Source organism: Desmodus rotundus, chromosome 3, assembly GCF_022682495.2.
Source record: "Desmodus rotundus isolate HL8 chromosome 3, HLdesRot8A.1, whole genome shotgun sequence".
Classification (NCBI taxonomy): Eukaryota; Metazoa; Chordata; class Mammalia; order Chiroptera; family Phyllostomidae; genus Desmodus; species Desmodus rotundus.
Window position 1 is genome coordinate 155531192 of NC_071389.1, and position 138786 is coordinate 155669977.

General features: G+C 50.7%; 5 protein-coding genes across 15 annotated transcripts in view; 4 read left to right on the forward strand and 1 right to left on the reverse strand.

Annotated features, from left to right (window-relative positions):
• The first annotated feature begins 271 nt into the window (after nt 1-271).
• On the forward strand, nt 272-34828 carry HDAC7 (histone deacetylase 7). 7 transcript variants are annotated; one of them, XM_053921570.2, is made up of 26 exons: nt 272-475; nt 16033-16083; nt 18279-18466; nt 18605-18695; nt 18996-19107; nt 19712-19827; nt 19968-20093; nt 20435-20526; nt 20717-20827; nt 20968-21148; nt 21318-21514; nt 21712-21918; nt 23053-23272; nt 24778-24911; nt 25075-25195; nt 25455-25504; nt 26768-26875; nt 27874-27929; nt 28066-28153; nt 29270-29389; nt 29629-29726; nt 31115-31233; nt 31861-31994; nt 32303-32387; nt 33374-33509; nt 33661-34828. In XM_053921570.2, the coding sequence occupies exons 1-26, from the start codon at nt 457-459 to the stop codon at nt 33704-33706; spliced, it is 3006 nt and encodes a 1001-aa protein (XP_053777545.1). In that variant the 5' UTR covers nt 272-456; the 3' UTR covers nt 33707-34828. The 7 variants fall into 7 exon arrangements, with proteins under 7 accessions (XP_053777545.1, XP_045040069.1, XP_024431261.1 ...); XM_045184134.3 differs by having other exon boundaries at nt 274-475; nt 20714-20827; XM_024575493.4 differs by having other exon boundaries at nt 285-475; nt 20714-20827; nt 21745-21918.
• Nucleotides 34829-35980: 1152 nt separating this feature from the next.
• On the reverse strand, nt 35981-43321 carry SLC48A1 (solute carrier family 48 member 1). The gene is made up of 3 exons (XM_024575497.4): nt 43043-43321; nt 37550-37717; nt 35981-36990 (listed from the first exon to the last, which is right to left on the reverse strand). Exons 1-3 carry the CDS (start codon nt 43176-43178, stop codon nt 36854-36856), a joined length of 441 nt encoding a protein of 146 aa, XP_024431265.1. The 5' UTR covers nt 43179-43321; the 3' UTR covers nt 35981-36853.
• Nucleotides 43322-49235: 5914 nt separating this feature from the next.
• RAPGEF3 (Rap guanine nucleotide exchange factor 3) lies at nt 49236-80102 on the forward strand. Of its 4 annotated transcripts, none has more exons than XM_053921572.1 (29): nt 49242-49260; nt 56371-56466; nt 56926-57138; nt 63404-63457; nt 63547-63653; nt 63857-63978; nt 64119-64287; nt 64942-65026; nt 65352-65412; nt 65523-65599; nt 65797-65943; nt 66453-66565; nt 66820-66908; nt 67220-67298; nt 67503-67653; nt 67737-67819; nt 68661-68700; nt 71696-71777; nt 72062-72208; nt 74110-74207; nt 74696-74821; nt 74909-75090; nt 75374-75464; nt 75611-75661; nt 76523-76610; nt 76990-77054; nt 77509-77563; nt 77658-77729; nt 78538-80102. In XM_053921572.1, exons 2-29 carry the CDS (start codon nt 56461-56463, stop codon nt 78654-78656), a joined length of 2772 nt encoding a protein of 923 aa, XP_053777547.1. In that variant the 5' UTR covers nt 49242-49260; nt 56371-56460; the 3' UTR covers nt 78657-80102. The 4 variants fall into 4 exon arrangements, with proteins under 4 accessions (XP_045040045.2, XP_053777547.1, XP_045040043.2 ...); XM_045184108.3 differs by lacking the exon at nt 49242-49260 and adding an exon at nt 55964-56042; XM_045184110.3 differs by lacking the exon at nt 56371-56466 and having other exon boundaries at nt 49236-49260.
• An 8731-nt stretch (nt 80103-88833) lies between these two features.
• ENDOU (endonuclease, poly(U) specific) lies at nt 88834-104888 on the forward strand. Its single transcript, XM_045184216.2, has 9 exons — nt 88834-88973; nt 95776-95847; nt 96343-96477; nt 96988-97159; nt 97483-97682; nt 100711-100824; nt 101401-101507; nt 102249-102391; nt 103326-104888. The coding sequence occupies exons 1-9, from the start codon at nt 88919-88921 to the stop codon at nt 103444-103446; spliced, it is 1119 nt and encodes a 372-aa protein (XP_045040151.1). The 5' UTR covers nt 88834-88918; the 3' UTR covers nt 103447-104888.
• Nucleotides 104889-107765: 2877 nt separating this feature from the next.
• The window catches only part of RPAP3 (RNA polymerase II associated protein 3), a 31641-nt gene continuing 620 nt past the window's right edge, over nt 107766-138786 (forward strand). Inside the window, exons 1-16 of one of the 2 annotated variants that reach the window (XM_024575745.3) lie at nt 107766-107858; nt 110983-111141; nt 112240-112380; nt 116887-117009; nt 117832-117959; nt 120834-120955; nt 121635-121705; nt 122959-123084; nt 124042-124169; nt 127285-127406; nt 128942-129012; nt 129134-129235; nt 132368-132606; nt 133812-133998; nt 135834-135931; nt 136400-136500. In XM_024575745.3, coding sequence (XP_024431513.2) covers nt 110989-111141; nt 112240-112380; nt 116887-117009; nt 117832-117959; nt 120834-120955; nt 121635-121705; nt 122959-123084; nt 124042-124169; nt 127285-127406; nt 128942-129012; nt 129134-129235; nt 132368-132606; nt 133812-133998; nt 135834-135931; nt 136400-136500 — 1912 coding nt within the window. In that variant the 5' untranslated portion in view covers nt 107766-107858; nt 110983-110988. Of the gene's footprint in view, nt 107859-110957; nt 111142-112239; nt 112381-116886; nt 117010-117831; nt 117960-120833; nt 120956-121634; nt 121706-122958; nt 123085-124041; nt 124170-127284; nt 127407-128941; nt 129013-129133; nt 129236-132367; nt 132607-133811; nt 133999-135833; nt 135932-136399; nt 136501-138786 lie in introns of both variants that reach the window. The other variant, XM_045184313.3, reaches the window with a different exon arrangement.

Sequence of the window (138786 nt, forward strand, 5' to 3'; positions counted from 1 at the left end):
GTGTATGCATGGCAGCAGGCGCTCAGGTAGCGGGGTTTCCGGGAATTGTGCGCGGGTTGGTACGCTGCGGCTCCGGCTGTGCGGCACGCAGCGCGGCGACCCCGAGCGGATCGGGGCGAGTCCCGCGTTCCGGGTCCGGCGCTGCCTCCCGGCCTCGGTGCGTCCGCCACCGTGCGGTGCAGCGTCTGCCGGGGTGGTGTGTCCCAGGGCCGCCAGCGCCGGCCCCCTCCCTCCCCTCCCCCTTGGCCCGCTCTCAGCCTCAGATAAAGCATTTCCTTCCATTGTCATCCTACCCGGCCGGCCGGGCTGCCAGGGCCCTCCCCCTCCCGGCCCCCTCCCTTCCTCTCTCCGTCTCACAGTCGCTCTGCAGCCTCCGGCGACTGGGGGGATGTGAGGCCGGCGCCCCAGCCCCCCGTCCCGCCATGAGCCCCCCGCTCTGAGGGCCCCGGCCCCTGGATGCACAGTCCCGGCGCTGGTGAGTACCGGGCTGCTGGCCCCCGCTTCGCCCGCCCCGCCCTGCGCGGTGCCCCAGCACCAACCGCCCGGGCTCGGGCTCCCGTTTGGGCTCCGGCTTGGGCTTCAGTTGCCCCGCGGCCCAGTTCAGCGTGCGCCCCCCTGACCGCGCCCGCCCCACCCGGCACCGCGGGACTCTGGCAGGCTCCTGGCCGGGGCTTGTTCCGGGGCCGGAGGGCTCGGGCCTCCCGCTGGGCGCCCACATCCGCCCGCCCTGGGGCAGCGACAGGCCCGAGGGAGGGAGTTGGAGGCCCCGGGCCGCCCGATGCTCAAGCCGGGGGTCTCATCACCCCCATTCCTGGGGAGGACAGACCAGGGGACCGGGGAGGGAAGAAGGGCCGCCGCGGCCCCAGGAGGGGGCGGTGCTCCGGAGCGGAAGGTTTGGAAGCGCAAGGGCAAAGGGCAAGACCCACTGAGTTGGGGCTGGGTTCGTGGCAATGGACCTCAGCACCCCCATCTCGTGGATCCCCGCAGGGTCTTGTACCGACCCCTTGGCTGGGGAAAGGTGATCCCCTGGATGGAGGGTCCTGAACTGGGAGGTTTGCCTGAGCACCGCCTCCCACCTTTGCTCACCCTTTAGGGTAAAGAGACACCTGTGCCCAAGTGAGTTGTAGAGGGACCGGCAGAGATGGGGACCGCAGGCTCTGTCCTGAGTGGTGGCGGACAGGATGTGCGAACCTCCACCCAACCCCAAGCCTGGGGTCAGATGGTGCTGGGGAGCAGTAGAGCAGGCTGCAAATCTGGCAGCTGGGCTGGGCTCTGACAGGCAGAGTTTCTAGACCTGTGTGGGCTGGGAGAGAGCCCTCTGGGGCCTGCAGGCCATCCAGATCCTGCCACCCCCATTTCCTTCCCTCTGGCTGCCCATTCGGATCTGACCTCGCCAGCCGCTGCTGCTCCTCCCACCAAGTCCAGGCCATCCCCCTGTCCCTCCCGCAGTCCTGCATATCCAGAGGCCTCCCCCTGCATCTGGACACTGGCTGTCTTGCTGCTGCCCATCCCTCTCCACACACCAATTCAACATCTGCTTGAGGCCCAGCTTGGCCTGCCAATTTCGAGGGTGAGAATGGGACATTGGATCTTAGTGGCCCTGAGGACGTGACATCTGGACTGTCCAGCCTGTGGCTGGGATTTGCACCTGGACCCAGGGGTCTTCCTCCAGATCCCCGCTCAGGCTGAGAGAAGGAAGACTGTGACTCAGTTTCCTACCCACTACTGGGGCACCTTGGCAGCCCATTTCTCCCCAACAGGACCCTGTCTGTGAAGTGGCTTCAACTGCCGCATACACTTTTCACCTCACGCCAACCTGCTTAGACTTCCCAGGCTCCTTTCGCAGCCTTCTGCAAGCCGTCTCATAGCTCCTCATTGCTTAGCATCTCCTCCTTCTCTGCTCTCTGTTCTTTCTGCCCACCTCAATTAATAAGTAATTTTCCTCTTTTCCGCAGTCACTTCTGAGGGAAACTAAGGCCCAAAGCAGGCCCGCTCTGTTGTGCGCAGTGAACTGAGACTGGAACCAGGTCCTGGGCCTGCTGGGACTCCTCCCCTGCCTTTAGTCCCCCTGATGTCCCTGGCTCCCAGCAGCGCCAAGCTCAGAGCTGCCTCTGTCATTACATCTGGAATGGCCCGGGGAAGTGTTCTTCTGAGGCCTCTGTGTTTCTTAGCGTGAGCCCGTGAATGGGTGTCTCTCTGGCCACCAGGTCTTAAGCTGGGGTCCTGAGGCTGGGAAGTTGCATTCAGGTCTTGCACGGACCCTCCCAAGCACCTAAACTGGTCAGTCTGCTTCAACACTGAAGTTCAGTTTCCCCATCAAATAAAATGGGGAGAGCATTTCAGGTGCACTTCCCAGAGCACAGAGGGGGAGAGGCTGACTATAAAGAGAGGGATCGCTGTCCAGTATGGGGACTGTTATGCACCTCCCCACTTCCTTCAGGGTGATCGGCCCCAGCTTCCATCCTTGGTGGCTTCTGGGAGTGAGAGTTGGAACTTCCCTCCATCCCCTCCTTAATCCTGATAATGGGATTGAGAAACGCCTGTGCGCCTGTGCGAGGGGGGTGGGAGCCTTCTCTTGGCTGTAGGTAGGCATGCTTGCCCAAGGACCTGGAAGGCAGAAGCCTGTGTAACCCCTCCCTCCTCTTTGTTTTCTTCTGGCCTTTCATTACTAGCTGGTAATTTAAATGCTGGCTGGGACCTGAGGGAAGATGAGCTAATAATGCAAGGCCCAGGCTCACACAGTAGGGAATGGCAGGCCCCGTGGAACTGGAACCAGACCTGACTGCCGGTGCCCATTCTCCTGGCTCTCTCCTCCCCTGGCCTGGCTCAGGTCCTGCCCACTCCTGCCCCTCACAGCTTGGCCCTGGCCTGTCCACAGCCAGACTAAGATACTGGGGCCTAAAGGGGGCCTAGGAGCTGGGGTGGGGGGGCATCTGTCCTCCCTGTGGCTGCAGGACTCTGTGTGTGTGTGTGTGTGTGTGTGTGTGTGTGTGTGTGTGTGTTGGATTTGTTCACTGGATGGGGCACTTCCTCTGGGGCAGGAAGCTTTGATTTCCTGTGGTGGGGGCCTTGGTAGGATTAGGAGTGGGGGGCTCACCTCTGGGCCACCCCCGAGGATGTTGTTTGGAACCACAGAGGGGCAGACTTGCTGCATAAGGCTGCATCCCCCACCCCAGGGGAGGCAGGACAGAGCATCAGAGAGGAGGCCCGAGCGGAGGGAGGCTAGAAAAGGAGGCTGTGAGGCCACTGGGATGAGGGGGGTGGTGGGCAACACAGCAGGAAGCCTGGTCACCAGGTGACCCTGCCGGGTATTGTGTTTCCCTGTGATATTTCCCCCTGTTTCTGTGGTAACCTTCCCTGGGGGACCCAGGCCTTTGGGCTGCAGGAAGGTGCCTCCAGACAGCCCTTTCCTTAGAGGCCTGAGTATTAGGAGGAGTCCCTATGTTTGGCCTCCTCCCTAACCCTTTTGGTTGCTGGGACCAGGGCCTGGGAATCTAGGCCAGTGGGCAGAGCAAGCACTGAGGGGTGGTTGGGTGGAGGCCCTTTGGCATCTCCTTGGGGTGGGGCGAAGGGGAAGAAAGGGGCTGCTGGACCTTGGGGAGGGCTTTGTGCCTCCTGTCATCCCCTCTCTCTACTGCCCTCCTTCAGCAGCGTCCCCTACAGAGTGGCGGTGGACAGCACGCTGCCTGGGGCAAGGGGTAGGGGTGGAGGTGGCAGAGGTGGGAGGGATGTTTTCATCAGCAGAGCACAGCTCCTTTGGTCCTGGACGGGTTCCCAGAGGCAAAATAAATTCCGGATAGTGTCTGTGCAGTGTGGGTCAGCATGTGATGGGTGTGTGTGCACACTGGGTGTGCGGGGCCCAGGCTGTGTTTGTAGATGTGGTTCTGTGGCAGTTTGTGATCCACGGGGTGGCTTTGTGCCGGGTCTTTTGGAAGTATGTACACGTGTAGTACAGATGTGTGTGATCCGCACCATGTATACCACTGCAGGCCATGTCCCTGTGTGGGGTGTAGGCTCATGTTCCAGGGGGATGTGTACCTGTGCAGACCTGGCTGTTTAATAGAAGTCCAGGTGTGGGCTGGACAGCACCATCTCATTCGTGGTCCTCAGATGTCAGTTTCCGGACCATTTGTTTTGGAGTCACCCGCGAGTGTGTTAAATAAAAATAAAGTTCTTTGGGCCCCATGCAGACAGATGCGGAATCTGCAGGGGCAGAGCCTGGGAGTGGATCTTAACGTGTGCTTTAGGCAGTTCTGGTGCAAAGCCGTGTTTGAGGACCTGGGAACCATCGATCCGGGCCAATCTCTTCATTTTTTTTTTTCTTTTGAAGAAACTGAGGCTTTTAGAAGGTACCCTATTTTGCCGTGTATAATGCACTCCCGTGTATAATGCACACCTACATTTTTGGCCCAAACTTCCAGGAAAAAAATCTTTAGTCCTAATTTTTACTTCAATTAATTCAATTTTTTACTTATGTATAAAACCGATTGTTGTATTCCAGGATATTATTATGCAGGCAGATATTGTTATTTCTTTCTAGGGTTACACTTTTAATGCATAAGCATAAATAAAAAATTTGAAACATTTACACAGATACAGAATCAGTACTACCCATGTATAATGCGCATCCTTATTTTTCCTCAAAAATGTGGGCAAAAGTGCGCGTTATACACGACAGAAAATGGTATGTGGGTTGTCTGAGGACACAGGGCTCTTGAGAGGGAGACAAAAGTCAAGCCTTTGATTTGAAGACTGGTCCAGGGTTTAGCCATACATCACCCTCTGCGTGTGCAGGTATGCACGCATCCACGCTGGGCATGGTGCAGGGGACCAGGTGAGGCTGCTGCCCACACTCACTGGGCCTTGACTTCTCCCTTGGGATCCCAGACTTCCTGACCTTGCTCTTCCTGTTATAGTCTGCTTCCTCCTCCCTAGGGAAATCCTGGAACTGTTGAGCGCCAACGCTAAAGGTTATGTTGGCAACAAGGAGGCCCCATGTACTGAGCCAGTCATTCAGCTGTTCATCCATTCACTGGGCGCTAACTGAACCTTGCCGGGTGCCAGGCACTGGGCACAGGTAGGCAGTGAAGATATAAGCAGAACATCTGACCTCGGGGAACTTCCACTCTAGTGGAGGAGACAGACAGTAACAAGTAAGCAAGTAAAGAAATGAGTACATATACCTAGCTACACACTGTAATAAACCTTAAGAAGGAAATGAACTGGGTGCAGCAATAGAGAATTACAATGTGAGACTTCCTTAGAAAGGGTGGCCGGGGAGGCCTGCCTGAGAAGGTGACACCGACGCCCTCTCTCACCTCCCCAGACCACAAGTGAGCCCTCAGAGCGTTCAGAGTGGGCTTGGGACCTGCCTGGGTCCAGGTAAGGGACATGCATTGTCAGCCTCTTACTTGGCATGCGATACAGCAGGGTCTCCACGCCTCAAGCAGCCCCCAGAGGTTGGCCTAGGGCACAGGTGGCAAACACAAGGTCCGAGGGCTGTATCCCGCCCTCCACCTTCTTTTATCCGGCCTGGCACCTTGTTTCTACCCTGGTGGCAGCACCGAGCTCCTTGCTCCTAGTTAAGAGGTAGTTACATTTATACAGTCCTAAAATTGCATTTGGCCCTTTGAAGACAACCAGGAGGCTGATGTGGCCCCCGGTGAAAATGAGTTTGACACCCCTGGCCTAGGGGAAGAAGAAGAGGGAGGGCTGGGACAGGGCTGACATCCAGGCCACTCGCTTGGTGGCTTGGGGGACCAGCCTTTCCTTCATGGTGCCGAGTCCAGGGCCCTGTGGACACCTTGGATGTTGGAAGGTGGCAGCCTCTCTGCAGGAGCTCTCGAGTGCCACCCCATTCCTGTCCCTCCTGCCCCACCTTCCTCCCACCTCATTCCCTTCCTCCCCATCTCCCCACCTGGGAACTCCTGTGCCAAGTCCCTCCCCTCTGGGTCTAGCCTGGCTGCCTTTGTGGCCACTGGAATTTATTTACCTGGCTCAAGAATCACTGAAGAGAGAGGGAGGGGGTCAAGGCTGAGAGAGGACCTAGGTCCTGGAAGAGAGGACGGAACCCTAAGGAGGGTTGGGGCAGGGCCAAGGCTGACCAAACAAATCAGGGCAGGAGAAAAGGTGCAGAGGAATCTTCCCCCCAAACTGACTGAGACATCAGCTAGAAGGCAGTGCTCCCCTCTGGTCTCCCTGCTGTCCTCCCCTTTCCCCCCTCAGGAAGTTAACTTTCTCATCAGCAAGCAGCCTGCAGACCCTCTCACCTCCAACCTCTTCTGGCAGCACCCAGCAGCTGCTGGCTGCAGGAAGGTGCAGCCTTTTCCTTAGGGAGCTGAGTATTAGAGGAGCCCTCATGTAAGAGAAGAGGCCCCATCAGGCCCCGCCTCTGCTGGCATTCCACCTGGGCCTCCTTTAGGCTGCTGGTGCACAACCTCCTGGACTGAGTGGCTGGCTCAACCCTAGTCCCTCCACAAACCCCACAGCAGGGTGGGGAGGGGACTTCTCCTAACGAGGAGGGCCCTGGACTAAACTCACCCTCCCCGCCCTGTTTCCAGGCCACTTCCTTTTTTTCCTCCTGTTGCCTGCAGGGATTGGAACCCTGGTGGTTAGAGACCTTGGGCCTTCAGGGCGAGCCTGTGCCCTGGAGAGAATGAGGGGTGTCCTATTCCCTTTCAGGGCCCTGGCCCTACAGTCACCCCCAGTCCTGGAAGTTCCATTCCTCCCTCCCCCCAGCACCCAGGATGGCTAGGAGAAGTGGGGCAGGCTGGGAGCCACAGGGTCGGAAAGAGCCCGGGGTGGGGGAATTCGGGACTAGGCTGAAACCAGCTTGTTTTGCTTGCCCCACAAACCTGCACGGGCATCCGCTGCGCCCTCTGGGGCGTTCAGGTTGTGGAACTGCTCTCAGAATGACAGGCTGGTGGCACCCAGTTGGGGCAGGGGTGGGGGTGGGGTGAAGGCGGGGAGCCCCAGGCAAGGGGGAGCTGGAGGGTTAAAAATAGCAGCAGCCGGGTTTCAGTTAGCAAATGTGGAGGCGGGGAGTTGGAGGCGGGGCGGGTGGCAGGCAGTGTTTGCCCACAGCGCAGGGCTGTGTTTCCCCTGGGTCCCAGGAGTGAGTCACGGTGGAGCCTCGGAGGAGGTGCTGGCACCTCAACTCTGGCTCGAGGGGCGCGGCACAGGCTTCGGCTCTGGGGTCAGGAGGATGTGCTTCTTCCTTCCATGCCTTCAGGGCTATCTTGAGAAGGAGCCCAGGAGAATGTCAGATACAGGGGAAGAGAAGTGCCTTTCTGAGGCCAAAGACCTGGGTTTGAATCCCAGCCCAAAGGCTGCGGGAACTGGTGCGAGATTGCCAAGAGCTCCAAGTCTTGGTTTCCTAGTCTTTCAAGTGGAGATTCTCTCACGTGCATGTGTAAGCACTTGGTGGATTCTGAAGCACCCGACAGATGTTAATTAGATGTTAATTAGCAGACCTGCTGCGCCCATTGCAAAGCTGGGCGGGAGGGCCTTCCTGTGAGGACGCAGAGGGAGGCACGGCTGAGCTTTGCAGGGCCGTCTTCTGCGGAGGGGCTCTCTGTGCCTCGGTTTTCTTCACCTGCAATGGGAAAATAATAATAATAGTTTCAGCCTCATGGAGTTGTTATGAAGATTAAAGTAAGCAACCTTAGTACCGTGCCTGGTATGAAGTCAGTGTACACAGAATATTCGTCATCATTATTAATGTTATTTTTCATATTTTTGAAGGTCAGGGATAGGGAATGCTGAAGGCATGAAGAACAGAAACTGGGCCCAGCCCCAGTTCACAGAAAAAACCAGGCCAAATTCACTGTTCCAGATTCCTCCACCCATGAGGGCCTGGAGCAGCAGGCGTCTGGAGCCAGAAGTCAGAGGGTGGACGCCTTCTCTCTTTCGCTTTACTGCTCCCAGTGAGGCTGGGCTCCGGGGGACCTGAGGGTCTCATGTCCAGCTGACACTAGGGAAGGACTGGGATGGGACGCCCCCTATGGCCCCGATGTGGAGTACCTTGCCAGCATCTGCTGGGGTGACATTTATGTGAGCCCCTCCCTGGCAGCTTGGAAGAGGAACATGAGGCAGAGGGATGGGAAGGTCAGTGATGTCAGCAGTGAGTATTCCCAGCACAGTGGCCCTGGAAGAGGCAGAAGGCATTTCTCTCAGGAAATGATCATTATTCAGCCTGCAGGCATCCACGAAGTCCTGACTTCGTGCCCAGCCCTGTGCTAAGTCCTCTGCGTGATTCAGGAGGGGCCGAGGATGCTGGGTCGCGTAGATCACACAGGACCTCAAAAGATACGTGGTCCAAGAGTTCAGTGTGTAGAGTTGATGAAGGCCCCCGTGGTCTAGGTCCCGGGGAAGCAGAGGTCGCATCTTGACCCTGCAACCCATTGGCTGCACCACTTTATATTTGTGTGTGTGTGCGCATATATGTATATATTCTGTTATTATTATTATAGAGGCAGACAAGCAAAAATCAAAAACTAAGAAACGCCACAGCCCCACCATCAGAGAGCACTGCCGTTGTGTCGGTGCGGACCTTCCCATCGCATGACGTGCCCGTATTCACTGCCCCTTTCACCAGAAGGAGAGGACACCGTGCAAACTGTTCCCTGAGTCAGTGCTCTCCGCCTTCCACTAAGGTGCATTTTCATTTCACCATTTCACCGAATTCCCCGTTGGCCAGAAATTGTCCTTCACAACTGGTTTGTCCAAATAGGTTCCCAGGACCAGGCCTCTGGCTATTGCGTTCCCTGAAGGCTCTGTGAGTGCCCCACTGGGCGTGTGATCCGGGAAAACCCGGCTCACTAGTCAAGGGCAGCCCTGGCCGCAGAAGGGAATCGTATCATCTGCAGAATCTGCCCTACAGACCTCGGCCATCTTCTAAAATAACAGGCAAAATGAGGGGGACACCAAGGCCTACGTTGGACGGCCATCTCGGGTGTATTTACTGTCATTGATATTGATGCGGCTTCCCTGTTAGTGCCAGAATTCATCCATAGCTCGTTGCTATTCACAGACTCATACCCATGACACTTCCAGGCCATGGAGCAAGCCAGGATCCCCGCAGTGGCCTCTGCCTTCCCCTTACCTAGGGGCAAGGGTGCCAATGGCCCTTTGACTGTGTTCTTAGTCCCCAGGAGCCTGCCGTGAAGCTGGGGGGTTCCTTCGGCACTGCTGGGTGCGCCATCCCTTCCACCTGCCCACAGGTGTGATGTGTGTGTGTGTCCTGAGAAAGAGAGAGGGGAGGGAGGGAGCAGGAGAGCGTGTCTTCCCGAGAGAATTTGCTCACTCTGATGGGGTACTTGCTGTGGTTACGCAACCTGCATTTATACAGGCCTGACGGTTTCCAGAGAGCCTGTGATCCTCCCCTTCAGCCCTGGGGGGTTCGCCGGGTCGGTTATGCCCTGCTGGAGGCGGTGCACAGGAAACAATAAAATGGTAACGTGTACATTAAAAAGCAGGGAAAATATAAGATGAAAACAGAAGTGAAGGTGGGGCTGCGGAGTGTCTCCTGGAGACAAGAAAACATGTGAGGGACAGGGGCAGAGATTATTCTCTCTGCTTTTATTTTTTGTTGTTGTGGATGCTGTCTGGATGGAGGACCAGCACCTGTGGGAACATGCCAGTCCTGGGAGTCAGCCCCAGGCCCTCAGATGCTGGCCCAGCTGGGCCCTGTGGCTCTCCACAGAGGTGGGTGGAGCCAGTCGTGGGACCAGTGTAGTGATTATGAGCTTAGGTCCTGGGATCCCAGAAGCCCCGCTTGCCATCTGTGTGACCTCGGCACTTTTCTTAACCTCTCTGAGGCTCGGTTTCCTCCTTTGGAAAAGGAGGATGATAACAGCATCTACCTTACCAGGGTTGTTGGGAGGACCAGAGAAGGTCGTCTGAGAGAGAGGCCTCGCACAGTAACCAGAGCACAGTGCACATTCCCCGCAACATTGTCGATCATTACTAATGTTAATTTGTAATTATACTATGATCATTATTAATACTAATAGTAAAATGGCTGAAACTTTCCCCTGGCAGCCTCCGGAGTGGCCAAGTGGCCTCATGGGCGGCACAGGTGAGAGGAGCTGAGGAAGGCCCCTCTGCCGGCTCCTCTGCGGGGGCGGGGGGTGGAGGTGGACAGGGAGGCAGGGTCTGGCCAAGGAGGGCCCAGAGGCTGAGGGAACAACAAGGAGGGCAAGTGAATGAATACGAGACTTCTAAGGGGAGGAGAGGCTCTGAGAGGCAGCCCAGGGCGGTGAGCGTGCTTCCTGTTGGGGCAAGTGCTGGCCCTTGAGAAAGACTGTCTGGGCCTGGCTACTAAGAGGGAGCAGCTGGTTTAAGTAGGGCACCAGGGGGTGGGGGAGGGAGAGAGACAAAGGCAGAAGCTGATAGAACCTCAGCTCTTCTCCCCGTATTACAGATGGGGCCCCCATCTAGACCCTTCAGGATGTTTTGTTTAAGATAGGAAAGATGGTGGTTAGACATCCTAGTGAACCTCCTATCAGGGATTGAAGCTTCTGGTCCAGGGAGTGAGAGTAAGTGGGAATGCTTCTGGGACCTGAGGAACCCTGGGGCAGTCTGGACCAGGGGGCTGGGAGTACGGGAACCCGCCTGCTCAGGAATTCCCAAAGTGGCAGGCAGGCCCCCCTGCTGTAAGGAGAAGGCTGAGGGTGACAGGAAGTGGGTGCTGGCCCCTTGAGCTCTGCTCTGCTCTCCCCTCACACCTTCATAAAGAGCAGGCAGGGGAGGGCTGAGTGGCAGGCCTGAGAGGTCCCCGGAGGCTGGCAGGGCATGAAGAAAACTCCGTTTTTCTTTGCCAGAGGACAGTGAGGCTCTCCAGAGAGCGCTAGTCCCAAGAACTGACAGCTGCCCACAGTCAGAGTGGCCCAGCTCTCGTTGCCTTAGGGTCCAGGGGTCTCCATCCATGAGGAGTGGCAGGGATCCGAATAGAGGACTTGGGGCAGGGGCAAGGAGCCAGGGAGGATGCTTTTCCCACCCCCAGAGAGCTCAAGCTGCCGCTGCCATGGTTACGTCTGCTTCCTGTTTGATTCATCTCAAACACCAGAAAGGGGGGGTGAGGCTCCCAGCTTGGCCACCACTGCGTGGGGCTGTTTACAACAGCCGCATGTGGGATTCCCAGAAAGAGACTCCAAACCGGACATCCTGCGGCTGCAAAATACCCAGGTGTCAAGAGCTAAAAATAGCTGCCACCCGGCCCCAGCTCAGGGGAAAGGGGCCTGCTTGCTGCGAAGCCAAAGGCCAGAGGGCCAGCTTTGTGGAGGGCCAGCTTTGCACCTCTCACATCCAGCCTCCTGCTGGCGCACAGCTGCTGAGCCTGCTGAGCTTCTGTCCCCATGGGCAGCTGGCCCCTCTGCCTGCACTGTGGACCTTACTTTGGGGTGCTAATGAGAGAGCCTCAGAGGGACTCGGGATCTTCTAGAGAAGGGATATGGCAGAGCACCTGAGAGCAGGGAAAATGAAACTGATGCTCCTCCAAGACCCCCCAACTGTTGCCAGCCCCATCCTCCCCTGTGAAGTCTGAAATTGTGACATGGAATCTGGGAAGCCAGCAGTTACTTGCTATCCAGAGAGGCGATTCTTCAGGATTGTCTTCACGAGGCCCCAAAGATGAAATAGGCAGCTTCGACCCTCTGACCTACGGCAGGGGCGGGGTTTACTGCTGGTACTGGTCTCTGTGGGGCTGTGTGATTTTTCCATCTTCCCCTGTGCCCAGCTAGGGCCTGCCTTTGCTCTCTCCGTGATGGCCCCTGGAGTGAAAATGCCGGGGAGGAGCAGTGGAGTATTATCGGTTGAGAACATGGATTCTGGAGCTTAATTGCCTGGCTCAAGTCCCAGCTGAGCCTCTTCCAGGTTACGTGACTTCAGACAAGTTATTTATTTAATACTGCTGGGCCTCAGTTGACTGATCTCTTTAATGGGCATAAAAACAGTAACCACTTCACTGGTTTGTCATGAGGGTTAGGTGAATTAGCTCATGTAAAGCACTTAGAACAACTTCCCGCACGTAGTCTAGTATGAGTTTATACAAGTTCAGGTGGAAGAAAGGGATGAGACTAGTGGGAGAGGCGGGGGATAAGAGATGGGGCTGGGGGCTGCACCTGGGAGAAAATGGATTATGGTAGAGGAGGGAGGATGAAATGCTTATGCCGGAATGGAGGCTGCGGACAAGTTCAAGGGCAAGCAGTATGAATCACTACCATTAAGGCAGCACCTACCACATGCTAGGTGCTTCACGCATAGCATTGCTAATCTCAGATGACTGCTTCCAAGCAGATTTTCTCATCCTTTTATGGCTTGGGCAGCTGAAGCTGAGCCAGGTTACATGGTGTCCCTGGCTCTCCCTGCTGGTCACTGAGCGAGTCAGAGTTTGAACCCAGGGTCATCTGACCTGGAAGCCAATGTCCTCTATCCTCTGGACTCTCACTTCCATCTCTTTGTGTGAGGAGTTTCGAGGCAGCTTGCAGACCCCTGGGTTCTGAATAAATCTGAGCAATAAGCAGCTTAGTGCCAAGAAAATGAGTAAGAGAATTTCTGGAAGGGGGATACAAGAAACTGTTAAAAAAAGGGTTGATTCTAGGAAAGTTCAAGGGAGTTGGATGAGTAAGAAACTTTGTTTCATATGTCTTGAGGCTCCTTGAATTTTTTTTAGTATCTGCAAGTAGCAAACTTTTTCATTAAAAAAAATTGTGAGTTTTATTTTAAACTCCTTGAAAGTGAGAACCAGGTTTCATTCCTATTTCCATCTCTTCAACTCCCGGATGAGTGACCTCACCTGCTTGGCTGTACCACTGTCCTGCCAGGGGACTGTGACCTAGCCCCTTTCCCTCTCTCCTCCCTCCTGTGGGAAGCAAGAGTGTCGGCCTGAACAATCTGAAAGCCCCGTCAGGTCCTAAAGGTCTCAGGTTCTGAGACCCGACTGCCTTCAAGAAGAGCTTCTCTGTGCTCAGCCCTGTCTTTGTGCCACAGAGGCCTGGCAACCATGATGTCCTTTCTTGTGTTTGTTTATTTCTGGATCTTCCTGAAGCCATCTCACCCCCAGCTTTCCTCTTCTCTGCCAGCCCAACACGGAGTCAATCTTTGTGCCGCCTGTGTCAGGGGACAGAACCAGAGCTGCAACGTGGGGTGTGAAGGGGGTCAGCCCTGAACCGGCGCTTGGCCTCCTGCTGCTGCCTGTTTTCCTCTGGCTGCTGGGCCTGGGTCTTCCTGCTGCTCCTTTGAGCTGGTTGGGAGACCAGGCAAGTGGAGCAGCTGCAAAATGGCTTTGGAAGTGTTGGGAGGGGGCTTTTGGGTGGCAAAGCCCTCCCTGACAAAGGGCCTGCCACACCTGGGAGAGCAGGTGGTCAGGCAGGGCTCAGGTTTCTGCTGGGCATGTAAGGCCCAAGGTAACAAGGTAGGAGGGGAGACCAGCTCGTGCAGGTGCCCAGGGGACAGAAGAGTGGCCTTTGTGTCTGCTCTGGAGGTTGCGGAGGGCTGGGGTGCACCCTCGAAGCAGGATTTCTGGGGCTGTCTGGTTCTGGATGAGAGCAGGTATTCTGGTTTGGAGAGCTGCCGTGGTCAGCCCAATCCCTCAGTGCCAAGTACACTGCCTCTTCAGCCTGACTGCAGTTGCTTCTCAAGATGGTAGAAGTGGGGGGTTGCCAGGATTCCAAAAAGAAGGGGTCTCTACTCTGGCCAGGGGATGTGTGGAGAAGGGTCCATTCACTCCTGATCATATTTCAGTATGACCCCAAATTAGTGGTAACAGTGCTCTGAGAGGGGCCAAGGAGAAGAGGGGTCCCAACCTTATCCCCAAACCTGGGATGCAGGGTGTTCACTCTCTGGTTTCAGTTCAGCCGCTGACTGGGCATCTTTTGATATCTTTCTTCCCTCTGGGACACAGGAGGGCTGTGCCCCAGGTCTTGTCTCTGTTGCTCGGGGCTCTTCTGAACTCAAAGGTTGTCAGCACGGACCCAGGGAGTCAGGGGAGAAGCAGAACTTCTTCCAGGAATTGCTTTTGGACACAGCCCCTGTTGGCAGTACGTCCGTGGGTGCACACGCATGAGTGGGCTCTTGGGCATGCCCGCAACTTTTCTGAACAGAATTGAGACCACTGATCAGCATCACAAAACATCCCTTTGGGGCTGGGTAGCAAACACCATGGAGTTCAGGGCCATTAGTTTTTTCCCTGTGCAGAGAGTGCATGGTGTACAGAATTTGTGGTTACCGGGGGAGTGATGTGCAGAGAACCTGGCTCTGTTCCCAAGCACGAATGCTGCTGACCAGCCCTCAGGCAGGGACGGAGGGAGGTAGGAGAGAATTCCCTGCAGGCAGGGACCCTAGGACTGACATGGCCTCTGAGAGTGCATGCTGGAGCCTGGTTCAGAAACCTCTCTTGGGGGACCAGGTCCTGCAGAAGAAAGATGAGGTCCTAAGGGATAGGAGGACCTGAGATGGAGGTTACCATGTCATGGGGTGGAGAGGCTGCCTCTGACACCAGTATTCCTTGAGGCTCAGAGACCCTGAGAAATATTCCTGCCCTGTCCTAGGCAGGGGGCCAAGAGAGAGTCATTATGTTCAATTCACCAGTTTCTGACAGAGCCTGCTGTGTGCCCAGCAAGGTGTTGCGTGCAGATGGGCATGGCCTACAAATGACACCCCAGAGATCATAATTAATGGAGCGTCCACGTGGTAGACACAGAATGGGTGCTCTGGCCAGCTGAGAGAGGTCAGAGTGAGCTTCATGAGGACATGGCCTTGGACTGGACTTCAAAAGATGGGCCGAATTTGAATAGGTGGAGTGGCATTTCCCCACCAAACATTGTCATTCAAAGCGTGGAGCCCTGGCATCTCTAGGCAGATAGTGGGAGTCCCTCTGTGCCTAGAGTTGCCCCTTCCCCCAGCAGCGCCTGCCTGCAAGGAGTTCTCCTTTCCAGCTCTGGAAGAGGAACTGGGGCTGCCCCTTAGAAACAGACTCAAAAGCACAGCCCTCACCCATTGTCTTCCAGAAAATACTCCTTCTGCCTGAAGAGGGCTTCCATGTGTTCACCTAGTGCCGCCTCCAGGTGGCGTTCCAATCTCCTGGCCCCCTGTCTCCTTGGCTCTGAGCTGGGACAGCAGGCAGTAGAGTGTCCCTCTTGGATAGATGGCCTCAGGACTCATCTGTGTCTCCCCGACCCTGGCCAGTCTCATTACTCCTCAGGGCCTCTCTGCTGTTGACAAGCTCTGGCCCTACCATAGGGGTTCACGGTTTCTGAATGGGAGGGGGGACTGGGCTGGGCTTAGGAACCTGGGACAGGTGGCCGTTTCCACAAGGAAACACTTCTGGTTTTGGGTTATTTGTGAAAAAGGCTGAGCAGTTCTCTTCTCTGGGGGAGCAGACTGCAGGACACAGGATGGAGAAGTAGGAGAAAAGGGGTACCTACTGTGAGGTCCTCGAACTATGTATTTATTCCACCACTTCACACCTCCCACCACATCTGACTTGAACCCTGGGCCATGACCTGGCCTCTCTCCCACTGTGGAGCCTCTGTGGGCTCAGCTCCTCTTCTCCAAGCCTGCTTCTCCCTCTCCCTCCTGGAGTCTTTGCCTCTGCCTCCACAGGTCTCACCAGCCATGCTGTCTTACCTCCCAGCCTTCTTCTTTCCCTTTGGGATGTGGGAGTCTGGGCCCAGGGAAGATTGTATCTGAGCACACTGGGAGGACTGAGGGCATTGTCGGGTGAACTGGGGCCTCCTTGGGTTCCCACTGTGGCCTGAGCTCCTTCATGTACGGTGAGCTATCCAAGTTGCTTAATAGATCAGATGAGGAAGAGGGAGTTGAAGATTGCTCTTATCCAGCATGGGACCTGGAGGGAAGGAATGGGGTAGAGTTTTCTCTTTTTGGTTAGCTGCTGGCGCAGGTGCCAGGGTTTGGAGGGTTCTAGCTGGATGGGGGCCTCCTGCTATGGCAGGGTGTCTGCCTGACTTGGCCCTCACTCCTCCCCCTTTGCCTCCCTGCAGCCCCTTCACTCCACCTCTCTTCTCTCTACAGATGGGACCCAGGTGACCCCGGGTGCCCACTGCCCCAGTCCCCCTGGCACAGGTAAGCATCAGTCCTGAGGGAGACTGTGGTGGGAAGTGGAAGATGAGGGTAGAAAGGACAACAGAAGCGCGAGGAGCTGAGCGGTGGTTGGGCAGGAGAGCTGGCTGGTCAGCCAGAGAGGAAGGATGTTGGCGTTCTGGGGGAGAGGGTGAAGTTGGTTTCATGGGGAAGGGGTGAGGAGTGGAGGGAGCTAAGGAGGCAACTCTGGATCCAGGCTGGCCCCAGTGCTAGGAAGCATGACAGGAAGAGGACAGGCAGGATGCTCTTGTCCTTGCTGGAGGCAGTGAAACAGGAAGGCAAGTAGGAAGCTAATGTTTATACCCAGGCCCCGGCCTCATATCAGGCTCGTGTTCTTGACTGTTGACTCCTTGTCCTCATGCCAGCTCTGCAAGGTGGCCACGGCAGCCCTTGTAGGATGGGAGGGTACCTTGTGCTACTCCCAGCCCAGGAGGGGGTGGCCCCTCTTCCCAGGTCTGTCACCTTCCTTACCTCCTGGTCTGGTTAGGACAGGCCTGTGGCCTGGGGCTGGGGCTGGGGTTGGATGCAGGCTGCCTCCCCCTTAACTTTAGCCGGTATCCACGGCGGGGCTGCTGGGTACAGTTACACATGGCAAGGAGAAGTGAAGGCCAGATATCCTCTTTGCTTCCATCCTGGCTGCCCAAAAGCTTGCAGGCAGGCAGGGGAGATAGGACACAGAAATAAAAAGAAAAATAATAGTAGACTGCAATATGTGACCAGTGCCAAATGAGGGGACAGCCGATTCATGTGTTCATCCATCCATCAGAACACATTAAATTCACCACCTATTGTGAGTCTTCACGGATGTGAAATTTTCTAAAAATTAAATACAGAAACTAGGAAAAGAAAAAAGAAACATTAATAAGCCCCATCTCTGTGCTAGGGCACCTCCCTGGGCATTTGGGGGAGATAGAGAGATGTATCATTGATTCGGCTGGTATCTGTTGGGTGCCTGCTATGTGCTAGGTGCTGTTCTAGGTGCTGGATAGGGCACAATAAACAAAAGCAAGTCCCTGCCCTTGGAACTTAACTCAGGTGTGATCTCTGCCCACGCCGTGCGCATGGGGCACAGAACTGTCAGCGTGATCGAAATCCACGGGGCGCTGGGCTGGGTCCGGGGAAGTGCAAAGATTAGCTGGACTTGGAAGAAAGGGAAGGACCTGGAAAAGTAGAATTGAGCCCTGGCCAGTGTGGCTCAGTTGGTTGGAGTGTCCAATCAACAAACCAAAGGGCTGCCCTTATGGGGATTGCTCAGCATTGGATGAGCTGATGGAGGCCTCTCAGGAAAGGTTCCAGTGCTTGTGCGCTCCTTCTGAGGGCACCTGCTCCCATGCCCGCCTGCCTCCCCTTCTCGGGAAGTATCTCCGGCTGCTCAGCCCAGCCTGGCCCAGCTGGCTGTGCTGGTGGAGAACCTGGTCCGGCAGCTAGTTATAAATAGCCCCTGCACCCACAGCCTTGGCAGGGTGCTCCTGGCGTGGGTGCAGAGGACACTCGAGAAGAGGCAGCTGAGCCGTGTCCTCACCACGGCAGGCCCAGAGCTGGCGTGAGGGCAACCAGGAGCAGGCTCCATGGGCACATGGGCTGTGCAGGCCAGGGGTGTCGGCCAGGGCTTGGCTGTAGGTTCGAGGCACTGCTTCCTGATCCTATGGCCTGGAACAGGGTAGGGAGGGTGGTGACTGAGACAGCCTGTGAGGCCCTTTGGGGTTGGAGGCGGAGTAAAGGGAACCGTGTACTGGGCTGACCTCTTTGAGCACAGCTCATGGGGGGCAGCTGGGCCAAATCCTCCTTCCAGAGGGGCAGAAAGGAAGGAGAGGGCAGGGCTCAGAATGTACCACCAAAGGGCTCTTAGCCCATCTCTAAATCCCCACAGCCCCAGCCTTCTGCCTGGAGAGGCAGCATATTTAGTGGCGAAGCAGTGTGTTCAGAGTTAGAAGGCTCAATCCAGTACCCGTGAGAGACTAACCTTGTGGAGTTTAGATCGCCTCCTTTCTCATGGGTGAAGTGGAATTGAAAATAAGTACCTTATAGGACTGTGGTGAGGATGAAGTGAGGAAAAGGACCCTAGAGCCTGTTTTGTCATTTTGAGTCAAGTGAGCCTGAAGGAGGCCAATGAGGTTGTAACCGTGCACCTGCAGACACGCTTTCCAGCTGACTCTGTTCCCTGTGTGTGTCCCCAGGCTGCCCCAGGCCCCGTGCAGACTCGCCAGGCTCTCAACCCCAGCCCATGGACCTGCGGGTGGGCCAGCGGCCCCCGGTGGAGCCCCCACCGGAGCCCGCACTGCTGGCCCTGCAGCACCCCCAGCACCTGCACCACCACCTCTTCCTGGCAGGCCTGCAGCAGCAGCGCTCGGTGGAGTCCATGAGGGTAAAGATAGAGCTCTCTGCACGTGAGACAGCCTTGAGCTCAGCCCCCAGACCTCCTCCCTCCCTTTAGCCTCCCCCCAAATCCTTGTCTCAGTCCTCAACTCCTTGCCCCTTCCTGGGCGGCCGGCCCTGCCCACAGCTCTCAATGGACACACCGATGCCTGAGTTGTCAGTGGGGCAACAGGAGCAAGAGCTGCGGCAGCTTCTCAACAAGGACAAGAGCAAGCGAAGTAAGTATGGAGGCCGCTCTGGCCCAGTGTCTGCGGCTCAGCCACCTGGGCATGTGCAGACTGGGGTGGGAGTGACACCAGCTTGGGTCTCCCTCTGCTTGACGGGCTCTGCCTGTGAATGCAGGTGGGGATGGAAATAGTGTGGGGGAGTCTGAGGTGGGGCCTGGGACTTGGCTCTTGCCTGAGGAATCCCTGGGACATCATGTACTAGGGGTATGGACAAGGCCACGGGCAGAGAATGTACAGGGAGGCCACCTGTCCACCCACCCAAAACCCAGTCATGGCTTTCTGCCCCTGCAGGTGCTGTGGCCAGCAGCGTAGTGAAGCAGAAGCTGGCGGAGGTGATTCTGAAGAAACAGCAGGCAGCCTTGGAGAGAACAGTCCATCCCAGTAGCCCCAGCATTCCGTACAGGTAACTCCCTCTCCCACCTGCTCTCTCATGTCCCTGCCATGCCTCGTCCTTCCTATATGTCCTCCTGTGAGCACTCATGTACCCTCCTGTTCCTCCCAGCTGCCTATCACCTCATCTGTACGCCTCACCTCCCTTAGTGATACCTGCCCCAGTCCCCTCTCCCAGCTGACACCTGCCCTCTTCTCTCCTTTCATGATCTCACCCCATCCCCCACCTGCAACCCTTCCTCCTTGTGCACCGCCCCCCAACACTGGCTTTCTTCTTCCACATGAGTCCCTTCTCTTTTTGTGTCCCTGCTAAGCACAAAAAGATCCTGGTTCCTAGAGTAGGTTCCTCCCACCAGAGACAGTCCCCAATGTGTCTGGGACCCTGGCTTCTCTGTCTAGGCCAGAGGTCTGCATGTGGGCTGCTGGTAGGATGGGTGGCCTGATGCTGCCACCCGGACATGGCCCCTGTTCCTGCCAGCCCCACACTGCCCACCCTGCGGGCTGCCACCTCCCCTGGTGGGTGGCCATGCTTAGGAAGGGGCCCCTGAGGAATGAGGTGGCTGCCAGGCCTCTGAGCATCCCGCCCCTCTGAAGCAGCCTTGGCACTCACCCCACAGAACTCTCGAGCCCTTGGAGACAGAAGGAGCTGCCCGCTCCATGCTCGGCAGCTTTCTGCCTCCTGTTCCCAGCCTGCCCAGTGACCCCCCGGAACACTTCCCCCTGCGTAAGACAGGTGAGTGTCACAGGCAGGCGGGGGACCCTCCTAGGGAGTTAAGGGGGTGGGCCTTGAACATGGGATGCCTGGGAGGGAGGGCTAACTGGCAGAAGTGGGGAGGGTGGGTGTGGGACCGAGTAACGCTGGTGCACCCACAGTCTCTGAGCCCAACCTGAAGCTGCGCTACAAGCCCAAGAAGTCCCTGGAGCGGAGGAAGAATCCACTGCTCAGAAAGGAGAGTGCCCCACCCAGCCTCCGGCGGCGTCCTGCAGAGGCCCTCGGAGGTGAGGACCAGCAGAGTGGGTGGGGGAGACTGATCTTGTCCTTTTGGGTCAGGTTCTACCAAGATGGGTCCCTTCCTCAGGGTTACCATGGGTGGTTGTACAGGGTATGTCCTACACGCTTGCCAGGGAGTGAGTTGGGGCTGAAAGGCAGCCCCTGCTCTGTTGGTGAAACTGACTTCTTCTGCCCAGAAAGGGCGCTTTAAAAAAGAGTGTCCAAAGGCTAGTGGTGGCCTGCCTTCCCCCTGCCCTGCTGGGAGGAAAGCAGGGAGCAGAGGCCGCCCTCCTGGCCACCGGCTTCTGCCTGGCCTCTGACTGAGCCTCCCTCTCTCCCCAACCCTCAGACTCTTCCCCTAGTAGTAGCAGCACACCTGCGTCAGGGTGCAGCTCTCCCAACGACAGCGAGCATGGGCCCAACCCCATCCTGGGCTCCGAGGTAAGGCCTTGCGGGCTGGACTCTCCAGAGGCAGTTCTGAGGCTCAGCCTTCCTCTCAGCAAATGGCCCTGACCAGGCTGGGGCTGCTGGGTCTGGGCAGCCCCACCCGAGCCTCCTGGGTGTTCTGGGGAAGGCGTACCCTGGGGTGAAGGTCTGGGACCAGTGACCCCTGCCCTGCCCCCCATAGCAGGCGCTCTTGGGCCAGCGGCTGCGGCGGCAGGAGACCTCTCTGGCCCCTTTCGCCTTGCCGACAGTGTCCTTGCTGCCCACAATCACACTGGGGCTGCCCGCCCCTGCCAGGGTGAGTGGCTGAGGTGCCCTCGCCCATGCCAAGCTCCCCAGTTTCCCCCACTCCCTTCTCCTGCTGCCTCACTCCATCGCCTTCACTGTTCCCTCTACTGGAACCTGCTCCCCTGTGATCCCTCTCCCCCTCTCCCCCAGGTTGATGGTGACCGCAGGACCCATCCAACTCTGGGCCCTCGGGGGCCAGTCCTAGGGAGCCCCCATGCTCCCCTCTTCCTGCCCCATGGCTTGGAGCCCGAGGCTGGGGGTGCCCTGCCCTCTCGCCTGCAGCCCATTCTCCTCCTGGATCCCTCAGTCTCTCACACCCCCCTGCTGACTGGTGAGTCCCACTGCTTCTCCGGAGGAGGGGCTAGATCCCTGTCCCCTCTGCTGTGTCCCCATCTCTGTGAGTCTCCCTGCTGAATCCCTGCCCCCCACCCATGCCCTTGCTTCTCTCCATTCTTCCCTATGCTTCCCTTCTTATGCCCCTCCCACCACGCTCTTTCCAGTGCCTGGGCTTGGGCCCCTGCCCTTCCACTTTGCCCAGTCCTTACTGACCACCGAGCGGCTCTCCGGGTCAGGCCTCCATCGGCCGCTGAGCCGGACCCGCTCAGAGCCTTTGCCCCCAAGTGCCGCTGCTCCCCCACCACTGGGCCCCCTGCAGCCCCGCCTGGAGCGGCTCAAACCTCACGTACAGCTGATCAAGGTGAGGGGAACTGGGCAGGGGAGGTGGTGAGGGGTTGCTTAACTGGGCCCGTAGGGGCTGAAAGAAGAAGGGAGGCTTGGAAGGGCAGGGGCCTGGCGGGCCGGTGTGAGGATGTGGTTCCTGGGGCCAAGAGCTGCACGGCCACCAGAGTCCCAGCCCCTAGCCCACCACGTCCCATCCTGCATCCCACACTCCAGCGTGGCCTCTCAGAGGACGTCTTCCATCCTCAGAGGCCAGCCAAGCCGAGTGAGAAGCCCCGACTGAGGCAGATACCCTCGGCTGAGGACCTGGAGACGGATGGTGGGGTAGCAGGGCCGCTGGGCGATGACAGCCTGGAACACCGGGAGGCGGGCCGTGGGCAGCATGAAGCCAGAGGCCCTGTTGCTCTCCAGCAGCACCAGCAGGTACAGCGGGGCCTGTGTGTGCCCTCGGAAGGTGTAGTCAGGGGGTGCTGGGCCTGGCATGGGTGGAAGGGAGGGAGATAGGGTACTAGTGCAGGGACCAGCTCTGAGACCGTGGGTGTCCTGCCACAGCCACACTGAGGTGCAGAAACACACACACACACACATGCGTGCATACGGGCACAGATGTGCGCAGGCACACTCAGGGTGAAGCTGTGTCCCTTGTCCAGCCGTGGGGCTAGCCTTTCATGGGCCATACACACTTCTACCCTAGGACTTCACCAGTTGTACTATTTCTGGGAAGGTGGCTAGTGCAGGAAGTGGGGCAGAGCAGGCTCAAGCACTTCACCCAGAGCGCTCACACCCTGTGAGCCAAGCCCGGGTGAGTTGGCTAGGGCTGCTGTGACCAGCACAGCACACTGGGCGGCTTGCACAACGGAAAGTCACTGCCTCGGCTCCGGAGAACGAAAGTCCGAACTCGAGGTGTTGACTGGGTTGGTTCACTCTGACAGCTGTGAGGGAAGGCGATGCTCCAGGCCTTTCTCCTCAGCTTGGGGACAGCTGCCTTCTCCAGGTGCCATCACACGGTCTTCCTTCTGTCCATGCCTGTGTCCAAATTCCTCCCCTGTATGAGGACAAGAGTCATGTTAGCTTAAGGCTCCCTCTAATGATCTCATGTTGACTTGATCACCTCTGCACAGACCCTGTCCCCGATTCAAGTCGCATTCCGAGTACTGGGGATTAGGGTTTCCTTCACAAATACGAAGTGGGCCCGTAAGATGCGGTGACAGGCCCCAGATGTGCAGTGGCTCACGCGGGTGCCACATCCTTGGGCAGTCGCACGGCCCTTGGAGACGAGACCCTGGGCAGAGCTGGGCCTGAGACCCCGCACCAGAATCCTGAGGGCCCAGGGAGCTCTGGGGGAATGGGGTGGTCCGTCCAGGGTGCAGGCCTCGGGGGGCCTGGTGAGGCAGGGAGCTTAGAGTCAAAGGCCAAAGCCTATCTAGGAGGCAAAGACAGAGGCATCCTGGAGTCTCTCCAGGAAGGGGGCCTGCATGGAGGTTTCTGAGACTCGGGGCAGAAGCACATGGAGCAGGACCTGAGAACCTGGAGACTGAGACCCCTTGTATCCCTCAGGTGTTCCTCTGGGAACAACAGCGACTGGCTGGGCGGCTCCCCCGGGTAGGCACTGGAGACTCTTTGCTGCTTCCCTTGGCTCAGGGTGGTCACCGGCCCCTGTCCAGGACTCAGTCATCCCCAGCCGCGCCTGCCTCACTGCCAACCCCAGAGCCTGCCAGCCAGGCCCGTGTCCTGCCCAGCTCAGAGGCCCCCGCCAGGACCCTGCCCTTCACCACAGGTAAGACCTGCCTTAGGGTGGGGCAGAAGGAAGGGGGCGGGACATGCAGACGCTCAGGCACCAGAGTAAGTCTGGGTGACGGTATCACACAGGGCGTTTCTCGAGGCCGCAGAGCACCTTCTTGGTCTCATGAGATCCACACCGCGTCCCTGAGGCAGGGGTGGTTCTCATTTTGCACATGAGAAGACCGGGCTCAGGAAATCTGAGGTGACAAGCTTGTGATCAAATAGTAAGCTGGCAGTCAGGCTGGGCTAAGGGCTGTCAGGATCTCCTGACAGCTAGTTCAGGCCTTCCAAAAGTGGTATTCATTTTTTTAATCTGCCTGTAAAAAGAGCTCAGAAGCATTTGTAGAAGTTTTGAAAAATGCATAAAAGCATAAAAATAGAATAAAAATCACCAATTAATCACCAATCCCACTGCCCAGAGGCAACCACCCTTTTTTTTTAAAAAAAAAGATTTTATTTACCTATTTTCAGAGAGAGGGGAAGGGAGGGAGAAAGAGAGGGAGAGAAACATTGATGTGCAAGAGAAGCCTCGGTTAGCTGCCTCTCCCACATCCCCGGCAGGTGCCCTGACTGAGAAACCAGCAGCCTTCCGGCTCCCCGGCGGGTGCTCCGTCCGCTGAGCAGCACCAGCCGGGGCCAGAGGCTACCACTCTTAAGTGCTGCTGTGCTCTGTCCATCTTTGTTCCAGCCGTATGTGCACATTGTACCCTGCTTTATTCAGTTAGCATATTATGAAGACTTCATGATATAATTAATCTTTAGAAATGAGATTTTCATGGTATCTCATCATAGTATTTTATTTTTATTAAAGATTTGCTGGTTGGGCAGTTAGGTGGTTACTCACTTCTCCTCACCTGAATTTCCTTGTCCATAAATCTTCACTCGCTCCTGGGATTGTTTTCCGAAGGTCACTCTCAAGGAGTGGCATCCCGGGGTCAGATGGCATGAGCGTGTTGAAGATCCCTGGTGTCCTGAGACTTGCTGAAAGTGACTGTCCCACTGGCAGTGTACAGGGCCTTCTTCTAGGCGTCCTGCTGAAACAGTCACTTCCCCCAAACTGCATCTGTCTTGTCACATGGTCCAGTGTCACTGTGGGCTTCTCAGCTCCCAGTTTTGGGGTTTCTGAGGAATTCTTTCTTTTCTTGCTACTCCTCGGTAGCCTATTTGAGTCAAGACATCTGGTGAGAGCCCAACATTGGGCCTCCCTTTGCTAGGCTCTGGGTTCTTGAGGTCACGGTGGACACGTTAGGCCATGTGACGAGGGCCAGTGTGTCAGGAAGGCTGTGGCCGTGTAGCGGTCCTTTGGCTGGGGCTGTGTAGGTGTTTGTGTGGGGTGGTGAGGCTACCTGGTAAGCAGCGGGGGTGCGGGTTGATGTGAAGGGCCAAGGTTCAGGATGGGGTGTGGTGTGCGGGGTGTGTGTGCCAGGCCCGGTTCCAGTAGGAGGTGGGGGCGGGCATCGGGGACGCCCCGGGGCCCTGGCTGACTCCTGCTCCCGCCAGGGCTGGTCTATGACTCGGTCATGCTGAAGCATCAGTGCTCCTGCGGAGACAACAGCAGGCACCCAGAGCACGCGGGCCGCATCCAGAGCATCTGGTCCCGGCTGCAGGAGCGGGGGCTCCGAAGCCAGTGTGAGGTGAGGAGGCGGGGTGAGGCTGTGCAATCGAGGAGGTGAGAGTGATGGAAGGGAAGGGGTAGAGGCCCTGGAGCCCGCATGCGATGAAGGGACTGGCTGGCTGGAGGTAATGGCAGGGAAGGGGGCGAGCAGGGCCTCAGGAGCTCTGTGGCCCCTTCCTCAGTGTCTCCGGGGCCGGAAGGCCTCCCTGGAGGAGCTGCAGTCGGTGCACTCCGAGCGGCACGTGCTCCTCTATGGCACCAACCCCCTCAGCCGCCTCAAACTGGACAACGGGAAGCTGGCAGGTAGGGGCCCAATAGTGTCGGGGGCCCCTGTACCTCCCCTGGCTCACCTAGCCCTCCCAACCCATCTCTCTCGTCTCAGCTCTGCCAAGCCTGTCCTTCTAGCATCCTCGACATCCCCATGCCACTCCTAGTCCCTCCGCTGCCCACCCCTGCCTCGCCTGTGCACCTGCTCCGGCCCTCTTTTCAGGGCTTCCCTGCTTCCCGGCCAGGCCAGAGGCCAAGAGGACTCAGCTCACACACACTGGGCCTCTCTCCACAGGGCTCCTGGCACAGCGGATGTTTGTGATGCTGCCCTGTGGTGGGGTTGGGGTAAGTGTGCCCGGGGGCCTTGAGTGGGCATTGCACGGGCTCTCAGATCTCCTCCTTTCCATTCCCCTAGGCCCAGCCCCTGCCTGCTTGTTCTCGTGGTTCTGCCAGACCTGGCGGGCCAGGGGCTTTCCCATAACACCCCTCAGCCGGCTAGGTGCTCCTTGTGGACAGGTGTGTCCTCAGCCCACCAGTGTCTCCTGAGTGTGACACCCTGTGCCTCATGCTTAGACTGTGCTTGCTAAATGTCCAGTGAGGCTTGAAGAACAGGGCCAAGGTCATCTCCCTTATAATACCCCAGACCCCAGGAGTCGGGACTGGCCATTCCGCTGGAGTGAGCCTCCGGGCAGAGCCAGGGCTGCCTGGGCTGGGACTGTGGAGGTGCCTCCAATGTCCTTGGTGACTCGGCGCTTCCCTCCCACTCGCCAGCTTTCCTCCCTCCCCCCTTACCCTGCCTGGGGGCTTCTTGCCTCCCTAGCAGTGCTCTCTTTGCCTAAAAATGTCCCTGCAATGGTTTCCCAGCCAGGTGTGTGAGGCAGGGGATGGAGGCCTAGTTCTGGAGGGAAGCGGGAACTGTAGCTGGGGGGACTATTGGGAGCCAGTCAGCGCCCTATTCACAACTTCCCATTTCTTGCCACTTTCTGATTTTTCCAACTGTTTTTGCTTCTGTTTTCTCCTCCCTCCTCTCCCTCTCTGTCTCTCTCCTTCTCTCTCTTTCTCCAGCCTCTTGAGACTCTCTCTGCCTTCCTCGCCTCTCTTGGTCCGCCTCGCCCTCCCCATCTCCCCATCATGCCCCCCGGCCCCTCCCTAGCCTTGAGGCCCAGGGACTGGGTTTGGGGGGCCTCCCAGCCTGGGCTAGGGGCCCTGAGTGGAAGACAGTGGTGCAGACGGCCCCTCGAGCTCCGACCGTCCCGCAGGGCCTGAGCAGAGCCAGCTGGGGCTTAAAACCTGCTCCTGGCCCAAACCCCAAGTCCCGCCCAGGTAACGCCATGCCCCCTCCTCTGACCGGGGAGGCAGGCGAGATGCGGCCGGCAGAGTGCTGGCCAGATGCGGGCTGGTGATATGGACTGAAGCTGGGAAGGAGACGTCGTGCTGGGACTGGGGATACAGGAGGCCTTGCCTTGGGGCGGGGGGGCACTGGGGAGGCAGCTCTGTCTGCCCAGCTCCCTGCCCCTGGGGTCCTGGCCATGGGGAGGGCACCGCCCATGGGCCCTGGCTCCTGGGGGAAGCCTTGGATGATGCGGGCCCTGACTCTGGCCCCCGCAGGTGGACACTGACACCATCTGGAATGAACTGCACTCTTCCAATGCAGCCCGTTGGGCCGCCGGCAGCGTGACGGATCTGGCCTTCAAAGTGGCTTCCCACGAGCTGAAGGTAGGAGGTCTGGCTTGGAGGTAGGCAAGCCACAGGAGAGGTAGCAGAATGGGGCAGCAGGGAAGGCTGGGCCCAGAACCCCGGATATCTCATTTCTCTGGGAGAGCACCACAGGGTTTTGGAAGGGAAATCGAGAGCTCTGGGAACCAAAATGAGATTTGAACCAGGCTCAAATTACTTGGTGGAGAGTCCAGCCACTCTGATCCAGGACCTTTGATCTCTAAGAGATGCAAGGTCATGGTCATCCAGGATCGTTTAGCACAGCCCCAGTGTGTGACTGTAGGCAAGGTGCAGAGCGTCTCTGGACTCCGTGCATCGGCAGATTGGTTCTTTGCAGTGCTGAAGTTTTGCAGACCGGGTTGGTGCTCTGGGCTGGGCACCTTACAGGGGTTTGTCCTGAGGCTCCCCCTCCCCCTCACTCTTTAGATGCTCAGCCCAAGGTGGTCACGATGTCCTCAGTGTCATTTTTCCTTGGTGGGTCTTCACAGTTAAGGGAGCAGCCCTGGGTTTAAACTCCTGGCTCCACCGATGAAGGAGGAGGCAACCAGGCAGCTTTGCACAAGTTGCTTAACCTGCCTAAGCTTCAGATTTCTCATGTCTGTAAACTAGAGATAAAACTGTTTATCTTATGGAGATACTGTGAGAATTAGATAACATTTACCCCAGAGAGATGTTGTAAAGATGAAATCCAGTGTTTATAAAGTGCTTAGTACAGTGCCAGGCACGTAGGTTCAGCTCAGCAAACAGCTGTTGTTATTACAAGGAGCTAACAGCCAGAACACACTAGGGCAGGGGCTTCTGCGTTCACGTCCAGCGGGAGAACAGAGGATGCCCGGCCTGGGGGCTGAGTACCAGGGCACTTCAGATCCATCCTGGCCACAGTCAACTGTTTCCCTATGACTCCTTCTCTGGGGAGGAGCCTGGGGCTGGGGACAGGTTCACGGAGATGGGGTCAGAGGGCTGGCTGTTTGGTTGATAAGCCTTCTTTCTATTTCCAGAACGGTTTTGCTGTGGTTCGACCCCCAGGACACCATGCAGACCATTCCACAGCCATGTAAGGCCCAGAGGAGGCTTGGGTGGGGTGAGCCTTCTGGGGCTGGACCAGGCCAGGAGTGGGTGGAGAGAGGAGGCTGGACAGATGGAGGCATGGGAGAGAATGGGCCGTCAGGACCTCTCTTCCCTCCTTCCAGGGGCTTCTGCTTCTTCAACTCAGTGGCCATCGCCTGCCGGCAGCTGCAACAACAGGGCAAGGCCAGCCGTATCCTCATTGTGGACTGGGTAGGTGCCGGTGCCTAGGCCCTTCAGACCTGAGAGCCCTGGGGAAAAGAGCCCTGAGCCTGGCGTCAGAAGATGTCATTTCATGTCCTAGTTCTGCATTGGCCTCCTGAGCCTCAGTCCCCCCTCTGTGTAAGATGTGGGTGAGGATAACATCCACCTCACAGGGGCGGTGAGGACGCCCAGAGGAAATGGTGAATGGGAGGACCTTCAGCCATAACAGACTCCCACAAGGGGAGACCCATTTGAGTGCTGCCTTTTGGCCTCTTTTGGCTTCCTTCTGCAGATCAAATTTCTCCTTTTCTCCTATAGGGACTGACAGCAACAATAACGGCAGATAACATTAGCATGCCACTAATCGCACTGAGAGTTTTTACCTGCAGTGTATTTAATCCTGACTATCACCTGGTCCTCAGAGAGGGAAAGTGAGCACAGAGAGGTTAAGTAACTTGCACACAGCCACGCGCATAATCTGTCCTGAGACTGGGATTTGAAACCAGGTGGCCGGCTGCAGCGTGCACGCATCTAACTGCTAAGCTGCCCCACTCTGCACTGGCTCTGTGAATGGGACATTCCTATGCAGAAGCCGAGGACTTTGGAGGAGCTTTCACACTTGCACCCATGCATGGTCCTGTGAAGTTACCAAGTGCAAGGCCATGGCTATTCCTAGGACAGACAGTACTGGGCCTCCTGTACCTGCCCCTCAGTAGCTGAGCTTGGTCTCTAATCCCCTGCATTTCTCTGTGACCTTGGATACGATGCAGTAGCGAGGATTTCTGATGTGTGTAACCCTGGACTCGCCCCCCCGCCCCACACTCTCTCACTGTCAGGCCTGCCCTTGGCACACCTCCTCCCCTTCAGGGTCTTGTGTTATAGCCACCCCCCTTCAGCAGGTTACATACACATCCGTACATACACGGAGAGACTGAGGCTCAGAGACGGCCCGTGGATTACTTGGGGCCCCTCAACTGTTTAGCTCTAGGGGCCCCCATTTCCTCACCCCCAGTTTAGGGTCCTGACCCTCAGAATGGTCACTGACTTCAAACCCTTCCAACCTGTTCCAGTCTCCATCTCTCTGCGATCAGACCTTCCCTAATCCACTGCCCATCTCCCACATAGGATGTTCACCATGGCAACGGCACCCAGCAAACCTTCTACCAGGACCCCAGTGTGCTCTACATCTCCCTGCATCGCCATGACGATGGCAACTTCTTCCCAGGCAGTGGGGCTGTGGATGAGGTAACCAACCACGTGGCGGGCCTACCCCTTCCAGCCCTGTTGACTCTCCCTCGTGGCCCTTACTTTGCCTGTATCACAACTGGCTGCGTGATCCTGGGTGGATTGTTTAGCCTGTCTGATTCTCAGTTTCTTCATCTGAAAAGTGAAGAGGGTGCCCGAGCTGGTCTTGCAGCACGGACATCCTGGCATTCTCCTGGGACGCTGCTCTCCTTATGTCTCTCTTGTGTCCTCTTTTCCAGGTGGGAGCTGGCAGCGGTGAGGGCTTCAACGTCAACGTGGCCTGGGCCGGAGGTCTGGACCCCCCAATGGGGGATCCTGAGTACCTGACCGCTTTTAGGTAAGTGCTCTGGGGGCCCATCAAGACCACCTTCTCCTGCCCTTTTTCCCAATAGCACCAGGTTGGAGGCAGTCGTTGGCTTGTCAGCCTGTCCTCATTCAATTACCAGACATTATCAGCCTACCCCAGAACCAAGGCAAACAGAAGGAACCCCCTGTTACACTGGCCTCTAGTAACCTTCAGTCCCGATGGGAAGACAGGAAGCAGAATGAAAAAGTCAAAGGGTGCTTTATAAAGTCACACATTACCAAGAGCCAATGTTGAACTGAGTACTGGGCAACAGGCAGGGTGGAGCGAGCGAGCAGAGAGCCAATTCAGTCAAAGAAAGCTGCCTGGAGGAGGTGGGCTTTGTGCAGAAGATGAGAAACTTAAATTGTGAAGAAAGAGGGAAAGCAGATGACATCTATACTGGGGAAGTTGCTTAACAAAAGCCATTCTAGAAGAGCCACTTTGAGCTCTGTTGGGAAGCCGTTATTACAGGGGTCCGGCACAAATTACACCCCTTTTTTATTACAAAATCACAAGCATGTAATTCTGTAACATAACAATATCACACTCAAGCACACCGTATGGCACTTTAGGTGAAATGTTTAAATTAAAACTAAACTGTTATACCCATATCATTACCCTACCAACCACACTCAAGCAGATGCTACTTCTGCTGGACCCTGTATTTCACTTGGGGGCCCCTCTACTCCATTTGGGAAAGGGATCCTTGGAAGTAGGTGGCCAAGTGATTTTCTGGAGATATTCCCCATGAGAGCTGATTCTGTAGGAGCCCTGGACTGGGTTCCTGGCATCTCTGTGCCCACAGCCCAGGGCCTTGAAAGACACCAGCCCGGACCCCAGAGGCGGGTCAGGGATGGAGGGAGGCAGCTGTCAGCGGTGGCTGAGGAGAAGACGATGGGTCTGGGCCGGCCAGGGTCTCAGAGTGTGGTCACCTGGTCAGCTCTTGGGTGGTGAGTGGTGAGGTGTGGTCAACTCAGACCAAAGTGGGTGGCAGCTAAGTACTGAGCACTTCCAGTCCCTGAGGCTTAGTGACTTGTCCCTTTCCTGTAGCCCTGCCCACTGCACTCCACAGACACACACATTACTCCTCTTTTATTCCCTCTGGTTCCCCATCCTTGGCTTCTTCCTGCCTTGTGCCAGTTAAGAGCACTGGGTAGCTGAGTCCCTAGGCTGTGCCGGGGACCTGGGTGGCTAGCCAAGGTCAAGGAAGTCAGAGGGATCCACTGATACTTCTGGGAGATTGGATATCTTGGAGTCCTGAGGGCAGGGTGCCCACAGTAAAGTTGGCGGGAGCGGGCTGGCACTGGCTGCAGGCCCTCGGTCCCTGTCCCCAGCAGCCCTGCACGGTGTGGTGAGCCCTCCTTCCTGCACTCTTACAGGAAAGTCGTGATGCCCATCGCCCGAGAGTTCTCTCCAGACCTGGTCCTGGTGTCGGCTGGGTTTGATGCTGCCGAGGGTCACCCGGCCCCACTGGGTGGCTACCATGTTTCCGCCAAATGTAAGGAGGGCCCAGCCCAGGGGGATGAGTGTGAGGACTGGAGTATGGCAGCAGGCCCTGGAAGTCCCTGGAAGTCCCTGCAATTCCCTGGGTTCTCCTAGCCTAGCGAGCCCAGGGCCCTTTCTCATGGCCAGCTCCATTCACCATGGAAGGCTTGACTGAGTCACACCCTGGGGACACAGGAAGGACTCCCCCACCCTAACTGTGTCATTCCCAGGCTGGGCTGGCAGCTTCTCCTGAGGGAGGATAGGGAGGAGCAGTGTTCTCAGAATGAAGGGAGCCTACTCAGCCTGCGGGGCCACAGGGCCTGCAGTACAGAAAGAGAAGGTAGTGTGGCTCCGTGAAAACACATCCAGCTGGTGTTGATGCCCCCGGTTCAAGTCCTAGCCCTGCCATGTACTGGCTTCGGACTCATGTGCAAGTCCCTTAACCTCTCTGAGCCCTGAGTGAGGCATGCTAATAGGTCTGACATGGGACTCGCTGTGAAAGCACTGGGGAAGGTAGAGAGTTTCGCATCTGTGTCATTATTTACAAGGGAAGAAGAAGCAGGACATAACAGGTAGAGAGGGTCCACCTCTCCTCCACTGCCACTGCCTCCTTCCTCCGCCCCCGCCCCCAACTATCTAGGTTTTGGGTACATGACGCAGCAGCTGATGAGCTTGGCGGGAGGCGCAGTGGTGTTGGCCTTGGAGGGTGGCCATGACCTCACAGCCATCTGTGACGCCTCCGAGGCCTGTGTGGCTGCTCTTCTGGGCAACAAGGTGAGCTGCTCGTCCCCCTCCATGCCTCTGTGGGACAAGGAGCCTGGCCCTCCCAGGTACTGCCCCAAAGAGCAGACAAGTGGGGTGCCTCGCTGAGGGCTCACCAGGAGGGTAGGGGTGGCCAGGCCTGGAATGAGGGGACAGAGTGGATGCCTCTTCCCCAGTTCAAGCATGGAGCCAGCGTTTCCTACCCGAGGCAGAGCCTAGGCACGTGCCTCTCTGTGCCCTGAAAGCCAGGGCCCTTGGGGTGAGAGAGTGGGGCTATGGGTCCACAAGACTGGTGGCTGATGTAGTCTTTTCTTCTGGAGGTGGACCCCCTCTCAGAAGAAGCCTGGAAACAGAAACCCAACCTCAATGCCATCCGCTCTCTGGAAGCTGTGATCCGAGTGCACAGTGAGTGTGAGGAGGGGACACCCACTGACCCCAGACTTGGTAGGACCTCTGGGGGGCTGTCCCCAGTGACCAGGGTCCCAGAGCTTCCATAGTCAGCCAGGCCAGGAACCCTGGGGCTGGCCAGGAGTAGGCTTCCTGTATATTACCTTAGCCAGCATGGTGGGGCAGCCACCCCAAGAGTGGACACCCTTGGAGCCCTCCAGATGGACCCAGCAGGGACCACCAGAGAGGCCTCCTCAAGGCAGGACTGGCCTCCCATTTCCAGCCACATCCTAGGCCAGGGCCAGGTAAACGGCTACACCCAGGCCTTGCTTGAAACACTTCTGGAACTTTACATGCTGGGCCACGCTCTGGGCGTGTTCCGTGGACTTGACCTCTCACAACAATAGATAGGGTGGGCATGTCCACATGGGAGCCCAGGGAGGTGAGTGGCTTGCTGATGGCCATGCAGAGCAGCCGTGATGATGGCCAGCTCTCCTGGTGCTGTGTCCTTCCCTCCTCCCATCTGCTCCTGTCCTGTGTGCTGGACTGACCATTGCTTGGAGCTGACGTGAGTGGAACCCTACGCTCTAGGAGGCCAGGCTCAGGATCTGTGAGGTCTCTCCGATTCAGACCATCCAAGGAAAAGTGGGCCCTACTGGTGCTCCTAGGAAGCCTGCTCCTACGGGAATGGTTCAGAGGCCACCTTTCAGCCAAAGGGCTAGGAGAACAGCTTGGGTGCCTTCTAGGCCACCTCATAGCCACACTGAGTGTGCTCTGTCCCCCTTGCCAGGGCTACGTTGAGGGCCATTGACTGTGGGGGCCAAGTTGAGGAAGGCATTGTGTTGAGGGTAGAGGCAGGTGAGAGAACCAGTCCCAGACTGAGGATCCACTCTCAGGCCCGTGGCCTGAGATGTGCAGTTGCAGCGTCGGTCTAGAAGGTGTGCTGCGGCCAGCTGGAGGAACTTGTTTTCCCCAACCCTTTCTGACTCGGCTTCTCATCCCAGGTAAATACTGGGGCTGCATGCAGCGCCTGGCCTCCTGTCCAGAGTCCTGGGTGCCCAGGGTGCCAGGAGCCGACGCAGAAGTAGAGGCAGTGACCGCACTGGCATCCCTCTCCGTGGGCATCCTGGCTGAAGAGAGGTAATGCCAGACCCCTGGGCAGTAGCCTCTCCACCCCTTGTGCCCTCCCAGCTTGAGGGTCCCAGGTTCTGGCACGGCCACAGCAGCCTTCTTAGTCTTCCTGAAGCTGCGCTGAGGCCCTTTCTGTAGCCCCTGGCTTTTCCTTCCCCAGGCCCTCAGAGCAGCTGGTGGAGGAGGAAGAACCGATGAATCTCTAAGGCTTTTGGAACGGTTCTGTCGGCCCACACTGCCCTTCAGACCTGGTTCTCTTCTCACCTCTGGCAGCAGCACCTGTTCTGGGGTCTTCAGAGATCCTCTGGGCAGGTAGTTGCGGCCAGAGCACAGCCCCTTGCTAGTGGCCCCAAGGGGCCCAAGAAGGCCCCTGGGTCTAAGATAGGGACCAAAGAGGACCCTGAGGAGGCAGGCAAGGCAGCCTGCCAGGCCCCAGTAGGGTTCTCCCAACAACAGAGCCTGCCCCCTGTGGGGTCTGGGCCCCTGCTGGGTCCCCATTCCTCAGGACTGCATGGAGGAGGACTGGCTCAGTTGGGCCCACCCATGACCACTATTCTTGGCCCACAGACCCCTGACTTTGCACACAGCCCCAGGCTCCACACAGAAATGTGAACTTGGCCTCAGCCAGGGTAGCCCTTCCTAGGCTCCGAGGGCTGCACTGGGGCGGAGGGGGATGGGTAGGAGTCACCTCTCCTTTTGCCTGTTTACTGAGATGAATATGGAAGCGGCGCCTTCCCCCCAGTCCCCGGCCCCCCCCACTCCCCTGCGCCACCACTGGGCAGTGAAACAAGGTGCCCTCGAGGGCAGTCATCAGTAGGCCTCCCTTCCAGTCCCTGCCCCTGCCAGAGGCCACCCTACGTGGACCATCTCAGTGCCCTGGTGGAGCAGATGGGTGCTCTTGGAGTCCTGTGCTTCCTGATCCAATGGTGCCAAACCCTCATCTCCCCTCAGAAGCGCAGTGTGACCCCCAGGGATCCCTCGGCCACTGCCCTCCTCCAGGGACGTTCTCTTCCTGGGGTCTCCCCCACCCCGGCTCTGACACCTGCCCCAGATAGGACTAGCTTGGCTGAGGGGAAAGGGGGTGGGAAAGTAGATGCAAGACATGGGGGAGGGGAGGCTGCCCTGGCAAAGTCAGGGCTCCTGGGGTCCAGGCCTGGGGCCAAGAAGGAAAGTATTTGAGTGTATGTGTGAGTGTGTGTGTGTCCGCGTGTGCGCATCTACGTGTCTTCCTGATGACTACCACACCCTGTGTATGTATGCATGTTTTTGTAAAAAAGAAAAAAAATGGGAAAAAAAATCTGAACAATAAATGTTTTATTTGCTTTAAAGGTGCATGTGATAGGGCATCCCAGCGATGAGGGCTGTGCGGTGGGCGTGCGGCGTCTGATTCAATGTGGAGGCGAAGGGACCAGCCCCCCTCCAGCTCCTCACCCTTTGTGGCAGCGGCCCTGCAGCAAGAATCTGTTCTGCACACACCCTAGCTGCCCCCCGCCCGCCCCACCTGGGGTAGTAAAGAGGCAGCAGCTTTGGGCTGAGTCCATAGACAGAGGGCCCTCGGGGGGTGGGGAGGGATGTATCAACGTTCAGACCTGGCTCACTACGTCACCCCAAAGAGTCATCAGCCAGACTTTCCTGGGCTCCAGTCCCAGGAGGGAGATCAGGTATGTCATCGTCGCCTCTTGGGGCCTCTGTTTACCAGTTAAAGGCCCTGGAAATAGACACTGTTTTTGGTTTCTGCTGTAAAGTACCATGACTTCTTAAGAGTGTACTGAGCCATGGAGAGAGAGCTGGGGAGGCGGCAGGCCCAGGCAAGCTTGCCCGGTGCAAGTGGGGACGACAGGGCCAGGGCTGCCTGCGCCTGTCTTCATGGGTCTGGGTGGGAGCAGAGCCTCCGCACCTCAGCCCTGGCCCCAGGCCCTCACAGCCTGGGAGAGGATGAAGGCAAGTGGGTTTATCCCCTTCCCATCTGTCCTGGTCTCTGGGGTGACAGACACTAAATCCCATGGGATGGCCAAGGCTGTGCCTGTGAGCATCTTCGCTCTGGCCGAGGCCGTGCTGAGAGCCAGAGGAGGAGAGCCCAGCTGGCAGGTTCCCAGATGCCGAGGGGACCAGAGGGAGACGGTCTCCAGCCCCTGAGACGTCCACCCTCACCTGCCCTCCAGGGCACAATGTGAGCTAAGGAAGTGGCGTCTTGAGATGATGAGACCCTCAGCACCACCAGCCTTCCTGCCCACTGCTCTCACAGTCCCCGCCCCAAGAAACAACTAGAGGCTGTCTGATACAAATGGTCGCTGTATTTCCGCTAAAGTGACAGTGACACAGATAAGGCAAAGAGCTGAGGGGGTGGACACAGGTGGGAAAGGGGTAGACCGTGCAAAATGGCAGTCTAATATAGAAAGACATATAACAGTAGTCCCTTCCCGCTGAGTCAGGTGAGCCCTTGGGCTAGTGTGTGGGCAGAGCAGGTTTTGCCCTTCAGAAGGGAGAGGAAAAAAGATAGAAACCCTAGGTAAGGGGCAGGAGTTGGAGGGGGGGGACTCATGGCTGGGGCTGTTCTGGGTGACCTGGGTGTGGCCAGGGGCAGGCATGAGGGGGGAGTGAGAGTGCAGGGCTGGAGGTGCGTAGGCACAGGTCTGAGGGGTCTGTTCAGCCTACATCATGCTGCCCCCTCCTGAAGCCCTTCTGGGGGCAGAAGCACCTTCCCCGAGACCCTTAGTCAGGCCTTACTGGGGAGTCCTGTTCTGAGGTGTGTGTGTGGTGCGTGTGAGAGGGAGGCCTTGGATGGTGGAGAAGATGGCTGAACCTAGCAACACTCACGGGAGGTCAGCTCTGGGTGGAGCAGGGACACCGAATCTTTGCTCACGTGCCCAAGACCCTTGGGGGAACAAGAGGATGGGATGCTGGGGTTGGGTTTGAGGTCTCTACTGGAGACCCAACCCTTTCTTGACCTGACCTTCCCAGGCGCCCACCCCAGCCTGAGGGAGAATTCCTAGAGCATCAGGGAACAAACCACCTGCCCCGTGCCCCCAGGCATAGGTCAAGGCCTCTGTGCTCCTTCACTGGTACCCCGGTCACGCTTACATAGAGTCCTCACCGAGTACTAAGAAAATAGATCCATTTAGAAAAGCTTCCCTTGAAACAGGCCAATGAGGAGCAACATGGCAGGACCCCTTTCTACCGTGCCCAGGTCTCCCCCAAAGTAGACGGGACAGCTTCCTGGGAGACCAGAGTCTTCCTGCTGTGTATTTTCTGCCACGGTTCTGGGGTCCCCCAGGGGTGGGGCAGTGCCCAATGTCTCAGAAGCTGAGTCCAGGTCCTGAGGACCCCAGGGTGCAGAGACCTCACCCACTGGGTCAGAAGTCGCTGAGGATGCTGATGTCGGCAAAGTCAGCCCGGTAGCGGTGAGCGTACAGGCTGAGCAGGAAGGCCCACTTGAAGGCAATGAAGCTCCAGACGCAGGACAGGTAGTAGCTGTTGGGGTCTGTGAGGCCTGCAGGGGAGAGGAGTGGGACTGTGATTCCAGAGGCCTTGCCCTCTTCCCTAGCCCGATCCCACAAGCCCGGGGTCACTCCTCTCCAACCTCCAGTAGAGGCTGAACCAATCCTACAGAGACACTGAGTGCCACACTTCAGGGTTTGCAGGCAGTGCCAATCACAGGTGTGTATCATCTACCACGCTGCTTTGGTCACTTTAACCTAGGCCACTTCCAACCGGCTTTAGAATCAGATTCCCTAGGGGCGGGGACACAGGCCTTTGGCTCCTTGCTGGTTGCAGCCAGCAGGGGGCACTCCCACCCCACTACATCGTGCAGCAATTACCCTGCAGGTGCATTGTGCTCAGCACTTTTCAAACCTTTCTTTGAACGCTTCCAACCCCAGGGGATGGGTACACTTATTCAACCCACTTTAACAGTGAGAAAACCCAGGCACAGGTGGTTACGTGATGTGCCCAGTCCTTGGATGTGAGCTGTGGAACTGGACCAGAGTCCTGGTTCCTCCTGAGCCCCACACTGGCCCTCCCACACCCTCCCCTCCAGAACCGGCCCTCACTCTGGTGTCCGGTGATGGCCAGCACAAGGAAGGTGCAGAAGGTGGCAATGGAGACAGCCGAGAAGAGGACGCCCACGAAGAAAAAGCCACGCAGCCCCTTGAGCCAGGTCCTCCAGTAATCCTGCATGTACATCACGTGTGTGACCAGGACCCACAGCGCCAGCACACCTGCAGGGCAGACGTGGTCAGGGGGGCACACAGCAGTTCCCCTCTCCCTGCCTCCAGCCAGGGACCCCGGGGACCCCCAGACCTATTTGCATAAAAATGCCAAGACAGTGTTGGTCTTTCCAGTCTCATTCTCTCACTAGGACCTGATGCAAAAGCAGGTAAGAGAACCTGCCTTTTATTGTCACACGTTGCAGAGCCTGGCAGAAACGGAAAACCATGCCATCCTCCCTAACTTTTTGTTTGGGAAAACAAGATTATTTACACCTACACAGTGTTACTTGTGTTAATGCAATGTTACTTTTGAAAAAGATTTTATTTTTAGAGAGAGGGGAAGGGAGAAAGAGAGAGAGAGAGAGAAACATCAATGTGAGGTTGCCTCTCGTGTGCCCTATCCTGGGACCTGGACAGCAACCCGGGCATGTGCCCTGACTGGGAACCAAATCAGTGACCCTTTGGTTCTCAGGCTGGCACTCAATCCACTGAGTCACACCAGTCAGGGCATCAATGTTATTTTTAATATTACTTTTGAATGCTTAAAAATGTTCTGAGCTTTAATTTCTAACATGGCACATATTGACAGATATAACCCATACAAACAAAATTTTCTTGGTTTCACTACTTTTCAAGAGTGTAAAGAGGTCCTGAAATCGTACAGTTTGAGGACCACTGCAATCCAGCCTTCACTTCTAAGGCCTTCCCTCTATCTACCCTGAGGGCCACACACGTGGGAAGCAGTCCTCCCACTCTGATGCCCCTCCACCTGGCCCCGGGGGCCACAACCTCAAAGCTTCAAGACCTTCCTGCTCATGGCCGTGCTCCATGTGGCTCCCTCCAGTTTGCTGAGAAGGGGAGGCCAGACATCCCCAGCCTTTCCTGGGCCCACCCTCTGCGCCTGGCTGGGCGCTTCCCCTACAAGGCCAGCTGCTGCTCAGCCGATACAATGAGTGCCCTCTGTGCCAGGCTGTGCCTGCCACACAGCCCAAAGAGTGGAACAAATATCAATCCCATTGGCAAGGGTCTGGAACAGGCCTGCGGGGTCCCTGTAAGAAAGGAGTGAGGAAAGAGGCGGGGCCAGCTGCCAGCCTGGTGGCTGAGGGCCACACAGATGGGGGTCCGGGGAGTCAGGAGACCTGCACACACGTGCACAGGAAGGATGGGCGTCTGGTCGGAGAAAGTGGTTTGTTATCTGTGGCAAGGAAGAGAAGAAAGGGAAGTTGATAGAGAGATGGGGGTATGACCAGTGCTTTGAACCTATGATGTTTTATTTCTTAGGCTGGGTGGGGAGTGTAAGGGAGTTTGTTAAATCATCCATCCTTTCTCACATGCCTAAAATATTTCATATATTTTTTTTTAAGTTAGGGAAAACAAAAGGCAGAGGGGAGCATCATCACAGAACTATGCTCTGGTCACCAGCTGAGATGTTGTCACAATTCAGGCAGCCTGGCAAGGGATACAAACCACGAGACTGCGAGCTGGGAAGCCTGGGGCCTGGCACTGGTGTGCCGCTCGTGACCTCTCAGAGCCTTACTGTTTCAAATCTAAACATGGGCAAGTCCAAGGGTCCCGCCAGCATGGAAACTTGGTGACGCAGGGTTCCAGCCCAGTGAGGGTGCAGCCCCGCCAACCCCTGCAGCTTCCCTCCCACCCCGTTTCACCCACACTCGCCCAGCTCTGCCCCTGTCCACCCTAGCCTCCCTCAGGGATTGAGGGCCTGGAACACGGGTCCCTCTACCCCTGAGATCAGGATGAGCCCAGACAAACCTCCCTCCATTCCGGCCCAGGCCGAAAGTGGGAGTGGGCCAGAGGTGGACAGGGTGGCCACCGCACAGATTTTGACTACATCTTCCCTGGTGGGATCTGGAGTGTGGGCTAGCCGCCCTTCCCAGAGTCTTTCCCTATCGCTACCCATGCACCTAAAGTGTTCATCTGGGGGAGCCATCTGATTTCCTAAGGGGCCCTAAGAAGGAGACATTGTCACTGAGTGCCTTTGAGGAACAGTCAGCTAGGCACCTGTCTGGGACAGCTCCACTTACCCAGTCTCCTTAATAAGCCATGGGGGGTCTGGAGTAGCTGAGCTCTAAGATCCTTTGCCACTCAGAGATTCTAGAAGCTAGCTCAGGGGAAAAAGAGGTCAGAGCAATTCCTCTGTGACTCAGCAATTTCTGGGGTAGGAAATGCTGAAATAGGGGCCTATGGAAATGCCTCTCTTAGTCCACTGGCCACGCTTCAGCAGTGTCCCCCCAACACCCACCCTCACATACCAAAAAGGTTCACCTGCACATAGGCCTCACCTCAGAGAAACACAAGCCAAATCTGGAGCCAGGCCCATTCTCACCCACCCTGGCTCTCACCACTTTCCAGGGAAGAGAGGCCTCCCCACCAACTCCATCCAAAGGTGCTCAGTGGTCACCTGAAACAGGAGACAACTAACTGTCCCTCAGCCCTGCGCCCTTCCCTAGGACACTGTGGGCACCAGGACGCCTGGTCTGCAATTCAGGACAGAATGGACAGGTTCCCAGGCCCACCGCCCTGCATGTCCATGCCAGACCCCATCCCTCACTCCACCCAGCTGCTCCACTCTGGGCTCCTAAACAGGCCAAGGGCAAGTGAAATTGTCCCCAGCAGCTCAGTTGGAGGTGAGGAGACAGGAGGTTTCCAAGGGACCTCAGAGGGAAATGCAGACAAGCAGGACCCTGGGCCTGGGCCCTGCTATGTCCTTACACCCCTCCCCCCACCCCTGCCCTGGAGGAAAGCGAGGGCCAGAGCCCCAGGTGTCCACTAGCTCAAGGCTCGGCTCCTGTGGGAAGAACCCAGGGCCATTTAGACTCCTGGGGTGGCTTTTCTATTCTTTGTCTCTTCCCTTGTCTGCTAGACGTAGATCAAAACTGTGTGTTTCCCCAGGGTTCCCACAGCAAAACTATTTCTTCTGCAACTGCCTTTCCTCCAAGCCTCTTCTTCCCAGACACCACTAGGATGGGCGAGAGCAGGACTCTACCTGTGAACATTCTACCCAGGGGCTCCAGGCTCACCCTGACCCAGAAGCCAGCACCCCCATCGGCTACTGTCTGGTACTCAGGGACAAGGAACACACTAGGGCTGCCTTCTGGTGACTCAGCAGTTTCTGAGCTAAAAAATGCCAAGTCAGAAGTGGGTGCTTGCAAGTCAGTAAATCCGCTGATGTTTCACCCCCAAAAGAGGAAGAAGTCTGACTGGCTACAGACTCTCAGAGTCCACTCAGGGTGGAGAGGGCACGTGCGTAGCCCAGGCCCTCCCTCGCCCCACCACACCACCACCACCGGCACCGGCTCTAGCTGCATGAGCACCACCAGGCAGCTTGGGCTCTTCATGGCCACCTCCTGGCCATCCAAGACCAGACTGTCAGGGAGGCCCCAGGACCTTGCTCCTGCTGGTTGCTGCCCTAGTGCCTCTCCCTGCAGGCAGCTCCACAGCTGGCCTGCCTCAGAGGCAGTGAGGGAGAGGGCAGAACTTGGGTCAGAGGAAAACCCCCAGACTCCCTGGAGCACAAGCCAGAGGGCTATTTCATGGCCCTCCAACAGGCAGCTGTGACCTGAATGAGAGAGGACACAAAACTGCAACATTTCAGACCTAAAGGGGGGCTGGGGAGGAGGTCTCTGAGATCATTTCCTTCACTGGCATCTCCTCCTACTCCCTGGAGATAAGGAAACTGAGGCCCAGGAGGAATGGAGGAGCCCAAGGCCACACAGACAGCTGGGGCTCACTGCGCCAGGCCAGACTCTGATCCCAGGGACACCCCTCCCACCCCGCCCCAACCAGCCCCTCATCTCAGGCCTTATCAGTACCACACAGGGCCTGGCCTGAAGACACCTCCTTTCCTAGGGGACAGCAGCAGAGCAGATAAGAAACAGGAAAAAACTGGAAGGAGAAGAGAACCAGGAGAAACAGGGTAGATGGTGAAGGTGCAGGGGTGGTCGGGGAGAGCGGTCAGGGGTATGTAGATCGGTGAGCAGAGGGGGCCTGGCTGCCCCCAGAGAGGACATCCAGGCAGGCGCAAGAGCAGCCCGGCCAGGGCACCCTCTCCCCCTTCCTTGGTGACTCCCTGGTGCTCCGCTTGGCACTGCTTAGGCTGTGGCTATGTATGCCCCCTTATAAGGCAGAACGCTCAACACTGACCCCTCATTCCTTCTCCTCCCAGGGATGGCTCTCAGTGAGCTGCTCAGGGGCAATGAGTAAATGTCATTAGTCCATCTGGGGCTGGTGGGGCAGAGGATTTTAGTAATGGAATACGATCATCACATGTAAAAGCATTATCCTGACAAGTATTTTTTTCCCCAAAGTGCGTTTCCCACACATACTATTTCATGGAGCTGTGTAACCCGGCAAGCTATGCATTTACTCTAAGCCTCAGTTTAAGCCTTATCTATAACTTGGGTACAATAATAACGTCGACTTCATAGGACTAAAGTAAGGATTAAATGAGAGGATGGAAACAGGTTGCTTAACACAGTGCCTGACACATAGAAAGCATTAAAAAAAAAAGTTAGCAAGCAGAAAGAGTACGTTTCATCTTAACACCAGTTCTACAACACAGAGGTTAATGAAATGTCCAGACGGTGCACAGCGAGTACAGATCATTGGTGAGCACCCGGCTTCCACCTGCGCGCTGCTGTTCTCACTCTGGTCCTTGCCTCCCCTTCTTCCCTCCTTGAGGCACAGAAGGGCGTCCAGGTGCGGGGCGGGGGGTGGCAGGCGGGCTTGTTTAGCAGATTGGTAGAGGAGCCACAGCACAAGAGTGGCAAAGAGACACCAATGTGGTGGAAACAAAATGTCCAGTTTCCATCAGATCCCTAGCGCGCTCCCCCAGGTCTCCACTGAGGATTCTGCTGGGGTGCGGTCCACACTAGAAGGAGGCGGGTGGGCTTCCCCAGGCACCCTCAGCCCTCCCTTCCACTTACCCCTCCTCTGCCCTCGCCCAGCCCCCAAGGAAGAGGCACTTGAGGGGCGGGACCCTCCAGAACAGGTGTGTGCGTGCTTGGGGTTTTTCACACTTAGCGCAGGGAAGAGGCTGTCATAGGGCAGCGGGCGGCTGCGACCCCGCAGGCGTGGCGTGTGCAAACCTCAGAGGCCGGAGTCGGCACCCGGGGTCGCACCAGAGCTCGGGGTGCATCGGGTGCCAGTGGCACCCGGAGAATGCTCAGGCCACGAGAGGCCCGCGCCGCCGACGGATGTTTTTGGGTAAACACCCCACCCGCTCCCCGGGGAAGAGCCGCCCGCCAGGAGCCTCGGGAGCAGAGCGCTTTCCTGAGCCCCCCAGCTGGGCCCCCAGCTCCCCACGCGTCGGGGTACCTGCGAGTCCGCCCATAGCCGCTGTCCCCGGCTGGCTATAGACCACCGTCCAGACGAGGAAGATAGAGAAGCCGGCCACGGAGCTGAGGCCGGAGTAGGCGGCGCGGAGGCCGAGCTGCAGGCGAGACGGGGCCATGGTTGCGGGCGCCGGGCCTGAGGGCGAGCGCAGCGGAGAGTCACAGGTGCAGGGCCGGGATCCGGAGCCGAAGCCGGGAGCCGCGGGCCGCCCGGTGCTCCGCCCCTGCCCGCCCCCCGCGCCGCCGGCACAGCGCCCTCCTCGGCCGGAGGCCGCCCGCGCCCGGAGCCTCAGACCGTGCGCCCGGAGTTGGCACCGCGAGGTCGCCGGGCTGTCTGATCCGCAGGGCGATACCTGCTAACAAGGTAGATCCCGGGCTTATCCTGAGCCCTACCATATCAGAATATCTGGACATCGGAGGGGCGCGGCAATACATGTTTATAGAAGCCAGCTGTGGTGGCTGCTTTTAAATTTTAATCTCTGAATAGGAGACACATTCTCTTTTAAAATTTGAGATTTAAATTTCTCGTTAAAAATCAAAACATAAGAAAAGTGAAAGTACCAATGAGTATGATTCCTCCTTCCACCCTGCCCCTATCAGCCAGGTCCCCTCCCAGACTTTCTTTAAGCATCCTCAGAAGGTACCTCACACTGAAGTTTGGGAATCCCTGCCACCATCACTTCTAACCTGAAATACCTGACCCTCACTGACAGCTCCCCTTTCCTTTCATTTCCACAAGCCTCATCCCCCCTCCATCCCAAACCCCTACCGCACATCACCTCCACCCTCAGAATCGATGATTCTAGAGAGGGGAAACTATTGCAGGGATATATTGAGCTCCCAGTGTAGGTCCAGCTTCCTGCCTGGAGCTGGGAGGGAAAACCCCATCTGACCCTGAGTTCTCAAAACACTTGGAATCTAGCTGTGGAGGCCCACCACATACCTCCCTGCACAGAATAAGTTGCCAGTATCCCTTGCATTCGTTCTTTTTACAGCTATGACAAATTATCACGAATTTAATGGCTCACACTAGCTCACACTGCTGATCTCGTGGTTCTGTAGATGCAAAAGTGGGCCTCACTGGGCTAATACGAAAAGGACGGCAGGACTGACCTCCTGGAGGCGCCAGGGGAAAAGCCACTTCCTTGCTTTTCCACCTTCTGGAGCCAACCACATTCCTTCATCTTTAGAGCTGACACACCACATTGCTTTGACCTCTGCTTCTGGGGTCACATCTCCTCCCTCACTGGCTCTGCTCCCTCCCTCTTGTCCCTTGTAAGGACCCTGGTGATTAAGAATCTGGATAATCCAAAATAATTTCCCATGTCAAAATCCTTAACCTAATCACATCAGCAAAATCTCTTTTGCCACGTAAAGTAATATGTTCACAAGTTCTGGGGACCAGGATGCGGACATCTGGGGCGGAAGGGGGTGGGGGGGGGCATTTTTCTGCCTATTACAGCCTTCTGGAATTAGACTCCACAGGCTGGGACTGTGCCACTTTCATCCACACCAACACCCTGATGAGTGCCGGGCACATAATAGTCACTTAATAAACGTTTTTTGAATAAATGAATGCGAGTGAATTAAGGTAAGCATGAAATAACAGTCCTGTGCATGAAGTCTAGGCAGGGCATGATGAATTCACTGCCAAAGGAGTGATGTAGACCAGTGTAAACAAACCCCATTTGCCTCGTTTCAGAATGGTCTGGGAGCCTGTTAAAAAAGAAAAGAGCCCAGACTCCACTCCTAGCCCATGACATTTGAATCTTGGAAGTATATATATTTTTAATCAGTACATGTATATATAGAAGTGATTTTAATGTGGTGAGTCAGAACCCAGCCCTTCCCTGGGAGCCACTGATGGCGAGCATTAGCGCTGGCCATTCAGAAGTGGGAGCAAGCCCAAAGGTGCAGAGCACCCTGCCATGGGCGGCTTCAGAGCCGGCCAGCTGGGATAACACTGCAGGCAGTGGGAACGCCATGTGCACAGACAGCACAGAGGCAAGAAATAACATGTCAGGTTGGGAATTTGTAAATAGTTTGTGGTCTGTGGGTGGAGCGGTGGGTTTTGAAGTTAGACATGTTCTGAATATAGAGGGCTTTGAGGAGTCGGCTAAGAAGGCTGCCCCTCCCTGTGGAGCCAGGGGAGGGAAGGAAGTAGCAGTCCTGTGTTCTAGAAATGTGAGCAGGGTAATAGTGTGAGGGCAAAGTGGCAATGAAAGACTAGAAAGCAGAGAGACAAGTCCTTCACGTTACCCCACCTGTAAAGTGGGGGCAGCAGTGATATCTACTTCAAGTGTGATGAAAGCATGATGCTTAGAAGAGTGCCCAGCACATAGTAGGTGCTCAGTAAATGTCCACAGGTATGATTGGTAGCTGCAGAACAGCTGCTGTGGCAGCAGATGATGAGGGGGTCTGAAAGGTGCTTCGGGCTGAGGCAGTGAGACCGGAGGCAAGGGAGCTGATTCAGGAGATGCTTAGCTATTTGAAACTTAAAGGTCAGGTAGGAATTAATTAGCTTGGCAGACAGAGAGGAGGAGAGCAAAAAGTTTATGAATGGACATATTAGGACTGTTGGAGAGTAGGGAGCAAACTGGTGCTGGAGCATGAGATTGGGCAAGAAAATAAGGAGGGAATAATTATGTAACAGTAGCTTGGGCCCAGGTTATACAAGAAGGTTAAGAAGATGCTGAAACTTTTTCTTAACTGTGGGAACTTTTTCTTAACTGTTGAAGGATTTCACAATCAGATAGGGTTACCACTTACTCTGTGACCCTGAGCCCCTAATTCAATAGAACTTTCTACCAAGAAAAAAGTTTGTCTATATCTGCGCTCTCCAAAATGGTAGTGGTCACATGTGGTTATTGAGTATTTGATGTGTGGCTAGCTGAATTTTTAATTGTTTTTAATTTTTTAAAAGATTTTCTTTATTTATTTTTAGAGAAGAGGGAAGGGAAGGAGAAACAGGGAGAGAAACATCAGTGTGTGGTTGCCTCTCATGTGGGCCCCACTGGGGACGTGGCTCACAACCCAGGTATGTGCCCTGACTGGGAATCGAACGAGTGACCCTTTCGTTCACAGGCTTGTGCTCAATCCACTGAGCCACACCAGCCAGGGCTAATTGTTTTTAATTTTAATTAAAATAACCACACAGGGCTAGTGGCTATTGTATTTAGCACAGGAACCACTCAGAGCCCTTGCTGCTCCATCTATATAATGAGAATGATGATGATTCCTCACAGGCTTGTTGTAATGGTTAAGTATATTGAGTTTCTGCCATTAAAACACTCACCACAGTAACTCAACAAATTTTTATTGCTGTTGTTGAAATTGTTACTATTGTTATTACTGAGCAGGAGTAGCCATGCCTTGGGAAAATTAGACTGTGGTGCCCAGGTTTGATTCGAAGGGAAAGAAAATTGTAGCAGAGAAAGCATTCATAAGGCTATTTCAGTGGTAAGGTGTGAGTTCCTTGAGATCTTTCCTGGAGGAAGGCCGTGAGAATGGATGAGAATGGAAGGATTATGGAGCTACGAGCCCACGGGTGTCCACCCTATATACTTTCTCCCACTTCAGCTTCTTTTCCAAGGTACTTTAGGGAGCACACTCCCATCCCATCCCAAATTAGGTGCTACTGCCCGCCCCGCCCCCCAGGACAGACAGCCGCATCCCCTGCCTGCAGCAGAGACTGCTAATGACCACCATTAGCAGCTCTTCTTCTGGCACATGACCTTCTAAATCTGCACTTTGAACACTTCCCAGATTCCTTGCAGCTAAATTGATGTCACGGTATCAAGTTCTGAGCAATGGAGTCAAAACAGAAGCAACAAATGCCACCACCAGGCTCCTGGATCCACAAAAACCTCCCAGATACCGTCCATTCCCTCTTCCTTTCTGTGAGGACTTCAGAGGCCACATGTTGAAGACAGCAGTGATAAATGATGTTGAAGGAAGGAAGGAAGGAAGGAAGGAAGGAAGGAAGGGAGGAAGGAGAGAAGCAGAATTACCTCCTCCATCCCCCAGACCCTCATCGGACTGTAACAAGAGCGAGAGATGCACCTTTGTTGGGCTACGTTGCTGACATTTCAGGATTGTTTGTTATAAGTAAACTTATTATCCAGTACACTATCCTCATTCCACTTCAGGTCGTGTAAACACATCCTGTATGGCTGATCTGTCTGAACTACCAATCCCCCCGAAGTCACTTCTGAATTGGGCCCCGCCAATATTAAGAGAGATTCCTAACTCCCACCTCCAGGGGTCTTGCCTCCGAAGACATTTCTTCCTCATTCCCCCAAGCAGACACATTCCACACACATCTTCCCCCACAGCGCCACGGCAAGGTCGCCCCCACTGAGCTGCATGCCAGTTGATTAGATTTGTCAGGGTTTCCTCCTCTCTGCTCCTTAATCCCCACCCAGCAGGATGTCATCTGGGGCATGTCTGTTTTCTCTGGCTCCAGCTCCAAACCCAGGCGTCATCACTGAGTCCTCCCTTTGCTTCACCCCCTACATCCAATTCGTTAGCAAGTGCAGTCTGGTCCGCCCTGTCCTTTCTTTCCATCCCCTTGCCACCACCCTAGTCCAGCCACCACCATCACGTCCATGGCCCCCTGCCACAGCCTCCTCACTGGCCTTCCTCTGCTCATTCTTTCCCCTCCAATCCATTCTCCACCCAGCAGCTGGTGTGGTCTTTAAAAATAACCACCAGAGCATGGTACTCCCCTGCTGCGATCCCTCCCATAGCTTCCCACGGCAATTAGGGCGAACTGATCAGGGCTGCGGCAGCTCTAGCTGGTGTCAGCCTTGCTCATTTCACCTCTGGCACACTGGCCTTTCCGCTCCTCACATGTGCCCTGTTTGTTCCTGCCTCAGAGTCTTCATGCTTTGTGCCTGGGAAGCTCTCCTCTGAGCACTCCTTAGATCCGTCACTCACCACTCTGTTCTCAGCTCACGTGTTACCTCAGAGAGGCAACCCCGTTTCAATGTAAAGTATGACCCCTCCCCTGATTTATTTCCCCTAGCACTTATACTATGTGAAATGGTCTTATGCATTTGTTCATCCGTTCCACCCACGCCCCTGCCGCCCCATCAGAATATAACTTCCATGAGGGCAGGGGCTTTCTCTGTTAGGGACTGACTTCCATGGCTGTCCTGGTTTTACCACTAAAAGTCCCGTGTCCTAGAAAGCCCGTCAGTCTAGGGCAAAGCATGATGGCTAGTCACCCAGTGTCATGCTTTGATCACTTCTGCATTCCCAGTACCTAGTCTAATGCCAGGTGTATAGAATGAACTCAATGAATATTTGTGCAATGAATCAAGAACAGGGCTGGCTGTCCATAAAGAATTATTTGATAGTGGCTCTAGGGGGCAGCCTTCCCCAACCTCTGAATTGAGACCTCACTTTTCAAAGTTGAGCTAAAGTCTCCTGTGCATCAAGTCAGGTGGTGAGTTGCACAGGATTCTCCCCAGACCTTACATGGTCCCCTTGTCCACTCCCAGCCCTGTGGAGTTCAAGTCTGTGGGCTCCCGTTAAGGCAGCCCAAGGCTGTGCCTGACACAGAGGTGGATCCCCTGTCCCCACCGCACTTTGGCCCCCCTCCTGCAGCTTCATCCTCCTGAGGTCAGGCTTACAGACCACAGAGCAGAAATAACTGTTTTAGAGAGGAGGAGCAGGTGGCTCCCTGCAGGGAGGAGCTGGCCCCATTATGAACATCCCAGCTGCCCAGGCTTCAGGAAGGCATCCCGAATGGAGAGCTCAGATCCAGAGCTCTCCACAGCCTTGGCTCCCCAGTGCTGCCCCCCAGGGCTGTGGCTGCCTTCTGACCCTAAAAGGGGACATCTTCACTTTTCAGGGCTAGAGTGAAACTGCTCAGTGTCTGGCTTCTCGCTGAGACCCACTTCCTCTGCCTCCCCGCTGACAGCCAGGAAGTCCACACAGAGGGCAGGATGCTGAGTGAGAAGATGCTAAGTGAGAAGATGCTGAGTGGAAGCAACAGGTCTGGGTGCTCAGGGGCTTGACGAGTATCTGAGGCAGGGTGAGAAGCAGTACAGTGGGGCGGGGTGGGGCGGGGTGGGGAGACTCGAGTCACCACAGCTGCAGTGGCATTTGGGAGGCAGCACGCAGGGCCCAGGCCTGCCCGCCTCTCCTAGTGTTCTCTGGCGACTTCTACGTCCTGACCACAGCGCCCCAGTCAAGGTACCTACTCCGACTCTCTTTTCCCTTTCACCGTGAGGTTGTTGTTGGGTGAGGGGTGGGGGGAGAGAGAGAGAGAGAGAAGGGGAGAGGTAAAGTCTGTAATTAAGCTCCCATGGCCTTGCACCTGGCGCAGTGGGGTGGGAGAGAATACTACACCTGCGGGCGGGAGGGGAGGGCACTACCTCTCCCTAAAGGGCAAAGCCCGGCACGGGGATTAGTATATATTTGTCATTTACATTTGAATTTTGGATGTGATTTATTGAATGAGAAAGTTAACCACAGAGCTTAACCAATGGACATGGGTCCTCCTCTGGCCCCGCTGCAAGAGCACTGGGTGAAGTAAAGGGACTGGATTTCAGGCTGTCACCTACGCCCAGTCCAGGGCATGGGACCCAACAGTAACACGCTAGAGAGGTCCAAGTGGCCACATCTGAGGTGCTTCCAGGAGGAAGAGGAGGATGGATGGAGGCAGTGAGGCATGGAGATTGGTCAAGAACTGTGTGGAAAGGTACCAGGAAGAAAGACAGATGGGGGTGGGGGCATGAGGGAGGTGAAAAGGACCTGGGCTAGAAGAGGGCAGATTGGTTTGCCTATTTAACTCAAGAAACTTTTCTCGAGGGCCTTCTGTGTCCTAGGCACCAACTATGCAAGTTGTGAGCCTGGAGCCAAGAAGGGCCAATTCCTTCCCCCTGGGAACTTATGCTTTCTTGGAGGAGGAATCACTAATAATAATTGGATAATGATTCGATTTCAGTGGTGGTGAGTGCTGGGTGTTTGGCAGGGAAATAGGAGGAACCCTGGCACAAGCTGTGGCCCTCTCAGGGAAGAAGAATCGGGCCGGGGTCTCCACTGCTTTGGCTAGCTCCCCGGGCCCGAGCAAGAACCTTCAGCTAAGGCCTGAGGAGCCTGCCGCTGGCCAGCCCCCAGGGAGAACTGACGCCTCAGGGAAGATTAAAAGGGCATTCAGGCCTTTCCAGGCCTCTGCTAGGAGGGGCAGCCAAGAGCAGGAAGGACTTCCCAGAGACCTGGGTTGGGACATCTGACACCTGAGCAGCAGGTGCTGCCTCTCCTCAGGGAGGGAAAAACTGACACCTCACAACTGCAGACTTTCCTCTCTTCCATTTCCCTGTCTGCACCCCATTTCTCTCCACTTGCCTCTCTGGACCCCATCTTTGCAGCTTCCCCTGGGCTGTCACAGTGCCCTCTCTGGAGGGAGGAAATGGGCAGTGGGTCTGGTGCCCGGAAGTCTTTGAATGTTTTGCTTCCTCTGTGGCCCCAGCACTTCCTAAGTGGGCTTTAGGGGCAGGATGAGGGTCTGCCCTGATGCTAGGAAGGGCCCTCTCCCCTGGCCTGCTGCTCTGATCACCCACGTTCATGTCCCCTCTTCAGCTGCACTCTGGACCCAGACAGAACCGGGCATCTATGAACAGGGTCTGGGGCTCTACTAGGACCCCTCTCCGTCCCCGGTAGCTGCCTGCGGGGCTCTGAAGCATGCGGACAGAGTGCGGACGGTTTGAGTCCTGAGCAAAGGCTGCCCAGGACAGGTTGGAAGATGGGAGTGTTTGAGACTCAGGCTTGGCAAGGCTGGAAGGGGGAGAGGGCAGGGGGAGGAGGTAGTGTGGGTGGTGGCTGGGGAGCGGTGTAGTTGGGGAAAGGCTAGTGCAGACCAGAAGCTGGGACACAGGTACAGAAGTGTGAGGAAAGGACACTCCGAGCCTGAGGAGAAGTGGCCACAGCCAGACTGGCCACAGCCCCCATTTTAGAACATGGCTCACTCAAGTTCAGAAGCAGTGTCTCCTGGGTATTTGGAACACACACACGTATGCACCTTGAAAAGCAGCAGCTGGTGGGAGATTTCAGCTACTAATTTATGCATGTTTGTTTGTGTAACACCAAATTTCCCTAGTAGGCAGGCCTGTTCCCCTTCCTTTAGCACAGCTCCAGACCTGCCCCTGCCTTCTCTGCAGCTCTCCCCACTTCTCCTTCCCTATGGCCAACCGTCACCCCCCTCAGACCTGCTCAATGATTGTTTCCTTGCCCTTCTTGCACCTGGGTAGCCTGAGCACCAGCCAGAAGAATGTGCCTCCAGGAAAGTGTGGGGTCCCTGCTCTTGCCGTGGTCATCTCCCTACTGGTCCCCAGGCCTGTCTGGCTCTCATGAACCTCCTTCTAGCTTGCTCACCTCCCCCACCTGGAGAAGGCAGGAGTCTGCCTCTCCTCTGCTTCCGTGCTCCACCACTTGTCATAAGTGGCTCCTGAGTGACCTGCTAGTCCTGCGGAGGTTTGGCTCAGTGCCCATCAGCATTCCAGCTCCCGGTCTCTGCCCCCACCCCAGGAATGGGCAGGGAGGAGGTGGGAGAACTGAACTGGAACCACCCTTGGAGAAAGGAGCCTGGGCAAGCATCATGGGACCTTGAGCCTTCCAGAGCCAAAAGGTAGAGCCCCCAGGATGGTACCTGTCTTCTCTTCTCAGTCCCTCTTCATGTCGACCAGCCACTGTCAAGGTAGAGTCCCAGGGGAGCTGAAGGAGGCTTCAGTGGCCCGGGTACCAGGGAGAGCCCTTACACCCTCTAGTCTCCAAACTGGCCCTTTCTGCAGAAAGCCTGGCCCACTGGAGGCCTGTTAGTTAAAACGTCCTCCAACCTCCCACTCTCCATTCCACCAATCAACCTCAAATGACATTGCCATGTCTGTGAGCAAAGTTTGCAGCAGAGGACAAAGGGAGAAAAGAGTGGAGACAAAGAAGCAGCAAGGAGGGAGGGAGATGGAATAAAATGCCATGAAAAAACTGAAAACCAGCCCCGGCTGGTGTAGCTCAGTGGATTGAGCGCCAGCCTGCGAACCAAGGGGTTGCTGGTTTGATTCCCAGTCAGGGTACATGCCTGGGTTGCAGGCCAGGTTCCCAGTGGGGGACACATGGGAGGCAACCACACATTGATGTTTCTCTCCCTCTCTTTCTCCCTCCCTTCCCTTCTCTCTAAAAATAAATAAACCGAAAACCACCCCCTATCCTTCCCACCCTGTCTGGGTGCAGGCCCTCAGTGGGTACCAGCTGACTTCCCACAGTTCCCATTCATTTCATTCCCATCCATAGTCATTAAGCACCTACTTTATGCCAGACGCTGTGCTGGGTAGGAAGGCCCAACCAGATTTGTGTGTTAGGGAGATAAAAGAAAATTCCACTAGAGTCTGCGGTGTGGAAGCCCAGAATCTGCTCAGTTGGATCTTTAGTGTACAGCAGAGTTCCTGGCTGCACCTTTACTGCAGCGAATGTTGTGGGCTGAATGACAGGTTCTGTGGCATTGCCTAGGAAGGGCGAGGAAGGCAAGTCTGAGTGTGGTGATGAGGGAGGCAGTGCAAGCGCAAAGTAGTGGTGAAGAGTGCGGGCTCTGCAGTCGGACTGCCTGCGTCTGGCTCTGCCCGGTGCAATGTGTGACCTTGGGCAAGTTGCTCCACCTCTCTGAGCTTCAGTCTCCTCATTTGCAGATAGGGATTGCTCTGAAGACTAAAAGATGATATCAATAAGATGGCAAACACAGTGCCCTGCACTTGGTAAGTGCTGGAAGAGACCATCACTGGGCTAGAGAGGGGGCAATGGGGACAGGGCATAATGCATGGCTGCAACAGAGTATTCATTAGCTGAGTCAACCAGACTTGGCGGCTGATTGGATACAGGAGAAGGAGCGAATGAGGTTCTTGCCTAGGTGGTGGTGAGGCTCCTAGAGTAGGGAGCTGAGAGGGGCAGGGCAGGAGGAGGGGCAGGTGGGTGGGAAGGGAGTTTCAGACCTGCCCAGTGAGAGGGACCTGTGAAGATGCAGGAAGCTGTGGACTCTGCAAGTGTAGAGCTCAGCGAAGAGGGATGGGTGGAAGGAATACAGCCCAGAGTCAAAGACAGGGGCCGAAGAGCCCTCCTTACCCATTCCTCCCCCTCGGCTATTCTTCGGGAGCCTCTGGAGTCCCCTGCCACCTGCCTGAAGGGAACAGGGCAAAATGCTTGTTGTATGGGTAGACTGCATCAAGGCACCCTGCTCTCCAGCTTCCGTCACCTGCCTGTTTCTCCCCCGCTCTGGCTCTGCAGCCGGTGTGCACCCAGGCACGGGGGAAGTGGTTCTGGATGTGGGCTTCCCCTCCTTGGTGGGATCTGTCAGTATATTTGAGGCAGGACTGCAGAGGGATAAAGCAGGAAGACTCTAACCGCTTGGGTAGAATCACTCACTGCTCCACATCTTCCTAGTCGTGGGACCTTGGGAACATCGTTTGACCTTTTCATGTCTCAGCTTCCTCATCCGTGAAGTGAGATAATAATAACACCTGTCTCAGGATTGTTGTAATGATTAAATCAGGGAATGTACCTATGTAAAGTGTCAAGGACAGGGCCTGGTACGTGTTAGCTGTTGTTATTATTTGTCTGACGCGCCTGCCGGGCATCTTGTGACAGTCAGAGCAGGGTGGAGGCTACACCAGGGCACAGCACGACTGTCCCCAAGATGACTCACCATGCGCTTTGGGACATCCTCCTCAGATACACTAACCTATCCCCTCCCCTCCAGGCCTCAGCCTTCATCAAATGTCTGCAGAGCAGTCATTCCACGGGCCAGTCCCCTCCCAGGAATCCCGAGCCATAAAAACATGCCCCATCATTGGCCTTGTCGGGTGACAGAGGGCTCTGCCCGCCAGTTAGAGGAATGAGACCAGTGGAAGGTCCAACACCGTTGATGCCCCTTGGCTCCCAGTGAACAGGTGATCACCAGGCCACCTTCTCAGTCTCCCAGAGGGGGGATGAGAAAGAGACGCAAAAAAAGAAAGGCAAGGGAATGGTGGTGTTGAGGGGGAACACAGATGGGGAAAAGTGGGTTTGGGACACTTTCATTTTCACCGATTTGAATGATTATCTTTAAACCCTGCACCCACCTCTCCATGTCCCTTTCCTCAGCTTCATCTCTTAGACACACAGTCCAGATGAGAAGAACGAATGGGATGTATACACAGTATACATCATAGCATAGCATGGGGGTTAAGTGAAGCCAGGCACCTTGAGTGTAAGCCTCAGTGTCATTATATACCAGCTGTGTGGCCTGGACAAGTTACTTAACATGTCCGAGGCTCAGTTTCCGCAGCTGCAAAGTGGGAATAACGCTAGTACTACTTCATAGGGTAGTGGCAGAGATCACATACATGTGAAGCACTTGGGGCCAGGCCAGGCACTCACAGGCGACTGTGGCCTGCCGAGAGGTCTGTAGAAGCAGATGTCCTGCCTCGCTACTCCCCAGCTCCTTTTTCACCTGCCCAAAGTGAAGGCAGCATGAATGGTATCCAGACTCCACTGATAGTCTCTGGAAGCTCCCCTGCAAGAGCTTCTAGACCAGGTCACTGGCCACAGCAACCTCCCCACCTCCGCACCTAACTCCCCCTGAACACTTCTCCAAGCACACCTGTGACCCCAGCCTGTTATCTCTTCCTGCCAACATCCAAGCTGTTCTTCCTTCTTACATCTTCCCGATTCCCAGAACTTGGATAGGTAGTTTTGGGCTTGGGGCCAGATTCATCCACAGGTCCCCCTCCTTCCCTGGAGGGGCATTTAAAACTCCATCATGGTTTCTTGAAGTGTGGACACAGCAGAGAACCTGGGGGCGTTTATTCAAAACACAGATTTTCCATTTCATACCAGTAGGACCGAATCTGAATTAGGGGGATGGAACTTGCATTTTGATAAGCTCCTGGGAAGATTTTCTAATACACAGTAAAATTGAGATTTTAATCACAAAACCAGCAGCTCCACCCAAGCTCCAAGAAAACAATCATGGGTGGAAGACAGGGGCTCGGCGTCCCGAGCTAGGGGAAGGATTGTTAGAGATGTGCTTTCCCCCAGTCCGGCCAGGCGCCGCAGCAAAGGGAAGCGACCCAGATGCGGCCTAAAGGGAGCGAGTCCTAGAAAGCCCGGGGCGGGGCTTGCACCTCTTTCCAAAACCCTCATTAACTTGCTGAGCAATTACCCGGCGCTGCGGGAGTCGAGTCGCTGTCGCGGAGCCACTGTCTCTCCACCATGTCAGAAGCAGGAGTGAGGCAAAGAGGAAGGTGGTGGAAACTGAGGCCCAAGGAGGGGTCAGTCCTTGGTGCAGAGCCTGCACCAGACTCTGACGTCTTGGGCGGGGCCTCCACCCATACAGCCGCCAGGGAACGTGGTGGGGGGTGGGGTGGGGGCCGTAGCCCTCGAAAACCCCCTCGTTTCTTGAAGCTCAGCCACAGCTTCATGCGTCCCAAGGCGCATTCCTTCTTCTCCAGCCTCAACTTTGCCAACTGCGCCCGCCCGCGTGTGCTTATAGGGCGGGGAGTGGGGGCAGTGGTGTGATTATGGGAGCGCAGCGGTGGGAGGATGGGCAGCGGGATTCCCCACCGGAAAGCAGCCCAATCCCTCTCTTGGGCTGTTCGAGACCCTGAACCGAAACAGGAGGCTGGACGCCCTGGCCGGGAAGCGCGGGAAGCGGCCCCAGCCCGGATTTCCCTCTCGGGTGGGGCCGCAATGACTCACCCCCTCCCCCTTCCCCCCAGTTTCCTTGTTTGCATTTCTCTTCCAGGCCACGTGGCGGCCGGTGCAGCCACTCACCGCCCCTACCCGGTCACCTGGGCCTAGCGGCCTCCGCACACTCCCCCGGGCCTCGGCACACCCCGCAGGCCGCCCCTCCCCCCTGGGGTTTCTCAGGGCTGTGGTTCCTGCCCGCTCCGCTCACCCGAGTCCGGTCTCCCCTCTAGCCCGTGCCGCCCCATCCAGCACCCTCCCGGACTGTAACGCCGGGAGCCTCCTCCCCGCCCCCTGGGTCCGTCTGGGAGGGGAAGGGGGCGGGCAGTGCAGGGGGTGTGACAGCTCCCGCCCGGACCAGTGCCAGCTGCAGCCTCGCTTCAGTGCCCTGTGCCAGCTGGCTCTTTCGTCTGGGACAGAGGCGGAGGTTCGGGGCTCCTGTCGCTGAGGGGGGGATTCCCCCCCAACCCCTCAGCCCTCCACCCTAGAGGAGCCTCTCCTCCCAGCCTTGCCTCTGGCTGCTTTGGCAGGCGGTCGAGCTAGAAATTGGCCCTGGTCACTGCGCCTGGGACTTAGAGCCCGTACCCCCTCCAGGATCCTCCTCTCCGAGCTGGCCAGGACTCCCCGGGGGTCCCCCCAGCCCTTTGCTAGAGCCTGCACGGCTGGGCGAGCTTGAAAAGGAACATGAAGGTGGGTAAGGTGGGGCCAGGGACGAGAAGGAGAGGAAGCGGACCCGATGGGGATTTTGGGCTGGAGAGAGAGGGTTGAGGATTGGTCAGGGGTGAGGGAGGAGGGGAGAAGGGTTTGAGCTGAAGCTGCATTTCTGGGGAATCCAATGAGTCTATAGCTTCGAACTGGGAGGTGGTAGATATCCCTGCAGGGACTAGGGCAGCAGGGTGGGGCAGAAGTTCAAAGAAGACCGGGAAGGAGGGCCCGATCTCCCGCCAGCCAGCGGGAGACCCCTAAGTGCGCCAGACCGGCAGGCCCCAGCGAAGGTCTTCCTGTCCCTCCCCCAGCTCCTGGCAGGGTTGCAGCACCTCCGCCTGCTCAGACCAGAGGATTCTAAGGAAGTGGTGCTGCCTGGGGGAGTTGTGCCCCGGTCCAGCTGCCTCAGCCTCATGGCTGGCTGCCTTCCTCCGCTCCTCACAGGTTGGCTGGCCAGGTGAGAGCCGCTGGCAGGTGGGCCTGACTGTGGAGGACAGCCCAGCTCTGGGAGCACCGCAGGTGGGAGGCCTTCCGGACGTGGTACCAGAGGGGACACTGCTGAACATGGTGCTAAGGAGGATGCACCGGCCCAGAAGCTGCTCCTACCAGTTGCTTCTTGAGCACCAGCGCCCCAGCCGCATCCAGGGACTTCGCTGGGTGAGTGCCCATCGCCTGTCCAGGCCAGCGACCAGGGCTGGAGTCCTGGGGGCGGGAGCTCAGTGTGGATTGGGAGCACAGGCATGCGGGAGGCGGCCCAGCTTGCTCTGGGGGTGCAGGGTGTACTACCGGGTGGACAGTGGGTCGGGCAGCTTAGCTGTGGTGTGTGTGGGTGGCTCACACAGCTGCATCAAGTGTGTCTGTGTGTGGTGTCCAAGTGCCCCCATTTAAGCATGGGGGGAAGAAGCAGGGGATTTGTCATTTATCCATCACCTCTGTGTGCCCTGGGTTAGGTGCTTGTGTGTTCTCTAGGTGGGGGTGGGAGACACGTGAGAAATACTGGAGACCAGGTCAAGTCAGGGGTGAGGTAGGCTTGGTTACCATCCTCCACACATCACCGTGGCAACATTCTCTTTCAGTGAGTGGCTGAACTGCACCAGTTCTGCCTTTTGATTTTGGGGTGAGGTGGTCATGTGAACACTGCTTGGCATCTGGCTTTGGGGCGGGGCAGGGAAGGATTCTGAGAAGTTTAGAGGATCTGAGATGACCAGAGCTCCCCTTGCCAGTGAAGAACAGCTTGGAGCTGCAATGGTGAAGGAGAGAGCAGGAGGGGGGTAACGGTGGGGTGGGGTGCAGGGTAATGGTTCCAGGATTCAAATCAGCAGAGAAGCTCTCCTCAACCACCCAGATTAACAGAGTGACTTCACCTGAGATATAGTGTGTGTGCCCACCTGTGTGCGGGCGTACTGGGAGGGCACTTGGGTAATGGGGTGGAGAAGTGGAGGGAAAGCAGGAACAGGTGACAGACTTGGGAGAGCTTCTCTCTTACAGGCAAGTCCCATTGAGAAGAATGACCACCACCTTCTGCCTCCTTCCTCCTGCCTCTCTCAACTGCCATTTATAGTTACCAAAACCTGAGGCTGAGTAGAGAAAACGGATGCCCACCAATATGAAGGGTCATCTTGCAATCAGAATTGAGAAGGCACTCTAGGAGACAGTCCCCCAAACCCTCCCTCCCAGTGTTTTCCAGATAAGGGGCCTCTTGGGCCTGGGTGCTCATGATGGGGCTCTGGAGGGGACAAGGGAGCTGGTCACTTCTGGGCTTAGCTCCCCCCCTTCCAGGTCACTGGCAGTAGCTGCTGCTGGGAGCCAATGGGCTGGAACACTCCCTCCCTCATTCCCTCTGAGGCTATAATTACTTGTGCATTTCCTGTCCCCTTCCCAGCTTGCACAGGCAAGGTGGGGAGTGGAGGAAAGGTCAGGTGCTAGGACAATGAGGTCACTGGAGGATCCCCTGGGACCCAAAGTCTGGGAGCGGGTAGAGGAGGCTGCCAGCCTGTCTCCTGACGCCTCCAACCCCTGGTGTGCTTGGGGAGGCCTGAAGGGTGGCGGTGAGGGTTGCTGGAGTGTAGATGGGGTCAAAGGCACAGAAACAAGGCCTCGCCCCTGCCAGGAAGGAGGCAGGTGGGAATTGGTGATCAGAGGGAACTAGATTTTTGGGCTGGGAAAGGGGCCCCACCCTCTCCTGATGCGTGGCTCTGGGGAATGGAGGTGGGGTCGTTGCAGCCCATTGTGTCTGTGTTTGAGACTTTGGGCACCTGTAAAGCTGCACCTCTCATCTCTGGATGATGCCTTTGGCCCATGAAGAGCTCACATGAGGGACAGTGCCAGGCAGGGAGTGTGCACACACAGGGTAAAGGGTGGACATTGTGAGAGGGTAGAGCCCAAGGTCCCAGGAGGACAGTGCTGGGAGCTATACAGCCCATGCCTACCTCGTAGAAAACCAAGAGGGGTGCCCTGGCTGGTGTAGCTTAGTGGATTGAGTGCTGGCCTGTGAACCAAAGAGTCGCTGGTTCAGTTCCCAGTCAGGGCACATGTGTGGGTTGTGAGCCAGGCCCCCAGTAGGGGGTGCACAAGAGGCAACCACACATTGATGTTTCTCTCTCTTTCACCCTCCCTTCCCCTCTCCCTAAAAATAAATAAATGAAATCTTAAACAAAAAAAAAACGAAAGAAAGAAAACCAAGGTGGGGGCCCATCAACTTCCTGAGGCCTAAAGAGAGCACTTTCTGTTCCTGTTAGACCAGGACAAGAGAAAATAAAAGCAGGTTACACCAGGAAGGCCTGAGGTTAGATGCAGAGAGGACTTGCCCACTCTGACAAAGGTGACACTGGAATGGAATGGAAGAACCTCTCCTTTGGAAAACGCGAAGAGGCGAGGAGATTGCCTGGTGTCTGGGAACCAGTGGAGGAGGGATCATTCGGTCTAGAGGCAGGGGCAAGATCCGGATGACCTCTGGTGGGTCCTGTGAGCTCAGAGACACCTGGGGATGCTTCTCTTTGAGTGATTGTCTTGGGGGCGGTGTCGCTGTGCTCTGACAGCATGACTCAGGAAACATGCTTTCATCCAGCCTGGCCAAATAATGACAGCAGCTGGTGTTATCTAGGACTTATGTCGCAGGCCCTCTTATGAGGGCACCTAGGAGACATAAGGCCTTTATTGTATCAAATACCCTCACAACAGCCCTGTGAGACAGATGCTAATGACATCGTCTCACTTTAGAGATGAGAAAACAGAGGCATAGAGAGGCTAAGTGACAGGTCCAGAGTTATACAGCTGCTAAGAGACAAAGCTGGACTTCAGTCCCAGGTAACTTGGCTGCAGAGTCCAAGATCCTGGTATACTTTTTCTTGCTGCAGATGGTAACACTGACACCCCAAAGTGTCACCCCACCACATGCATCCTTTCCCTGTCCCCCCCATGCATAGCTCTGGCCTAAGAGCCTCGCCATGGGCTAGTGGAACTGGACAGACAGGGCCCCATGCGACTGTCTGGCTCTGTGCCTGCCAGGGAGCTCTGACAGTCAGCCACAGGGAAGGAGGGTGGGTCAGCCCATGGTGCTGGTGCCACGGGAGCTAGCTAGCAACTCCTATTCCACCCCGAGTTGTTCCTATGAAGGCATGAGAGGGGGCGGTGGGCGAGGACCTTCACCCTGGCTCATACCTGCTACTTCTTTGCTACAGAGAATCCCTAAGCTGACGCTCAGGGTCATCATGTCAGGGTCAGGCAAGGTCCATGTCTTGCAGTGTCCAGGTAATAGGTGCCCATTGTAAAATAAAGATTAATCAAGTTACTTAACATTTACTGAGCAGTTACTAAAAGCCAGGCACTGCTCTGTGTGCTTTCTCGTACTAACTCATCGGACCCTCGTGCTAACTCTATGAAAAGGCACTTTCATCGCCAACCCCACTGACAGCTGAGGAAACCGAAGCACAGAGAGGTTAATGAGCAGCCCAGGGTCACACAATCAGCTGGTAATGGGAGAAGCAGGATTTGCACCCAGAGCCCACACACTGACCACGGCCCCTGAGAAGTACCCCCATCCCAACGTAGTAGGGGCCCAGAGGGACTATGATAACAAACCTATTGAACTTTGTTTTGCCCAGGGTTCTCCAAGCTTACTTGCCCATGGAACATTCCTGAGGGTAGAATACCTCTACTGTCTCAACTTCCGTGGCACAGTGGGGGACATGGGGTGGCTGCCATGGAGACAGCAGGGCAGAGTGGCTAAGAACATAGGCTTTGGGGTCAGGCGGGCACAGTGTGAATCCTGGTGCTTGGATGTACCTACTCTCAGGGCTGGTTTATGTAACCTCTGAGCCTCCTCTCCAGTGTGAAGGGGAGACAGACGCCTACTTTCAGGGTCAGAGCCTTGGTAGCAGTGTTTTGAAGGATCTTTCATTTCTAAGCAGTGTACAAGTTACTTCATCTCTCTGGGTACCTGCTTTCCTTGGCAAAATGAAAGGGTTGCCTTCAGGTCCCCTCCTCAGCTGTATGTGCCAGAGCCCCCAGCCTCTGACCCTCACGCCCATCTTTTGGGGCAGGGCCGGAAATGGCTTAAGTGAGGCCTGCGGATCTGGGATCTGGGATCTGGGTGGTGACCTGCCTGGCCACAGGACCTGGCACCTCCCCTCCCGATGTGCCCTCGGGGTCAGAATAATACCAGGAAGGGAGCGTGTGCTGGAGTCTGGGTCGTGGGCACCAAAGGGAGTTGGGGCAGGGACTGGACCCACCTGGGCACTTTGACATGAACAACAACAAGTCATTAGCACTCAGCACTGTTTGTTCCAACTCTGGGGGCTGGCTGGGGAGCATTCCTGCCCTTCCTCCTTCCCTGGCTCCTCCTCCTCCTCCTTATTTCCTGTTGCTAAGTCTCCAGGGCTCAGTGTCTGGCACCAGGCTGGGCCCCATGACCCAGGCAGAGATACCCTTGGGACACCTAGTGACTTCCGTCCAGCACTGGGCCAGGCGCCTACACACGCCAGACCTCAGGCGTCTGCTGGGCACATGGTGGAAGATGCCAGAACCAGGGAAGGGGGTTCAGGCCCCAGGCCTGGTAGTGCCCAGCTCCCCAGCCAGGTCATCTTCAGGGCGCTGAGTGCAGATGAGAAAGCAGGAGAATGCTGGTGAGAAGAAGGGGGAAGGAAGAGGAAGCGGCAGGTGCGGTGGGTGGAGTAAGACCAAGAATGCGAGCACTTCTGGTAGGAACTGGAGTTTATCCACGGCTGTCTGACTGTGTCAAGTATGTATGACTGAGTAACCTAGTACTTCACCTCGAGTTTTGTTTCCTTATAAATCAAAGAAGACAAGTAAGACCTGCCCCACCTAGCTTGCGTCTGACCCTATTTAATACAGGATCAGAGGGAATCACAGAGGTGCTCGTGCTTTGTAAAGCGCTCTGCCTTTGGGAGGGCTCTTACAGGGTAGGGTATCCTGTCCAGGGATGTCCGCACATTTCAGTTCTCTGGTGGCAGAAAAACAGGGGTGGGAGAGGTTTGCATGGCCGCCATCCCAGGACACAGAGGTTGGGTAGCATGATTAATACAAAAGGCAGGAGACCTTGTGAACCAATGTTTCTACATGAACCTGGTCTTCCGGAGCCAGTCCTGTGTACTTCCAGGCCCTCCTCACCCTTACAGGGTTATGGACTAGCAGGAGCATCTCAGCGAGGAAAAGGGCTTTCGAGCAAGCAGCCGCCCTGTGACTACTCACAGATGACTAATAATAGTTAACATGTACATACAACTGTATGCCAGGCAGTGCTTTGGACATCACTATATATTAACTCACGTAATCCTTCCAAAAGCCTAAATTGGTATTAGGAGTGTTTTATAGATTTTATAGACAAGGAAACTGAGGCAGGGAGAGGTTAAATTGTATTCATAGTCACACTGCTGGGAAATGGAGGCGGAGGGGTGTTGTGAATCCAGGAGTGTGGCTCCAGGGTTTGTGTTAGCTCAGGGCTGCACCGAGGCCCACATAGGGCAGGAGGTTTGCCCAGCATCCTGTGGTTGGGCGCAGACCCTGGCTCCATGATCAGGCCTTGGGGCCCTAGCCCAGGTGCAAGTGGTCCAGGCTTCCCGAGCCACGCACTTCTTGGCCTCTCAGGTCCCCCTGCTCTCCCAGATGCGGTATGCCTGGGAGCCTGGGCATGCCTGTGCCCTGAGTAATCAGAACCGTGATCTCGGGCTGCTCATCTGTGGGGGTGAAGTGCTGAGGTGTCTGGGGACGGAGTAGCAGTGTGGGGAAGAGGTGATGCCGGGCATGTGGGGTGCTCAGTGAGTATTTGTTTACAGTTGTCCCCTCTTAGCTCAGGGATTATGTCCCAAGACCCCCAGCCCATGCCTGAAACCAGGGATAGAACTGAATCCTATTTATACTGTGTTTTCCCCATACACGCACACACCTTTTCACTTAAAGGAAGCACTGTACTGCTAGTCTTTGGCATACCCAAATCTCTGGTCTCAGTACTGATGTACTTTGGGGTCGTCATTAGGGAAAATAAGGGTTGCTTGAACATGGAACCCTTGAGCTCGGGGATCCACAACAGTGGGTCCGATGACCCAGATGGACGCTGAGTGACTAACCGGTGGGGAGTTTATACAGTGCAGACATGCTGGGCAAAGGGATGATTCACATCCCAGGGAGATTTTATCATACTACTTAGAATGGTGCACAATTTAAAACTTTTGAATTGTTTATTTCTGGAATTTTCCATTTAGACCACAGTTGAGTATGGGTGACTGAAACCTCAGAAAGCAAAACCACAGATAAGGGGGAGACCGTATTTATTGAATTAGTAGCTAAATGGATGCATTTGGAGTTGGGGACTGGGCAAGGGGTGGGGAGGTGGGAGCGGGGTGGGGTCCAGGAGCTGGGTCTGAAGGCCTGGTGCTGACGCTTGGACTCTTTCCATTGTCCTCAGACGCCGCTCACCAACAGCGAGGAGTCCCTGGACTTCAGTGTGAGCCTGGAGCAGGTACAGGCCTGATGGTAGAGCTGGGAGGGGGCAGCATGGCCTGGGCATCGGGGCCTGAGCCAGATGTTCCTCCCCACCCCCCGCCCCAGGCGTCCACAGAGCGGGTGCTCAGGGCTGGGAAGCAGCTGCATCGACATCTCCTGGCCACCTGCCCCAACCTCATCCGAGACCGAAAGTACCACCTTAGACTCTATCGGTGAGTGGAAGCCTTGCTTGCCTCCTCACCCGTCTGCTCTGCTTTCTCTTCCTTTCAGTCTGTTCCAGGCATCTGGGCCTGGCCCTGCTTCTAGCAGCACTGGCGCTGAGCCTAGGAAGATGACTTTCGGATGGAGAGTTCCTCCCTCTCCCTTTCTGCCATTTGACTCTCCTTCCTTTTCCCTGTCCCCTTTGACTCTTTAGGCAATGCTGCTCCGGTCGGGAGCTGGTGGATGGGATCTTGGCCCTGGGGCTCGGGGTCCATTCACGGAGCCAAGCTGTGGGAATCTGCCAGGTCCTGCTCGATGAAGGTGCCCTCTGCCATGGTGAGCCTGAACCCAGGGCAGGGCACCCAGGGCTGGGCAGTCCTGGGGAGCAGGCATCCGTGGGGAAGGAGGGGTGGCCATTGTAGTCCATACCCACACAGCCTCAATTTCCTCTCCCGCATGCCTGGGCCTCTTCCCAGTCAAACACGACTGGACCTTCCAGGACCGAGATACCCAATTCTACCGTTTTCCGGGGCTGGAGCTGGAGCCTGCAGGAGTCCATGAGCTGGAGGAGGAGTTGGTTGAGGCCATGGCCCTGCTCTCCCAGCGGGGGCCTGATGCCCTGCTCACTGTGGCACTTCGAAAGCCGTGAGTCGGCGCTCTGCACCCTGCACCCTGCACCCTGCACCTCCTGGCCCCAGGTCCCACATGGCTTCCAGACTCCATGGTTTCTCAGTTTCCTCTCTGAGGGGATCCCTTACTTCTCGCTTAGTGAAAAGACCCTGGCTGGATCAGAGGCCGGAGCTCTGATCTGCATTCTGCCACAGACTTGCTGTGTGGTCTGAGCCCTCCTTTCCCCCAGAACCTATTTATTCCTCTGTAACTGCATGAGAATGTGGGGTATATGGCCTCTGAGGACCCTGCCTCCTCTGAGGGGCAGCGATGGCTGAGAGAGGGTGGCCTTTGGAGTCCTTAGGCAGGTCTGGACTCACATTCCAGTTCTACCAGCTACTAGTTAGGTGGCCTTGGGCCTTTCCGCGCCAGCTTCCTCTTCTCTCAAAGGAGACTAAGAATACCCACAACGTGGGGTTGTTGTGAGGGCGGATTGAATGACACATGTGCAGCGCTTTGTCCTGTGTCTGGCACACAGCATGCACTTGGGAATGGCTGGCCTGTTAGTGATGACAGTCCTTGCTGAGGCACCGGCTGACCCCAGGCCTATGCTCGGTGGGTGAGTGGTCTGCACCCCTGACCTTGGGCCCAGAATTCATCCTTCGCTCCTGGCCCCTCCCTTGCCTGCAGCCCGGGCCAGCGCACAGACGAGGAGCTGGAGCTCATCTTTGAGGAGCTGCTGCACATCAAGGCCGTGGCCCGCCTCTCCAACTCGGTCAGTCTGCAGGGCCTTTCCCCAGGGCCTCCTCTCCTTGTGAGCGCCCTGAGGAGGCACAGCTGCTGGGCCAGCAGATACTTGCCTCCCCTTCTGCCTATGGATTGGAAATTTCCATCCAATTTCCTGCTCCCAGCATCCTTGTCTGAAAATCCATCTGCCTCTTTTAGCCCATTGCCCCCCTTTGCATGGTCTCCCACCAAATCCCAGGCCGACTGACCTAGCTACCCCTCTGCCCCCGAGCACTCTCGTCTTTGGTCCTTACCTCTACCCTGGCCCTGGGCCCCTGGGCTTGCCCACTGACCCTCCCCTCCCTGCCCTGCAGGTGAAGCGGGAACTAGCAGCGGTCCTGCTCTTTGAACCACACAGCAAGGCGGGGACTGTATGTAAGTGTGCCAGTTGACAGGCAGCTGGGCACCAGGGACCTGGGCGTGGGTAGAGGCCACGGAGAGGAAGGGGTGGGTACTGGGGGCATGTCTGATTGTGTGCCTCTCAGTGTTTAGCCAGGGGGACAAGGGCACCTCGTGGTATATTATCTGGAAGGGATCCGTCAACGTGGTGACCCACGGCAAGGTGAGTCCTCCCTTCTTCCCCAGCCCCCTGGGTGGTAACCACTCCCAGGTTTATGCCCTCATGGGCAGTGCCTTTGGTGGACCCAAGGCTGCTGATCGCCCAGGTCTTCTCCTGCCTCCGTGCTTCTCCCCGACATGGGCCTGTCCCACGAGGGCTGGGTGTTGGACAGTTGGGCTGTGACTAAGACCTGGCTATAGGGGCTGGTGACCACACTGCACGAGGGAGATGACTTTGGACAGCTGGCTCTGGTGAACGACGCACCCCGGGCAGCCACCATCATCCTGCGAGAAGACAACTGTCATTTTCTCCGAGTGGACAAGCAGGACTTCAACCGTATCATCAAGGTGCTGTTGCTGGGGGTGGGGAGGCCAAGGGACATGGCAGGGACAGTTCTCTGGAGAAGTGTGGGGCAGGGGGAAGGACCAGAGAGCCTGTGAGGAGGAGGGAGAGAGAGGAGATGGAGAAGCTCAGAGACGATAGCTGGAGGTAGGAGCACAGCCCTGGGCATGTGAGGAGGCCCACAGCATGCTGATGAGGTTCAGTGAGCCCTGTGAACTCGTGCTCTGTGTGGGAGACCAGGAGGTAGTGGGGCTACAGAGGGGTAGGGGTGGGGTGTGAGGGGGCAGTGTAATGGAGGGTTGGAAGCACAGAGAGGTGAGGCAGAGGAGGGGCTCAGGCTGAGCAGGGATGGGAGTGAGGAGCAGATCCAAGCTGGGGAGTTGAACAGGGTGGGAGAAGAGCTGAGGGCCCTTGTGGGGCTCAGGGTCTGGAATTGGGTAGGTGGAGGGAGAGGCCCTAAAAATGGGGAAAGGGACTGGTGTGTGCTGAGCAGTGGGTGTGGCTTGTTCTCCAGGATGTGGAAGCAAAGACCATGAGGCTGGAAGAACATGGCAAAGTGGTGTTGGTGCTGGAGAGAACCTCTCAGGGCGCTGGCTCTTCTTGCCCCCCAACCCCAGGCAGGAACCGGTAACATACCCACCAAGCTCCCTCTCCACCTTCTTTCCTTCCTTGTCCTGGGCTTTACTCCCTTCCTCTGTGTCATACCCCTGGCCGCTGGCCTCCCGTGGGTGGAGAGACATCCAGGGACTAAGATGCACTCCCCTGAGCCAGCCACTCCTCCACCCCAAGATGGGGCATGGCTGGCAAGTAGGGAAGAGTGATATGACTGACTGTGGTAGGGGAGTGGCGGCACAGGGGCATGGATTGGCCATTTCTACTAGGTATACGGTGATGTCTGGCACCCCGGAGAAGATCCTAGAACTGCTGTTGGAGGCCATGAGGCCTGATTCCAGTGCTCATGACCCAACAGGTAGGGGCAGGAGACACCTGCCTGCTCTCTGACTCAGCCAGTGGTCAGCCCAACCTGGGAGACAGCCAGGCACCTGCGTCTGATCTCATTGGGTGCTGGATTGGTCCGTGGGGCCAGTCAGCAGGAAGTCCTCATTCCTGAGCTATTGGCTTGGGTAGGGAGTGCAGTCACAGCGGGCTGGGCATTGGTGGTACCTTGACCATGAGGGATTGGGGGATGGACACTCCAGCTGTACATGTACCTGTGTTCAGTGGGCTTGACCTCTGAAGCCCCACCTCCCACCTATCTCCCCCTCCCTTCCCCCCCTACAGAGACATTCCTCAGTGATTTCCTCCTGACTCACAGAGTCTTCATGCCCAGCACCCAGTTCTGCGCAGCCCTCCTGCACCAATATCCTTCCAGCCCCAGGGTGACTAGGGAGAAGGGAGAAGGAATTGGGAGAAGGAATTGCTCATAGCATGCCTGTGCCAAAACCTCCAAAGCACCAGCCTCATGCTGGTGGCGGGCCCTGCTTGTCAGCATCCCGCTCCTCCTTTGCATAAGGTGTGGTGAGAGGCTCAGCTGGATGTTGTGGTTTCCTTGACTGGTACCCACCTTCCACGCGGAGCCCGCGGGAGGCAGTGAGCAGGAGCGTAACACCTACATCTGCAACAAGAGACAGCAGATCCTGCGGCTGGTCAGCCAGTGGGTGGCCCTGTATGGCCCCATGCTCCACACTGACCCTGTGGCCAGCAGCTTTCTCCAGGTACCTGGGAGTGAGGCAGGGCTGGACAGGGCTGCCCAGGTGGACACAGCTACAGCGTCTCAGTGAATCTTGGCTCCTCCCAGAAACTCTCAGACCTGGTGAGCAGGGATGCCCGGCTTAGCAACCTGCTTCGGGAGCAGTGGCCGGAGAGGCGGCGACACCACAGGTGAAGCTTTGGCTCTGAGTTAACTTAGAGCCAAACATGCATGACAGGCAGTGACTCACAACTGAGAGCACCGACTCCGGACTCAGACATGTACCTTTAAATCTGGGCCGTACCACGTCCAGCTGTGCCGCCCCGAGCACATCCCCCACGGCCTCCTCAGGGCTTCGGGCCTTTGTCTGTAATCTGGGTGAGCACCTACCTCACCGCATGGATGGAAGGAGTTACTGCACCTTCAGGGCGCAGAGCAGGGCCTCGCACGTGGCGCACCTTGCGAGTGTTGCCTGTGTTTGCTTGTTGGTCTAGTCCTGGTTGTTTCAGTTAGTTTTTCCCGCTGGTCCCCTTGCTGCTCCCCCTCACGTCACACACTCAGCCATCCTCGCACATCATGCAGTCATTTGTGTGTCATTGTCCTGTCCCTCGTGCGCCTGCTGTTCTCACGTCCTCCATCTGGCACACGCCTATTACCGAGCACCGCCAGTGCCGCTTCCTGCCGGCCCCACCCAGTAAATATCTTAGTTTAGCTTCCCCGTCCCAGACGTTCCTGTGGGTTCAGCTTATCTGAACTCGTGCCCGATCCATCTGATCTCTGGGTCCATTTCCCTCTGGGACTCTTTTTCCCTTCTCTGCTGGCCTGGGAAAGTCACAGGAGCTGGGGCCCCAGCTTCAGCCCCAGGTTTGCCCCTCTCTAGGTAATGTTTGCCAAAGCTGTGAAACTCGGAGCCTCGGGTGAGGGCGGATGGGGTCCAGAGCCCTGGGTACTTCCCTGCTGTTGGCCCTGGGGTGTCCAGGCTACAGGGGTCACTGGCCTCCAGTCTCACCTCCCTTCTCCCTTGTTCCACAGGTTGGAGAACGGCTGTGGGAGTGCGTCTCCTCAGATAAAGGTGTCCGCTCTGAATCAGTGCCCCCCACCTCCGTCAACCCCACCTTCTTCCCTCTGCTTTGGGGACTGCACGGCCCCTCCTTCATCCCCCATCTCAGGGGCTCTGCGTGGAAGGTTTCCCCCACACAGACACACCCTCGGGTTGGGGTTGGTGCTCCCATGGGCTTCGTGTGGTACTGGGGCCAGGTCCTATGGGGACACAGAGGTCTAAGGTCACCCCTTCACCCCACCCTCACCCTTAGAGCCAGTTAGCGGTTCCCGCCTGGGAGGTGAGGCATGGTGCCTGAAGGCAGCCTCTGAGGCCCGGTGGCTCCTGGTGGCCGTGCTGGGAGCCCAGAGGAAGGCAGGCCTCTGCTAGGAGTCAGAGGTGGCCAGTGCTGTTCCCAGCAGGGGCCCAGGGGCAGCAAAGGGGGATGAGAAGAGGTGACTGGAGCTGAGATTTGGTTGAGTAATGGCAGGAAAAAGGGATGGAAAGGTAGGTTGGGGCTGGTTGTGGGGAGTGTTGCATTGGGAGTAAAATCCCGAGGCCTCGCCTGGGCTTTCCGGTGTTCCTATCCCCAGCTGCCCATCCCTCCCTCACCTCACCCATCACCCCTCCTCCCTGCCGAAAATGCTTATGGGCTCCTCTTCTGTGGGTGAAGCTTGTTCCTACCTCAGGGCCTGGACCTTTCTTCCTCTGGCTCTTTGCCTACCTATATCCTTCTTGTTCTGATCTCAGCGAAAATGTTGGGTTCCCAGAAAGGCTGCTTTGCATCTCTCTTTTCAGGGCACCCCTCCACTGGCCACTGTCCTCCAAGGTGTCCACTACGATTTTCTGCAAAGCATTGTCACCATGTGGAGTTGTTGTATTTGTCCAGTTGCTTCTTGGCTATTAGTGTCTCTCACATCCCCCTAGACTGCTGGCTTCATGCTTGAGGGACCTTGGCCTCTGTTTCCCCAGGGCTCATAGTGCTCTCTGGCCTGTGGCTGGTACTCAGGACCCAGCATGGAATGGTCCTCATGTGCTGGGCACTCTGTTGGGAGCCTGCGATGCAGTAGTGGGCTGGGAGAGCCACCCCTGGCCTTAAGGGGCTTACAGTCAAGCGAGGAACAGAGGTGCTGAACAATCTCGTGATGTCTAAGGACTAAGACAGGGGTCTCTGAAAGCAGGGAAGGTACTGATTGACTCAGGGTCAGGTTCAAGAAGAGTGTCCTTGGGAAGGAACTGCTGGTGCTGAGAGGGCTGCAAGGTGTGAGGGCGGAGGGTGAGACTGCAGGCAGGTATGAGGGAGAGCTCTGGAGGAGGTAGTGCCAGAGGGGATAGCAGAGGAAGCCAAGGATGCGGGCAGGGGCCAGGCATGCAGGGCCCTGTGGGCCATGGTGAGGGGTTTGGTCCTTGTCCTCAGAGCAATGTGAGTCACTGGAGGTATCTGCGCCAGGGATGGACAAGGTTGGATTTGTGTTTTGCAGAGATTGGTTAAGGAGCCTGCACTTATCCAGCAGACAGTGATGGCCTTGAAGCCGGGTTAGGAAGCTTCCTCTGGCTGTGGTCAGGCAGACTGGAGGAGGAGGCAGGGAGGCCCCAGAGGGGTGAGGGTGCAGGAGAATGGCTGGGCCATTGGAGTAGATAAGGGTGTGAGGAGAGATGGGCAGTTGGAACTGGAGGGTTGGCCAGGGCTGAGGAGGGGGATACAGGGAGACCCATTTCAAAGGACATGATGACAAGCGGTGGGGAAGTGGGTGAGGCGGGAGCCTTGAGCCCAGGAGAATGGCCAGGAGGAGTGGTCTGAGAGGCAGGACGAGGGGACCCGGTGGAGCACAGATGCGGAAGGATCCAGGGGGCATCCGAGACCAGGGCTTGGAAGAGAGTTCGGCACTGGTGGTCTGGGTTTAAGAGACTTTCACACGCAGATGGTGTGTGGGGAGAGCTCTGAGATTGGGAAATCCAGGGGTGAATCACGGTCTCGGTCTGAACCTGATCTGCCACATTCAGCTGTGAGGAGGAAGAGAATCAGTACAGGGGTTGGAAAGAACAGTTGGGTGGGCGGAGGGGCTGTGGTAGGGGGCCTTTGCCCAGCAGGGGCCGCCCCGTCAGCCCGCTGTGGTTGGGGTCCAGGGAGCAGGGGTAGTGGGGTTTGCGAGGGCAGCTGACACAGCTGAGAGTTGGTAGATGAGAGGACGGAGCAAGGGAGGCGCAGGTTAGCATTCCACCTGGGCCTCAGCAGCTGTGTTGCCCTGGGCGAGGTACTTGACCTCTCAGCTGGTTTATCTCATCTATAAAGTGGGAATAATAACGATAATAATGTTTTGTCAAAGGATTATCCTGAATATTTAAATACTCTATTTTGCCATGTGTAGTGAGCAGCCTGTTTTTGGCCCAAACTTTTGGCCCAGGACAAAAAATCTTTCATTTTAATTTTTTAACCCAATTATTTATTTATTTATTTTTAGATACTTGTTTTTTGTATTATAAAGGAAATTTAGCATCTATTTTTGAACATATTATGGTACAAGAAATTTCATGTGACAGGTAATTACAAAACACTAGATCAGATACAAGGTACAAGAAATTTTATGAACCGGTAACCAATCAGTACTACTTGTATATCATGTGCATCCTTATTTCCCCTCAAAAATTTTGGGAAAAAAGTACACCAAAATACAGTGCTTAGAATAAGCATGCCCTTAGCCTGGCATGTGGCAAAGAACAACCTAGCAAACGGTACCAAAGGAGGACAGGGAGGAGGAAACCAGCTGAGGCGCGTTCGCATCAGGACGGCGCTGGGCCTGTGTGGCGGGGGGGACACACCGTAGAGGGCACCCCCTCCCTCTTAGCCCCGCTCCATTGCTCTGGAGCCTTGGTCCCAGGGTCTCACCTGGCTTGGGTTCGCTGAGCGAGCAGAGCCCGTGGGTGGTATGCATGCTGTGCGGGTCCCATGCTCCCAGTGACGAGGCCCCGCCCTGGCCCTACCTGCTCCCCTCTGTGTTCTTCCGGCCTCATCTTCTTTCCCTCTCAGGCCCGGAACATGCCTGTTTGGCTCCCCAGCCAGGAAGAGCCCCTCCCCAGCAGCAACTGTGCCATCCGAGTTGGGGACAAAGGTTGGTGATCTGAGCCAGCCAGGACATGGCCCATGCCCTGCTGTGGTCACCCTTGACTGCGGTGTGCCCGGCCAAGGATAGCACCCTATAGTCCTTGGGACATCAGTTCCAGCCTCTCCTGGGCTCAGAGTCTCCCACCTGCTGTATGCCGTGTGCCCACTGAGGCCTCTCCTTAGCACCCTTGCCTGCCTCCTTGGGATCCCACCCACTGCTGGCTGCCCTCTCTCTCCTGGGGTGGGCAGCCCCCACCCCCTCCTACAGCTCAGCCTGGTCTTCCTCTCCAGTCCCCTATGACATATGCCGGTCGGACCACTCGGTGCTGACCCTGCAGCTGCCTGTGACAGCATCAGTGAGAGAGGTGATGGCAGCATTGGCCCAGGAGGACGGCTGGACCAAGGGGCAGGTGCTGGTGAAAGTCAACTCCGCAGGCGGTGAGTTGTGTGTCTGAGTCGGGTGACCCCGAGGGAGGGAAGCCCCTCAGAGCCATGCCCAGATCCCCCAGTTAAAGTCATTATTATCTTTATCATCGTCATCAATGTTAATGTGGGAGGTTGATGATGTCTCTTCAAAGTGCTTTAAGTGTGGCGCTTAATAGCATGAGCTCTGGAACCTGCCGCCCGCATTTGATCCCAGCCCTTCAGCTCGCGGTCCGTATGACCTGGGGCAGGGTGCTTCATCTCCCCGTGCTGTTTCATCATCTGTGAAACGGGCGTGATGAGAGTACCTGCTTCAGCGAGGAACTGTGACGACTAAATGAACTCCTCTGTGGAAGCCTTTAGAATGGTGTCTGGCACAATGCACTCCTTGGGTGTCAGCTGCTACTACTATTATTATCATGCGTACATACTCATTTAGTCCAATAACAACATTAAGAGATAGGTCCTTTTACCCTACTTTCAGACAAGGAAACTGAAGCTCATAGGGATTAAGCGATTTCCTCAAGTTCACATAGTGAGTGTAGGTGGCCTTTGAATTTAGGAAGTCAGTCAGCAAAAACATGTTTGAGGATCAGCTGTGGACCAGCAATGTGTTAGGAGCTCGAGGTGCCTGGCAGGGAAGATAATGCAGCTTGATGGTTAAGAGCGTAGACCGGACTCTCCGACCTGTGCTGGAACCTGATACCCACTGCTTACTAGGTGTGCAGTCCCCGGCAGTTGTTTAATCTCTCTGAGCCTGTTTCCTTGTCTGTCAAATGTGCGCTGTACCTGGACCCATCACGTGGGTCTGCTGTGACTGGCAAATGAGATGCTGTGTGGGAAGCGCGGAGCATGGGGTCTGGCACCAAGTCAGTGCTCGGAACATGGCGGCATGGATTTTTAAGACCTGCCTTTGAAGAACTTGGGACATTAAAAAAAAAAAAGACTGTTGTCTGTGAAGGATGCCACCCAGGTCTGACAGCTGGAGCCCAGGGTAAACTGGAATGTGAGACATCCAGAGAAAAATGGCATGGAGTGGAGGCAGCAAAGCAAAGCCTCCCACTGCCTCAGGACGTGGGTAGAAAGGATGAAGCCACCTGTGCCTGTTAGTGCTCCAGAAGCACTGCCCTCTGGTGGCCACCTGGAGAGTTGTGGTTGCCCAAAGCCAACATTTATTGACACCTTACTTGTCAGTAACCAGTATTTTATTACAAACCCCTTGCTATGTGTATATTTGCTTATAAGTCATACACGTGAATTCCTACACTAAGCTTATGTAACTATAAAGTGGTACACAAAATAGAGTTGTCAAACAGATGAGAAAAAATAAACTTAAAGTAGAAGAAGTAGAAATAAATTTAAAGTAGAAAATTTAAAGTAACATTTTTTCCTGGACAAATGGATGGCCTTGTGTACCTTACTTGGGAGGCCACTGGTGTAGGGACTGAGGACTCAAACACGACTTCAAGCACAGTCCCAGTGCACACGAGCTGATGAAAATCAACACCAAGCCTTCTCTAAGGCATTTGCCATTTTCACAGGGCTATGAAAGGTAGCATATACTTTTAGCCACTACTTGTATCAATTGTTTCATCTGACTGTGCATAGTCAGGGCAAGTCTTATTGTCTCCATTTGACAAAGGAGGAAACTGAGGCTCAGAGGGATTCCTGCCTTGCCTGAGGTCTTCCTGTCTCACTAAGCGGCCGGTTTCCTCCTCCTCGGGGGTGCTACCCTGGGCAGTGTGTGGATGCGTGGGCATGTGCACCTGTGCATTTAGAGCACTGGCCCAGGACTCTAATCCTGAGCCTGGGAGGAGAGCCTCCCAGCCCCCGCAATAGGGCCACTACCCTGCCTCCAGCTGCTCCCTGGCCCTGCTCCCTGTTCCCACCCAGTGCAGCCTCTGCTCTCTTTGCAGATGCCATTGGCCTGCAGCCAGATGCCCGTGGTGTGGCCACATCCCTGGGGCTCAACGAACGGCTCTTTGTTGTCAACCCACAGGAAGTGCATGAACTGGTAGGAACAGGCAGGGTGCCAAGACCCAGGGAGCATCCGTGTTTTGGGGGTGGTAAGGGTGTGTGCTGAGGGAGGGTCACAGAGAAGAGGGAGGGTCACAGAGAAGAGGGAGGGGGCCTGGTCTGGCTGCTGCTGGGCCTGAAGGGGCAATAGGAAGAGTGGGCCTCAGCTGATGGGTATTCCAAAGGATGGGGGCAGGGACAGCTGGTTGGGAGCTCTCAAGGAGAAAGAGGAAGGCCTGCCCCCATTAGGGGTTTCCCAGAGGGTAGAAGCCCTACAAGGAGAGGTCTCAGTATTGGGGATCTGTCAAGAAGATTTCTTCTTGGGAAGCCCCATCCTTTAGAGGCCCCTTCACTCCCTTAGCACTGCTGCCCGCCCCAATTCTCTTCTGATCATGGGCATAGAGTCTCCCCCAAACTCTTTCCTCCCACCTGATCCCTTTCTTCTGGATCCCTCGGGCTCCCCTCTGAGTACTCCTCCACCTGCAGACCCCACACCCTGAGCAGCTGGGGCCCACTGTGGGCTCTGCCGAGGGGCTGGACCTGGTGAGCGCCAAGGACCTGGCAGGCCAACTGACAGACCACGACTGGAACCTCTTCAACAGTATCCACCAGGTGCAGGGAGCAGAGCTGAGGGGATGACAGCAGGGGGTGGGGTACCCTGCCTGGCATGTGCTGATCTTTTGTGCTACCGCCACGCAGGTGGAACTGATCTACTATGTGCTGGGCCCCCAGCATCTGCGGGACGTCACCACCGCCAACCTGGAGCGCTTCATGCGCCGCTTCAATGAACTGCAGTACTGGGTGGCCACGGAGCTGTGTCTCTGCCCCATACCCGGCCCGCGGGCCCAGCTGCTCAGGAAGTTCATTAAGCTGGCAGCCCAGTGAGTGCCTGTGGGGGTCTATGGGAGGTGTTGCAGAGGCCCTAGGCCACTTTTTCTTAACTGCGTCCCCATCCTATCCCTGGTCAGTATGTTGCCAAATCGGCCATCCCCCGGTCCCCTGGAGCCTCTGCCTCCCCACCACATCCAGTGCCAGTGCCTGCAAATACAGCGCTGGCCTGGCCTGCCTGGGTCTGGGTGGGTCCCAGGCCTGGATGTTGTCTTGATGTGGGGCTCCGTGGCTGTGGCTGTTTCCCCTGAGAGTCTCCGGTTTTTCTGCTGACAGCCTCAAGGAACAAAAGAACCTCAATTCCTTCTTTGCGGTCATGTTTGGCCTCAGCAACTCGGCCATCAGCCGACTGGCCCAAACCTGGGAGGTAGGTGTGACCCGGAGGGGGAGGCCAGGTGCCCCGCACCCCCACTGACTCAGTCCTGAGGTCGGGCCGCAAGCCCATCCTAGAAGTCCTGGTGGGGACAGGGCTCCTACCCCAGAGCAGTGACATCTCTGTTGACCTCCTCACAGCGGCTGCCCCACAAAATCCGGAAGCTGTACTCAGCCCTTGAGAGGCTGCTGGTGAGTGCTGGGGCTCAGCTCGTCCAGGGCCTGGTTCCCTCTGAGTATGTTCGGGGAGCTGGTGTGTAGCGTCGTGGGGGCAGAACGTAGAGTGTTACACCCTGCAGGATGTGTGGGTGTGGGGGGGGCACCTTTGCTGTGGCTCTGAGGTCCTGTGTGAAGACCAGGACAGGCACTGGTGGTGTCCAGCCCTGGGTCTGAGGTGCCAGGGGAGCAGCAGGGGGACACTGGGCTCCAGCTGACCTGCCCCAGGCCTCAGGAAGCGGGTCCCGGCACCAGCACCCACCTCGTGCCAGGGCCGGTCAGTGGGCCCTCAGGACACTCCAGGAGCCTGTGAGCCAGACTAGGCCAAAAAATGAGGAAGGAGTTGAGGAGATGAACTTCAGCTGCCAGGAATTGTTGGGGGTTTTGAAAGTTTTTGACAGTGTTTGAGAGAACTGGCTCAGAGGTGTTTTTTTTTTTATCAGGATGGCTCTCCGAGCTCTTGAGAAAAAAATTCACCTCATGGGGCTCAAGAAGTTCAAAGGAACTTCCCTGCTGGGGGAGGGGGCGGTGGACAGAGAGAGATACAGAAAGAGAGACACACACACACACAGAGGGACAGAGTGCTCCATGGAAACTCAGGGCCCCTGTGACTGCTGGCCACGAAGTTTCCTCGGGGGCTAATTGGAAGCCAGGCAGCCGCATGCACACACAGCCTTTCTGCAGAGCCCGCCCAGTGAGATCTGGGGCTGAGGAGGAGCTGAGCCCCAAAGGGGATGGGCACATGGCTCTTTTTGGTGGGGTGGAGCATTTAGCTGTGTTGTGTGTGGCAGGTTATGGAGTGGGGGACCCCTGTCTCACTGACTTCTTCCCTCCCAGGACCCCTCCTGGAACCACCGAGTGTACCGACTGGCCCTCACGAAGCTCTCCCCTCCTGTCATCCCCTTCATGCCCCTTCTCCTCAAAGGTGATAGGTCTAGAGCCTACCCTCCGGCCTCCATCCTGTTATTGGTTCCTGCGCCTGTCTGCTTGTCCACCCAGCCCTCTCTGAGTAATCCAATGTGCCGACGCCTGGGGCGGGGCACAGAGATGCATTAGGAGTTCGCAGGCTAGACGCAGAGTTAGGACATGCAGACAGATACTGGCAACATTAGGTGGCCTATGATATGAGGCAGCAGAGATACAAGGAAATACTCCAGGAGGCGGGAGGGGAGCCAGCGGGAGAGGGCCGTGTGGGGGTGGGGCAGGCCCGAGGCTCCTCCTATCCGCCGGCCAGTCACCTTTCCTGGGCTGCTGAAAGGGGAAGGCCTTTTGGAGACCTCTGAGCAAAGTCTGTTTCTTTGCAGACATGACCTTTATCCACGAGGGAAACCACACCCTGGTGGAGAATCTCATCAACTTTGAGAAGATGGTGAGTTCAAGGAGAGTTGTTTACTACTGAAGTGGGCTGGGGGACATGACTATGACCTTGGAAGGGAGCAGGGCATGGGAAATGGTCTGCAGTTATTAATAATATGGATGTGAATACTTATGTTAACATAGTATGCCTAACCACATTGTATACAGGAGGGCCTGCGCTGTGGGGGGTGCTGGGGTGGCAGCCTCAACTATCTCACTGGTCAAGGAGAGCCCCTCCCAGGCCTCTTCCTCTTGGAGCCCTTCCTGACCTTTGTTCTTCCCACTTCCTGGTTCCTGCTGGGCCTCTGCCTGTGCTGGGGCGAAGCAGACATGACCCCCTCTTATAGCTTCTTAGTCTCTAGGAGCACCCCGCTCAAAGGGAGCTCGGGTTCCCAGCTGCCCCACAGGCCAGGCCAGGCCAGGGTTCAGCCCCGAGGCCAGGTCTCGTGTCCTCGCTCTGTCCGCAGAGAATGATGGCCAGAGCCGTGCGGATGCTGCACCACTGCCGAAGCCACAGCTACGGTGAGAAGGCTGGTCCCCCTGGGTAGGAGCCCCCACAGCATCCCCTCTGGGGCTTGGCTCTGTCTCCTTAACTCCCACCTCTCCCCCCACCCAGTGCCTCTCTCACCACTCAGAAGCCGCGTCTCCCACCTCCACGAGGATGGCCAGATGGCAAGGATTTCCACATGTGAGTGGGGGCAGGGTGGGTGCTGATGAGTTAGCCGTGACTGGCGTGTATAGGTGCTTGCATACATGATACATGTATGATACACACTGATAACTTTATAATGCCTCTAAAAGTAGGTGGAATGTTACCCCAGTTTAAAGGTGTGCAAATGGGCTTGTGCATTAAAGCACCTTGCAGAAGGCCACACTAATTAATGAGAGAGCCACGACCCAGGCAGTCTCGCTCCAGACCTGCATTTTAAAAAGCGGCCCTCAGTTGCAGGAAACGGGATTAACTACACACCACAGTCGGTGCCACACTGTTGTCATTGGCCCTTGATTTTATTCCACGTGTATGTTTATTCTGATGGTGTAAGGAACATTCTTGGACCCAGCCCAAGCGCGAGCACACTGACAACACTACCTCTCTGTGTGACGTTCCCCTCTCCTGTCCCCAGCCTCCCCACCCATGGTCACCACGATACCAAATTTTGAGTTACTTGTGTTCTCGTTTTTCCAATATATGTGTGGGTGTATGTATATACATATACATATATATGACAACAAAATATTCTTTAGTTTTAATTGTTTTTGAACTTAGTCAAAGAGGTATTATTATGCTATATGTAATCTTGGGGGCCTGCCTTTCTTCTGCCTCCAGATCGGTGGGGGGCGGGGGCAGCAGTCTTCAGGACTGGCGGTGGGAAATGGCAGGGTGGATGGCCGAGGGCAAGAAGGCCTGTTTGCTCCTTGAAGGGGGAAGGGATGGACTCTACAAGTGGTGTCTGTGCTTTCCCTGAACTGACCACCCCTCCCCCCGATCCCACCAGGCTCAGAGCAGTCCCTGGGCACCCGGAGTCCTAGCAGCACCTGGGCCTACGTCCAACAGCTGAAGGTCATCGACAACCAGCGGGAACTGTCCCGCCTCTCCCGGGAGCTGGAGCCGTGAGGAGGGGCTGGGGCTGGAGCAGCAGGCACTTCCCGCCTGGAAAGCCAGGGCACGCCCGGGCCAAGGGGCCCACAGGCTGGCCACAGCTGGGCAGGGCTCTCCGAGAAGCGGACTCGAGGCCCTGGATCGGGCAGCGTGGAGGCAGCTGTCCCCTGTGATGACTGTCAGCCGAGGAGGGCCTCAGAGTAGAATGAGCGGAGCCCGTGCCAAGGAATGGGGGACAGAGAGACCCTGGAGTGGGTGGGAGAGCAGAGCAGATGCCAGGACTCTGTGTTCAATAGAGAGCTCTCCACACCAGGTTTTTTCCGGATTCTGTGCTTATGGCTTTGTTGTCCAGCCATCTCCTGGCCCCTGGGGTTTGTCTCCATGTGTGTGGCATGTGTGTGGCAGGGGTAAGGCTGGGCGTGGGGAGGGGTGGTCCTGCTTTTCTTTCCACAGCACAGGAGATAAACAGTTGGGTGTGGTCAAGGCTGTTCGTTCTGGAGCCGTGGTCCCTGAAGAGCCTTATTGTTACCCTGAATTTAACAGATGCCTGTGTTCTAAGCCCAGCCCTGTGGGGGTGTGGCCAAGAAGGCCAGGAGCTGAGGAGGAGGTGCTATGCCCTGCAGTGGACCCAGAGAGGCTGAGGGAGCAGCTCCACAGCCCGAGCATGGTCTCCAGGACCCAGGCAGGGCTCCCAGGTGGCTGACTGCTGTCCAAATCCACCTCCCCTGGGCAGCACACCTGCTGGAGCCTGGAGCCCCTGTCATCGGCTGGCCAGGGAAGCCCTTGACTCCTGATGGGGGTCTGAGAGGACTATGACAGCCCAGCTACAACGCTCTCCTCCCACTGCTTCCTCCAGCTCCACTTCCTGTCCCTTGGCCTGGAGCTCATCCTGGCCTGTCCCCAGGTGCTCGGACTGAATCGAGGCCTCTGGGGGTGGCCAGTGTCAGAGAGGATGCTGAGGCGGAAGCTTCTGTGGGGAGTCCCTCCCTTGCTGAGGCTTCACAGGCTTCCAGGAAGTCAGGAGTTCTCATCAGTGATGAGAATGGTCCCAGCAGGCTCTGTCAGCGTTAAGTCCTCTTTTTGGCATGTCCCTTGGGAACTCGTTACTGGGAGGACCCTTCCCTCCCCTCTGCTCCCCATGGCCCTGGGCCTGGCAGGGGGAGGTGGTGCAATGTCTGCCCAAGAGGGACCTCTTGGCCTTGGGAGTGAGCCTGGGGAAGGTATTGAGCAGCAGGCTCCAGGGCCCGTAGAATAAGTCAGCCCTGCACTTGCTCAGCGGGTACATCTGCCAGGGCTCAGGCTGGACACACCCCACCTCCCCTTACCCCTACATTGCCAGACCTCTCATCCTCGTGCTCATGGACGCATGCAAGCTGCTTCCAGTAAGTGTCAGAACCCTTAGCAGGAGGCAGCACAACTGGGATTAAACCTCAGGTTTCCAGGTGAATCTGAGCGAGTCAATGTGCAGTTCTCCGCCTCCGTTTCTCCATCTGTAAGATGGGTGTGATCTCAGTCCAGTTCTTAGTGACAAACCAAACTGCAGCTCTGCCCCCATGGCTGATGTGACAGCTGTGGGCAGTCTTGTGTCCTCAGCCTGATGGAGGGATAGCATCGCCTCGGGTGAAGCCAGGCAGAACCCACTCCCCAGGGAGAACCTGGGCTGGAGCAGGTGGCAGGGTAACCAAGCCAGTTCCCTTGCCTGGGGCGGAGATGGAGGACCGCTAGGCACAGAAGCTTCCAGAGCTTATGGAGCTTGTTTTTGAGCAATCAAGACAAGGCTGAGCCTCAGTCTTGGTGAGTCAGGACTCCCAGTGGCTTTCTTCTCTTCTAAACACATTGTCAGGGTTTCGGCATGACCGCAGCCTGCCATGGCCTGGCCCCATCCTCTCGGACTCAAGGGAGACCGGCCCTGTGTGACGGGGCCATGCCTGGTAGGGGCTGGCGTCCCCACCAGTGTTTCTCCTTCTCTCTGGTCACACCTAGTCCCTACAGGACTTTGGTGACTTTTGAATCTCCCTTCAGCCTAGGCTACCCTTCAACTTCTCAGCTGCTTCTGTCTCTTGCGCTGGACCCCTCAGAGCCTGTTTGGAGAGGCCTTGCCAGAACAGTGCCCAGGGTGGCAGGAGGACAAAGGCTTGGAGCCAGAGGCCCTGGTGACTGGGTTGTGTCACCGCAGAGGAGGGAAAGGCTCTAGATCACAGTGATTCTAGCTCTGAGCAGTGTAGCCTTCTGTCTCCCTGACTGCCCAGGGGTGGGGTGGGTGGGGCATCCTGGCAGCTCAGGCTGTGTGTGTGGGGGGCTCCCAGCTTCAGGAGAGCTGTAATGGGAGGAGGAATTCATGGGATGGCTGGGAGAAGGAAGTGTGAGATCAAGCCCTTAAAAAACTTCTTTACCTAAAGGGAGGTAGAGCAGAGAGGCAATGTGTGTGCCCTACAGGGGAGAACAGAATGGAAGGGGGCAATTCCTCCTCCCAGATACATAGTCCTACCCACTCTTACCCCTTATCTTTAGCTTCCCTGTGCAAGTCTGAGGCAGGCTGTGGGCCAGGTCAGTACTCTAAATTGTGGGGTACACACCAGGGAGGCACACGCCTCCAGCAGGCTGAGCAGGATCTGGTAAAGGAGTAGGGAAGGCTGGGGAGCCCAGTACTCCAGCTGCTCTAGCTCCTCTCCCTGAGAGCCAGCCTTCCCCTGTCTCCCCAGTCCCATCTGAGCTGGTGATCTAGCACCCTCCACCCCCACTGCAGTCAGTCAGCCATGGTGGTGGTGGTGGTGGTGGTGGTGGTGATGGTGGTGGTGGTGGTGGCGGTGGTGGCTGTGTGCAGTTAGAGCCCATGGTGGGGGAGAGAGGCCTTGATTTGCTTTCACACTCCTGGCTTTTGTTTTCCCAGCAACCCTGGGTCTCTGGATGCGCTGCTTCCCAAGTTGCAAAGATTAAGCTTCTTAGTATCCTTGTAGCTGTTATTCCCAGTACAGTCATACCTCGGTATTTGTTGGCTTCAGAGCTTGTCAAACTCGCATTTTGCCAAGAAAAAATGTTTCAGCACTCGGAGCTTGCTCGGGACTCGTACTTGCTAGAACTTGTGAGTCACGATGCCGACGCACAAAAGAAAATGCTTCATCATTCGTTTACTCATGGTTCTCAGGCTCACCGCGAGTTCCAGAATGAATTGACGACTAGTACCGAGGTACCACTGTACTTACCGTGGTAACTGATCTGAATTGTTTTCATTCTTTCTAACACTTTCCACTTCTATTATCTTATTTTGACCCTGATGATAGGGTAGGCATTTTTACCCCTGTTTACGGTCAAGGAAACAGGCACAGAAAGGTTTGCCGAAGGCTACATTACTGGTTAATGACAGGGTGGACTGGCAGAAGAGCTGGACGGGTTTCAGCCATGCCCGTGCCATGGGCGTGCTCATCCATCACCTTTCCTCGTGCCCCCATGCCTCCAGCTGCAGTCTCCCCAAACCCCAACATTTCAGAGCCCCAGGCATATAAAGTCTTCTTCTCCTTTCACCCTCCCTCCCTCCCTCCATTTTGGAATACTTACTATGGGCCTGATAGAGGCTCTGAATGGGACAGGCAGTCCTGGCCCCTCAGGGAGCAGACCACCCAGCCGTGTCAATGGGTGCAGAGGAATATCAGAGGACAAGATGCCTCAGAGGGCAAGTCCAGAGAGTGGTGGGTGCCTCAGGTTGCAGGGTCTCACTGCTCACCCCCAAGTATTTAGGCCCATGGCTGCTCCCACGTTGGAAAGCAGGTACACAGCCCTAGTCGTGGCAACTTCTGCCCCTCCCACCCGCCCAGAGCCCTGTGTACCAGACTGCAAAGCTCTGCCTCCCAGAGCTGGGGGTGCTCTCAGTCCCCTCTGGTATAAACCTGTGTCCTGGGTTTCAGATACAGGGGCTGGTGGCTAGGGCAAAATCTCTGACCTGGCGGTTGCTGCTCCCTCCCTTCCCTCCATGGACATATAGGCCAGAACGTGAACGCACTTCCAAAATGTGTCCTGATGCCCTGTCCCCTACGCAGACTTCTGGGCTTCTCATCTGCCGGGGCCATGGGCTTGAACTACTACACGTGCGCTCAGTCCTGTCCCGTTGCCCCAGGCACCCCTCCCCGAGGTTCTGGACTCTTCAAGGCCTGAGCCTTGCCCTCCTGCTGCCCAGCCTTGGTCATGAGGCCGGTGACCCCTCCAAGCATCTTCCCAGCAGTGGCCTTCGCCAGACTGCCATCAGGATGGAGAGCTGGCAGCAGACACCGTTTTATTAGAAAGGTCCTCAGAGAGGTTCCTGTCCTTCCACATTGCCTCCTGTAGCTCACCTGAGTCCCGCTTGTCTGTGGAAGGCCCCTGTTGTGTAAATATATGACTTGGGAGGATTCTAAGGGGCAGAAAAGGAAAGAAAGAGCCTCAAGGCAATGGCATTAGGGGAGTTGTCATGACATGGGGCAAGGGGCAAGGCCCAGAGTATTCTTTAGAGGGTATTTCAGTGGCCCGGGGAGCACAGAGCACTCCCCACCTCCTAAGGGAGAGAGGTAGGTGGCCAGCTCTACCTCCTCAACTTTGCTGGGGCTGGGCCCTGCAGGGTCACAACCTGTGTGCTGGAGGGAGGCTGGGCTCCGGTAGCCCACAGAGGAGGTCAGCCGTCTGTTTCCTTTTCTCCTCCTTCTTGGTCCTTGGCTGTTGCTAATCCAAACCGTGCAGGAGGCTGGAGCTGTGGGTTTGTTCCCCACTGAGGCTCTTGGCTTCCTGCAGAGCAAGGCTCAGTTCCCCAGAAAATAGGTGGTTACCTTTGGCGACCAAACCAGGCAGGCTGGATAGTGTAGGTCATTAATGACTCATTCCTAGGGCTCAAAACAATTTTTAATGTACATTAATTTTTGGAATTAAAAAAATCAAATTATGGAGAGGTTCAAGAAGCTGCCACTTTGTGTCTCTGTTTTAAATGTCATTTTTCCAGGGAGAACTTTCCTAATCATCCCATCTAAAGTAGGTTTTCCATGGCCCTATTTTTTTTTGTTTAATATACACTGATCTGGTCTTTTTATGTGCTGTGCACTTTTTAAAGAGTTTTGCAAGTATTAACTCACTCAATCTTCACAAGAGTCTTGTAAAATAGTCTTACTAGCTCTATTTTAAGTTACAGGGGAAATTGAGGCATAGAGGTCACAAAAATTGCCTAGGGTTGAGATGAACAGCTGGTGAGTGGAAGAGCTAGGATTCGAACCCAGGCAGTCTGGCTTTAGAACCGGTGGTCTCAACACTGCCTCCTACTGCCCTAATACATTTTAGTGTACTCAGTCCATCCTCTCCTCCCTGCTTCAGATGCCGAGCTCCTTGCCTTTGCATCCACTTGGCTTAGCACAGTCCAGTGAATGAACGAGTGAGAAAGGGGGAAATTGCCCACAATCCAACTGCCTCAGCACAATAATTACAATAATTTTGACAGATTGTAGATCTCCAGACCATGGGTCAGGAATGGCTCCCGCCAGGGCGTCTCGTCATCATCTTTGTGAGGAGAGAGCAGCTGGCTGTGCCAACACACCTGGGGCGAGTGACCAGGGAGGTGCCTCACCCCAGCGCCCGGCTTTTGTTTGGCCTCCGCCAGGCTCCGTCTTGCCCTTGCCCTTGCTCACATCCTTTCTGTCTCTGAGCCTCCCTGTCGCTGTCTGCCTGCCTCATCCCCTTCTTCGTTCTCATCTGTGCCTCTAAGATTCTCCAAAACCACTGGCGCTTGAGGACAGGAAATAGAAATTTATTTTCTAATCACTGCTGGGCAGGTTGAAACAAACGTCAGCATGGCTGGCAAACATGGAGGCAGGTGGTTGCCTTGGGATCCCCAAAGTCTGGAATCCCAGGTTCTCCCTGAGTCCTGTAGTGGCCACCCTTTGCAGTGGTGGTGCCAAGGGGCTTAGGTCTCCCAAATTCCCATTAGTCCCAAATAAACATATAATACAGCTAAAAATGATGTGAAAACACAGCAACACATAAATCCCGAGACCCCATTACACCCACTGCCCTTGAGCCTCCCCTCCCCCCAGAACAAACTCTGGAGCCTCCAGATGTCACAGAGGGATCCACCAGCTCTCTGTTTGCTCACCGCCTTCCCTTTACAACAAACGGGGCCGGAACGCTCAGTTCATTCGTTCGTTTGTTCCTTCCTTCCTTCCTTCCCTCCTGGTCCCAGGCACATGTGGACGGTTATCCATCACATGTTGGATGGCAATACAAAGCAGGAGAGGGGACCCATGAGACAGGACATCAGTCTCAAGGAATTTCAGAGGCAAGCTGAAGACACACCTGTATGGGTGAAAAGTTAGGCGACAGCACGTGGTTAACAGCACATTGGCAGTGACATCTCTCAGAGGTGGCTCTGATGTGTCACAGGACAAAAACCAAGAACTGCGTCCATAGGCAGGAGGGGTCCTGCGGGCTGGAGGGGGGAAGTCCGGCTTTGTGGAAGGGTGGATTTGAACTGAGGCTGGCGGATGAGTAGCAGATGGACAGCTGGCCAGTGGGGGCAGGCGTTCCAGGCAGAGGATTGGCCAGCAGAAGCAGAAGCACAGCCTGGGACTCTGTGATGAACAGCTCAGGTGGCATGGCTGACCAACATGCCCAGGTCAGGCCATGACTGTGGCGCTGAATGTCAGGGATGTGCACAAACTTAAAAAGAAGTGCCCGGAAACCCACATGTGATACACAGTGTGCAGACCAGTCTGAGAGAAAATCGCTCATGGAACCTTTCTATGACTCATTCAGTAAGAGGACACGACAGACTGATGTGGTTCACAGGTGATCAGGTGCAGGTGACCACCCTGGGCCTCTGTCTTGGTGCACCCACCTGACACAGTGCAATGGAGGCTGCAGACCCAGTCTCTTCAAGTGCCAGGGTCCTCTTGGGAGGTGACTCCAGGCCTCAGCTGAGCTGTACAGCTGCAGGATCCCTCCGGGCTCTGGTCCTGTGCTGGAGAGACTCCATCTTGGTTTGACAGAGAACCAGGGTGGTGAAATAGGCTGACCTGGGTGTACGTCCCCTGTGTCAGCTTCTCCCATAGCCTGCTGGCCCTGAGAGACCCCTGACCACTTTGGTACCCCAGACAAGAGTGGGGTCTACTTCACAGTGGCCAAATGCTGGGACTGTCCTCTGTCCCACTAGAAACCAATCAATTCCAAGAACAGTTTCCCAGTCTGGCCTGAACTCTGCCCACCCAGGGCCTGCACAGACCAGGCCCACAGGGGGCACCAGTAAATATGTACAGGTGAAATCTCCAGTCCCCACATCGCTGACCACTGACTGCCTCCCAGAGCCTTGCCCAGGCAGCGTCACCCTCTTCCCCACCTTCCTAGCTGCCTCAGAGGCCACAGCTGCACCCTCTCCTCACTTTCTGACGTCTCTATTGGTGTTCGCATCGTGGGTATGCCACCACCATGCACTCCTCACCACTCTCCCCTCACCCTAGGTGTCCCGGCCCCAGCTTCCTGGGACTCTCCCCTTGCCGGCTGCCTCCCATGGTGGCTCCTTGGGAAGTGCTTTCAATCGGATGGAAAGCGGTTGTGAGGACCTAACTGGGAGGAGAACTTAGAAGGCTGAGCAGCAGAATTTTCTGTTCAGTTCAAGCCAGCCAAGAAGAGGACCTGTCCACAATATAATAATAATACAAGAATAAACTGTGTTTTGTGTACTCACAACCGTAAACCTAGTTTTGCCCACCCCTGTGTGTACATATACGCATGCACCTAAGTTTATCTATGAGGCACCTTTGCACGAATGTATGGATATATATATACTCATATGTTGGCTGAATGGATTTTTTTCCCTACTTCTCTATCTACTTTCATCCACGTCAGCCTGTCTTGGGTTGCAAAGTCCTGGGGTTTGGGAATAAGACCTGGGCAGTAGGGGTGAGCAGCCAGTAGCCCTGAGGAGACAGGATCCCTTAGCACCGCAAGTATTCAAGTGGAGGCAGGACAACCACTTAGGATGGTTTAGGGCATTGCACCATCATATAAGAAGTGAAACTAGGTGGCCTCTGAGGTCCCTGTAATTCTAGTGAGTCTGATTCCAGAGCTTGTTGCGTGTAATGCAGACATAATGATGCGGTTGCTGCGGCGCTGTAAAGGTGCAATGCTTCGGGTGATGTGGCCTCGGTGCTCACGGGTGAGGACTCTGGCTAGAGGCTTGGCTGCATGACTTCATAGTTGTGTGCTCCTGGGCGAATCTTCCAACCTTTCTGTGCCTCAGTTTCCTCACCTGTAACATGAGGACGACAAGAGTGCCTGTTAAGGGTTGTAGTGAGATGAAAGAGCACACAGGAAGTGCTTCATGTGTGACACATGGTGACTGCCCCATCAGCACTGGTGGTGGCTGTTCAGTGGACAGGGTGGTCTTGTTGGAGGACCCAGTCTGAAGCACCTGGGTTCTCAGATGACCCACCTGGCTCTATGGGGTCAGTCTAACTGTCTGCCCAGCTCCCAGCCTGCCCCTGACCTAAAATTCCCCTGATGGGGGGCATGCACACACCCTCAAAGCTCCATCCCACAGTCAGTTCAGTTGGACATCAGGACAATGCTGGCCAGAACCCACTCCCACTCCGATACCTTTGGCTTCAGCCAGCATCCCCGCCATGGGTCCTTAGAAGGGACAGATCATCCAGTCCCAGATTCTGAGGTGCCATTGCTTCCTGGCTCAAGCAGTGACACTCTGCTTTATTTCCTAAGCCTACCGGCATCGGAGCTGTGCTCATGTGCTGTCATCTAGGAAGAATGAGGAGTTGGGCTGGCAGTGGCCCGGCAGCCTGCTTTCGTGTTGTGCAAATGAAACTTATGCAAACAAACAGCATTTCTGCTCCTACTCCCTTCAACTGGAACTCCTTCCTAAGAACAGGGCCAGGCTCTCTCTTTGGTTGTGTTTCCAGGGTGAGTCCCTTTCCAGGTGGCTTGTCCAGACTGTCCTTTCCGCTCCTGAGACCACGACACATTTGACCTCATCTCCACACAACAAGGGGTTGGGAGGTTCTCCTTGACCCATTGACAGCTGCTCAACCTGGGGCAAGGGCAGGAAGCCTCAAAATAAAGTCTGAGAACTTGGAAGGGATTGTTAGACCCAGCCCCATCTATCAAAGCTGAGAAAATAGAAATCAAGAGGAAAAAAGTTCCACTGTTAAACTATACTGGCAGAGGAGGACATACAACCCCCCCTACAAAAAAAAAAAAAAAAAAAAAGTCACTGGGGAGGATTCTTACTTGTTGCCTTAGAGTTTTGTCTTTTTATATGAGAGTTTTCTGAGAGGGCTGGGAATCCCCGTGCAGTGCTCTTTCTGGGAAGGGCACTGCACTTAGGAGATTGAATCTTTAGTAGGAGGGGAAACTTGGCAGCCCCAAGTTGCTACACCTCTGTTCTTAGACTTGGGAAGAAAGGACCCCTGAGAGGCCTCATCTCTCTCCAGGGAGGGTCTTTGGGGAAAGGAATGTGAGGAGGGGAAAAAGGAGTGAGGCCCCAGGCTCCCAGCAGAGGAAGGGTGGCTCCTTTGGCTGCCTTGAAGAGTCTTCCGGCCCTTCTCCCGCCTCATAAACCTGGAACCCACGAGAACCTGAAACACGTAAGAGCTGAGATGCTGACTCAGTAAGAGTTAGAGGCCCATTTGCATAATATTTCTAAGGTGACTGAGTTATATGTGGCTTGATGGTAATAAGAACAACCTTTGTTTTCAACCACTAACCCCGATGCCTGCTTGAGCACGTACTGTTCATCAAACGTGTGATGATCATCTTATTATATTTCTCACACTCAGTACCAGTAACTCAAAGAGGAAGCCAGCCTGTAGCCCCTTCCCTGTAGAAGTCAGGCTTGAGGCTTGCAGGTAGGGGATGTTTGGAAGACATCAGCCAAAGATAAGCCCATGGGTGCCCCTAGTTTGGACAGAGAACCTCCTAACGTAGGCCCATCTTGATGTGCCTGCTCGTATGACCTATTTTCTAGGTACAGATGGCTAGCATTACCTGTTCTAAACATCTGGCATTACCTGCTGCTAAGTCACCTTCCCTCTGGCTTCAAACAGCTGGAGGGCCCCACCCCCTCTCCACCTCCAATCCATCTGGGATCCCTCCCTCCTTTTTTTTCTTTTTGGAAAGATCTGGAGGTACCAGATCCACAAGTTCTGATGTCTTTAAAAGGGCCAGCCTGAGAAATAAGGCTCATTTGAGAGCTGAGACATTCATCTCTACTCCAGTGGAAGTCCAACAGCCAATCTCATTTTGGCCTCCAGCTGGGCACCATGAAAGCCTTTATCCCCCTGATACTGGCCGTGCTCTGCGGCCTGGCCTGGGCTGGTAAGTCACTATCTGGTGGAGGTAAAAGGGGTCCTGCAGAAAGAAGCAGAGATTTGGGGAACATGATAGAGGGTGAGAGCAGTGGGACGAGGAAGGATCAACTCTGTCCCAGATTCACAGAGCGCCTTAGATGGGTCCTTGTCTGAGGTGCGGGAGTTGCCTCTGGAGCAGACTGGGCTGTGAAGGGAGTTGCAGGGACTGATTAACTAATAACACGGAAGCCACTTCCTGACGGCTTGGAAGGCCAGCCCCAAACATCCCTTAGTCCAACCTGACTTTCGATCTCACCAACATTTGGGTTTTTGGAATCATTGTATGATATAAAGCTGGGGCAGTGGCCTGCTGGGTTTGAGCGGCCTGACTCCTTGTTGACTCCCTCCACTGCCTGGGGATGGGTGAGGTTGTCTGGAGTGGGACCTTTCTCTGGGTAGAGCCTTAGGAGAAGGGCGGGCTCAGGGGGAAACTGGAAGGAAGCACCCCTGACCAGGAGGCAGGCTGTGTGCCATCTGGGGCTATACACATGGTCCGAGGAATTGGTCTTGTCCCAGTGTTAGAGGAACTAACACAAAGAGGAGGGTCCTGGCCCACAGCTACTAGCGGTGCAGGGGATGGGATGGGAACACTGTCCTGCTTAGCAGCTATGCAAAACCTGATGCCAGTGTGTTAGCTGTGATTAATGAGTGAGTAATAACGAATGCCAAGGGAAGGAGCTGAGCTGAGGTGTGGGGAGAGTGGTTGGCTGCCTGGAGGAGAAAGAATCAGCTTGAACCCACCCAGACTTGATGGTTCCTGTATAGGAAGGACTGTTGTAAGGACTAAATAAGATAATGTATAAAAAGCACTCTACATGGGATGAGATCTCAATGAATTGGGGCTTTATGATAATAAATATTCCAGGAGGAATTTACTCTTGGAATCATTTCCAAGTAGGTTGTGGATGAGGAGACTCCTGATGGGATTCCCAAGTGGAAAGCATTTGGAGAGAAAGCTATTCCCAGGCCTCCCAACCCTGGACGGGATCATGAACCCACGCTTTGCGATTACTGCAGAGCAGTTGGAAATCAGCTCTGACTGGGCCCCTGGTGGCCCAGGGCCAGTGGTAGAGAGTGAGGGAGGACATGACAACACCTAGCCTAGCTTAGTGGGAAAGAGTGGCCACTGGGTTGGTACATCCCAGTCTCAGGAGAGGACAGCAAATGAAGACTTTTGGTCCCTGGGTGGGGGTGGGGAAGGCAGGCATCCCTGAGGGCAGAGGCAACAGTGGTTTCAGATGTGCCAGTGGAGCCCTGACCCCTGTGGGTGGTGATCTGAACTGGCTGTGGGGTTGATGGGAGAGTGAGGGTCAGTGGCTGATGCTTCCTTCTTTCCTAAGGTGGGAGGGAAATGGCTACGCTCTTGTCTATCCAATTTCAACATCTCAGAATTTTGATGCAAGAATATGAATCATATGGGGAGTCATTGGCGGAGGCAGAAAGTTGGTCCTGAAAATGAATTTTCTGGTTGGCTAGGGCTCCATGGAAATAGCATCTGGTCCCCTGGAGAAGCACAGATGTAGTCGCTCCAGCCCTCAGAGCGGCTCAGCACTGGCACATAGAAACACCAGGGCAGTATGGATAGGGAGTGAGCATTCTCGCGTACCGACATCTTGGAAGGTGCAGAGAAATTCAGTGTTTCATTGGGCGGGGTGGGGTACAGTTCCTGGCTAAGGTCTTCATGGGGAATGGAGGGACAATCTGAGCCTAACAGAAGAGAGGCAGGGTCAGAGATGGGGCAGAGGGACAGGGTGCGGGGGTGGCAGATGGCGGGTGGAGCAGTGATTCAGGTGCCTGGCATCAGGTGGTGCACTGGTGTGAGTGCTCGGGGTGACTAGTCATCTGAGTGTCCCCAGAGCAGCACAGCGAGGGGCCTCTCCACCCTCAAATCCCAAGGTCGTTTTGGAGCCCACCAAGTTTACAGGGAAGTGTGAAGGATCCCTGGCCCGGGCTTCTTACTGGGGACAAAGTTCTTGAACAGAGATGAAAAAGTCCACTCCCACCGGGCCAGTGGGGGTGTTCCCTGAGCACTACAGAGCTGACTATTATTCACTGGCAGCCCGTCTCAACCGGTGCCAGCTGCTGGAATGAAGTGAATTCTTTCCTTGGACTCTGCTGATCTGGCCCATTAAAAACGTTGTCCTGTTTTGTCTAAATTCTCTCCCTTTGGATTCTGGGTGTACTGCCAGGCTGACTGGGCAGGCAGCTGACAGAGCCTTCCTCCTGGCTGAAAATTTCTCCTTAAGGTCTTTGCATTCAGGTTCTAAGGGAGCATCATTTAAGATTCAGGAGTTGTTCCCCTGGGCCTGAAGGGACGAGAGGCCTTGGGCCTGGTCTTTCTTGGGGCCAATTCACTGGATCAGAGGCCTGCCACACGGGAGGCCCCGCACACAACGCAAAGTTGCCTCAGGACCTGGGTTAAACTTGGTCTGACGCCTCTCTAATGTAAAGAAAACAGACCTGTAATGATGATGTCAGCTAGCAAACTGTCAGCAACATAAATGCACTGGCACCCAAGCCGGAGGGAAGGCCTACCCGAAACCTGGGGGGAGTCAGCTAGACAAGCGCGTCGGCAGGGTGGGAAGACTGCTCCAGCCAGTCTGAATTCTTGTCACCCGAAGACCGGCATACAATATCACCACTGTTTATTTATCTAACAAACACTTATGTGGTGCTACTCTGTGTCACGCACTGTACTAAGTGCTTTACAAATATTAACTTGTTTAATTCTTATGAATATTCTATGAGATGGTCTCCATTATTATCACACTTTTAAAGATAAGGAAACTGAGGCACAGAAGGTCAAATAACCTGCCCAGGGTCATGCAGCTAGAAAGCCGCAGAACCAGAATTCCAGCCCCAAGCGGTTTGGTGCCCGAGTCCAGGTTCTTGACGTCTCTGCTGTCACCCTCATTAGCACCGTATGAACCCGGACTGCAGAATCCAAAGCAGTGACTGAACCCGTATTCCCAGTACTCACCTCTGCCCCAACCCAGGTGAAATCGAGATACCATACCTGCGTGGAGTCACAGTTAGAGCCAAATCCCAAATCTAATCTACCGGCAAAACTGGGCTAATTCCTCCCCTCCTAATCCTGATCCATTCCACACCCTTGAATGTAATCTGAAACCTACCCCCAATCTTCACCCAAAACGAATACAAACTTGTTAGTTTATCAATACATTTAACTGAAGCCCAAATTTGAACTGTAACTCTTAATCTAAACCTAACTAACCCCAACCGTGGCCTAAATTAGGTTTCAGTTTCCTCATTCACACAAATTCCGATGCTGACAGTAATTCCGACTCTGATCTTGACATTCTTAGTAACCCACAGGCTGACCCTGACCAACCCCAGCACTCACTAATCCAAACCTCAGGAACCTCAAATGGAAAGAAAGGCTCCGTTATCGCCCTTAAAAGCCCAGAGTGGAAGGAAGGGCCCCTACAGCCAGCTGTCACCCTGGCTTGAATCCTCCACTGCCTTTGCTGCGGTGGGCGTGGTGGGGCTTGTTTTTTTAGGAGTGGTAGTGGGTTTGTACCATTTCTCTTAAAATTTCTTGTTTTATGCCCCTGTGACCAAAAGCTTGTTTCTGCAAGCCATTTGGCTGGAGTAAGGGATGTGGTCTGTGGTTACATAACAGATCTCAGTCCAGAGGCCAATTCTCACCCACACCCACCTCATTCCCCACCCTGAGATAAACTAATCTGAATGCATTCCAAAGATTCAAGAAACAGAAAGATATGAGGGGGGCGGGGGGGGGGGGGCGGGGAGTAGGATGCAGAGAATACCAGATGCAGGAGAGGAAAGAACAAGAAGCAGGAAACATAGAAGGCACAGGATGAGGGGAAGAGAGGGAGGGATGGATCTGAGGGGAGAGGGTGGGTGGGACCCCTGGAGCAGCAGCGACCCACCTTCACCTACAGCACAGGTAGATGGCGGCCTCTGGGCCACGCTCAGCCCACAGACCTCTTTCTTTGGTCTGCCTGAATTTTTAGAAATTGGAAAATTTCACAGAAAAATTGAAGTGTTCTCTCAGAAGACCTAGAGGTTGTGGCAACACTGAGCCCATAGCACAGGGCTAGAGCTGATAGTGGCGGTCAGCTTCAGGCAGGGCCTTGCTCCAGTTCGTCACACACCCCGCCTCTTCCTACGGCCTCCCTGCTTCTTGACGGTACAGGTCCAGCCCTGACGGGCGTTTGTGCCGGTGAACCTGGTGTACATGATGGGCCCTGCAGTTTGCAGTGGTGGGCGGTGGGCAGTGGGAGGAGGTGTGTGTTGTGCATGGGAGGCTGTGGATGGACTTCCCCCTGTGGACAGCAATGGCCTTTCCTGCCAGGTGGGGTGCCTGCCCTTGACTGTGAAACCTCCAGTATGGGGCACCTTGATGAGGGGAATAGGATCCTCGTTGAGCTGAGTTTGTGACCTTTAAACTGCCTATAGGAACAAGGGACTCCTGTGCATTGCTCTGTAATGAGAAATTTAACTGTGATGCTGCCTGCCAGGGTGACTGCTAGCTGTGCTGGCACTGGGACTGCTGTGAAGACTATGAGTGCCTGGGTACTGGTGAGGCGCCGTGTGGGGAGAAGGGCCTGGAAAGCACAGCGGGCTGAGCCATGCCCAGGCCAAGTGCACCTGACGGACGCTGGCTTGGGCGGCCAGCAGTCTAGAGCAGGGCTGATGCTGGGGCTCAGTGGGCCTGGGAGGAGGACACTTAGGGAAACAGCAAGGGTTAGGGATTTGGCCGCCACTAGTCCCAGGTACTATAATATAACCCCAGTGTAAAACCCCAACTTAAAATTAAATCGAGGTCTGGAATATCTGTCTGAACTATCAGGATTAATAATATCTTGAAAGTTTAAATAATTCCAAAAAAACCAAAATGATAAAAAATGTCATTTTATTATATATTCCATACCAGTTGTTACTCAACACTTTAAATCACAAAAGTATAAAAAGTGGCAGCAAACCTTTCCAACCTGCATGTCACCAGGAAGTGACCGTCACAGTGACTGTCATGACTACACCACCCTTCCTACAGTGAGGAGGCCGAGGGGCCGGACATCTCCGACCCGTCATCCCCAGTCCGCGATTAACGGGACGTGTGTTGCCGTCCAAAGCCCATCCTTCGTCTGCTCCTTCAGCGGCACTGTTTTAAATGAATCACTTTTAAAAATCACTTTGAATCGTCACCTTGTCTGTATGCTGCCAGAGTTTCAGATTCCCGGATAAGTGGTCTTCTGCTTTATGGCAAAAAGCGTTGCTAAGTTCACTGTCAGGCTGTGTGTCCTGACTCCCAGTTTGGAAAGCACGCTCACTGAAGCCATGGTAGGTCCTGGCCAGCAAGACCGCTGCGGGTGCTAGTGCAGACGGTGCACTGTGCAGGGGCACCTGGAGAGAAGGCAGAGTGGACCGAAACTGAGCCTCTATCCTTCTTGCTAAGCCTTGTACCAAGGGCCGGACCTGTGCCTGCGGAAAGAAAGGAGTGCCTCTTCCTAATTTGCCCAGCGGTGGTGTCTGCTGATGGTTCTCACCCAGAAGGGGACTTGATTCAATTACACGAAGAACACCACATGTACGAGCAGTTCTGCTGATCGCTTCTGCTCAGGTCGGGAGAAGCAGGCCTGGAGCGCACTGTCAGAATCAGAGCCTGCCCGTTTCTGCTTCCTCTCTCCCCACTGAGCAGAGACCCGGGAAGGCCTGTTCACTGCAGACCGCCGGGCTGGCCCTTCTAGATAGGGATCATCTTCAGAACTTTGATTTGCAACTCGTAATATTATAAATGATGTTTGAGACTTTAGATCAGCTCACAAAAGTCTGTTAGCGTACAATGTGGCTGAGTTGAGAACCCTGCGAATTGTTGACACTCAGAACACAGCCTGGCACAGGGTAAGTGATCGGAAGACCTTTGGTGACTGAATGGTGACCTGACCCATGGCTCTACTGGCGATGACACAATATTACCCGGTGAACTCACTAATAGATTCTGAGTCACTTTGTAATAGTGCTGTTTCTTCGGGGGAAATTATTGCACTGTGTGGTGACAGAGGAGCTCAGAGTCCCCAGGAAGATTTCTCCTGTCCATCCCCACCCCACCCCACCCAGCCTCACCGGCCTGAGGCCAGAGCGCAGGCTGTAGTCACTCAGCCTCCAGGCTGAGGGAATGGAGCAGCAATAGGAACGTGCTTTTCTGGACGCACCCTCCCCCCAAACACAGCCTTTGTGGCCGTTGTTGAGCACGTTGCAAAGAAAGAAGGGAAGCTGGCTTCTCAGGAAACAGTCCTTGTTCCTGGAGGTCCTGGGAGGAGTCCACCCTTGACTCTGATGGGATGTCAGTACAGGTATGGCATGTACCTAAGTGAGGGCCTTGTCATCTGGAGAATGTCAACCCTACCCACCTATCAACTTTCATTAGAGAAAAGCCATAGTCAAACCTGAGTTTTCAACCCAGAAGGGACCACCTTTGGTCTCCCCCTCCCCTTTCTACACATGAACACACCGAGGACCAGGAGGGTAAAGTGGTAAGCAGGGATGTCACCTGGGGAGATGCTTTTCACTTTTTATAAGTTTTCAACAATTGGCCCTCCTCTGTCTTCCGTTTTTAGTTTTTCTCCTCCTTCACTTGGTATTTGCTCATTGTACCCTAGCTCCTGATTTGTATTTTCTTCCACTGCACGTGCTTGTCCCCGAGGCTGGAGAAACTGAGAACCAGAGATAAAGGGGAGGGATCCCTTGGAGATGGCCGGTGACTCTATTTCTCTGCCCTTCAGCTACAAGGGACCCCAAAGAGCCAGAGCCATTCCTAGAGCTGGAGGAAGAGACGGAAGAGGCCCCGGCTAGCAGTGAGTCTGCCTCCCCAAAGGGGACCTGCAGGATAAAGGAGAAAGGACGTGAGAGGGTAGTAGGGGAGGGGTACACGTACCAATGGTGACAGGCCCAGGCCAAAGCCAGGCAGACCCCAAGCCCAGCACCTGGAGGTAGTTACTGGACTCCTGGGGTCTGGGTAGGAAGAAGCCTGAGGCCCTCAGTAGTCTGGGGCGGGGCAGGGGTGGTCGGCAGGAAAGAGAGCCTGAGGCCTGCACAGAGGCCGGAGAGGGAAGTGGAAGAGATTTTATTTTTAGAGTGGGGAGATTATAAAAACAACAGGCCAGAAAGTGGAGTTGGGCATCAGAAAGGACTTCCTGACTGAAGGGTGTGCACCAATGAAGCTTGTTTGTTTTCCTTCCCTGGAGATCTTTAATGGAAGAGTCAGGAGAGCAAAGCTAAGAGTGGGGAACTAGCCGTGACGGAGCGACCTCTAGAGGTCCGCCCACACACACCTCGCCCTGTTCTCTCAGACCTGTACTCCGCACCCAACTCCTGCCATGGCCGCTGCCACGAACCCTTCGACAAGCGCCACCCATGCCACTGCAATGCCCGCTGCCCAGAATTTGGGAACTGCTGCAAGGATTTTGAGAGCCGGTGTGGCCACGGTCAGTCTCCTGCTCCCTTTAGCCTAGCCCCGAGGACAGAGGGACTCTCCAGAGCAATAGTTCTCCAAGTGGGGTCCCTGTGCTGGTGGCGTCAGCATTGGGAATTTACTAGACATGCTTTACCCGGGACCTACTGAGTCAGAAACTCCGGTTAACCCTAACCCTAACCCCCTCCCCCAACTCATTCCCCTCCATCCACCCACACCTCTGTTTTAACAAGCTGTCCAGGTGATTCTGAGGCATGTTGGACTTTGAGAACCGCCCTAGAGGAAGGGGGCAATGTGAATATTCTCTGGACTTTCTGTGGGCAAGGCCATGTGCTGATTTTAAAGATCCTTAAGGCCCAAGGCCCCTGTCCTCTGGCCACTAGGGAGCCTGATTGCAGCCCCTCTCCCTTGCTGCCAGCTTCTGGAAGGTGCTCAGAAGGTGAGGCACACTGACATGGCCTCCCTCTGGCCTCCTTCTGGCCTCCCTCTGGCTCTGAGACCGCCCTCCCCCAACCCCTCCCAGAGGGCTTCTCCCACAGCAGTGACGCCATAACCAAGAAGGAGCTGCAGGCCATCTCGGAAACGATCTACAGGGTGGACATCAACAAAGCTCAGAAGGAAGACATCATTCTCAACAGCCAGAAGTGGGTCTCACCCTCTGAAACCAGAGACCAAGTGGACCACTGCCCAGAGCCGTGAGTTCTCTTTACTTCTCTCCCTCAAAGTTTCTCCCCCAGTTCGCTTCTTTTGATGCCTCAGCTCTTTTCTCTGCCTGGTAGGCAGGATCAAAGGGAGAGAGGAAAAAATAGGTCTCCAGAGGCGAACAAAGCCATGTTGAGGGGGGATTTCTGTGATTGGCCAGGCTGAGTGTGACCTCGTGCATGGTCTTCAAGAGTATCTGAAGTCCCCAATCTGCTCCTCAACCCAACTATCGCAGGCCTGCCCTGGCCCATCTGGCAGTGCCCGGAGGGGTTTCTATGCCACCTTCAGGCCTCTGGGCTTCTCTCCACCTCCATAGGCTCTTCACATATGTCAATGAGAAGCTGTTCTCCAAGCCGACTTATGCAGCCTTCATCAACCTCCTTAACAACTACCATCGCGCGACGGGCCATGGGGAGCACTTCAGTGCCCAGCAGCTGGCCGAGCAGGACAACTTCCTCAGAGAGGTCATGAAGACGGCGGTCATGAAGGAACTCTACAGCTTCCTCCAGCACCAGAGTGAGTGAATCCACCCCACGCCCCGCGGAGCAGAGCTGAGGACTCTGGTCTGTCTGCAGGAGAGCCAGGATCCTCTGGGGCCTCCACAGTGGGCAGGTTAAGAACATGTGTGGGGACTCCCTGGAGGCCAGGGTACATTTGGGAGGGGGCAGGGATAGAGGGCCAGAGAGGAGCCCAGAGAGATCATGGACCTAAGCAGGAGCTGAAGAATCCTCTGTCTGGCCTGGACGTCACCCCATCTTTTGATTTACTCAGCTGCCTTGTTTATACTCCCACTCACTGCTTCAGTCTCAGGGTTCTCTGCAAGGCCGTGAGCCCCCCACTCCACGCAGGGCACGTGTCAGCCACCTCAGCTGATCCAGTGTCAGGGCCGCTTTCCAGGCTCAGAGACTCCCTGATTCTGCTCCTTCCTCCTGCTCTAAGTCCAGGAAGGAGGTCGCCCCCTCCACTATTTTGTTGGGGAAACAGCAACAGAAAATCAACAAAACTTCAGAGGGGAACGTTCTATCCCGGAGAGTTCTGGTTGGAGTGGCTCCAGACAGAGACATTTGAATCAGACCAAAAAAGGTCGGGGCTGCGGGGCTTCTTGGTGTGGGCTGTGTTTGTCAGTGTCCTCCTGATTCCTCTCCTGACTCCAGGCAGCAAAGCTGGGCGTGGGATGGCCTCGCTCATGGCTACTGCATCCCATCCAAGGGCCTCCTGGTTAAGAGTTAGTGACCTGCTCTGTGTTTATGTAGAGTCAGTGACAAACAATCCTTGTGAAGAGGACACAATCCTTCACTGCCCCCTGGTGTTCTCTTTGTAGTAAGCATGTGAGAGAATCTAGGAGGTCAACACAGAGCCCTTCGACTTTTTAAACGAGAGAAATGGAGGCCCGGACAGGCTAGGTGACTTGTATGAGGCCACATAGGAAGTTGTAAGCAGAGACAGGCTGAAACCCAGGGTCCTGATACTGAGGCTGTTCTATTACTCACCCTGTCTTCACCCGGCTCCCTGTTCAAACCCCCTTGTCCTTTAAGTCCTAGCTCACACCCCACTGCATTTATGAAGCTGCACTTGCCACAGCTCCCAGCTAGCTCTCATCATCTCTTCAGAGGTCAAGGGTTTGGGGTGTGGTCCCAAATAGCCTTGGGCCAGAGAGACTTGATTAGAGTTCTGGCTCTGCCACTTACTAGTGATGCGACCTTGGGCCAATTATTCTACCTGTCTGAACCTTATCTGCTGAAATGGGGTCTCAGAGGATTTAGGTTTGTAAAGCACCTGGTGGAAAAAGCCTGGTACCGAGTAAGTGGTAGCCATTCAGATTGTGAAACATTCTCTGTTATTTTGTGTATATTTAGTCTTGTTTTTCAATTGTGTTTTAACTCCTCAGAAGAAAGGGGGCGGTCTGGCATCTCTTTTGTATCCTCCACACACAATTCTGAGCCGTGAACAGTCATTATTTGACGGCTCCTTAATTTAGATCCCCAACGCTGGCCTTTGCCTCGGGTTGCAGCTGCCATAGTGACGGCCCCGCCTGCCTGTGGGATGGCATCTCTTCAGAACTTAGTGCAGAGAGAACTCATGGTTCCTGCCTCTCCTCAGTTTTTCTCATAGACGACACCACTCAGGGGTGTCCAACCAAGTGGCATCTCTGGCCACACAGGAAGAAGAAGAGCTGTCTTGGGCCACACATTAAATACACAAACACCAACAAAAACTGATGAGCAAAAAAAAAGCTTTGAAGTAAATTTACGATTTTGTGTTGGGCCGCACTCATAGCCATGCTGGGCTGCATGCAGCCTGTGGGCCACTGGTTGGACACTTTCATCCGGGTGCTCAGGTCAGAAGCCCAGGAGTTGTACCTGATTCTCCTCTCTACCTCACCGTGCCCCATTCCCACTTCCTCCGCCAGTAATGCCCATCACTTCCACCTTTCAAATCTATCTCTGATCTGCCCATTTCTCACCTCTCCTCCATGGCTGCCAGCGCAGTCTCAGCCGCCACCCCCCAGGTACCTGGGCAGAGTGTTAGCCTCAGATAGGTCTCTCTGCTGCTCAAAGGCCTTTTTGACCTTTTTATACACACAACCAAAGTGATTTTTAAAAAACAAAGCCCGCAACACAAAATTCCCCTGCTTAAAACTCTTAGTGGCTCTCCCATCACCCAGAAGCTATAGAGTCATTAAGGGGTCGGTCTCTGGAGCTAGATTGTGGGGGCTCTATCTCTTATTAACTGTGTAATCTTGCAGGAGTTATATACCCTTTGTTTGCCTCAGTTTCCTCATCTCTAAATTGGGAATAATTAGCACCAACCTGATGTGAAGATTCAATGTGAGGATTGAAAGCACTTCAAACCTGGCTAGGCACAAAGAACATACTCAGTAAATCTAAAATATTTTTTGTTTTTTATTACCGTTTGACTGAGATCCAACCCTCCTGCCGTGGCTTCCTTGATCTGGCCCCTGCCTCCCTTCCTCTCGTGCTCAAGCTGCTGCAGCCGCATGGACTTTCTTTCAGCTCTTTGGACATCAAGCTCAAGTCGCTCTGGAGCCTTTACACTTGCTGTTCCCTCTACATGGAAGAATCTTTGCCCTGGGCCTTTGCAAGGCTGGCTTCTTATCTTTCTGGTCTCTGATTAGTGCTACAGTCTCAGAGAAGCCTTTCTGGTCTTCCTTTCTCGAAGAGCCCTTACCCCCATCCTCACCTTCAGTCATCCTGGGATAATGTTCTTTATTTTCCTCATAGCACTTACCTGAACCCATATCGGTTACTTATAGTTTCCTTTTTTTATTATCTATCTCCTCTACTGGAATGTAAACTATGAAGACAGGGACCTAGTCCGTGTGATTCCCTGCTGAATCCTTCACCCTTGGATCTGGGTCTGGCACAACACAGGTGCCCCGTAGATCACTGTTGAATGAACGACTGAATACATTTGGTGGTTAAACCCACGTGTCTCAACATGATGGAGCAGGTGTCCCTTCCTTCCTTTCCAGGATTTGGTGCTGCTTCCCCTTCTCCTAAATCCTCTCTGTTCCTCCCCGCAGACCGCTACAGCTCAGAACAAGAGTTTGTCGATGACCTGAAGAACATGTGGTTTGGGCTCTATTCAAGAGGCATTGAAGAGGGGGACTCAAGTGGCTTTGAACACGTCTTCTCAGGTAGGGTCACTCTTCTTGGAAAGAAAGAGATGGAGAGACAGCTTCCCTCAGAAGCAGGGCAGCGTTGGTCATTGAGGAATCAGCAGCCATGCCAGCTAGCAGGAAGGGACATGTCTACTCCCAGGCCAAGAGGGTGGCACCCGAGGAGCCACTACTGAGGAACAGTTTCGCGGAGTATCTAAGGGAGAAAGGCCCAGATGCTGAGGGTCCCAAGGGGCACATGCAGGGAGGTGTTTTGGGGGCAATGGCTGTCTATCTCTGAACTGTCCTCTGCCTGCAGGACTTGGTCAGCTGCTTCCCAAGGGGGCCTTGGTCTTTCTTCCCACTACACTAACCCATAAAGCTTCCAGCAAGTTTGGTCACCAGAGTCAGCCAGGAGGAGGAATTCTCCCAAGGGCTTGAGTCTTCCTGAGGTGAAAGTTAGGGATTAGGGACTCTGAGAAGTCCCGGCAAGAGGCTGAGCAGATGAACAATCTAAAACTCAGAGACTTGAAAAGGGAGATGGCCTTGGCACGGGAGGGGAGAAAGGGGTTAGAAGGGAGGCCCAGATCACCCACCTTGAACTCTTTATTATAGGTGAAGTCAAAAAGGGCAAGGTCACTGGCTTCCATAATTGGATCCGCTTCTACCTGCAAGAGAAGGAGGGCCTGGTTGACTATTACAGTTACATCTATGACGGGCCTGTGAGTACTGGATGTGGACCCCCTGGGCTGGAAAGCCTTGTTATACCCACACTTCCTGCCCTCATTCTGTGCTCTGAACAGTCAGACTCGTCTCTCACCCTGACCCCCTAATGGGGACTGTGGGTATGACTTCCCCCTCTGTTGAGCAGCAGGTTGATCCAGCCAGGACACTGGGATTCCCTTCCAAAGAGTGAAGGCTCCACAACTTCAGGGGCAGGAGGTGGAGGACAGCAGTTCTGGAGAAGGGTAGGGGCGGGAGAGGATTCTCAGAGGGGAAAGCCAGACGTGCCATTACTTCCTGCCGGAATATTCTTAGTATGTGGTGTCCGCTGGAAATTTCAGTTTGGCTAGTCTGAGTTAAACACCTTATAGTGTATGAAAATGACACCTTTGCTGCCTGATGCCAGAAAATAATTTGGGAGCAATAAGTGGTCCTTTTCTTCCATATGTGAGGGCACAGGGAAGTTATGTCCCTGGTCCCCTGGCATCGGTCACCTGGTTGCTGACTCTGGCCACCCTGTGAGATGCGCACTGGCAGCTGCAGATGGAGGGTCTGAGTGGGGCTTACACATCGTAGCAGGACGGGCTGTTTACTCAGTTGAGTTAAAGAATCCAGCCGCCCTGGAAAGCTTATGCAGACACCTAATGAGCCTCAACAAATCCTGGCTGAATGCTGCCATTTGCCACCCCTCGGCCAGCCTCCACTCCGTGGCATTCACCATACCCCCTCTCCGTCCACAGTGGGAGTCTTACCCTGACGTGCTAGCCATGCAGTTCAACTGGGATGGCTACTATAAGGAAGTGGGCTCAGCTTTCATCGGCAGCAGCCCTGAGTTTGAGTTTGCACTCTACACCCTGTGCTTCATCGCCAGGCCAGGCAAAACGTGAGTACTGGGCCAGCCAGCCCTGGGGAGCAGGGTGTCCCTAGCCAGGACTGTCAGGAGACCTGGATTCTGCCACTCAGTGGCTCAGAGGGCACGGACAAATCACAGTTCTGGGCCTCAGCTTTCTCCCTTGGGAGATGAAGCTGTTAGATTGGTGGCTGCCCAAATTCATCTGAGCCGCAGAACCCTTACCCCTCTTTCCCCCAAGTGAAATCTTATGCAGGACCTTAACGTATAAAACTGAGAGAAACAGCCCTGCCTGGCATGGCTCAGTTGGTTGGGCATCATCAGTCCCCAGTCCAATTCCCAGTCAGGGCACAGGCCTGAGTTGCTGACCTGGTCCCCAGTTGGGGGTTGTGAGAAGCAACAGATTGATGTTTCTCTCACACATTGATGTTTCTCTCCCTCTCTTTCTCCCTACCTTCCGCTTGCTCTAAAATAAATAGATAAATAAATAAATAAATAAATAAATAAAAATCTTTTAAAAAAAGTGAGAAATGGGGTTGCCCTGGTGCTCCAAGCCTCTCTAGTTGCCCTCTCCCCACCCGATCTGAGGTTGCTTGGGGGAAACTTAGGGCCCCAGAGAGTTCAGTTGGAACCACTGGGCCTCATATGCTGTAACATTTGAGGACTCTGGGTTTTGCTTTTAAACCCTAAGCAGACATTTAATTTCTGGGGGTCCGGCCCTAGAATCTCGGATTTTTGAATACTGCTCCGGGAAAGATGAGAAGCAATGTTCTTTAAGAAGACAGAAAATAAGGCATAGATAGGTTTTGAAAGGGTTCCATGCATGCGGGGAGCTGGAGGCAGTGGCTGAAGTAAGCTGCGGTAGCTCTCTTAGGGGCCTTTTAGGACAGAGTGGAGTCCTTCTGCATGAGACGGGACAGAGGTGGAGTGAAGCAGGGGTCCCATGATCTGACAATCTTTTCCACAGGTGCCAGTTAAGCCTGGGTGGACATCCCTTGGCCATCCAGACCTATTCCTGGACCAAGTCCACCTACGGAAATGGCAAGAAGTACATCGCCACAGCCTACGTGGTATCTTCTACCCGATAGAGCTTGGAGCCAGAAAAGGGCCTGAGGGCAGTGAGAGCTCTTGCAGGACTGAGGCACTATCTGCTCTGGGCTGGAGAGGGGATGGAGGAGACCAGGAGGGATTCCCAAATCCAGACATGTCCAACAGGAAAGAGAAAAAAGACACAAAATAGAAAAATGCAGGAAACAGTCAAATCTTTGTCCTCCGCCCTTTTGGAGCAGCACCCAGACGTGGAAGATGCGGCCCTCCAAAGCTCTTTGCCTTGATGGGAGCTGGAACTGGGAACAAGTCCTTGACCCCTCCAGGCCTCATGTTTCCTTTTAATGTAAAGGGAAGGGTTTGCCCCCTTTCCTCTTTTGGGGGTTGGTGAGAGGAACCTGCTGAATTATTACTGTGAAGGTGTAATCAATTGTTCTTAGGAAGAACAGCTGACAGAAATTCAAGATTACTATAATGGCTGTTATTGTACACGGCCCTGCAAACCGCATTTCAGCCCTATGTTGGAGCCTCGGAGATATCAGGCCATGTAAATCAAGCATGGGTATTTGGTCTTTTCTAGGGCTACATCCTCTCAGAACAGGGTCTGGGAGAACTCAAACACTAGACGGAGAGGGTAATGGTTGACACAGTGAGTGGGGAAGTAGACTTCTCCAGGCCTGAAGGTTTTTACAACTGGCTCAGTAGCTGCATCAAGAATGTTCCTGCTTGTTGACATTTAGTGCAATTACAGAGCTGCATTTTGATCCTGAATAATTTGTGAGAGTGCCCCCATAAGATGATTTTGCAGCAGAAGAAAGGAGCCTATAGTTTGGTGTCACTAACAATTATTTTAAGGCCTAACCAGCAGCCATAATTTGCATAAACTCTAGAAGGAAAGACCAGGGTGACTGCATTTCAAACTCAATTACACATTTCTCCCTTAACCCCGTTGGGAACCAAACACTGTTTCACAGAGCCAGGCTTGAACTATAGTTAAGAGCAGTAATTTTCAAGAATTTTTAAAACATGCAATACCTGACTCTAGTCAGGAACACTGACTTCTTTTCCCTTAGATTGTCAAAAAAAAAAAAAAGACAGCAGCCAACATAACAATAGTTATCCAGTGTAATGCCCTGTCTTAAACCATTAATAGATAGGTCATATGACAGAGTTGCATCTTATTGGTCATGTCACATGATAAGGTTGTATCTGATTGGTTAATTCTTGGTGCCAGAAATCCTTATATACAAAATAGGGACCTGATTTTTTAAAAAGTCATTTTGGACCAAAAAGGATAGGTCATGACAATTATTATCTTTTGTAAATCAATTAAAATTATGTCTATTTTTGTCAGATCAGCAAAAATATAACATCTTTTTGGTGTGCCACAGAATTTTAGTAATTAGTTTATGTGTGTTATGATATAAAAAGGTTGAAAATTACTGGTTTAGAGGTTCAAATCTCCAATTAAAGTTATTTAAGAAAATTTGAAATGTGTCTCTTCGTTGGCCTTTGCACTGCCTATCACTACCAGAACCAGTAATGAGAGACAAGGACTGAATCTTTATGGGCACTTTATTTCGGCACCAGTAATCTAAGAAGACAGCAGGTTATGTACCATAAAAACCATCTTAACGCCTCATCTCAAGCCACCCTTTTTATAAGGAGAAGAAAAGGGTAGGTCAAGGGTTTGGAAAAAGGTTAATCTGATAACAGTTGCAGTCCTGTGATGATTTTCTTAGTATTTCTTTATCCACTGATCAGCAATTCTTTATTTGCTTCCTGCCCTGGAACACAATGACTCAGATACTTTACTTGCAGACCCCTGGGGCACAAAGATTAAATTGTTTGTTGAACTCCTGGAGTCACAAAGGTCATGTATTCCAGTTCTTGGAACAACAGCTTGCCACAAGCATTAACCACATAAGCCCATCAACTATAACTAAAGCTAAAGGCTTTAACTCTTGAATTCTCCTATCATCTTCTTAGTACTTGGCCTTCCTTGAGTGTCTGTCTCCCTGCCTTTTCCCAGGAGCAGGGCTGGGAATGATGCTTCTGGTTTTAGTGTTTCATCAGGATGGCTTGGATAATGTGTTATCTCGGTGAAGTCCCTGAGGACTCACCAATTCTCTCTAACCAAGATGGGGACAGAATTCTTCCTAGTGTACTTGTAATGCGAAGAATGGAAGGAGTGTATTCACGGCTTCTGGTTCTCCACATGGGAGCTTGGAAGTTGACACTCCATTCTAAAAACAAGTAGACAACTGAATAGACTGAAAAACCAACAACTTTTCTTGGATTTGTAAGAGAAGAGAGGCCACAGGCAAAACATTGCCCTCAAGATTGGAAAGACAGGAGAATACAAGGCTTACTGGGGAAGAGATCTGGAGCACAAACCAGTGCTGGGGTTTCTGACACAGGCAAGAGAAAGAAACCATTTTGAAATACTCCAGAGTACTCTGTCCTTCTTAATAAAGCCTGCTGTCAGGGGAAAATAATTAGCCAGAGCCTAACCTGAGGTGGTATTATCAGTGGGAGGAGCAGGAAACATTTGTTAAAGCTCTTACCATGTCCCAAGCTGTGCTAAATAGGCCTTTTACATACATTTTCTCACTCCAGTAGCTATTTTTATCTTCACCATTTTAATTATGTCTAAACAACTGAAGTTTATATTAAGTCTCACTGTACAGATTACATTCTCAGTAAGTAGCAGAATCAGGTCTACAAAGTTGAAGCCTTTTCCTCAGGTTATAGTGAGTCTGGATTTCTAGGAGTATTGATTGATTGATTGATTCATACATTCATTCTTCTTTCAAAGGAGACTTATTAAGGCCCGGAATAGAGGTTACTGGTCGCCCCTCAATATCTGGTCTCCTCTTCTTATTTATTGAACTCTTAGTTTTCAGATGAGCACATGACTTCCAAGAGTTAAAAACTCTCAAACTCCTTTGGAGAGAAGGGGGCTCCCAATGCAGGCATAGATTTTTTGTATGACAATGGGAACCTCAGAATTGTGTGATGATAGACATCGAGACCTTTGGACTAACTCCTCTCACTTTGGGTACTCACTAAGCAACTGTCTGACTCTTGTAAACTGAGAGAGAAAAGAATTCACCCAAGGGTCCATGAAATTTTACTAGAGCAGCCAGCTGGCTCTTTGCTCTTCCATCTCAATTGACTCTGCCAGAATTAATAATAAAAAAAATTTGCTTTTCTTAAGAAAATCTATAAACCAATATCTACTTAAAATTTTTTATTATTAGATTTTAAAACACAAAAAACTCTTCAAGTCAGTTATCTATCCTCTTAAGACAAAAGCCTAAAGAATCATTTCATTAGTAAATATTTTAATAACACTTAATGATTTGACTACTATGACTTTAAAATACAAAGATACCAAATAATTATACAGTGAGAAAGATGTGCTAATAATATGACCTTGTAAGGGAGGGCTCCTGGATGGCTCTCCATGGACCATTACCTGGATTAGCGGTTCCTAGTCTCAACTGCACAGCCATATCCTGTGCTTCAAAAAATCGTGATGCCTGGTTACACTAATTAAATCAGAATCTCTGGGTATGGGACCTAGAAATCAATTTTTTCCATGCTCCCTAGGTAATTCCAAAGTTCAGTCAAGCTTGAGAGCCACTGATCTGGATTTTTGGGTTAATGTTTTAGATCACAGAGGTGTTTCAAGTAGGAAGTTTTTGCTCGTTTCTATTTGTTTTCGTGGAATTAATTATTTTTGTTTTACAATTTTATTATAGTTGTCATGAAATTGAAAAAAGCTCACTCATATTGGAAGCAGAAGCAAGAAATGATACAAGCTTCATATTCTTTCTGCTGTGTAAGCCAGGGCACATCTAAAGACAGACCTTAATACTCACACGCGTTCTAGAAAGACTCAAAGACAGACACAGAAAAGGAAAGAGTTTACCTGCAAAGGTGTGGGGGGCGGAGGTCAGACTGAAGAATTGATTTACCAAATATAAGCACTTAAAGGGGAAAAAAAATCCCTGTAACACCGCCAGAGTTACAAGTTTACATCGTCTGCTCACGGCAGGGAAACGGTGACTTTCTCACAAATTTATCATACTCGGAAAGATCGCGACACATCGTTAGACACCAGCAAGGCAAACACCAGGGATTAAATCGTTTGAGGGAAGTCCAAGGAAATACTTCAAGTGTTACGATTTTGGGAACAAGTCAGGATGACCCTGCAGGTTTGGGGTTATTACCTCCTAAGAAGTTTGGTTAGACTGCGCTTTAAAACACCTGTCAATTCCCCAACCCGGTTCTACCCGGAGGAGCAGCGTGTCTGACCTTCTGCGCACGCTCCGGGGGGCGGGGTGAGGCACGCGGGGACTTGTGGGAAAGCGCAGGAAGGCGGGGTCCTGCCGGTGTCTCTGAGGGCTGGGCGGGCTGGAGGTTTGGGCCGTAACGGCCTGGCGAGGTAAGCCGGCTTTTCCGTTGTCGCCGAGGAAGCTTTTGGGGTCCCCTGGCCGGTGAAGGGGGCGCGGCCGTGGGTCCTGGGTGAAGAGGCGCGGGCGGGGGCGGACGACGGGGGCGCGGCGTTGGGTCGCCGCGGTGATGTCCTGGGTGGCGGCGACCCGGGAGCGCGTTCCGGTCAGGGCTCGCCCCCGCGCCCGGGCCTGGACGTTCTCCTTCGCCGAGGGTCCCGCACGCCGAGGGTCCCGCTCGGGCGTCGGGCTGTTTGCGGCGGTCTGGACCTCAGATCCTCCGCGTAGAGAAGACCGCGGTGCGGCCCGCCCCTTTTGGGCTGGCGGGTACCGTGCTGGTCTGGATATCCGGCGTGAGAGTGATACCCCAAAGCGCTGGACGCTGCTGGTTGCTGGACTGGACCTCAGCCAGCCCCACCGCACGTTCCGTGAGAGCAGTTGGGCCCGCAGGAGTAGCAGAGGTGACGGGTGAAATGGGAACGGTTTTGACCCCCCTACATACTCTCAGTGGCTTGCTGCACTTTTATTCATATTTTTGAGTCCGCAGGAAAGCATTGCACTAGTTTTTAAACAGTTGTTCACGTGTGATCAAACGTGGACACTGCCCAAAAGGACTTTGCTTACTTTAGTTCCTGAGTCTCGGCTGGGGGTCAGAAGACCTCTCTGCATTTGCAATCTTCTCTTCCTCCCCCTAAATGAATCCCTTTTCTAATCACTTCCTCTCCTATCCAACTCGCCCTTTCCTCTTAAGTTTGGAATCCCCTCTCACCCTTTGGTGACCTCGCCCCATCACTTATCCTTTTTCTTATATCTTCTTTTACCGTGTTTCACCCCACACTCCTCCAGCAGGCACGCACCACTTTACGATGAAGATGAAGGTACTTCTGGGACTAGTTCTGAGAAACGCTCGGGTAGGCGATTTGTAGTTGGGTGGAAGGCAGGGTGCACTGGCGCAAACTTGGTGCAGCCTACCGCGTGCCTCCGCTACGCGGTGTGGCTCATTGTCCTGGGCTGCGGGCCTGTACAGCGCGTCACTGTGCAGAAGAGCTTTGGTTAAGTCAAGCACAAGAGAAAGTGATGGGGTGCAGAGTCTCGGTAAACACGAGATGATGTTGAGTCTGCTGGTGTCGCACGGCATCCTGTTTTACGGCAGACTTTTTTTTTTTTAATAAGTAGAAAGAGTACGTATGGTGTAGTAAATACGTGAACTAGTAGCTTAGTCCTTTATTATTATTATGAATTATTATGGACTGTATGATTGTATGTGCTCTGCTTTTATATGATGGTCAGTGCGGTAGGTTTGTTTACACCAGCACCACCGCGGGCACTTGAATAATGCATGCATTACAATGGCTGCGATGTCACTAGGTGATAGAAAGTTCAGCTCCACTGTTGTCTTATGGGACCACAGTCGGATGTGTGGTCTGTTGGCCCAAACATGTGGCGCATGAGCAATCGTACATTATCAAAGACAAAATGACATTAGTCTTCATATAGTGATCATTTCCATTCTTTTAAAAAACCCCATTAAAATTCAATAATCTGTCTATGACTAAATATAAAGACCATATTTTAATCTTTAAAATTTTCTTTCCCCCATACAACCTCAGTGGCATTTGGTACTGCTAACCTATCCCACCTTCTTGAACTCAGAAATGCTCTTCTGTAACTCCGAGTTTTCCTCCCAGCTCCCTGGATGCTACTGCCTAGTTTTTCCTATATCCACATCTCTTTCTCCGTTTGCTTCCTAAATATTAGTGTTCTCCAGAACTGCCTGTAGTCATACTACACCCCAGTAGTTGTAGTGTTTTAACATGTCCAAATCCCATGATTGTAGCTTCCACCTTTATGCCAGTGACACCCAAATTTGTAACTCTAGCCCTCCGTAACTACCTACTGAGATGTGTCCTCCTGATGTCCCATAAACACTCAAATAAAACATATCCCAGACTAAAATATCTGTCTTTTCATTTGTCCTCCAATCCTGAAACCTCTTATCCTTTTACAGTTATAATTCCTGACTCAAAATGTCACCACTGACCTAACCAGGTTCCTGAACAAGGAAATCTGAGACACTAAGTCTGTACTCCACAGTTCCTCAATCTAGTCGGTCATGTCCCTTTTATTTTACCAGCTCAATACTTTCACACAGCTTTCTGGCATTTCAAGATCTGTTTTATTTCCACCTTGTTAGCCTTCTCTTCCATGGAGGAGTCCCTCCTAGTCCCTCACTCTGCCTGCCCTCTCCTTCATGTAAATTACTTGGCTGGCCCCTTTTGAAACTCAACTAAAGTTACAGCACCTGTGGGGATTCTTTTCTTGACCCTACCACTCTACCATCTGATTTATGCCTGTCCTTTGTGGTCAGTCTCATAGCATTTGTATGTATCTCTAAACACAGTGGTTCTCCCAGGGGTTGTCATGCCTCCCAGGGGACATTTGACAATGTCTGGAGACATTTTTGGTTTTCAGAGTCTGGAGGGGAGGTGCTAATACTGGCATCTAGTCGGTGGAGGCCAGGGATGTTGCCAACCACCCGACAATACACAGGACAGTCCCCCTCCAGTAAAGAATGATTCAGCCCACAATGTCAGTAGTCCCAAGGCTGAGAACCCCTGCCTAGCATAGTATTTTGTTACTCAGTGTTTGATTGTTTTGTTTTCTTCTCCACTAGACGAGGGGCTTTGTCTTACTTGCTTTTGTATCCCTAAATCTTGATACAGGACCTATGACATAACAGAAGTTCAATAAAGGTTGAAAGAAAAAGGAGTTAGTTAGGATAAATTCATTAACTCCAGACATGAGCAGCCACCTGCCACCATGGACTACTTGGCCAGTTTCACTGATTCTCTCCCCATTGCCTTTCATTCCTATTGCATTGTGGAGATGCCTGAACTTGTTTTTTTTTTATTTAAAATTTTTAATTTGTTTATTCAGCAAACTTTGGCCCATTTTAGAAAATAATGTACTGATATTTTCTTTCTTCAGCATCTCTTCTATCCATATATCTTGGCCATTTATGAGACGTAAAAAGTAATTGATTAGCTAGGTTTCAAAAAATAAACCAAGTAAATAATTCAATTTCTTATTAGAGGTTGGTTGGTTAAAACTCTGCAGGCCAAAATGACATCAACTAATAAAGCAATTGAATTACAACTACAAGTGAAACAAAATGCAGAAGAATTGCAAGACTTTATGAGGGATTTAGAAAACTGGGAAGAAGATATTAAACAAAAGGATATGGAACTAAGAAGACAGAATGGTGTTCCTGAAGAGGTAAATTTCTTTTGTTAATGGCCAAAGATTTTTTTCAAAGATTTTATTTATTTTTAGAGAGAGGGGAGGGAGGGAGAAAGAGGAGAGAAACATTGACCAGTTGCCTTTAGCACAACCCCAACTGGAGACCTGGCTAGCAACCCAGGCATGTACCTTGACTAGAAATCAAATCTGTGACTTTTCAGGCTGAGCCACACCAGCCAGGGTGTAAATTTCCTAATTAAGTTCTTACTTCAGAATCCAGCAAAACTACTTATTTTAAAATAAAGCACCTTTTAAAATGGTTTGTGAAAATACTGAAATTGAAGTGATTTGCTTCCTGCTAACATTTTGGAAAATTCTTTTTTTTTTTTTTTTTTAATTTTAATTTTTTATTGTTATTCAATTACAGTTGTATGCCTTTTCTCCCCATCCCTCCACCCCACCCCAGGTGAACCCACCTCCCTCCCCCCTCTCCACCCGAAAATTCTCCTTTTGAAAGTATTTGCAGTAATTGTATTAACTATAGTAAGACAATTTTAAGGTTTAGTGAATAGTTACTGAAACGAAGACCGTATGATAATTCTTAAGTGAACAGCATCATAAAACATGTAGGTGTATGCATATATCTCTCACTTATTTATATATATATAAATATATATATACTCAATGACATGAACACACAGTATTGCCGTAACAATGTAGATAGTATCTAGGTTCAATCAAGCGTTTTTCTAAAGACTGCGTTTTTCATACTATCTGTAACATGTAGAGGCAGTTAAGTTTGCCATTGTATTGTTGCTAGTTCGTTGTACTAAGGCTGCAGATCAGTTAGTTTTTGAAGTTTGAATTTAGGATTGCAAATTAAGTATGTAATTAAAAATTCTGGGTAATAACTTTTCTTGTGACTAAATAATGCTCAACATTTGTCAAAGGATGAATTAAACTTTTCAAGCATAAATTATCATTATAAGTGAAGGTAGTAAGTTGGTATTTTTAAGCACTTGGAAATTAAATTTAAAAATACTTCTTATATGAAATATAGTGAGAATTTTAAACGTCGCTAGTTGTACAAAAAATTAATAGAGTGGTGCTCAAAACGTATTTTTCCCCCCCCAGAATTTACCTCCTATTCGAAATAAGAATTTTAGGAAAAAGAAGAAAGGTAAAGCTAAAGAGTCATCTAAGAAAACCAAAGATGAAAACAAAAAAAACAGGATAAAGTCTTATGATTATGAGGCGTGGGCAAAACTTGATGTGGTAAGTTAATCTAGTTATGTGCTATTTAGTATTTGAGTAAAATTTTCTTGGCATTAGTTGAGAGTCATGGATTAAATGAAAAATAATATCAAGTTTTTACAACTATTTTCTCTTATGAACATTTTATGCATAATAAAAATTTAATTACATAGCTCTTCATTTAACCAGATCAGTTTTCCTCCGGTAGTTCCCTTTCAGTGAACAGTGGCTAAAACAGCCAGGATTCTTTTCTTTTTCCCTACTTTTCTTTCTTTGCAAAAATAGCACGTAGAGGTCCCGTGTGTTCTTCACCCAGTTTCCCCCAATGGTTACATCTTAACTATAGTGTAGTATCAAAACCAGGAAATGGACATTGGTGCAATGTATGTGTATTCGTGCGCCATTTTATCACGTGTGTAGATTTGGGTAACCACCATTGCAACGAAGCAAAGATCTCCCTTGTGTTACACATTTATAGTTGTACCTACTTCCCTCCTCCCCACCATCTCTAACCCCTGAATTCTAAGGTAGTAATACTCAGAAAAGAACAACTTTGCCGATATTTTTTTTTGTATAGACTGAAGGACTTGTTGAATACTAGCTGAAAGAGAATGCCTTTGTGTCTAGTCTTAGGGCTGGGGCTTATGACAGTAAAAGCAGGTCTGCCTTGATCCCAGGAAGGTGGGCTTCACCTTTCTAGACCAGGTTTAGCAAAGTATAGTGCATGCCTCCCATCTCCTATTGGAACATGCAGTGTAACTGGAGAACCAGTATTCTGCATCAGAACGCCCTACCCAGGGCTCCAAGCAGCCACTGTCAAGTCAGGGAACCTGTGAAGGGGGACTGGAGTCTGACCCATCTTAAGGGTTGATTTAGTTAGGTTGATTTGGAGTATACATTCCCTTTTAGTCTTTTAAAACATGTTTATGTAATACTTGATTCATACAAAAGAGCACGTGGAGATACGTGTTCTGAATCAATAATAAAATGAGTACAGGGATGGGCAAAAGTAGGTTTGCAGTTCATATGGAAAACAATACAACAATAAGTAATAATATAAGAATAAACTTTGTTTTGTGTAGTTCCAACTGCAAACCTGCTTTTGCCCGACCCTGTACAGAAGCAAACCTGACGGTGGGCAAGACGTTGAAAGGCAGAAGAGAAACCAGTTGGACTGCCGTTGGTAAAGAGTCAGCTAATGGTGGCTTAAAAAATTACTGCACACTAATTTTCTGCCCACCTACATGTCTAAAACCCGAAAGAAGTTCTTTTGGCGAATGTACACACTGTAGCAATCGTGTAGCACCTACATTACACTCAGTAAAAACAAGTGCTTAGTTACCAGCCTGAGAATAGCCCAACTCAGCAAAAAGCCCAGTGGACAGGGGTAGGCAAAAGTAGATTTATAGTTGTGAATATTCAAAACAGTCTATTCTTGTACTATTACTTATTACGTATTGTATTATTTATTTGCATTACAAGTGTAAACCTCCTTTTGCCCACTCCTGTATGAGAACCCATCATCTAATTAAAGAGAATTTTTCCAGTCTTGTTGAAGCTGCCAATTTGCTCCTTTCCTATCCCATGTTCTTTTCTCTTTTCTACCCCCAAATGTAACCACTATTCCCATTTTTATGTTTATCATTCTTTGTACTTTTCTTTAATGTTTTTATTGAGATATACATGAAGTCCAAAAAATCTTAAGTGTACAGCTGCCTCGACTTTTACTCATGTATTTACCTGAGAAACCACCACCCAGATCAAGATACGGAACATTGCCATCATCCCATCAGCCTCCCTTTTCGGTTGATTATCTCCGGGGTAGCCACTGTAGTGATCTCTAATACTATAGGTCAGTCCTGGCAGTTTTGGAACTTCATGAAAATGAATCATACAGTGTGCACTCTTTTGTGTTTGGCTTTTTCTACTACCATCATCTGAGATTAATTTGTATTGTCAGTAGCAGTTGTTTTATTTTTTTTTTAAAGATTTTATTTATTTTTAGAGAGTGGGGAAGGGAGGGAGAAAAGGGGGGAGTGAAACATCAATGTGTGGTTGCCTCTCACACTCCCCCTGCTGGGGACATGGCCTGCAACCCAAGCATGTGCCCTGACTGGGAATCGAACTGGCGACACTTTTGTTCACAGGCCTGCACTCAACCCACTGAGCTACACCAGCCAGGGCCGTGATTGGTTTTTTTAAATTGCTGATCACAGTTTCACTGTGAATATATCACAATTAGTGTATCCATTTTATTGACATACATTTGGGTTTCCAGTTTTGAGCTATTATGGTAAACCTGCTGTGAACATTTTTGTACATGACTTTTGGTAGAAATAAGCATCTGTGGTAGAATTTGCTGGGTCATAGTTTATATGTATGTTTAGCTTTAGAGGATACTGCCAAATGGTTTTCCAAATTAGTTGAATTTTTCTTAATGAAATCAAGCAAGGCTAGTTGACTCGGGAGAGCTGGCACTATTATTTAAGTAATTTGCCATCTGTAAATACTGTACATTCAGTATTGTCCTGATGTAAGAGAAATACGATTTTGGATCTTGAATTTATTGATGTTGGAAATGATACTTTCTGAACATGTGAGTTACTCTCTGCCTAGTATTATATAGTCTGATGCAGACCCTGGCCCGTGGGATCTGTGTGTTGTGGCAGCAATGGACAAGTTCACATGGACTACACAAATCCTGTGGAGAACAAGGGACGGCATGGCCACTCTCTAAGTGAGAGAGGGCGAGAGGGCCAGAGAGAGCCCAAGGGAGCCCGACCCCTGCCTGGACAGGCTTTTATTGCTTTTCTGGGCACATTATACCAGGGTGGTCCTCATTTACTATGCACAGGTTCACTGTAGGTGATCACCTTTTACAGACAACAAAGGACAGAATGCTGCTAATTACTTCAAAGAGAAGGATGTTACAGATCAAGGGGGAAAGTGGTTGAACTGGTTACACTCATACTTGGGGGGTTTAGCACAGACTTTAGGAAGTTAAAGATACTCAGTAAACATTTGCTGCCTCAATCCAGGGTAAGAGAGTTTTAGCAAAAGCAAGTCTTACAGCAGCCTAGGTACAGTACAGGCCTGATTCCCCACGGGAGAACCTGTCCCTAGGTGTGGGTCCTGCGTGCCGGACTTCACTCCCACTGACTTTTCCGAGTGGGAGCTGGGCCACATTTCCCACGTGTGGAACAGTTCCCTATATAGTCTGCTTTCATTTTTTCTAACTTTACCCCTTCTTATAAGGCCTTTTTCTTTGCATAAGTCAGTACCTTATAATGCTTTTTCCTGAAGAGCACTATCTCAGATGATTTTTTAGAGAGGTGTTTTCTATACAGTCATTTACTCATTCAACAGGTACTAACTGAACTCCATATTTATGTGTCCGGTGCGTCATGGTTGTACTGCATTGCTTGACCTTGCCATTCTGGTGTATCTATGCAAGATAGGGGTGTTTGCTTACCATTCCATTCTGGTTCAGGTCTCAGCCACTGCTCTAGTGCTCTGCTGTCATTGATTTTCTGCACATGTCAGCGTAGCAGGGCTGGACAGTCTTGGCTTTAATGTTGGTAAGCTGGTGATATTTCTAGAATTTTTATGCTAAAACATAGCTGAATTGCAGTCTACTTTTTAACATTCAGTGAAACTAAGCATAGTTTATATTATGTTTTTAATTTATCAACAATTTTTTTCTAAAATAAATTATTTTAAATAGTATGTTATTTGTTAAATGCAAATAGGATTTCATGTATATAATGATTAAAATTTTTGTTTAAATGAGCTTTGATGAACTTTTTAATGTTTACTGGTTAAAAAATCTATTACTGAAAATTATTTATCATCCATGATAAAGATACATGATTTAAAAAAATCTGCTGGGTTTCATGAAATGATTTATTGCCGTAAAAGGAATGTGTGAGTTGGAAGAGACTGGGAATTGCTGGACTAGCATATTACATATTTTCTTCGGTAGAGCAACTGCATTTTGAAGTGTCCTGCAAGGCAGTGTATTTTCAGTTTCTGTGTTTCAGTTTCTTCAACTGAAAACCATGGGTAATTATGCCTACTTCATAGGTTGTGAGAATCAGGAGTTCATGGTACTTTATAAGCAGTTACTGTTCTAAAAATAAGAAAGAAAAAAGGTTTTTAGAAAAAAACATTTCTTTGTTATTGGTTGCTGTTACATTACTTTGGGGTTGCTTGCAAACTTTGCTTGCATTAAACCATAATACCTCACTGCTAATAGTTTGAGATTTAGGGATGGTTTGTAGACTTTATTGATTTAGATTACTTTATGAGTTCAAAGTCGGATTCTTTAAGTAGTTTGGATCTTGGTTTTTCTAAACAAGGTACCTTTTTCTCTGTATGTAACTTAACAGAAGTTATTTGGGTTGCTTTTGTAGGCCTTTAGGTCTTTAGAGCATAACAATTCAAGTTCTGTTGAGTGTCCTTTTTTTGTAGGTCTTTTTTTTTTTAAATATTCATGGACTTAGGAGCACTGTTTACTTGTGATTTCAGGAAAGTATTCTTGATGAACTTGACAAAGAAGAGAACACCCATGATTCTCTGTCTCAAGAATCAGAGTCAGAAGAAGATGGAATTCATGTAGATTCACAAAAGGCCCTTGCTCTAAAAGAAAAGGTACTCTTTCATAGTTAGCTTTAGGTTCCTTCAGGTAGGCAGGGTATATAGAAAATCATGTGGATCCCAAGATTTCTTTAGCATAGTTTAGGGATGTTCACCCTTTAAGTTGTTTATTGTCTGTATCCCTCTCGGGAGGCAGGATGCTTAGTGGTTAGGAGTATATGTTTTGAAACTAGATTAACTGGGTTCAAATCCTGTCACAAGTTCTTTAAATTGTGTGTACTAAGTTTTCTCAGCTGTAAAATAGGATTAGTATCATTAATAAACCTCAGTGGGTTATTGTGAATGTTAAATGGATTCTTTCATGTAAAGTGCTTGGACTTTACAGAGGGTTGTTCCAGGGTTTTAGTAGTAGACTGGAGTAACCTAAAATCAGCATGTGGCTTGTGACATGAATATTATATTCCACTCCTCCATATCGCAGTGCATCTGTGGTTACTTTTTGGAATGTTCATCTCCCTGAGCAGTGCCTCATGATTATAAAACTAGATGTATTGCTTTTCAAAAATGGGGCACTCTTTTCACATTAAACTTCATCTCGATACCTTTTTATGGTTACATTTCTTTGGGTTATTATTGTCAATAAAAAGTATATAATGCTAAATATTTTACTCATTTTTCTGCCAGGACTCCTGGATTGTGCCCACGCTATGACTATATAGTGAATTTCACCACTTGTAAAAAGATCATTTGCTGCATCCTCTTTTCTTCCTGTTAGCTTTGATCACACAGCCAATGAGTTAGACGAGACGGGTAATATTGAAAATATTGGTTCTGTAATTCTGTGCCAGTGTATATCTGACTTGTACGCTTTTCCAGGGCAATAAGTACTTCAAACAAGGAAAATATGATGAAGCAATTGAGTACTACACCAAAGGCATGGATGCTGATCCCTATAACCCTGTGTTGCCAACAAACAGAGCATCGGCATACTTTAGAATGAAGAAGTAAGGAGTTTCCGTAACCTGTGCCTATTTTATGTGTATATGGAGACTTGATTTTAAATAATTTTTCATGATAAAATGTGTGGGAAAATTGAAAAAGTACATTTCTTTTCAGCTATAAATTCTTATAGCTTACTTCCTCTTAGTGAGCTATTTTATTTAAGCCATTTTAAAACAGGTGCTCAAACAATGCTCCCATAACTCATTTTACTGATGTGTTCCTCCTCCAAAAATCAAAAAATGATCTTTTTTACCTAATTCACAAAAGAAAAAAGAAGTTGGCTGGGTAAACATTTTTAGAAATCAATTTCCTCCATTATTTTAAAAAATTATTTATCCACTATTTAACCTAGAGAACTTGCATTATGGTACACGTAAAATATGTTCCAACCTTTATCTTTAAGTCATACTGACTGTTTAAATACATTCTTACTGTTGAAAAACATAAATGTGTCATGGGCTTATTATAAGCAGGGAACTGACCTATCATAGGAATTTTTAAAAAGACAAATACCATCAAGGAAGGCATTCTTACTGTTTTAATTATCATTGGAAGTATGAATTATTTTGGTGTCTGAATTTCTACTGTTTTAAATAGCATATTTTTAGATCTTTGAAATTTATGCTATTAATATCCTGACAAATTAGGTGGATATTTACATTTCATAATATTTGATATCTACAGTATATGTAAATGAAGAATAATTTTAAATAATTCCATATGAAGCCATCATATACTTTTAAGAATCAGGATGTTATTATTTTTGAGGCCGCCTTGATAAGCCTTTGCATATCCTGACCGTTTCCCCTCTCAGTTAACCACTATTTTGAATTGTATATTATTCTTTTGATTAAGAAGTTTATTATATATGTATCCCTACCTAATATATTATATAACTTTGCTTATTTTTGAACTTTAAAAGTATATTACACTGAATGTAATCTTAAATTTCTCTGAATATTAAATTTCTCAGATTTGTCATGTTTTCCATATAGCTGTAGATCTCTCTTTTTCCCTGTTAGATACGGTTTCTTTTTAGGAATGTACCATTGTGTATCCATCCTCCTGTTGCTGGATTGTTGATGTCTTTCTTTCTTCCTCTCCTTTCTTCCCTTCTCCCCCCTCTCTCTACCTCCCACTCTGCTTCCTTTCCTTCCTTATTTACAAACAGTGATACTGTGAACACATGGACACTTTTGTACATGTGTCTTGGTGCTGGGTGTAGGGTGTGCATATGTTCAGCTTTAAATGGTGATGACCAATTGTTACAAAGGCAGTTGTACAAATTTACATTTCCTGTTCTGCTATGTAAGAATACCTGTCCTGTATGGGTTTTTTTTTTTAACTTTTTTATTGAATCTATTGGGGTGATACTGGTTAATAAAATTATATAGGCTTCAGGTGTACAGTTCTATCATACATCATCTGTATATTGTATTGTGTGTTCACCACCCAGTTCCTGTTCTGTAACTTACCAGTGCTGGTAGAATAGGGCTTCTTAACTGTTTCCAATCAAGAGATTATAAAATGGTAATTCATTGTGGTCTTAATTTGCGTTTCCCCAGTTTCTAATGAGGTCAGTCATCTTATATGTTTATTCACTACTTATACTGTCTGTGAAATGCTTGTTTTGTCTGTTGGCCACTTTTCTATTAGGCTGTTTTACTATTAATTTTTAAGAGTTCTTTATTCTGGATACTAATTCTAGGGTTTTTGTTTATAATAATTATCTTCTCCTAATTTGTAGCTTATCTTCTTTTCTTTATGGACTCTTAATAAACAGAAATTCATAACTATTGATTTTTAGAAAAATGTTAGCACTTTAAAAAATACAATTTGTTAAAAGTAGTTTCCTTTCCTGGGCTCATAATAGTCTCCTATATTCTAAAAGTTTTTATGTTTTACTTTTTACATATGCTAAAGATAGCCTATGTTTTACTTTTTATATATGCTAAAGGTAGAATTCCATTTCATATCTTTTCATATGAGTATCACAATTGTTCCATCCCTAGTTACTGACTATCCCTGCTTTCCTTGTGGGTCTGCAGTACCACCATGTCATACATCAAGTTTGCATGGATCTCTTCTTCATCTCTTTCTCTGTTCTTCACACTGATCTGTTGCCTAGTGCTATACCCATTCCACACTATCTTTAATTACTATAGCATTGTAATTATAAGTCTTGAATTTGGTGTGGGGCATGTTACCCTTCCTCATTGTTCAGGAATGTCTTGGGTGTTCTTGAACTTTTGCTTATCAATATAAATTTTAGAATAATCTTGTCAAATTCCTTGAAAAATTCTGTTTGGATTTTGATTACAGTTGCTTTGGATTTATAGATTAGTTTGGAGAGAATTATATTGTGCTTTTGTACCTTATAGGTTAATGTGAAATATCCCCACTTGAGTCTTCTATAATATTTTTGAAGACAGTTTTGCGCATGTGAGACTTGTACATCTTTTGTTGGATTTGTTGTAAAGTAGCCACTTGCCAAACTTTGTTGTTTGTAACAATGTCACTAGATTGTTTTGAGTTTTCTAGGTAGATGATCACATCATCTGAGAATGTCAGTTTTGTTCCTTCCTTTCCAGTTGTTTTAGCTGTCTTTCTTTCTTATGGAACAGTATTACTAGGACCTATAGTACAATAAGAAAAAAACATTGATAATGGACATTCTTGTTCTTTGTTTTAAAGGTACTGCTACTTAACGTTTTACCATCAAAAATTACTGCTTTTAATAGGCTTATTAAGTTAAAGGAGTTGGGAAACATCCCTTTGGTTGGAAGATTAATTGCCTCTTTGGGGATTTCAGAAAGAAATTTTGAAGTTTTAGTTTAACAAATTATTTTTATTAACTTTAATTTTTTAAATTGCAGGTTTGCTGTTGCTGAGTCTGATTGTAATTTAGCAATTGCCTTGAATAGAAGTTATACAAAGGCTTATGCAAGACGAGGTGCTGCTCGATTTGCTTTGCAAAAATTAGAGGATGCCAAAAAAGGTATTAATATTTTCCAGGTCATCAGTATCTAAAAAACTTCTTTAACAGTTTAATTTAAAAGATGTTATACAAAGAATATTGGAAAATCACAGTTAATACTTTCAGAGAGCGTTCTATATTTATATAAAGTTCATTTTTATAATTTAAAAGTTATCTTGATATTTTGGGGAAGAATGCATTATATGCCGCCAAGTAGACTTGGTTCAGATTCTCATTCCACCGTGCACTAGCTGTGTGACCAGGGGAAGGTTACGTATCTTCTCTGATTTTCAGTTCGTCATCTGAAAATAGGGATGAAAACATCTTGTTGGCTATTGTGAGGCTAGAGGTAATGCATGCAAAGCTCTTAACACGTTTGTGTGATATTACTCCATAAAATTGGTTTATGTAATATAAATTATAGTCTGAGTAAAGCTGGTATCTGAGTCTGCTGTGTTCTGGCTTTATGACGACTTATGATAGCAAGTCTCCTTCCTGGGGCTTGTGGAAGAAGGTGATCTGGTAGGATTTCGTCTGTCTTAGGGGAGATCGAGGAGAGCCCACTAGCCTAATGTTAGTATTTCTTAATTCCTTTTAATTTTGATACAGGACAGTTGCCTGTTTGTCACATGTAGCAGCAAATGATGAATGTTTTTAAATATATATCTTCCAAATATTCTTTACCTTCTCTTTTACTCAGATTATGAAAAAGTGTTAGAACTGGAACCAAATAACTTTGAAGCAACAAATGAACTCAGGAAAATTAATCAGGTAAACCAGTTATTTAAATTAACTACATTACTTACGATCTTTTTTGATGAAGTAAGGATTTTAGCATAGATTTTGCACTGTAGGTTATTTTAAAGATTTTATTTATTTATTTTTAGAGAGAGGGGAAGGGAGGGAGAAAGAGTGAGAGAGAAACATCAGTGTGTGGTTGCCTCTCATGCACCCTCTGCTGGGGACCTGGCCTGCAACCCAGGCATGTGCCTGGACTGGAATGAAACCGGCGACCCTTTGGTTCACAAGCTGGCACTCAGTCCATAAACCACCCCAGCCAGGGCGTAGTATAGATTATTTAATATGGACATTTTTCTAATTTTAATTCTTTATACTATAGAGTTTTACCAAGTTTGCAAACAAGAGGTAACATAATGGTATTTAAAGAACCTTAATTAATCATCATTTTAGAAAGTTGTCTGAGATCTTTAGAACTAGTGTTGCTTTACTTTTTCCCAGGTAGACAGAATTGTTTCTCATTATCTGATTCTTTTCTTTGTTTGTTTGTTTTGGCATATGTTTTGATTTCTGTATTCAACTTTTGCATATTTCTTTGATTTTGTAATTTTTAAGTTGCATCTTTGTAATTTATATCCTAGCCAAAATCTTACTATTTTTTTAAACAGTAAGAAAATAGTTACTACTTAAATATAAAGTTTGTTGTCAGATAATACTGAACAGTTACATTCCTTTCACTTTTCCTTTGAATCAGTTATAATTATTTTACCATATGTTGAAACTGAGAAAAAAGTGATGATGATTGGGAAAAATCTGCTTTTAAATATTGCCATTACTTATTGCACATAAAATCTGTTGGTAAATATATCAATTTGTTTATAATCGTGAATTGTATTATATATTTTTGTATTTTGTCCTAGATTAAATAATGGCTATGAAAATTAAATTTGAGAAATTTGGTGATGTAGTCTTAATTACCTATTTTAGTTTTGAAAATAGTTCTTAGAACAGTACCTTGTTTGTAGAAATTCAATAAATATTTGTTGAATAAATAAATGAATACCTACATTCAATGGATACTACTTATTTTAATTGGAATAAGATGCACATTAAAGTTATTATAGTTTTTTGCTTTTTAATAAGTAGAAAGACTTTGAATTAGTAAAACTGTTATTTTGAGAAATGTGGCAGAAATTCTAATGTATTTGAGTAGTTTAGTATTTTATAGAGTCAAATATGTATGTATCTTGCATTACTTGTTTCAGTTTAGCTGCTGTGTCTCCTAGGCTTTAACATCCAAAGAAAACTCACACCCAAAGGAAGCAGACGCAGTGATTAAGTCAACGGAAGAAGAGAAAAAGCGAGTTGAAGAGCAACAGAGTAAGCAGCAGGCCATGTCACAGAAAGACCTGGTAATCCCGAGTTCCAGCATACGTATATTTTGCTCAGTTTACTCTTAGTTTCTTGTATGTTAGTTAAATTTCTCTCTTTTCTCACATTATATTAAAATTATTTTTCAGTGGGAACTGAAAAGCAAGTATAATAAAACTTCTGGAACCTATTCAAAATTTGAGTAATTGATGGCTTAATACATAATTTTTAAAAAAACATTTAATTTTAGGGAACAAATTACTTATGAGCATTTTAACATATATTTATATGTAGTTATAAATTTAACAGAAATAAATTATAATTCATTCTTATTTATAATTCTTTTTTTTAATTAGTTCACACTGGACTATTTCTGATAAAAAATTCCAATAGAAATCCTGAGTTGAGATTTATATATTTATAGCTTTCAAGGACCCACAGACGACTCCTAATAAATACTTATGGAATGATTATTGATTGTGATTTACCTGACTTCAGTTATAAATAAGTGTTACAATAAAATCTAGTATACATACTTCAATACAGTTTAATTTTATGTTTAGGTATATAAACGCTACTGAAGACTGAGTAGTGCAGTTCTGGTATTCTTTCACAAAAATTATTTGAGTTAAAATTCTTTTGTATAGTTTCTTATATAACTAAAGAATATACTGTTTGGGCTTATATTTATTAAAATGTGTTTTTAAATATAAGCTTTGAGTAATAATTAGTAGAATAGTCGTTAATTCTGGAAAGTAATAGAGTAGTATACATTTTTTTCTTTTTAGTTCTGAAGAGAATACCACCATTTTATAAAATAACCCAAACTAACAGTTTCTATAACATATATCATGGTCTAGATTTTCAGCAATTAAAATTACTTTAATTATTTATATAATGAATTGATGAGTATCCTTGCAGTGTTTCTTAAGATTTGAATTCACCTAATATTTTGTGTATGTTTTCATCCTTTTCCATACTTTTATCCAAAATGACAGGGGAATGGATTTTTCAAAGAGGGAAAATATGAAAGAGCAATTGAATGCTATACTCGAGGAATAGCAGCAGATGGCACTAATGCCCTTCTTCCAGCCAACAGAGCAATGGCCTATCTGAAGATTCAGAAGTAAGTATTGGTTACATTTAATGCTTTTCAGGATGAAAATGAAATTTACCATAAATTGGCATATTGGATAAATAAATTAAAATGTATTTACTCTTAAGCACTAAAGTTAAAGTGAGGGTGGAGAGAGAGAGAGACAGAGAAAGAAAAGCAGTGTGTGTGTGTGTGTGTGTGTGCGCGTGTCGTACATATAAACTAAATTTACTCTTGTAAATGATTTCCACTTTAATAGTCTGGCATTACACAGTTTAATGCTTTTTAAACTTCTTTATGCATGTTACTCTGAATTAGTGATTTGAAAATTATTTTTAACCTTATAATCCTTTGGGCAAAGTCTCATCTGGAAGTGTTTTTTGTACACACACACACACACACAAAACGCAAAAGGGAATTGCTGTCATTGAAACTACTAGTTGATTATGTATGCAGCTAAAACTTGGTCCTGTGACATTCACCAGCTGTTTCTGGGTACACTCAGGGGTTCCAGGTTGGGCATTCAGCAAGATAATATCTGATGGCAGAAACTGTCTTACATTTCTTTGTATCTTTTGTAATAATACTTTACACACTAGGGACAGAATTTTTTTTAAATGCTATAAATATTATAAATAGGGATTTTAAACTTCTTTGTGCCATGGACCCCTTTGGCTACATTGTGAACCTTTCTCAGAATAAGTTTTAAATGTTTAATTACACATTTAGGATTATAAAGGAAACCAATTATATTGAAATACAGTTTTAAACATACTAAAATTTGCGATATGGTGGTATGTATACTTTTAAAAACACACTACATAAGGAGAGACTACATTTAAAATATAGGCAAGTTAAAGTTAAAAATATTTTAAACAGTAATATGAAGGCTTGAGTAATGACACTAGAATTTGGGGTGATCTTTGACCTGTCTTCCACATATTGATTAACCAATAAGTATGGATAAGAAGTACTCAGAATGGAACATCGATGATGATGTTACTAGTGTGATAACATATGACTTCACTCTTGGCATTTGATTGACGACTAGGGATAGAGTTGCCCAGCTGTTAGTTAGCTACATCGTAGGAGCATCTGAAACGGGGATGGAACGCCACATGCAAACAACCAGCAGGTTAAGTTGCTACTGTAATTCTGAACAGCAGTATTTTGAGATAATCTGCTTTTACTAATGTGGTTTGTTACTATAGTTATAATTGAAAGAAAAATGAAATTTTATTTAAAAGTTAGCGAAAATAAGGATGTAATATTTTTTCTCACCCAAATTTTCTAATCTCTTAAAGGGCCTCATGTTAGGAACCCCTGTTGTAGAAGTAAATTTTGGTTGTATGTTCAACCTCATTGAAACTAACAGACATAATTAGAGATACATTGTTCTGATTAAAGATCATTGCATGTCTTTCTCGCTTATGAAAATTTTGTATTTTTGCTATTTAAGAATTTTGCATGATTGAAAAATTATAAGACCTGGATTCTTAGGTTTGACTAATGCCAAGAATAATACCTTCTAATAGGTGAGAGGTTATACTACATTTATTTATTTATGTATTTATTTTTAATAGTTCATTTTTATATTTTCCATTACCATTTATCCCCACAATATCCTCTTCCACCTCTAACCCCCCCTCCCAATCACTACATATATCTACATTTATAAGAGCTCTGGTTTATTGTATTATTATATTGTTTTAGTTGGTAATCACATTAGTACATTATAACAAGTTAGTGGTATATTTTAAATTAAATATGACTCGTATTTTCTTTCTAGTGTATCTTTTAGATTCACACTTAATGCAGAAGTTTTCTGTTCCACATGCTGACTGTTGTCAGGCATTGCAGACTAGATGAGAAATATGAAAAGGGGCAACTTTCCAGACAGGAGTTTGACCTGAACTGAGGTCTAGAGGGGTGGTGAGTGTCTCAGTGGAGGTCGTAATGCCTTGGGAGCGGGAAATTTCATGGTAACTTCTGGGAAGGGCAGGCAGTCCATATTAGGGCTGTCACACAGGGGAAGATGGCAAGGATCAGGCTGGAGAGTCAGACAGGCCCCTGGCTTTGTGTTCTGCAGGGGCGCTTGTTTATCCTGGAAAGTGTGGGGGCTGCCCGAGTATCCTGAGTGGGAGGGAGTGAGTATCAGGCAGTCAGTAGAAAATGTGTTGACACGGGCATGGACACACAGACACGCTGACCTTTCTTTCTTGTTGAAAAATGAATGGAAGAATTCAGAGATGTTTAAGTTTACTAGATGATCTGATTTTATTCATATTAGGTCTTGTTTTGAGTATAGAATAGTATTCACTTGAGCCTTGGGGAGAATGTAATCACAAGAGATTCTTTAAAAAAAATTTTGTATTAGGAATCTTTTCAAACTCGATGTACCAAATCATCTAGTTTCATAAAGCTGTACTTTCTTTTGTCATATTTGTTTCAGCTTTCCCCCACCCTGAAGTATTGTAAATAGTCGCCGACATTATGACATCTCATCCCTAAAGGATAATCATACATAACCACAATACTGTTGTCATGCCAAATAAATTTACAATAATTCATTAATGTCATTTTAATATATAGGAAGGTCTCAAGTTTTTGTGCTTTAGCTCTTCTTAGCTGCTCGTTATAGAGCAGTACCCAGTCAGACTGAGTTGATTGGTTGCATGGCTGAGCAAAATTTATGAATGAAGTGTCAGATGATACACTCTCACACATCATGTTTTGTGTGGGTTGTTTTTCCTTAGATGATGTGTACTGCAGGTAAATATTAATGAAGTTTTATTAGAAATTAATGCCAGTTATCATTGTTAACATAGAGTGTGTGCATATTGAGGGTTGGAGAGGAGGTAGACAGCCAGCAGTGATATTCTTTTGTCTGCTCTACTCATATTTTACCATCCTAATTCCATCCTTTTCTGACTTTCCTTTAATCTGGTACCTTCTCTTTCCTCACCAGATGCCTCCAAGGTTTGGTGAGAATATAAATTTTACAATTGCTTTTTCCCCCTCAAACACAGAGTTGGGGGTTGGTGATTGAAATTATATGCATGCTTTTTGTATTAGAAACTCAGTTTATATGAAGTTTTTCTGTAGGCTGCATTTTTCCAGTTGGTAATTGTATCATGTTTAATAGATATGAAGAGGCTGAAAACGACTGCACACAAGCAATTTTATTAGATGGCTCGTATTCTAAAGCTTTTGCCAGAAGAGGAACTGCAAGGACATTTTTGGGAAAGTTAAATGAGGCCAAACAAGGTATGACTGTTATACAACTGGCATTCACTCACTCATCCTGATGAGATTCCCAAATTACAGAAGCAGGTTGTGTAGCTTTTCCATAGTTCAAGGATACCGAACTTGGAGAAGTGCATTTTCTTTCACAATTTAGGTCATAAACAGGTTTGCAGATTTGAAGGAATGTAGCTTCTGTGGTAGACCTGATTATCTTTTAATAGCATATGGTATACTCTGGCTAGTTGCCAATCAAAATGAGTGAAAGATTTGAACTATAGGTGAGAAGGACAAAAGCAAGAACAAGGCAGGAATGAAAAGGAAGGGAATCAGCAGCTAGGGTCCAGGATAATGTGAGGTCTGTAGTGATGCCCTCTCCCCCTTTTTCTTGATACTAGTTAATGTTATTTTTAAAGATTTATTTATTTATTTTTAGAGAGAGGGGAAGGGAGGGAGAAAGAGGGAGGGAAACATTAATGTGTGGTTGCCTCTCATGCACCCCTTACTGGGGACCTGCAACCGAGGCATGTGCCCTGACTGGGAATTGAACCAGGGACCCTTTGGTTCACAGGACAGCACTCAATCCACTGAGCCACACCAGCCAGGGCAGTTACATGTTCTTTTATTGTTCCATGATCTGTCTTTTTAAGTATTCATTAGTCTTTTTGAAGGACCTACTTGTTTCTGTTGTGTATATTTTCTGTTTCATTTATTTCTGCTCTTTATTTTCTTCCTTCAACTGTCTAGGTTTACTAGTAATTTGCTGCTGTTTTTCTAACTTTTTTCTAACCGTACTTAGATAACTATTTTTCAGTCTTTCTTCTTTCCTGATACATGCATTTAAATCTGTCAGTTTCTCTCTAAGCCTGGCTTCAGCTGTAGCCCATGCATTTGTTCATTATGATAAAATACACACAACATAAAATTTACTGTTCTAACCATATTGAGTACATTCACCGTGTGCAACCATTACCATTATCCACCTCCAGAACTTTTTCATCATTTTGTTCTGAAAACTGTACTCATTAAACAGCAACTCTCCATTCTCTTTCTCCAGCCCCTGGTAGTCACTGTTCTACTTTCTATGACTGAATGTGACTATTCAAGGTACTTCATATAAGTAGAATCATACAGTATTTTGTCCTTTTGTGTCTAGCTTATTTCACTGAGCATACTGTCTTCAAGGTTCACCCTTTCATCCATGTTGTAGCATGTATCACAATCAATTCCTTTTTAAGGCTGAATAATATTCCGTCATATGGAAGTATCTTAGATTCTATATTACCATGTCATTTGTTAACAGTGTGAACTTTGGATGACCTCTTGGCCTCAATAGTATCATCTATAAAGTGGGGTTTTAGGGAGGGATACATGAGAATTCATACAAAGAATAGCACTCAGTAAATGTTCGTTCTTGTTATTGCTCACCTGTTTCCTAGCATCCTGAGTAAAACTTCTTGAGATAAACATGGGATTACTAAACTAATTAAATATATCATGTCTTAAACTTTATGAAGTGTTTTTACTAATTGATTATATTTCTTAAAAATTCACTTTAGATTTTGAGACTGTTTTACTTCTGGAACCTGGAAATAAACAAGCAGGAACTGAACTTTCCAAAATTAAAAAGGTAATTAATGTATTTTTTTCACCAAAGCATGCTTTTATTTTCTGCAACATAAACACATTTATTTGTTGCATAATTAACTTGAAAATATTTTTATTCTCATGATTACAAATTTATTTTCAAGGAATTAATTGAGAAAGGACACTGGGATGATGTCTTTCTCGATTCTGCTCAGAGGCAAAACGTGATAAAACCCATTGATAACCCACCTCGTCTTGGATCAACTGTAAGTAAAGCAGCTTCGTGTCAGTGTGGTAGGGATGGGAGATGGGAATTGTCGATTTAATTTCTTAACAGAAATGTCGAAATGTCTTCCTAGGGCTATTTTTAGAATATTAAAAAAAAAATACTTTTTAGGATTATCGATGTAATAACATTGAGGGGGGAAGTTGAGCTATTGAGAGTTCTGGGGTAACTTTTAACGTGCCTTTAGTTTTTAATACCTTACATTTAAATGTTTCCACATATTTTCTGATGTTAAAGGGATTTAAAGCAGCTTTACATTTTGTTATACTTAAGAATGTTTTATTATTATTCTTAATTTGAGCTTGGGATTGTATTATGATAGTTTTCCATCTTGTGTAGGGTTAGATCTAAAAATCAGCACTGAAGCAAAATCTTGTATAGGCAAGATTGTGTTTTAAAATATGTACTGCACATTGCTTTTGGTATACCATACAGTTTTTCATTAAGTGTAATAACCAAGCTAAGTTTTCTCCTGCAATATTGGAACAAAAAGAGTAGCTGGCATGAATTCAGAAGTTTGTCTTGTGCTAACTTTTAAAATCGAACTCATTTAAGGCAAATATATAATGTGACTCTAAGGTAGTTTCCATCATTGACATAGTTTTATATATTATATATATGTATTTGAGAGGTAAAATACATACAGAAAAGTACACAAGACAAATTAAGATTTAAAGAATAATTATAAAGTGAACACACATGAAACCATCAACCTGGTCAAAAAATTGAAAGGTATCAGCTCTCCCTCCCCCGAAATTTCCCTGCGTGCTCCTCACTGATAACGAGCCTCTCCCTGCCTTCTAGAAATACTGTAATGCATGGATGTTGCTTTGAGAGAAATAACAACTATAAAAAGTCAGAGCAGATACTTTTATCCTCTTTTTTATGAAGAAAGGAAGAGAGGCAAAGAATGTTTTAATCAATTGTTTTGCCAAGTTCATATTTCATATTGGTAGCAGATAGATGAATCCTGAGTTTAATACTTTTCTAGTGTTCTTCCTCCCCACATCCACTGTTCTTGCTGTGACTTTATTCTTGAATTTTCTGAGTCAGTACTTGTTTCATATATCAGGCATAAATCTAGTTGCTTTCATACATTATATTCATTTTCTATTCTTTTCAGTAAAGGTGATTAAATGTTTAATTAAATGTGATTTAAATTTCTACATCTTTGTAAGACTTCTTCACAAAAATGAATTCACAGGTTTTAAGAAAGCCCTTGTCAGACTTTCCCATCCATACTTATAAAGACATTGCCGTGTTATATATCAAATACCAGTATATGTAATGTCTCGTGGCCAAGATACTTTCAGAAGCTTTTACAAATCTGTGGGGTTCTCTTCTCTCTCACTTTAAAAATCAGTTTATGTTAGTTGTGAGGATGCAACTTGAATTTAAGTCTCTTGTTTGACAATTTCAAAACAAAACACCTCTCTATAAGATGAGGGATCTGGGGTAAACCATTCTATAAGCGATTCAACACAAACAAAATTATTATCTTAGTAGAAAAGGGGAAAATGGCTGTTTATTTTTATAATAGGCCTCCATAATAAAAATGTGGGCATTATTTAAAACCAGAAGGTGTAGTTTGGTATAATGCTTTGTAAGAGTTGATTTGAGCCCCCCTCTTTATAAACTTTCAAATCGTAGGCAAGTCACCCAGTGCCTGTGTGACTTGACCTGATCCTGTTTCTCAAGTTGAGAATAACTCACAGATTAGTTGAGATCAAAAGAAGGTAGCCTGTGCTCCAAGGGCTGGCAGCTTGGGAGTACTTTGGGCAAATCTCCAGAGTGAGTGTGGAAAACCAATGATACAGATAAGCTAAGCAAGGGCCTGTGGTTCCCTGATAGGGTGGTAGTAAATGAAAGTTTTCCCTGATCTCTTAGTTTCTGCTAAAATAAATGAATGAATGAATATTTATAATTTTTAATCCTCAACTGAGTATATGTTTACTGGTTTTAGGGGGACTGAGGGGGGAGAGAGAGAGAGAGAGAGAAAGAAAAAGAGAGAAAGAAACGAACATCGATGTGAGAGAGAAACTTCCAGCAGTTGCTCCCCATACTTGCCCTGACCAGGGACTGAACCTGCCACCTAGGTGTATGCCCTGACTGGGGATCGAACCCACTGCCTTTTGGTGTATGGGATGACACTCCAACCAACTGAGCCACCCAGCCAGGGCAAAAGTTTTTATATTTAATAACTTTTTGACTTAAGATTCAAATATACAATTGGATTGAACACTTACAGCATACTGCAGAAAGTTTATCATTAAAAATAAGTACAGTATGTAAACCTTAGAAGAAATTGAAAATGTTTGACACTGTAATGATTGAAATGGTGAATGCAATTTATTTTATTAAATTAAAAACCATTATTATGGCCAAATACTTCCTGAGTTTGTGAATATTATTTGGCAAATTTTTAATTCTAGGCTAGTTTTTTCCAGCTGCTACTTTTATAGAAAATGTGCTTAGGTTTTAATTTTGGTCTGTTTCATACAGAATGCTGATTATTGCCTGGCCTTGTTCTTCTTGCCCTCCATTATCACACAATATTGCTGTCAGTTTGGTCATATTTTTTTCTTAGCTTTATTGCCTCTAGGATAAAGTCCAAACTCTTTGACATGGGATACAAGCCCCTTCATTAGCTGTTCTTAAGGAACCTTGCGTTCTTGTCTCCATCACTCCTCCCCTTGCACCATCACCATTGGACTTAACACCTTTTCACTGACTATGCTGTAACTGTCTTCCACATTGCCATTCCTGTGTACTTTTTCTGTGAGGTCTCCGCTGATGCCAGTGTTGATTATCTTAGTCTGTATTCTCTTAGAGTTTTGTCCTTTCAGCTTTTATGGTGTGTCTCCCATTGTCTTGTAATTATTTACATATACATATTTCTTTCCCCCATTTAGATCAACATGTAGTAGATGCTATGCATCTTTTTATTTATATTCTCAGACAGAGTATGACTCCTAAGTCTGTCCAGCCATCAAATTGAATTTACTTATAATTAGGGCATTGGCTGTAAGAACACTGTAACCTTTTAATTTGTAACCCTAAAATAGAAAACCCTTATGTGTTGATTTAAGGAGTTGATTTTTAATTGTTTTAGAAACCACTAAAGAAGGTTATTATTGAAGAAACCGGTCATTTGGTACAGACTGTCGATGTGCCGGATAGCACTACTGCTGCTGCTCCAGAGACTAATCCTATTAATGTAGCAAATGTAATAGCAACCGCAGGCACTGCAAGTAAGAAGAATTCAAGCCAAGATGACCTTTTGCCCACAAGTGACATTCCCAAAGCAAAAGTATTGAAAACAGAAGAAATCAGTGATACTTCAGCCCAGCAGTAAGTGGAAATACTCTTACTTCATAATCTCTAAATTGTAAAACCAGATCCAGGATTTAATAATTCCCCTCGAAAATTGATATTATCAATGAGAGTTTTGGTTTGTACTCATCATTGTAATTTTTTCAACTGTCCAACTTCATGTTCTAGTTTTACTTTTTTGTTTGTTCTTACTCTTCGGAGATGTTTTGCGTAAGGAATGATCACTGTTCCTTTACTATTGTGGGGAAGTTAGAGATCATAAGAAACTGTCTTGAACAAATTGACTTCATTCATTTTTTTCTTGAACATTAGTATATTGTTTCACTTCTTTTAAAAAATTTTTTAAAAAGATTTTATTTATTTATTTTTAGAGGGGAAGAGAGGGAGAGAAACATCAGTGTGTGGTTGCCTCTTGCATGGCCCCTACTGGGGACCTGGCCTTGTGCAACCCAGGCAGGCATGTGCCCTGATTGGGAATTGAACCAGTGACCCCTTGCTTTGCAGGCCTGCGCTCAATTCACTGAGCCAAACCAGCTAGGGCGTACTTCTTAATTCAGCACAAAAATTAATTTATTAAGAGGAAGATTCTAAAAAAAATGTAGAATTCAGGCATTAACATTACTCCAGCCATTCATACTTAAGATTATTTGTGAGCTGTTTAAATTTTGTTTGAAATTTTTAAAACTGGTCATGCGTTTCCTTAATGATGAGAATAGGAAAATATAGACTAGGTTTGTTTGGGGTATTGAAACTTTATTCATACATTCTGCATTGCACTCAATAATTACAAGTTTTTTTTTAAGCTTTGAATTTTAGTAGTAGTTCTATTTTAAGTGATAATATGGATTGTGGGAAAATACTAAATAGGTATGTTTTTTCTTTCCTCTAAAGGAGGAAGTATTTCTTCCTTTTCAGAGTATCTTTCTTGAAACTGATTATTCAGATTTCTGAAAGGCTGAATTGTAAGTGCATGGGATGCAGTAATGCAGTGTGTGGTGTGCTCAAAAGGTGGCCGGGCAAATAGCCCAACAGAGTGCAGAGGCATAATCTGTCTTGCAAAAAAAATATGGTACCAGCTAAAAGAATTTACTCTTACTAGACTGTAAATAGATAATGCAATATTAGTAAAATCAGAAATTTAAAAGTCTCTATTGATGTTTTCTTTATAAGCTTTGACTAATTTTGGTTCTTTTCAATTGTTTGATGTCTCTGAAATATTTCAGACCTCAAGTTACTTTGAAACAGGATGTATGTCAGTCTTTCAGTGAGAAGATTTCTATAGAGGTAGACAAAATACCTGCTCAGTTTATCACAACTGCTCTTCCTCCAGTTCCTGCAAACTCCTTTCAGCTTGAATCTGATTTTAGACAACTGAGAAGTTCTCCAGATATGTTATATCAGTATTTGAAGGTAAGAAAGAGGAAGCTAGTAGTTCTCTTATAAATAAAAGGTCGAAGAACATCTTTGTCATTATATGAAGGGGGACCCAAAAGACCCTAAAATTATCTTCTGGAGGGCAGGCCCCTTGTAGTACAGGCTTCCTCCCACTAGGTGAGTGTTCTAGGAACCCATCTGCATCAGTGTCCCAGGTGGTGGTGTTGGGAGAGGCTGTGTTCAGCTTCAGTGAATTTTGTTTCGAAGACTCTCTTCAGTGCATTTGCCCATTTCGTGATGGGTGATTTACGAGCACACCTGCCCACACTGTGCTGAGTGTTCAGCAGTTTTTGACCAAAACCGGTGTGACCCCCCGTGCCTACCCCCCATATACCTGATCTCACCCTGAGTGACTTTTTTGTTTCCCTGGGTGAAAAAAGTCCTCAGAGGGAAATGTTTTGCTGATGTGGAAGAAGTGAAACAAAAAAATGGTTGAAGTACTAGAGGGCATCAAAATCCACGAGGTCAAAAACTGTTTCGAACAGTGGAAAAAAAGTCTTGATTAGGTGTATTGCATCAAATGGAAAGTAATTTGAAGGTGGCTGAAGTTTAAACATGAAGAATAAATACACAATTTTTTATAAATAAATTCTGTTCTTTGAGTCCCCCCTTATATAATAATAGTGTTATATTTGCTTTTTGCATATGATTGTAGAAAATGCTTTCCTGACACATAGATCACCCTGGCCAGACCGTTTTAAATATTTGCAACCAGGAAACCTTTGGAAGTAGGTTCTCTTTTGAACTCTCTTCTCTAAAAATAACTTAATCTGATTTCATATCATAATTTCAACTGAATTCTTCATCCTTCAAGATGGGAAAAAAAGCTAAAATACATTGAGTACCTTCTTTATGCAAGTAATGCATGCAATATTTAGATAGTCATTCTCCTGAAAATGAATTTTTATTTGCTCTAAGAAAAAGAATCAAACCATGAAGTTTACTAAATAATGGATTAACAGTTTTTCTCCAGTGTAATTATAGTAATACACCCTTATAATTATGCAGTATACAGTTATTTCCAAATAGATATTATCTCATATAATTTTATTTTAATTTTTAAAAAGATCTTATTTATTTAGTTTTAGAGAGAGGGGAAGGGAGGGAGAAAGAGAGGGAGAGAAACATCAGTGTGTGGTTGCTTCTCGTGGGCCCCCTACTGTGGACTTGGCCTGCAACCCAGGTATGTTCCCTGCCTGGGAATTGAACCTGCGACCCTTTGGTTCACAGGCCAGCACTCAATCAACTGAGCTACACCAGCCAGGGCCATATAATTTTATTTTTTAAACTCTCCATTTTATTGCCCCTTTAGAGCTCTCAAATTTCCTGTCTCTCTTAGAGTGGTGTACATGTCTCTCTTCATGAGGTTTTTCTCTGACTTGGACACAGTGATTATCTTACAGTTCTTCTGATCTTCTTTCTTCTGTCATTAATTACATTTCGTTGTGACCCTCCGCCCCAGTAACTCTAATGCATACTAGTTATTCTTTTTTTTTTTTTAAGATTTTCTTTATTTACTTTTAAGAAGAGGGGAAAGGAGGGAGAAAAGAGAGGGAGAGAAATATATGTGTGAGAGAAACAGCAATCAGTTGTCTCTCTCACACCGTCAACTGGGGACCTGGCCCAGAACCCAGGCAGTGCCCTGACTGTGCATTGGCAACCTTTTCGGTCTGCAGACTGAAGCTTAATCCACTGAGCCACATCAGCCACGGCATAGTAGTTATTTACTATATTCATTTAAGCAATTATTATATAAGTAATTTCTGGTGAATGTTGCCATAATTTAATTTTCTAACTCTTTTTTCCCCAAGAAAATCGAACCATCCTTGTATCCTAAGTTGTTTCAGAAAAATCTAGATCCAGATGTATTCAACCAAATCATTAAAATTCTACATGACTTTTACATTGAGTAAGTTGAAATTATTTTAGTTATACTTTCATGTTGTAGTGCTATGCCATTTCTAGTGGTTTGGGAAATTCATTTGTTTTGATATTATTAATACATTCTATATAGCATTCTATGTATTTAGCTCTCTAGTAAATTTTACTATTGCAGAAGTAGTAAAGAGATGATGAGTTCAAGCAGAATAAGAAATGATTAAATAGGAAAAAGGACTAATTTTTTAAAAGAAAAAAACAGGATATGGAAGTGACAAGTGTTAATAGCAGATTAATAACGTCTGTGCTAAGCCTCATGTTTGAGAATATTATAATTTCTTCAATTGACTTGATAAATTTCTTCATCTGGGTTCTTAAAGATGGTATTCAGGGAAAAAGATAAAGACCTTATTTATATGTAATCAGAAATACTGTGTTAGTAAAGACTTAAATGAGCTACTTTTAATGGATCATTTGTTTGGTATTTATTTTATTTCAGGAAAGAAAAGGCATCACTCATCTTGGAAACTTTACAAAGGCTTTCTGAACTGAAAAGGTTTGACATGGCAGTGATGTTTATGTCAGAACCTGAGAAAAGAAGTAAGTTCCCTGAAGGCAGCTCTTCCATCTCTCTGTAGTCTTACATTCCTTAACTTTTAAACAAATGATAGCAAACATTTATTGAATGTTTACTATGGCCAAGGTACATCCAATTAAACTTAAATTAATTAAAATTAAGTAAAATTAAAAATTTTAATCCTGACAGTAATGTGAGATACTGGTATGATTATCGTCTTGCTTTTACAGCGGTGGAAACTGAGGCATGGGGTGGTAAGGGAAGTGATGAAGGTCATATAGCTAGGAAGTCAGACCGGGGATTTAAACGTAGGCAGTCCCGCTCTAGAGCCTGGCCTGTTCTACTTGAAAATGCAGTAATAACAGAATGGCTGGGCTCCTGCCATCGTGGAGCATGTAAAGGCTCCCTGCTGCATGGGGCATGTAACTGGGTGTGGGTGCACTGGAAATCTAACCCCTTCTCTGAGAGCTTATTTCCTTGAGTTTATTCGATTTAAGCTCAATTCTCAAAGAAATGCAGGACTCAATTAGATGGAGTGGGTAGGGAAGAGTTTTAGGCTGAGGGAATGATGTGTTCTGAGGCTCCGAGGCAGGAAAGAGCCAATTGACTTTAGAAAATTAAATGAAGTGCAGTGTGGCTGGATTGTAGAGTTATAGGGGGTAAAGAGTGGCAGGTGACGAGCCTGAAGAATTAGATCCCTTACTTATTTTTATATCTTAGTCTCTGGCAGAAGGTATCCATTTTGGGAAACCCTAATTTAAATAAGATCGAACTCTGAAGAAACTTCAATTACTTAGAATTTTGGGCTATACTGTAGTTTTAGGAATAAGAGAAAAATCATAGAATACCAGAGTACCAGTTTTTTTAAGATAACAAAAACTTGTACCACTTTCAGACCTCCTAGGCAGAATGTACTCTGGGCTGCTTATTTCTTCTTTATGTTTCTAGCAGTGGCATTGAATGAGAGAAATGACATTAGTAAGAGAAATACTCTTTGTGTTGTACTTAAGGAACTGGATATATAATTTAGAGAGATTTTTAGAATTTAAACCAAAAGAAGTTTCTGCTTTAAATTCAGTCAATCAAAAATTATCCCCGAAAGTCTCTGAGAAGTATTACTCTTACTTATTACTATTCTGATCTGATCTTCTACCACTCTTCTCAGTCACTGTGCCCCACCACACTACTTTGTGTTTTTTTAATATACCAAATTGCCAGACTTAATTTAACCTCGGGGGCTTTGCATTTGGCTGTTCCCTCAGCCTAGAATGCAGGGTCCGGCAGAAGTAAAGCTTGCTTGAGTGTGGCAGGTAGGGTATGCGATTGTCTCGCACATGATGGACAGCAATTTTAACATTTCACCTAAAATGTCATATGGTGTGCTTGAGTGTGATATGGTTATGTTACCGAATTAGATGCTTATGATTTGTAATGAAAAAGGGGCGTTGTTTGTGTTGGACCCTGTATCTTCCCTCATATCTTCACCTTGCCTGCTTCCTCACTTCATTGAAGTTTCCCCTAACAGACGCCACTTCAGAAATGCCTTTTCTCACCAGCTCTAAAAATAAAATGCCTGCCTACCCTCCCTTGCCACCCTGTGTAGTATTCTTACCCTGCTTTTTTTCCCTTCATAATACATCACTAGCTGATGGCATTTCATGTACATGCTTGTTATTTCTCTCCCTAAATAGAATGAAAGCTCCATGAGAGCAGGAACTTTGTCTACTCTGTTTTCTAGGCCTTAGGCATAGAACAGTGCTTAGTATCCAATAACCTTTTAGTATAAGCATGTTGAGTGAAAGCATTTCTTGCCACTATAATGTGGTAAGTTCAATTGTACTCAAGGAAATGTGAGTTGGCTCTTCAGACTGGCCTTCCGTCTTGGTTGGGTCACCACCGTCCACTGAATTAAACATGGGAAGCACTTATGGTTCCTGGCATGTAACTGAACATTCAGTAAATATTAGCTGCTGTTATCTTCTGTTGTTGCCATTATCATTAACAACTATTAGCTAGTTTTAATGTGGAGAAATAGATGAACTATAACAGCATTTTCCAAAGGGCTGATGTGGACCATTCAGTGGTGAGAAAGATAAAGATTTTATGTAGTACAAAGGAAGGTCTGTCAACTCTTTTTAGTTATATATTTTATTTTATATATTATACAACTGTATAACTGGTCCATCGATTTTGTAGATAATATTGCTAATTTTCAATTTAGAATAGTGAAACAAAATTTTCTTCTAAAATGATTAATCTTGAAAAACAGTTAATTATAATACTAAGTGTAAGTACACTTGTTAAATTCA

Bases quoted from the DNA above. Each gene is read 5' to 3' on its own strand.
- HDAC7 (XM_045184134.3), top strand. The intron at 23,273-24,777 runs GTAAGACCTGCC...TGCTCCCGCCAG, and splicing joins GACCCTGCCCTTCACCACAG to GGCTGGTCTATGACTCGGTC. The intron at 25,505-26,767 runs GTAAGTGTGCCC...TGGCCCCCGCAG, and splicing joins TGCCCTGTGGTGGGGTTGGG to GTGGACACTGACACCATCTG.
- SLC48A1 (XM_024575497.4), bottom strand. From the start codon at position 43,178: ATGGCCCCGTCTCGCCTGCAGCTCGGCCTCCGCGCCGCCTACTCCGGC. The intron at 37,718-43,042 runs GTACCCCGACGC...TCTGCCCTGCAG, and splicing joins GGCTATGGGCGGACTCGCAG to GTGTGCTGGCGCTGTGGGTC. The intron at 36,991-37,549 runs GTGAGGGCCGGT...TCTCCCCTGCAG, and splicing joins GGCCATCACCGGACACCAGA to GCCTCACAGACCCCAACAGC.
- RAPGEF3 (XM_053921572.1), top strand. The intron at 63,979-64,118 runs GTGAGCCTGAAC...GCCTCTTCCCAG, and splicing joins TGAAGGTGCCCTCTGCCATG to TCAAACACGACTGGACCTTC. The intron at 77,564-77,657 runs GTGAGAAGGCTG...CCCCCCACCCAG, and splicing joins CTGCCGAAGCCACAGCTACG to TGCCTCTCTCACCACTCAGA.
- ENDOU (XM_045184216.2), top strand. From the start codon at position 88,919: ATGAAAGCCTTTATCCCCCTGATACTGGCCGTGCTCTGCGGCCTGGCC. The intron at 88,974-95,775 runs GTAAGTCACTAT...TCTGCCCTTCAG, and splicing joins CTGCGGCCTGGCCTGGGCTG to CTACAAGGGACCCCAAAGAG. The intron at 97,683-100,710 runs GTGAGTGAATCC...TCCTCCCCGCAG, and splicing joins CAGCTTCCTCCAGCACCAGA to ACCGCTACAGCTCAGAACAA.